This window comes from Chamaea fasciata, unplaced genomic scaffold (genome assembly GCF_029207755.1).
Source record: "Chamaea fasciata isolate MVZ Bird 193981 ecotype frontalis unplaced genomic scaffold, bChaFas1.0.hap1 SCAF_3, whole genome shotgun sequence".
In the NCBI taxonomy this organism is placed as follows: Eukaryota; Metazoa; Chordata; class Aves; order Passeriformes; family Sylviidae; genus Chamaea; species Chamaea fasciata.
Genome location: NW_027094088.1, coordinates 63718210 through 63862388, shown reverse-complemented (window position 1 = coordinate 63862388; position 144179 = coordinate 63718210). Strand labels below are relative to the sequence as shown.

At 36.1% G+C, this 144179-nt stretch overlaps 1 protein-coding gene and 1 long non-coding RNA gene across 4 annotated transcripts; one reads left to right on the top strand and one right to left on the bottom strand.

Moving 5' to 3' along the window:
• Positions 1-29742: 29742 nt before the first annotated feature.
• TBC1D32 (TBC1 domain family member 32) lies at positions 29743-104804 on the bottom strand. The gene is made up of 34 exons (XM_066179323.1): positions 104739-104804; positions 102421-102575; positions 98939-99100; positions 97612-97789; positions 96919-96990; positions 95643-95768; positions 94687-94765; positions 94430-94530; positions 94282-94343; positions 93639-93783; positions 92858-92917; positions 90987-91086; positions 90574-90711; positions 89079-89171; positions 88682-88824; positions 87841-87965; positions 86689-86890; positions 83340-83422; positions 81582-81720; positions 80990-81077; positions 79421-79539; positions 78701-78817; positions 75320-75408; positions 64913-65035; positions 63540-63648; positions 62629-62722; positions 54088-54213; positions 47098-47181; positions 38384-38453; positions 37456-37571; positions 36335-36489; positions 34711-34851; positions 32700-32888; positions 29743-30426 (listed from the first exon to the last, which is right to left on the bottom strand). Exons 1-34 carry the CDS (start codon positions 104802-104804, stop codon positions 30307-30309), a joined length of 3969 nt encoding a protein of 1322 aa, XP_066035420.1. The 3' UTR covers positions 29743-30306.
• A 10493-nt stretch (positions 104805-115297) lies between these two features.
• Positions 115298-133395, top strand: LOC136287757 (uncharacterized). 3 transcript variants are annotated; one of them, XR_010720307.1, is made up of 6 exons: positions 115298-115382; positions 115476-115566; positions 116143-116288; positions 116475-116513; positions 119782-119858; positions 122842-123105. It is a non-coding gene; the product is annotated as an uncharacterized lncRNA (long non-coding RNA). The 3 variants fall into 3 exon arrangements; XR_010720306.1 differs by lacking the exons at positions 116475-116513; positions 122842-123105 and adding an exon at positions 132442-133395; XR_010720305.1 differs by lacking the exon at positions 116475-116513.
• The last annotated feature ends 10784 nt before the right edge of the window (positions 133396-144179 follow it).

The window sequence follows — 144179 nt, the reverse complement described above, 5'->3', positions numbered from 1 at the left end:
TATAGACTGGGATTTTGAGATTTAGGAGTGTGTGTGATTAAAGAATAGGAACTGTATTTTCTTTCAGCACTTGCTAGAAGGGAAAGATTAGAAGTTAGGCGATGACTATTTTTGCTTTTGGTGGTGATGATGTTCTGATGTGGTAATTTTAATAGCTTGTTTTTCCCTTATCAGGGGAGGCTTAACAGGGAAAGCAGGAGCTACAACAGAGCTGGTGACTATGATACCACTCCAGTTTTTGGCTCACCAATTCCAAATGTTTATTTTGAAAAAGTAAGCCTCCTATGCTCATTAATGTTCTACTTGGATGTTTTAAAGAATGTCTTTGAGTGTCAGAAACTAATAGCAATATAAGAAACACAAAAAGTGTGCCTGTTGAATTTGAAGTGTTCAGCATTGTTAATATCGTTAGCACTGCCACTTAAGAATATGCTGTGAATTCCTGGGCACAGATTGGAAAAGGTGCATATTTCCTTTTACTTTCCAGATGAATCAAAGTCTTATTTTCATCAGGTTTTCTCCACTAGTTGTAGACTTTCAAGACATTGTGATTTTGGTTTGAATTAGCTGCTGCCACCTTACATTGGCCAATAACTCAAAGCATTTTTTTAGCCCTCTTCCATTTCCATGCATATATTCAATGTCTTTATGAAAATTCGAAGTCAGATTGCAAAATGATTTCTTCTTTTTCAACTGTTTCTTGAAGTCACTGTGAATTTTGATATTTACCTTCAAGTTAATTGTTATCAGGTTATGTGTAAGGAAAGCTGCAGTAGTATTCAGACAATATTAACAGGTAGATGAAACCTTTGACCTTTTATTCTTCCCTAATTAATAAATTAATTATATTGTTAAACCAAAATAATCTAATTTATGCAGAATGTTTATAAAGCTGACTTTTTAGCCTACTTTTTCTATTTCTGAGAAGTACAAGGTATATCACAACAAATCTCTGGGACATCTAAGAATCTGGTTAAGGGAAAAAACTAGTGAAAACACTGGCTTTAAAATGTGTGTTGATATTCAGCATCTTTATTAGTATTCCTTTGCAATTCTTAATCCATTTCTATTGAAGTAAAGGAAAAAGAATTTATTTCCCTAGAGGTAACCTAATATCTGTGAGCTCCTATAACTATTAACTAATAAAAAAGTACTCAGCTGGCCAGTGTAACACTTTTGTATGTTTATAAACACTATATGTTTGCATAGTTCAAATTTGACTGACTGTCCAAATTTAAAATAAGCAAATTATTATTTTGTCACACATTTTCTAACCAGTTTTTATGTTTACAATACTTTTATGTAAATTATGTTTGCATGTTAAGTGTGGAAATAATTCATCATGCTACAGAATTAACTCCTCAGATTTTATTTTTTCATTAAAAAATTTACTTCTCAGCCACAAGAAGTTTTAGTAGGGTTTCTCCCTTTGAAAAAAGCAGAATGGGGAATTGCAGTGTTCTCTTCTTTAGCTAGAATGGATCTATGCTTTCATGTTTCTTGGGTCATGGTTCTCTAAGTGGAAGCTTTACTGCTGGCTCCATGGATGAAAATAATTATTATTCATCTGCTTTAAAGACAGTTTTAAGTGCTTGTGCTATACATGAATGTATACTACTCTTTATTTGTTGTGTAAACACAAGACAAACAGTAGAAATAATTTTAAATTTCTGTATGTTGTAATTTAGGGAACACATTTCCTTCAATTAAAATTCAAAATTTCTGTGTTATCAAACATAGTAGGCATGGAGAAAGTTCAGTTTTCCATACAATATTGAAAAATTTGCATTTTACAGTTGAAACATATACGTAGGTTTTTGTTTTTATTTCTGTACAGTACTACTGAGTATCATCTCCAAATGTATAATTTTTTGAGCCTCTGCGATAATTCACAACACTCAGTATATTCTCAGCCTGTGTTCAAATTGATGGAATAATAGTTTCATCTTTGAATAAATTTGATACCTGCAACCAACTTTTCTCTGTTCCAAAAGCTCTTAACAGAACATCCTATATGTGTAAAGCTTTTAATCTCAAAGAATATTAAGGTTAAAAAAACCCACAATAAACCATACCAGAAACCATTTAAATTACAGAAATAGAAAAATTATCCAGCAGTACATTTGTTTACATATGCATGCAACAGTTAAAACATGTAACTCTGGGTATTTAATAGCACTTCAAATTTTTGCAAGCATATTTAACTTGTTGACCTGCCCAATGGATAGTCAAACAGTAGAAAATTTCTGTTAAATTTAGCAATTATTGCATATTGCATTTGCTACCTATAGAACAAAGTAATCAAGTTTTTGCTTTTATGTCACAGCTGAAAAACACCCACACTGCTGCTGAGCACATTTAACAGTAAACAGCTGTGTCTGAAGAAGACAGAAAGCTTCCTGGCATGCTTATTCTCTTTGTATTGCCTCTTCATTCATCTTATTGTCTTTCAATTGTTCTACTTCATGCATTTTGTGCATTGAGTGCTCCTTAATATTGGAAATGTTAACTCAACAAAATTTATGAGAGAGAGAATACAGAAATATACCGAACAGATAAGACATAACATAGTGTATTTGGACATATAAAAAGCAAATATTACCAAATATTGCATTTTTATATTCTACTTGTTAATATTATTTATTTTTAACATGTTGTAGAAAGGTGCTGCTTTAAGAGTTAGTGTGCTCTGAGACTTGTGACTACAGTGCTGTATTGAGGAACATTTCTGAAATGTGTGCATAGTCTGACTTTTAAAATAGCCTTTAACCTAAGAAGTGGACTTGGTATGCATGTTCCATTACTTAGAGTCTTCACAGAATAAAAATATTAGTCTATTTGTTTAGAAAACCAGAAATCTTCTCTGTGGAAATACAGCTTATTAGCTAAGCAGATAAATATTTTCCACATCTGTTCTGGAATTTTTCTTATTCTAAGTATTGACAAATGGAGTCCTGAAACACATGGCACCCCCAGCTTTTCCTATTAACGTTTTTGCACTGATGAGTGATCTCCAGACTCCTCTTAGGTAGGATACTTAGTTGCATAAGAGAGACAGTGTTATTTACAACTATATCTCTAAAACACTGAAAAGACTTCCTTGTCTCAGGAAAAACCGAGTGGCACAGCTGATACTGCAGGGCAAAGTATTTCCCTCTCTCTCTCTCTTTTCAGCATCCTTGCACTGTCACAAGAGGAATTGGATAAACACTGTAATCTTCACTCTTGTTAAAATGTTTCTCTTAATGTAAACTTAAATTTGGTCAGACTGGAAGCATATGCTTGCTCTCTGAAGTTGTGGAAACTAAATCACTTTTTAATGTGAGTACTAAAACTGAAGTCTGTCAAGTGAGCTGTGTTGCATTGTCTTGAAAGCTGCTGTCACACAGTCATGAAGGTCAAGATCTGTGTCTCTACTTTCATCAAACAGATTTTTATGTCCACCAGGTGCTAAGGTTAAGTAAAGTTCAGGAGTGGCAGGCACATGGGACAGACGGTATTTGGAATACTGTACAGGCAAAAGTAATTTTGGAAGACCTTTTGAATCTGTGTGTGGAAGCATACAACATCATAAACAAGGGAAGGACTCTTCAGAAGAATCATAAACAAGGGAAGGACTCTTCAGAAGAAGAAAGTGCTAGTAAGTCTGAGATCAGCTCATCAGTCAAATCTGAAGCCCTGTACTGGTGCCTTGGATTGGCTGCCTGAAACAGAGGCTAGACAGAATTAAGAGAATAAAAGTGGGTATTTACTGAAGGCCTTCAATACATAACCCTTGGGCAGTCAAAAGCCTCTGAGAGGGGCTACACCCAAGATGGACGATGGTCACAAGTTTCTCATACAGTTCTAAGTTTGGTCCATTTACATATCAGGGATTAGTCCTCCAATTACACCTTCAGGTGATGAAGTCATTTACTCCAAGTTTTCCCCCCCCAGTTCACTGTTGTCTAAATTTCTCAGGGCCCGAGACAGTAAGGTGTTCTTGAGTTTCAGGTCTGGAGAGGAATGATGTTGCCTGAATAAAACGGGAGAACAGTAGCTGACAGGCTATGGAACTTTAGAATTATACACCAAAGCAGTACAGAATCTGAAAAATATAAAAGCTAAATCCTAAGGCATCATCAGCAAGTTGGAACATCTATTATTTTGTTTTCCTTTCTCAAGTGTTTTATTAGCAAGGACTGAACAGTAAAAAAGTAAAAATATCTATGTCTTCAAGGGGAGTTTCAGTAATTTTAATAAGTGTCATATATCGTGTAGAAAACTGTGCTGCTTTTATGACATAAAGCTTTCAGTGAAGCTGAGTATTTGTAAAATTTCTTTTAAGAAATGCAAACTTTTTTCCACTTTATCTTAATAGTTGGAGCAGATTGAAACTGTTTTTAAAATAATTTACCAGAAAATAGTAACATTTATTGAATTTTACAGACTATTATAATCTTAATCTAAACCACTTAATAGGAAAACCTTTTTTTTTTTTTCCAAAGTATAATGGACTTCGATTTAAGCAAGTACTGCATTTGGTACAGAACTCTATTGTTCCTTTAAGACTTGCACATGGGGTTTGTCTATGATGTTTTCAAAACTTCAGTGCTTCACTGTTAACAATGAAAGGAAAGTCAGACTTCGAGAAAGGGCAGCTGAATACAGTTGATATTTTTATGTGTAGGGAAGAAGGTTCAAACATGGATCCTGAAGGTAAGCCTTAAACCAACTTTTGTAGACATCTGAAGTAAGGACTAGAAACATATTTGAAAATGAAAATCAAAGTTTGTAATATCAGATGACAGGATCCCATCTGTTTATTTGTATTTCACAGGTCACTGACTGACAGAAATTCACTAAACTCTGTAATCAGTATTTGATAGACATGTCTTATCAAGAAGGCATAAGATACTGATGTGAAAATGTTAAAAAATCAGCATTTGCCACTTATTTGTTTAGCTTGTTTCGAGTTCTATCCATGTCTGATTTAAAAGATGTGTACTTCTAAATTGGAATACTTTGGTATGTTCTTCAAGACTATATCAACACTGAATGCTCAAAGTAGTGAGGAAGTAAAGGATGATCTTCTTAAAAGTCATCCCCAGAAAAAAAAAAGAGTTGTGATATTTGGATGAGGATGTGAAATTTTGAGAGCTGGGTCTGCAGGGGTGTACATATCTTTGCACTGAACCCCTGTGCAAGTACGTAATCATGTTGTTTTATGAAGAAGTTTAGAAACATTTTATGCCATCTTTAGAAGAGACTACATTGGAAATCCTTTTTCTTTTAATGCAGATACACCTTTTTCATGTGGATTAAAAAATATTTTGCCTCTAGTTATAACAGAATATTGCAAGTCCTGATGTTTTACTCAGTGCTAAAAAAGTGTGGCAATTCTCAGATCAAGGGCAACCTTACCAAAATCATTGGGACTATCTGATCTCACAAAGAGTTAGCTGTTCTATTTGAAAATCTGCCTGTCTAACCTGAAGATGTTGTTTCTTTTTCTTCTTTTGATACTTCCATTTTATCAGATTATGATTTTTGCTCATGTCTTTTAAAAGATTCAGAACCTCTGGGGAAAAAGCCCTACCAAACAAACACCAAAATAAATAACTCAGTCCTGTTTATAATGCTGCTTTGCTAATTGTTATCAACACTTTGACATGAGTAATATATTAGAAAATATTTAGGTAATACCATAGGGACTAGTATAGGAAAAGAAGAAAAATATCTGCCAATTGGAAAGTACTTTGTAACTTATTTCAAAAAATAGGAAAATTTAATCTACAAATTACAAAAACCAAGGTACTCACTATTGCTTAGGTGTATTACATTTCTTAATTTGTTCCAATCTAGTGACTGGCTTTTGAGTCTAAGATCTTAGACAACTACATCTCCTGCTTTCACTGTAAAGAAACAGAATGTTCTTGTGCATTCGAGATATGGAATTGTTCTTTGTATAGTGTAGGTTAAGCAGTTTCGTGATTTTGAGGGCTCTATAAATCTTTTAAACCAAGGTACTGGTGAACCAGCGTCCTTTCATCTTTGTTTTAAAGCTACTGCATGTTGCCAGCTGTGATTCTTCCATTACACTGGGAACTAAATAAACTTGTTTAAATACTGCTTACTGCCATCTTTTAGCTTAGAGAGTAGTAATTTGCCTTTGAAAAAGATTTAAAAGTACAGTGACTTTTCATCATCTTGCAATTAGCAGTTAAGTCTTGTAAGAAGAGAAAGGGATTAAGGGACAATTCTGGAAGAGATGTAAAAGCATTAAATAGAGCGGGGAAGTTATATGTGAGACTTAATGGTCACTATGAAGTAGGATGAGAATAACCTGGTTTCTTCATATGTAGCATCAGGAGTTACTAATAATGAAATGGTGTCTTATCTCCCCAAAGATGCATCAGTGAAATAAATCATCTGGAAAAACAACCCAAGACATCTTAATAGCTGAAAACCTAAGAGCAATCCCTTCCTAAGGAAACCAGTTTATTCACAAGCTGAGGGATTTCAGACAAAGGAAGAATGTAGGCCCTTGCTCTAGTTTCCCTGGCCAGCTACAACTTTGCCAAGAACTTACAGATGGGCCCCTTGTCAGCATTTTGTCTAGATGTCTTTCCCTAGCTCAGCACCTTGAAGGAGGCTTAGAGCTGAGAAGTTCTCTATTCTCAGGTTATGCAGTTCTTATACACCATTTCAGAAGGTAATTTAACTTTTTATATTACTCATCTCAATGAGACAGGTAAAGACTTCATTTACACTTGTGATGGTTATAGTTTTCAAAGTTTCAACCAAAGGCAGCAAGCAGGATACTTTTAGCACTATTTTGGAAATTGAAAAATTTTACTCTTTTGTTTCCCATCCTTAAATCTTTACTGACAATGTGATCTGATCTTTAAGGAACCTTCACCAAATAACCTAGTTATGCATAAGAAATTTGTCATGTTACTCAGATAACTAATTGCTTAGGTCAGGGCAGCTGGCCCACAGGAATTTTTTGTCTTTTTCGTTTTTCCTGCCAATTTTTTTTAGTTTTCCTCCAGCTAGCTTAGTTTATATTATATTAAATGGAGCTTTAATTCTTTCTGTCTCTACTTTATTTCTCTCAGTGTTCACCAGTTTCACTGGAAGATGTTCTAAGAATCTTCTGCTTCCTTTTCATGTTTCCTGAGCCACTTTCAAATTAATTAGGCAGTGTAATTTCTCCTTGTGTATCTCCACAATAATATCTTATTATTATTTTGACAGTTATTACTCAGGCTGTGTAACACTTTTGAATAAATGCATAGAATAATTTTAAGTTAGAGTTATCAGGACAGGATCTCTAAAACAGGAAATAGGGCCTGGACAGACATCTTGCCTGTCTTTTTCTCCTAGAAGGCTTTTCTTTTTGATGTAGCCCTAAGATGTGATTGATGTTGGACAGCTGAAAAGCCTTAAATCAGTTGCCTCATTTAAGTGCTGTACTCTGGAAATACTGACAGCAACCAAAAGACAGAGCTTTTTGACCTGAAAGCTAAAGCATAATATTTAATTTGTTGGCCCAATAAAAGGTATTGCATTATCTACCTTGTCAGTAGACACTGACATTCATAGTTCTTGGCCCTTATCCTAGGACACATAAAACGCTCTTGATAAATTACTTCTGAAAAGGCTGGATAGACAATGGGCACAGTGACAGCAGCATATCTCTCTTCCCTGCCTCATTCGAACAGGAGAGATGATGTGTTTAGTTTTTCATTGCGGGATGTTTCAGGATGATTACTGTAATTGAATCTGGTTGCAGACATTTGCTGCTTTGCAGATGTTGTAAAATAGCATTTGATATTTTCTGTCTTGAGTTTCCTGCAGCAGCCCCCACCTCTTAACACCCAGAGGAATACCAGCTGAGGTAATAGCATTTATGTTTGTGAAGGAGTTAGCCCTCCAAGTGTACACCAGACCAGCTTTTTTATGGGCCTATTGGCTTCCCATAGAATGTCAAGACAAAACTGTGGATTCAGCACTCTCCAGACTGTCTTCAAAGCCATTCCTTGATACCTGGCATTTTAAAGTGGAAATCTTGTCCCAAAAGTTGGCTTAGGTAAAGCAGAGGTTTCTACAGGAAAGTAGTGGGGTAAGAGAGAGCTCACTGGCTCTGGCCCAATGCAGAGCAGGAATATTCTGAACTAGTCATGAGAGGGATTAAAGTTCAGCACCACTCACTAAAGAAAATCTAAATCCAGGCCCTACTAAAATAAAACATTCTGTAGCCATTCCTCTGGAAAGTCAGCAAAAGATTGGACATTGTTTAAGCAACCAGTGGTCTCTAAATGCAGGAACTGTGTAAAATGCTTGGATGCTGCAATGAACTCTGTTTTTACAGGTTCGTGGAAGAGATGCCATTTCAGTATAGGCTATACAGATTTGAACTGATACATGGAATAACTCTAGCCTCATCCCTGAAGATTAACACCCTAACCAGCAAAATCTGAGGGCAGAGAATTATATGAAAGATAATTTATTAGCTGCTGAGAAATGATGCATTTCAATAGGTTACAAAGAATAGAATAATTTAGGTTGGAAAAGATCTTAAAGATCATTGAATCCAATTGTTAACCTAACATCCCCAAGTCTATCACTAAACAATGTCCTGAAGTGCCACATCTATGCATTTTTAAATACATCAAGGAATGGAGACTCCACCACTTCCCTGTGCAGCTTGATGACCCTTTTGATAAATAAATTTTTCATAATATCCAATATAAACCTGGATGATAATGTGTTCCTTCTGGAGCACTGTCTGGGCAGTCAAGGTGGGGAGCAGAGCTTGGTGAGGCAGTGGCTTTCTGCTCAGTGGGTAACAGTGCTCCTTGGTTGAGCTCCTGGGCTTCAGTGCCCTTCCTGTGCCCCTTTCTGCTCCAGGTGTCATTCCGTGCCTTTGCTGACACACCACAACCTGGCTATGGGCACTCCACAAGGACTTCTCCTCTAGGGTTGAGGTGCTTTGTTGACATGGCTTGTGGCCTCACCCAGGTCTCATTTGCCACTGTGGCACAAGCTGTGAGCTCCTGTCAGGTGTCTCTGCTCCCCTGGCATTCCCCTAGATCAGGAAACACCGATGTATACCACACTAGAGCTTCCCAGTGCAGCAACTGAGAACAAATCTCACAGGGAAAAAACATCTACCTTTTTAAATCTCTCAGGTTTTTAAGTATAGGTACAAGTGATGTACTTGCTTTTCAGAAGATATTAGTATTATAGGTGAAATATTGTTGACCTCTTTTGTGGTTTTTTGGTTGTTCATTTTGGTGTCTCCAGAAGACATTTTTGTTCCTTTTCCCCTCCTCTACATATTTTAATTAGACAAGTGAAAGTGATGTAGAACTTTAAAACTCTTCTTGCACTCACAGAAACTGGCTGAACATGCATGTTGTGAGCCTTCTTGGGTTGGAAATGCAAAAGCTCTTTTAGTACTCAGATGTTCATCTAAATGACATGAGACAGCTTTTAAAATAAGGCAGGTGCTATATAAATGATTCCTATGTCCTGAAGTTCAGTAAGAACTTTTTATTAGGAATCTTAGAGATGAAAGAAATGGGAATTAATTAAAAAACTGCTGAGAAAATATGACAGAGTGAGTTAATATAGTAATGATGGGAAATAGTCTGATTGGGTTCTGCAGAAATCTTGATGTGCCTTCAAAGAATCTCGGATCTAATTCAGTTTTGTAGGTCGGAAAGTCATGAACACTAAAAAGGGAACCTGTAATCTATGTGGGATACCATTTAAATACAAAATAAAGGTTATGACTTTCCTTTTATCATCCCTTTCAGGCCTTTCCCAATAACTGTGCAAGAATGCAGAATGAATCAGAGCACAGCAATTTATATTTCATTTGAATGCAGGTAGCATGTTCTGTGCTAAAGCCTTGGACTTACCTCTTACAGTGGAATATAACTTTTGGAACTCCTGTACAAAAATACCAAGCCTGTAGTAAGTAAATATTAGAAAATACTCATCTGCTCAAGTTTTATTTCTTCAATCCAACTAGCTATTCCTGTTTTCCACCTCTTACAAATGTGGGGGAGAGTGTCAACTCCTTTTTACTTAGAGAAGTAAAATATTAACTATTACTCCTCTTTCGTACAAGAAATGTTCTAGGGAGAATTTCAATATGTATTTTAACAGACTAAAATCTTAGGGAGGAATGTTTACTGCAGAAGGTTTTGTCAAAAGAAAACCTTGACTACACTACATAAAATGCCTTTTTCCAGTAAGCTGCTGAGAATTTTGTGGGTTTTTTTCAAAAACAAATACATACTGCCATCTGATGTGTCAAATAATAACCTTTTATTCCCTGGAGATTATACCTTTGTACTTAGCTGAAAGGTGTACAAAAAAACAGGTACATTACTTTAGTATCATAACTCTCTTATAAGGCAGAAGAGTGTTAGCCTTGTGTCATGGGCAGGAGAAGTGGGCCAAGTGCAGAATTAAGTAACTTCTACCAGGCCATAAATGGAGTCACTGCAGTGTCACCATGATGCCAGATCAATTAATGTACTATTTTATCTATTGGGCCTATTCTCATATACAGACTATATTGTCCCCAGGGATCATGGATATCAGTAGGAAGGTTTGTCATCTCATAAGTGGTAGATGAAATTATGAAAAATATGTATCCAGTGGGGCATTTTGCTTCATTGTGAAGGTTGAAAGGAAGAAGATGATAATTTTGTTCTTTAGAATACCAAACAAGATGTTTGGCATAGCAGGAATCCTATGACTAATTAAAACCAATGATCATTCATGAAAAAGTTTTCTTTTCATAGAAGAAAGACCATTTTGAAAATAAAAATGAAAATATAAAGAACAAACCTAGGAGGATATGCCAACCTTTCTGATGCATGAGTAGGGATAAGAAAAAAACAATGTAGAAGATGAGTGCTCTTCCTAAGGAGAAGTCCATTCTTGTTTGGGTTAAAGAAAAGGATTTCAGTTAGGGCAATGATTTTCATTTTATGCTATTGCATTTAACAATTGCATGTTAAAGTTCTCCTCTTGTAAGTTCATGTATTTATAGATAAATTTGAAAAAATGAACAAAAAAACAGGTAGCTTCAGCAAAATGCATCTAGAGATAAGAATGAGTCATGGCAGGTTATCAGTCCACTATGAACTATTGGTTCCCTCCTGTGCTAAAACAGGCTCTGCAAGAGTGCAGATCTATCAATGAAGAATTTAAATGGCCACAATGGAGCACACTGAAAACTTGGTTTAATAAAGGAGTAGCTCTTAGAGAAAGAGGCAAAAAAACTCCAAAAAAACTCAACAATAAGAAAAAAACTTTTTTCCGCTTTAGTGAGAGATCTAAGAAGCCCAGTCAATTTGGTGTTTATTTTAATGTGAAGCAAATTAAAAGGTAAATTGATTACAATACAGAATTACCTAGCAGTTGGGGTTTCTGAAACTAAGTAACCTATTTAAGTATCAGAAAAATGTAAACTACTAAAGAAAGCCAGAATCCAAGCACATGTGTTTCCATAACAAGGAATAAGCTGCTGCTTTTCAGTTTTCTTGAGGCAGGCAATTAAATATGGCCATCAAGAAGTATGACAAGCCTTTAATGCTTGAGCCTTATCTTAAGATTCATAGATCAAATAGAGCAAGATTGGATAGTTGGGTGAGGTGTGTGTCCTGTGTTATGGTGAAGTACTTGATCGTAAATCACTTGTTTAGCCTGAAGATTTTTGGCTTTTCTGTAAAAGCTGTTTTCATACTGGTGCTTTAATCCATACTGTCAAAGGTCTCTTAATCCTCAATTTTCCTCCAGCTAGGTTTGTTCAGAGGCTTTATGCTTTTTAGGAATGCCTGAACACTTACATTCTAATTCCCTCAAAATCATCCGTCCATCTCCTTGTCAGTTTTGAACGTAAGACTACTCTGTATGTCGCTAGCTGGAGTTGGGATGGATTTGGGATCAAGTTGCATGGCTCTTTGGCTATGCAGTGGTTTGGGTTTTGGGGCAGAAACAAGGAAGGATCCTCACAGAGCAGTAAGAAGACAGGTAAAGGATTGCCTGGATGTCCAGAAGCAGTGAATTTTCCCTGAGCAAATGTTCACTGCCAAGGCGTTTGATGCCATATCTGCTATTTGGATTTTGGGTAGCAGTAACTAGATCTCTGCTTAGTATGTGGCTTGGTAGCCATATGCATCATAGTCCACCTCTTTGCTATCAACAAAGAATGGGATGTTGATAGAGTGTCTAATAGAGTGGGAGCTTTGTGGATGGTAATCCATATGTAATCACTATGCAGAGCAATATGACAAGCAATGCTAACACAAGAGATCCATCCTTATTTGGCATATTTTATCCATATGGATGATATGAGTCCGTTTGCTAGTGACTGAAGAGGACAAAACTATATTCTTTGATTGTAATATTTATTACTCCACTACAACAATATAAAAGGTGACTGCAGACAAAGTTTTCTGTGGAGGTTGGTTTGTTTTATACTCAGTATTGAGGGTTTCATCTTAGCAAGGACATTGGCACATTTTGCACGCAGTATGTGTCTGGCCATCTATGGAGTCATTATGGGCCTGGTGGGTCACAGATTTAGTTCCAGTCAAAAGTCTCTAACATCATTTAATTTCAACTAGCATGGTCTCTTATCATCATTTCATTTAGCTTACAAATGAAGAGATTTGGCTAGTTTTTATTCCAATGTGGAAATATTTTAACTGCACTTCAAATAGAAGAAAGTTGCTCACTTTGTTTCTGACTGAAAACTCAGCAGGGAAGAACGATTTTGAAGTGGTAAGAACTAAACAGCCTGTGCCGTCTTTACTCAACCTAGTAAGATTAATTTCTTGCAGATCACATCATTGCACATCCCAAGGTGGACTATTACTTCCAGAGGAAATCAGAAGTAATGAGTAAGTCAGCTTCACTTCCTTGCAATGCTAGCAATATCTTGGTTTATAGTGCCATTGTTAGCTAAATCAAAAATGTCACATAAGTCTGAAGTCATGACATTGCTTCCCCTAAAATTTGGAGAAAATCACTTGCTTTTATAATGAAATGTCATTTGTGGTGTGGGCTGTGCTTTCTAGATGTGGCCTGAAACAATTTTCATGGCAGCTGAAGTGTCTCTTTATTGAGTGTAAGGAAACTAGAGGCCAAATGCATTACATCTTTTCAGCTGAATTCAATTTGTGATTCTAGAATGGAGACTAGGCTTTTACTAACAAAGCTTGTAGTAAGGATAAGAACAGAAAAGATAAGCCCTTTGCTCTTTTAGCTACTCATTTCAGACACTGAAATGTGTCTGAACTTTTACAAAGGTGCAGAACAGCACTTCAGGATATTTTGAATAGTCTAATCTTAATGGGCTTTTAAAATATCTGTTCTTGCTGTTTTTCAAGTCGCACCCTATTTCAGCTCTTATCTAGCACTTCTGCTTTTACTCCACTCCTGCATTGTGATAGCCACAGACTCCATATATCTGTATTTCAGGGGAAGGCAAATGAAACCTGTTTTGCTTTGTTTGTTTTTTAACCTAACACTTCACATTTTTTGTTAGAGTACCATGGCATTTACTTGTTTGTGTATTTTCACATTTTTTATTGCTAAAACTACTCTTCAAATTTAACCTTCATTTTGCAGTCTTAGTAGCAGAGCCTCATTTGGGTTAATTTCTGTAGTTGACAGATATTTTGATGAAGCACTGACCACTTTGTCAGGAGAGCATTGTCTCTGCTTAGGTATAATATTCCATTCATCCTGCTGGGAGTTTTCTCATCTCTTCTTGAAGGAAAAATGGAGTTATAGGAAAGAGACAATATCCTCTACAGCTGTAAATCATTGTAGGATTGATTTTGGAGGGAGGAAGAGATGGGGAGACAATGGTATAAAGGTATAAGAGGCAAGATATTTGGCCATAACAGGCAGACAAAATGGGAATTTTTTGCAGTGCAGTACCGAATATTGCTTCTTTCAGGAAAGATCTTTCTCACACAAAGGTGACGCCTGTAAGAGTTTGTACATGTCCAGCCTGCAGGTACTGCAGTGGGTGAGGAAACTGCGAGGAGTTGAACTTAGACCTATCTGCCACGAATATTCTGCCCCCAAATGTGCCCCTGGGGGGACAATGAGAGCTCAATGCACTAGAAGATGTCAGTGGGTTGAATTAAAGTCAGGAAAAGATGATTTTCTCATCTAATTGTGCCAACCTGTACAGAAAGGCATCAGTATTCAGTCTGAGCTGATAACAGGTTTAAAAGATGTAGTATAATCAGCGCTGCCAGGAGACAGTGTAGACACATCATTCCTTGTGTGCTGCTGTAGAATAGAAATTACATTGTCCCAAAAGGCTCTGTTGAAATAGAACTTTGAGCTTTCTGCTTTATGACAAGTCGTGATACTTGGAGATTGACGAACCAAAAGTTTCTTTTCTTTTTTATTTTTTCATACTTATCTGAGGAAGTAGAAGTTTTAGTATAGTAATATTTGCTAAAAAGAGCTCTTGATGGTGGCCTCATCCAGGAAGCAACAACCTAAACAGCCTCAGGGAAGGCTTTTAAATGGACTCCAGGATACCCAGTAGGCTCTGTTTTGAGAGTTTCTCTTCGTTTTACTAAAGCTAAAGTAACGAAAGAAAAAATCTAAAGGAAATATTTTCCCTGTGTATGTCTTTGACAGGATCTTGTATACATCTTATTCTCCAGTCTCTGCTGAATGAATAGTGAGGGGATCAACACTGTCAGCTGGGATGCATGCAGAAATAAATAACAAAATGTGGAAGAAAAACAGTTTTATATACTTTAGTTAGAGACCACAAAAGTTACAGAATCACTTGAGGTATACAGAAATCTTTGTTTTCTTGGAAGAAGCATTGGCTCGGGGCTTTTTTCGTTAGGTCCATTTATATATCTGACTAGTTTTTAAGAGTATACAACAGTCTAACCTTTAAAACACACAGTCTCATTTTAATGCTGTGTTACTGTGGAATATCCCTTTTACATAAGCAATGTGAGCAGTGCTGAAAAGTCAGGAAAAGTCTCAGCTATGAAAGTTGCATCCTTAAATGGTGATTCATAAAATTTTTAAGTATCTGGAAGTCTTCTATAGGTCTGCATAGAATCAGCTCTTCTAATGAGATAAACATGAAGCCATAAATAAGCTTCAATGTATTAAAAATACATCAGGAATTAACAATAATGGAAAAAGGTATGATTTCTTATTCTTCCTAAAATACAAAAAATGTATAGAAATTTTGCCTTGCAACTTCTGTTAGAATTGATGAGGGTGGGAAATTTTAAAATTTTAGATACCTTTATCCTCATATTGTAATGATTTCTGCATGCACTGATCACAAATCGTTACTTCTATTTAAAGAAATGTAATTTCCCTATGTATTTGGTAAAGACCAATTTGATTCTGAGTGAGAATAAAGAGGGTGATCAAATGAGTGTCAGTTATGTTGACAGCAAATAAAGGACAACTTGTAAATGAATAGAAGTGTGACATCAGCTCTTAAATGGACAGGGAAAGCAACATAAACAGTTCCTTGTTTTCCTTGTCTGCCTTATTAGCTGTCTGTGTTAGTTTTGCATCAATTCATCAGCAATGGCATTCTGTAAGAAGTATCTCACTGCCTATCAGAGAAAGTTATTGCTCAAGACTACAGTGCCAGGCAAAATGGACATATTCTATTTCTCTCCTTTCTCAAAGTATGAACTTCTGATGGTGGCTGTCACTTTCTTAGAAGGGATTATGTTTCTGATATTTCTGAGAGCCCAGAGGATGATCCTAAATACCTCAAAGAGGCTCAGACACAAAGACACTCTCTATGAGCTGAAGAGCAATCAATTCTTGATCAACAGGAACCAAATGTCAGTTTTCCCTGACACACCGCACACACAAAATTGATACCTGCTCACAAACTCTTCTTTCTCACAGCTGCTATTAGATAACAGGCATCCTCACAGAAAAAAAGTGGACCATTTTATGCCACATCCTGGTGTATTAGAAAACTTAGGTAGGATGACATTAAAAAGCCTGGAATGAGCTAGTCATCTGGGACCTTCAGAAATCCAACTGCTGGCAGAGCTGACCTTGTCCCAGGTGCAGGTGTGGCATGTTACTGTCTGGTTTAGAGCTTAGGACTAAATTAGAGCTAATAATTGCAGACAACATAGTAGGATAGAGAGAACAAACAGTGACACACACATAGACTAAAAGGAAATTGTGCTAAGGAAGGAAGGAATGAATGACTGGCCAGGTTTCTTTATTATTTCCTTGTAATGAAAAATTTGAGTTTGTTACTGACCTTCTGCTAAAGCCAGTACCATTAAAGGGGAACTAGAATGTTAATAGCTCAAGTATTTCTTTCTGATGTTTATGGCTTAATGCACCTTTAATTAAATATTTTGGAACAACTGCTTTGCTTTTCTTGGAAAGGTGGTAAAATGTTGGTAATAATACATTGTTAATTTAGGGATATCATTTTTTTAACCTTCAATGCAATTAGAAAAGGTTGCTTGGATTTTTGAAGTAAAATTAAACTTTGTAATGCACTCTGTAATCTATTTACATGTGTACCTCTTAGCATGCTGCTAAAACAGCAAGGTGATAACTGTAAGATAATTTTTCCTTTTTGTTATTTTCTCAGAGCTTTCCTCATAGCAAGTACAGCTGACACTGTGAAATATATGCCACCAAATACATACCAATAAAGATGGAAGAACAGGCAGTGTGTTATCAAGACTATTGAAGTAGATGGGAAGATTACCCTGTGTTCATCAGAGACCTGTGTGAGCTTAAAATGAACTCCTAAGTGACTGAAAGTTCAGTTCTGGCAGTAGGTACTGAAAGCATGGCTGGCTGGTTGATACACCTCAGCCTCCCACCAGTGCCCGTTCACTTGCCTATAACTTGCAGTCATGGCTCAGGTGATGGTTGTGGAAGGGTAATGAGCTTGGGTGAGGTCTGTTCCAGAGGATGTACATCCCACTCATTTGCTATCTGTGTGGGGACACTGGGGAAGGGAAAGCAGAATTAAAAAGGGAGGAATCAAAAATTTCTGATTTTTTTTTCTAAGGGAAAGAAGAAATGTAGTGCTTAATGGATGGTAGACTCTTTATGAGGTCTAAAAGACGAGCCTATTTGTTTCTGTTTAAGAATATAATTGGGGAAGTTTGTCTACTGCTCTGATACCCATGGAAAAAGAGAAAAATTACTGGGAATATTGCTGATGCAAAATGAGTTTCTGTTCTCATTAAAATCTCCCCCATGCCGGCATATAGTCCAATTTGCTTCTACTCAGTCTAATTTCAATACCTGGCATGATGCAACAACAGGGAAAGAATCCTCCTGAACTTCAATCACTGGCCTATGGCAATGGATGGTAGTAATGGCTCCCCTGGGGCTGTTTGTAGACAGCATTCAGGTCTGCTGTGGTATAGCCAATATTGCTTTGTTTAAGGCAGAAGAGTTTGCACCAGCAAAATATCTTTAAAATCAAATAATTGGTGTACAGTGAGACAATATTTGTAAGATACTTCTCTTTATTCCAGATCAGTATGGTTGGGTTGACCCCAGCTGGATATCCAGCGGCCACCAAAATTTGTTTATAACTCCTCCCCTCAGCTGGACAGGGGAGAGGAAATACAATGGAAACCTTTTGGGTCAAAAAAAGGACAGAGTGCTTTGCTGGGTGTTTTGTAAAACAGAAATACCAATGGCACATCTCCTTTCCAAGTACTTTTTTTGGTCAGGAACATCAAATGTTGCTGAAAGTCATTAACTGTTCATAGGCTGAGAAAGTCTTTATCTTTGGGAATCTATATTTTTCCATGAAAAAATAAAGGACAATAAATGCATGCTTTGTACTGATAGATTCTCTCAGTGAAACATGGCTATAAAGAAAAAAATTTCAGCTGCCCTCTAATAAACGTGCCTACCAGTCAGAAATAGGGTCTGCTGAATTTACACCTCAGGGCAAAGATAATTTAGAACCATTAAGGAAGTCAAATGACAATCCTGGGATGGTAACAAAAGTCTTGAAAGTATGGGCACAGGACCATGAGGGGCCCTAAGACCATAAGCACAGATGAGTACTTATTGATCAGTCGGGATGCAATCTGGAGAGAAACTTGTTTTAGGGTACAATAAGAAATTTGGCTTACCTGTGCTGACTGAAGAGGCAGCAGTAGAAAAAGGTTGTATCCTGAACAGTGTTGAAAACAAGAATCTCCTGCTAGAAGAATCTGTATATTGTGAAAAATGGTAAGGAAAATCAGGAAATGTCTGCTAATTCTTTTGCCACATACTGTATGCAGGGTTCAGGTAGCTTAATCATAAATAGAATTGTGCATCAGCCTGTGAAATTTGACTATAACTTATTATACAGGTGTCTTCGGATTGTTCTTGCAAGTCTGCAAGACAAATCACTGAGTTAACTGTTTCTATACTTTGGAAAAGAACATGCAGAATTGATCAGTATGATATCCTCTGCTGTACTGATGTACACACAAGTATCATCACTAAAAATTCTACCCAGGTGTTTGGTTAAGGTTTGGTTGATTATGCTTTGATCAATTTCTTTGGTTATATATCTTTGAAAACTGAATAGTAATCATGAATACAACAGGACTTTGGGAAGGGCTTCAAAATTTCAGTCTGTATTCACTGTCACAGACATATTTTTCTCTCTGCATTTGGAAATTGTGCCCTCTTAATACAGCCACTGTAGCAAATCCTGCTATCTGTTCAGTTGATCACGTTTTACGGTTTGGTTTATCCTTTCAAGTGGGTTAGAATAAATGAGATTTTTCCACAGCTGAATTCTGAAATTGCTTTAAGCTGAACTTGGATATTGATGATGCTGTGAAAATAGTGAAAGTTGCATGACACCATTCATCAGTATACTGAGAAAGTAACATCTGAAATGATGGGAATGAGGTAAATGTCCTCTGTTAAAAAAAAAAAAAAAAAAAAAAAAAAAGGGGAACAAAACCCAAACAGTAACATTATTTATTCCAGTGTCACAAAAATGTAGAAAATACCAAAAATAGTTATTCATTTTCTGTGTGGAAGAAAAGCAAAGAAGCTGTAAGAATTGGAGAAAATATATTTGATTTCCTCTTAAAGTGCAGAAAACAGGTGATTAACAATACCAGAAGAAACCAGATTGTGTGAGGTTGACATTGGCTATCTGCCAGACGATCAGCTTGCCACTGTTTCACTCTGGCACAAAAGGGGTGTTGGGAGGAACACTGGAGGGGAACAAAAAAAAACCAAAAAAAACCAAAAAAAAAAAAAAAAAAAAAAAAAAAAAAAACCAAAAAAAAAAAAAAAAAAAAAAAAAAAGAGGGAAGAAAATAATAATTTTTAGCATATGATATAGAAGAAGGGAGAAGGAAAAAAAGGTAGTAATATGTCCAGACACCCGGAAAGGATGTCATATAGATAAATATATATTCTTATAGCTTTGTTCTTGATGTGGTTTCCAAACTAGGCTGCTGGAGCACCTGCCTTGCTGCTCTTTTGATTTTTAAAATATTAGCTTTGAATGAAAAATACCAAGCTCACTTTTTGGCAAAGGTTCAGAAAGACATATCAAAAAACCTAAACACTTCTGTGTTTCAAATGATCTACTCAGCATAAACTCAGCACGTTTGAACCCATGTTGGAAGTGGCACATGCCACCACAGAGCCATGGACAAACTGGGCCTCACATAGCCTGCAGCCCTGCGTGCTCCTGCCTGGCTTTCCAGAGAAAGAGAATGAGGAGAAATAATACTCAAATAAGTGTCTGTCTAAGTGCTGATATAATTTGGGGTGTTCATGTTGGAGAACTCTGGCCTTTAATTCATTAATCTCTACTGCTTTAACCCACATCTATTCATGAGCCTGCTGCAGCTCTGGTGTCAGGGCAAACTCGACTCGAGGTAAACTGAAGCAGCACAAATAAGGATCACTGTCATGTGCACCAACAGTACAGAAAAAGAGGTGAAGTTGAAAAAGTGTTCCTAGTAAACACAGAGGCCTTAGGTTGTGAAATAACAGATCCTTACTGTTTCTTTAGAAATGTTATACATGTAGCAGTAGTGGCAGGTATAATTTTTTTTTTACAGACCTCTTTCGTGCACAGGCAAGCAGGCTGAGATTATACCCAAGATTTAACGTGGTATAGATCTAGGAATTAATAGAAGAGCCAGGTGTAAATTTTAGAGTTTGGTTTTGGTTTGGACATCTCTCTCCCTGAAGTTTCACAAGCTGAAATGTCTACAGAGTTAGATCTAAGAATAGCAGTGAATCTTAAAATATCATAGGCAGATTAGCCAAAATACTCTTCAGTAGTTGGGTCTTAGTTCTTTTGGTGTTATAGGAAGTGGCCTGTATCATAATTTCATCAAGATAATAAATTTTAAATACATTTTCCTATTGTCATTAGACAGCTCTGTGGAACTGAAATTTTAAGTCATATTAGAAGATAATCAGTAAAAGGTTTAGCACCATTTTTTAAAATTTGTAGTGGTTTGATGATTTTTTGAGAATTTTCCTTCACTTCTTTCTTCCCCAATTAACTTTTGGTGTTTACTTGGAAATTTGAGAAACTAAAATATTTTGTCATTAATTCCTCTGTAATTGCTCTTTTACAAACTTCTCATCTATATCATGTTCTAATACTTGTGTTTCACTTCCAGTCTAACATACAATAAGGAAAGTGTTTTCTGTCAAACTGTGCATGTTCTTAATCCCTACATTTTTGTTAGCTATTTTTTTTTCCAGTCTGAACTCCTTCTCTTTGCTCCTTAAGAGATTTTGTACCTTTCATCTCTAGACCAGGTGAAGTGCTGCATTTCTGCATTTCTGCATTTCTGAACAGATTTTCTTTAAGAGCACTCTCTCTTCACAGAGAAATTAATAGCTCTTGCAGAATGAGATGGGGTTAGTCACAATTTGAAGAGAGTGAGAAAGAAAGCAGTCTCCTTAATGAATGCTTTCCTACTATATGTGGCTAATTAAAATCCATTATTGCTTCCTGCTTTGCAAAAAGCAATTGAGATATGGATTACTGGTGGCTTTTGGATAAAGCCTGAAGAAGATCACATCGTAAAGCAGTGAACAATTTGCAGCAAGATATTGAATGATAATGCAGAAGTGATGTATATTTGAACTGTCTGAATGACCAAAATACCGTAAAGCAAAACTTGAGTAAATTCTTACGGCAGACACCCATGGTTGGCAGTGAAACATCCAAACACCATTCTTAAAAGCTTTGATGCTCCTGAAGAGATGAACAATACCTTCAGAAAGACCTGAGTATACATGGAAATTTGAATGCCTACACAAGGAATTGGATGCCAGGTGTTGAGTGCTGCCCTAAACTTTGAAACAAGTATGTTTCTTTGAGCTAGTTTCCATGAATTACTATCTGTTATAGTGCTATTGGAATAACTGTATCTAAGCACATGTATGGAGTTGGGACTTCCAGTAGATTTTTTTTTTTTTTCAATTGAAAAACATGGAAATCTTTGAGCACTTCCATTTTAGAAGGTGTTCAGAGTTTAGAGTTTTTTGGTGAGATTTGAACTGGCTAGTCTGACATGGAGATGGGAAAAGACATGCTAGGTCAAAGTTGATCACTCTTGCCTGAAAGTTTGCCCTTGGTGTAGTTGCCACCACATTCAGAACAGCCAGACTGGGAGGGTAGGAAGAGCTTGATCTTGAGTAAGGCAAGGAGGGTTTTCCAAATACTGGCCATGTGTTTATAGAGAACTTTTACTGTAAGATGCTTCAAAAGAGCTGCCTCAGATCAATGCACTGGTACTTTAAAAAAAAAAAAAAGGGTTCTGTCAAGAAAGTTTTGGTCGTGTAAACATAGCAAGGCATTACACAGAAAATACCATTCTACAGTAGGGTAAGAGCTCATGTACCCCTAGGGGCTGATTGTTGTTGCAGGCAAATGAGGCTTTCATATCCATTGAAACTGCAATTTTAAATTCAGATGGTCTCTGTTGTGCTCTGATTACTTTATGAAGGACCTTGCTTTCCAGCTCCATGCTGGCATACTAATTTGATAGTTATTTCTTTTCTAATTTCTTAGTCTCAGACCTAATCTTTACACGCCTTCCAATTGTTTTTTATTATTACATTTACTGTTTTAAGCCCTGGTTTCTCCCTGTACCTTAAGTAGCTTGCTGCCAGTGCAGCATCTTTGCTACACCACTGTGCACACAGTGTTCACTGCCTGTATTTGCATAATGAGCTAATCTTTGTTGGCTGATTACATTGTGGAAAGAATTGAACTTTTAACTGATAATAATTGCAATCTATCAAACTGCACATCCACCTCACAAATGATCAAAGTATGTTTTCTCAAAGTTCTGCTGAAATTTATGACCTCTCACTCTACATATCAACACTCAGCTAGAAACTTTACCTAACATTCAGCTCTATCAGAACAAAAACTGGGATCTTATTAGGTCATTTGCTCTGGAGTCCATAAAAGGAAGATATTTCTAAAAAACATCCCAATACTGTTTTTTGTTTAGGTAATGATGTATCCTAATATAATGTTCATTTGGGGCCAACAGAGAAAAACATATACTTTTCCAAGCTATAGTTTAAAACTCAGTACTTTGCCTTGTGCACTCAGCTTATGGTTAAAATTTTCTTTGCAAGCAGAACACACAAAGCTTTAATTTCTTCAGACAGATTAAATATGTCTAAGGCTACATATTAACTTACACTTCACATCTAGCCTAAATTCTTTAATTTACTTTTTTTTGTGGAAAAGATTTAGTAAGTGTTAGAATTTCTTTCTCTATTCACAGATGAAACTTTTGAGGTAGAATTTGCAAATAATATAATCTTAGTGAAATTGCCATCGGGATTAAATGAAACAAAAATGTTTCAACATTGGCCTTTACTACATGGGAGAGCTGAATGTTTTGCTACAGTGATAAAGTGCAGTTAAGTCCCTTGGTCTTTGTGAGCAGCACATTCTTTTTGTAAATGACTATTTCATAAACCATGAGATTGCTACTGTTTCAAGGAATTCTTCATATATTCTGTCCCATGTCCTGAAATTTTTTTGAAATTGCAACAGAAATTGCTTCTAGAGCAGGAGAAGGGTCTTTCCTGAAGATCTTGCATGAACTAAGATGGAGAAGGGGCCAAACATTCTTCTCCATGTTCTACAGTTGTGAATCTGCAGCACGGAGAATTTGATTTGCATGCCATTGCCCATGAGGAGGGATGTGGAGTGAGAAACTAAGTGCAACCCTTTCCTGGCAAAAGACACTTGAACACATGTATGTAGAGTTCTCCATACTGCTCATACTTTTAAGTAACTATCAGATTATTCAACTTATGACAAGCTTCCAGGCAGATTTCCGTTAGGACTTGTGATAACTTTTAAAGAGTAGCAAGTTGAACAAACCCTTGTGTGAAGAGGCTGTGGCTCATGTCAGAGAGGTTGGAGAAAAGCTAAAGTTGACTGATCCAAAACCACATTATCAGAGTCCAAAATCAATCTGAGTTGACTGTATTGTCATCAACTTGGAATTTGCAAGTAATGGTTCAAATGCCGCTTCAGAGTTTGTACCTCTAAGATGAGTTTCTTATCTTCTACTATTGCAACTGTAGTTGTGTAACTTCACTGTTTGTTTTTTTTTTTTAAAGGTGTAGGTGACATGGGTATACAAGGACCTTAGGGATAGGCACTGGCAGCTGTGGTATATAGTGCAGGAAAGGGATGGTTCAATCAGCAAGACGAAATAAAAGCTATGTGCCCAAGAAAATCTGCTGAGGGTCTTAGCAGGGTTTTTCCCAAAGAAAAAACTTTTGTCTGGCTGTAGATGCTGAACTCATTTTCTTAGTGTCCTGAGGTGATTTTCTGATGCTGAATTGTATCCCCATTCATCTGTTAAACCCAGAAATAACTCTGCACCTTTAAAACTAGATCTGAAAGTGAAGGGGGAGAATGAGAAACAGTGGAATGTCTGAGGCAGCTGTATTCAAAACCATGAAGAGCTTCAGCTCTTTCCTCTCTCATCGATGGTGTTGTCTGCATCAGGGACAGCAGGAGAGACCTCTCCTTTGGCTTTTAGTTAGTTTTTTTAGCTAGCTGAGGTAAAGAAGTTCCCCAGACTGTGGCTTTTCTTTTTCTTGGAACTGGTCTGCCCTGCTCTGGACCAAAAACTCAGAAAAACACCACAGCCTGGGACACAGCACCTTCCAGTGCAGGAGGGACTGATAAGAGACTGAGCAAGCTGAGCTACACCCCACGACAAGGACTTTCTGAATTTGCCATCTCTTTAGAACAGTGGGAGGTTCCATTTTTCCATGTTTGTGAGTACTTTGCTTAATAAATAAACAGGTTTTTTCCACTTTTCTCGAAGGAGACTTCTGTCTCCTGAACCCAGTGGAGGGAGGGGCCACATGAATCTGCTTTCTAGAGGGACCCCTTTGGAGATTTCTCCCAAAATTTGCCCTAAACCAGGACACATAGCTAGAATCACAGATAATGTTTGGGGTTTTTTCAAGTTTCAAGTTTTTTATCTTATGAAAGGGTCATTTGGAAGACCAGTTCTGACTTTTACCTCCTCTGCTCTTCAAAGTCAAGTCAAACTGGCTGCTCACAATCCAGAACATGATGTACCATAATGTTAATGTATTTAAATCTTCCAAACTTCTTCAGTGGCTGAGATTTACAGTAGAAATAAGTTCATGTTGGGAGAAACAAACTATTTTCACTTTTGGATTTTGACACTTTCATCTTCTCAACTGTAATAAATGACAGTTTAAGTGCTTGTGACACAAGTGGAGGAGACATTTTTCCATGTGCACACCATTAGTCATGTTACAGGTTCACCTTGCAACCCTGTGGGGCTCCCACACCCCACCTGAACATCTAGAAAACAACCCTCACAAAATACAATTATGTCCTTCTGCTGCTTTAATTATATAAACCAGCTAGTGGACGGATCTGGTAAGAAACAGAGTGGCGCAAGCACGGAAAGTATTTATTGCAGAGGCAGGGATTACAGAAGGTAGCAGCTTGTTTTAGCTGCCCAAAACAGCATGTTCCAGGAGTTCTTTATTACCATTTTTCTCTAATGAGTATTATATTATAAATAATTCCTTGTAGTTTTGGGGGACAGTGCTGATGGAGAGGGGGACTACTTTTTCATGAGAGACATTTAAAATGATTTGCCACTCTGAAAAGAATCACTGTGCTTTTGGAAAATATTTTATGAAATGTGTTGTCAAAATTCTGTTGAGGCAAACTGTCCCATTATAATTCACCACAGAGAATGAGCTAGTTGATTCTAGGGTGTAAAATATCCCTGTTTTCCTCAGCACAGCATGTTAGTATTGCATGATGTTGTCCATAGCTGTGTGAAACTGCTGGCACTAAGAATACCCAGAGTGGTAGCTGCAGCAGTGTTGCAGGCTAAAAACAGAACAGTAGTTGTTAAACACTACACTGATAATCTCCCACTACTTCAGTTCAGGATGTTTTGGATGCTTCAAGTCTACTGCATGTTGAAGGTCAAGGCAAATATTCAGGACGTAAAAGTAGTTTCTCTAAGGGAGAAAATTGCATGGCTCCAAGTAACTTGGCAGAAAATTCATCAAATTTAATTTTCCTGGGAATGTGAAAGGGTTGGGATAGCTAGAGACCATACTTTCCTCTCACTTCCAGATTCTGTACAAAATTAATTTCCTACAAATACCTGAATGACTCCAAAGTGATTTAGACAGATGGTCTAACTGGCTTAATGAGTCTATAATTTCCCTCAGAAGGAATTCCGTGCCAAAAGTGTATTTGTTCCAAACTTTGGTTTCCTATTTTCTAAAAGGAGGCTCTTCTCTGTTGATTAGAACTAGAGGAAAAAGGGCATTATAACCAAAAATCCTGAACCAACATGGGGAATAAGTTCTTGGAGAAGAAATCTTTACCTAGAAAATCCATAACAGAAATTGTGACAGTATACACATCATGGCATTGTTCACAACAGTGTGCTTTACAAATCAAGAAAAGGTTGATCTGAAAAAACCACTTGTAATTTGCCTTCTAAATAAATTTAAAAAAAAAAAAAAATAGTGTGGCAATCGATAGCCTGGATAACTCAAAAAAATTTACCGTATCTAAACCATCACAAATTTTGAAGACAGGAAAGTTTAGCTGGATTATTGTGCTTGTGTATGCCTGTATTAAAACTAAGCAGCATTTTAAAAGCTGAGTCAAATTTTAAAGGAATTCCAACAATATGGATGAATCTAATTCTATGACAGGCTTTGAGTTAGAGCAGAGAACGTACCAAGAGCAGCTGAAATCTTTTGAGAGAGTAAACACTAATTTCTTTTAAATGGTTAATTTCCCTTGGAGTTTTTATTGCTGTGGTGTTTGTTTCCCTAAAAATGTACTCCAAAAAAGCCGGCTTTCCTCATTCATCATTTTAAGTGAATTTTATGCCTTCTTCTTGCTTTGTTCTATTTCTGAACAGGAAGCTGACCTTGTGAAATACTAGTCAGGTGTCAGTTCCTGATTTAACACCATCTAAACTAATTTTTCAAACCATGTTGAAACCTCCCTATGCACCACTGCTCTGTATATTATGCTTTAAGGCCTTTTAGTTTTTGTGATGAAACAGAACGAAACAACATTATGCTCTGGAGCTGTGGGGATTTATTTATTTACTGGTGTTTCGGTATCAGAGGAACAGGGAAGGTGTGTTTTCCCTGACAGACTGCTGAGTATACAAAACTTTTTGAATCAGTTCTTTCTAGGTGAAGTAATAAAACTGGTACCTCATTCATGATCTGAAATGCAAAGAATTGTTCTCCTTTAGCTTAGATGTTTAATAAAAATGAACTCTAAAAGGACAGGATCTGTGTATATGGAAATGTCATTTTAAATTACTGGAGACAACCTCGAGTAATCTACCTTGGAAGAGTCATATCTCTCTCTACTTATGTATGATCAGCTAATAAACAAAATTCCAGAAGAAATGTCAAAAATATAGTCCATAGATTTGCAGAAGCAGTATAAACACTGCAGGTCTCCAAATGAATTCCTCATGGGAAATAAATGATAGTTACTTCTCCTGTCACAAATACACTGTTACATTTCAAACAAGTTTTTTTTTTTTTAAACTGCTCAAGCTAGGTAAAATTTTATCTTCAGTTCTAGTCTAATGTCTATACAGGTAGGTATTATAATTTGAATGGGAAAATGTATGCTGAAATTGCCATCGAATCTTGAATCTATGGACAATTGCTATGGATTAGCTAAAAAGTACTTCCAAGACAACATAAAACGGTTTAGAAAAGCTGAGACTTTTTATCTGTTGTCCTAGTGATTGAGCTGGACATATTAAAACAGTCAAACCCAGGGTTTTGAGTGCAACTATTTACTTTTTTTTTTTCCTGCCACATCTAAAACAAAGTTTTTAGCTGCTTTCACTGTGTCATTATTTCTCCTGTTGCATGAATATTATATATAGTAATGGAGGAACTGTTTCCACCTGCAGAACTGTCATTTTTACAAAAAAAAAAAAAAAAAAAAAAAAAAAAAAAAAAAAAAGTGGCATTTTTTTTTATAGAAAGGCGCTCAAAGTTTCCAGAAATAAAATAATTTGGCAAAAGGCAAATGGGCAGACATGAAGAAGTAAAAAGTATATTTGGATATTAGTGCTTTTTATCCCAAAAGGCTGACTCATGCTGCAGAGACTAAAGAGGTAGCTTGGAAACTGCATATCTTTTAGAAATGATACAGCATGGCCTCCCAGCTGATGGTCAGGGGGATACGAGGGACAGGTAGAAGCAGCAGTGCTCAGCTGCCTCCAGCAGGAGCCTGGGTCAGGACTGCTGACAGCATATTTAGGAGCGTCATGTCTTCCTACAACCAGCTTCTCAGTTTTTCCAAGTTGGGGATTTATTTAGTGTCTTGTTTGGGGGAGTTTGCAGCATTATGTTTATTTTAAATCAACTTCAGTTACACATTTTAGGTACAAGCAAGGAAATACTTCTTATCCTTTAGTGCTTGGGCTGTCACTGGGGACTGGGAACAATGAGACAGCTGAAAATAACAGAGAGAAAAAGCCTGACAGAGGTAAATAATATCATGATGGAAAGCAAGGGAGAAGCGGCTTGAAGAGAAAACCAGAAAAATACAAATAGATTTTGAGATAGAAACTGTCTACATCTCAGTAGAATAGCTCCCTGAAAGAAAATAGGGAGCTGAATGGAGAAATTTATATATAAACCAGCCAAGCTGGATAAGGGAGTCTTCAGACTGGAGATAATACAGCATGTGAACATGTCTTCAGGTATCTGTTGCTAAAATGGTCATTTGTTTTCAGACTGCCATTGATCTAAAGAAGATGCCATTGGTTTCCCCATCACTTCAACCATTATTTCAGTTTACTTGTAAAAAGTGTCAATGTCCTGTTTCTGTCATAGAGCACAACAGAATTTTAAATTATTACCAGGTATTAAGATTTAGCATTTACATAAAACTTTCATGCATTAACTATTTTATAGATGCTAATTAATCATCTCAGCATATATGGACCATATGAAAATGTAGCTGTTTTGCAGATGGGAAAACTTCAGTTGATTGAATTGCTGAAAGCAATGCAAAAATTGCTTTTATCAGTAGCACTGCTTGGTAGTCAGGCTGTTTGCTTTCTCCTATTTGTATTTGACTTTTCTTTCTGGCTATTATGTACTGGATCTCCTTGGATTAATTTGATGCAGTAGTGATGGAAGTTGTTAATATTAAGGGTCAGCTCTGCAGTACCTCTCCCTTGTTGGAGGTCAAGGAATACAAAATGACAGTTATTTATGTGGCAAGAGTCCCTGGGTTACTCATATGCCTATCACAAGGGCTTATTTCCCTGAAAAATTTCTGCTGCTGCTAAAGGAACTGATGACTTACTTCATAATGGGTATTTAATCAACCATGGTTTGTCTAGGAACATGTATATATTAGTGTTGGAGTGTTATTCACTACTTGGATGCTAGTTATTTGTTGTTTCTTGGTTTGAGATGTGTGCCAAAATAAGGTTATTTAAGAAATGAGAAACTGCTATTAAGGTTAAAAAAATAAGTATCATGCGAGTCATAACATTCAGTGTCAGTGTCAGGCAAACACTTGGTTCTATCAGTTCTTGTCATAATTCCTTCCTCATACTTGCCAGCCTCTTTTATTCATGTAGGTGAGCTAACTCAGTTCACAAAAGTGCAAAAATATTTAAAACATATCATTGCTAGACAGGAGAAAAAGCTAAACTTGTGAACTTATGAAATGCACAGTCAGGAAAGTAGAAATCAGTGGCAAAACCTTTGTCAATGTTCACTCTTAGGTTGCATATAATTTCAGAAGTTTCACTGCAGGTTCTAATGTGTTTTATAATTTGAATTTCAGTATGTGCTCAATTTGTGTATGTATATCCATTTTATCTAGCAAAGTTGTTTTTCAGGAACTTTGCAGTAATGCTTAGTTTGTCTCCCAGAAATGTGGTAACAATATTGGATAAATCTAATTTCAACATTTGTGGTTTCCACTGGACTTCCAAAATATTTACTATATCATTACTTTCTAATCAAAATATTTTAAGATTTTGGTCATTCTGTAAAGAAAATGTTATAGCATGTATTGACAAAACATAGTATTTTCCCTTCTTCTTTAGCCAAACAATAATTTTTTAAGATTCTAATTTCATTCAGAACGAAGGCTAATAATGCTTTATTACATATATTTTATTTATTTTTTTAAAGACAGGAAAATCAAGTCTTTTCATTGCATGTAGTCAAACATCCCATTTCCTCAACATTATCCACAAAATTGGAACAGAGAATTTGGTTTTCATTTGTTGAGTTTTCATGCTCATGAATACACAACAGCAGTTGCTTCTAAATATTAAAAAAAAATCCCTTTGTCATCTCCTTGTAGCACCATCCTAAAGCCTTCATATTTTGCTGGGGTCTGACAAAGAGACATTGAGCTGAGAACAGGTTCAAGGCATTATAAAGAAGACAGTTCAGCATCCTACAGGTGGCTTCTGAAGCTGCCTTCTGCTAACTGAAAATGAGGCTGTGCACATAACCTGTCTGAGAAAATCTGATATCAAAAGTAGGGTATGACTTATTGAAAAACTGTATTCTGAAAACCCTTCTCATTTATTTTACAGTATGTACATTTCAACAGCCTGGCTGATTTTAGGTGAGACTGATGTATCAATCAATCAATCAGCATCCTTTTAAAGGATGTAATCAAAACTAAAATAAAGTGCTTGTTTGCATCATCTACGTATTCTGTGCTCTTATGGTCTTCATGTCCTTCAGCAGCATCGGTCTGTAGATCTCCTCCAAGCTTTCCATGTAATCTAAATAATAACTCACTCGAAATCCATGCAGTGCTTCCTCCTGTACAAATATACATAGAAAGCACTTATTAGCTAGGTAAAAAAAAAAAAAAAAAGGTACAACTCAAATTTAATGAATTCCAAGCTTCTAAAGATAGCTCATTTTGTTCTGATTGTCAGAGTCTGGCTGTTTAAATTAGATTTTATTATATTTTTTTTTTAGAAATACAGATTTAGCAATATCTGCTTCCAGACAGTTTCGTTTTCTAATTACACACTTGGTATCAGAGAATTTTATTTCATGGAGACATTGTTAACCTCATTTTTGGAGACTATTTCATTGAAGATTTTTAAGAGAAATAAAGTAAGCTTTAAGAAGGGAAAGCCAGATCTTAAAATATTCTTTTGAAAGAGGATTTCTACACTGGCACATGGCATAGGTTTCTAAGTATGGCTTTTATATCCAGCTAGATTCTAAAGAGAAACAGTAGATGTGAGTTTTTAAAATCAATGGTAAAAGAAGATCTATATGAAGTGCTTAAATAAAAACAGAATAAACTGTTCTGCACCACTACAAGTGAATAATTCTTACTAATTCCAAGAAACAGAGTAAAAGAAAGTGCCTTCAGGAAACAGAAATGAACAGATGATGTTCCTTCTCATGGCTACTATAATGGAGGGATAAGGAGGATGCACCCCAGAACACAGGATCCTGAAGAATGGTTAGGTAAAAAGGGTTAATCTGTTCCTGAACTCATCATCTATTAATCAGTATTATCACTGTTGGCAGCATGTGCTGCAAAAAAACTCTCTGGAGGCAGTCTCTGTGGACATAAGCTGTACCTCTGGTGTGTTAACTGCAAATCTCTGCTAAGTAGAATTCTCCTGAGAACATCTACTCAGGCTTGGAAAACCACTTTGGCGTTGAACAGGAATTCAAAATAGTCTTTATATTTCTTCTCCTCTACACAGAAGCAAAGCAAAAATAAGATTTTACCTTCCACGTTGCTCCGCATGCACTGTGAGACGGCTATGGTGGAATATAAAATTATATCTATCTGTCTATCTATACATATATGTTTGCAACTAAATGGCATATAGTGACAGGACAAGGGGGAACAGCTTCAAACTCAAAGAGGGTAGGTTTAGATTAGGTATGAGGAAGAGCTTTACTTGAGGATGGTGAGGCACTAAAAAGAAGTTGTGGAACACCCTGGAAGTGCCCAAGGCCAAGTTCAATGGTGTAGTGGAAGGTGGACTGGAACTGGATGATGTTTAAGGTTCCTTCCAACCCAAACCATTTTATAGTTCAATTTTTTTTTAGTTTCAATTAATTAAGATTTATGAATAGCAGGAGTACAAGTTAACTATGCTCTTCTCTTTCTGCAATGGTCACTCAATAAATTGCAGATATTCCAGTACTGCATTAATTTACATTCTTTTCTTGTTAATTTAACAGTACCATGCCCAACCTTTAGTCTGTTTATAGTGCATGTGGCAACATAAGAATTCTCTCATCTATATTTTACATAATCTATCCAATAATGTCATCAAGATACAGTTTTTAAGTCACGTTGTCCAAAACCAGGGAAAAAAAACAAACAAAACACTACATTTATTAGACTGTGTACCAAACATTTTCAAGGAAGCTGATTGGGCTATGTTTTCATATTTAAGAATATGTAAGTTGGATGCAAACCAGTCAGAAAACTATTATTCTTAGGACAGACTAAGATGCAGGTATCTAGTTCTCAAAAAAATTCTGACAGTTGAAAAAACACTAGAGAAAAAGACAAAAATGTCCCTGTGAAGAAGAGTAAGATACTATATCTATTTATGACTGCAGCTATAGCTATGCACTACCCTGCAAAAAACCCCAAACCCAAACATAATTTATAATTGGGAAAGAACATGAAATTGCAAGGTTGGTTGTATAGTAATTTGCATTTCTTCAAACTACCAGCTTTCTCAGCTTCGTGCCACATCCCTACAAGCTTCAGCAAGAGACCACTGTGCAAACTCACCTTTCTGAAGAGCACCTCGCTCAGTGAGATTGGGCCCACATACAGAGAACTGAATCAAATGCTCTCATGACTTAATGTGCCTATTTTCTCTGCTCATGAAGGAAATTGTTCAGTACAAAATGCACGAAAGCTATTTTCTGTAAAATACTATACACAATTTCTTGCCAGAGAACAAATAAAGTTAAAGTATTATTTCACTCATTTAAAATGACTAAGTGAAATTCAGTAAGAGTTTCACATTAAGTAATGTATATATCCTCAGTATTCATAGCTTTACTTCTCAGCTGTTGAAAAATTAAGAAACCCTTACTTTCAGAAAAACCTGAAGATCTTGGGCTTCTGTGTGCTTCAGAATGTCTTGCTGTAGGTGTCTAAACACAGAAATGCACATATATATTTGATAATCAGGACCAAGGAATATACATATGGCAATGTAGTGACAGATCTCACTCCAGTCCATGTAATTCCAGAAACACTGAGTTATCCATTGCAGACAGATCTAGATAACAATGAAATTATATATAATTAAATCATCCTGTACATTCAGTCATAATTGATCAGCTTTATCTCTTTTTTATACTACAGAACCTTTTCCCTATAACATTACCCCAGTTGTGAAAATAAAAGGGATAAAGTACAAAAGAAGCTTAAGTAGAAGTACAAGATTCACCATTTTTTAATGCACAGTCTCTGAATAGACTCCTAGTGAGTTTGACTAAACTTAACACCCTGTATCCATGCATCTCACTTGTACGACTATGTTTCGGCACCTCCTGACGTTGAGACTCAAAGTCCAATGAAAGCAAAAGTGATTTATTTTCAAGATTTCATTTTAAATGTGGCCTAGAAGGGTAATGACAGTGATGAAGGCATGTTCAATGTGGGTTTTCCTTTCAATTAAAGCAGTTCTCTGAATTACAAATGAATGTTAGGCCCTTCCCTAAGACATGTTTCATTTAATGAACTGAGTATGAACACAGTGACTCCTTTGCCCTGTTCTAAATTACAATGTATTAAGAGGTATAATGCACATTTAATTTCGTTCTAGACCACAAATCTTCTGCTAATCATTCCTTAAAGTGTTTAAAAATATGCAGCAGAATTACCACGATTCTAATTAGATGACAACAACCATAGTCTGGCAGTAAATCTGTTTTGAGGTATTTATTGAGGCACGCAATCACTTAAATACATCAGAACTGTTTCCACAGTTCAGAGTTTGTTTTTAATGCTGCAGTAGAACTGCAAAATCACACAGAAGACACAGTGGCACCCACGAATGGAATTTCAGTAACTCGTTAAATAAATGAAAAAAACCCTTGTTAGCAGTTTAGAAGTGTATTTAGTTTATTACTGAGTGCATACAATTAAAAAAAAAAAACATAGCGTAATTTGCACAAGAATAGCTGAAGGAGTGACTCTCCCCATGTGTTTTCCTCATCCAAAACCAGGAACCTTATTACAAGCACCTTATTCCTGAGATAAATTCCTTCATCCGCTACTCTTCTCTCCTCAAAAACCAAACCCCAAGGTGACTACTTTAAGCAATGTTTGTATCACACTGGAATCTGCCCCCATTAAAATGTCTCTTCAGCTGCAAATCTCACAGCAAAAAGGAATTTTGAAGGTATAAGATAAAAAGTATTTTTCTTGCCTTGGCACAGCAATACGCTTTCTTACTCTGGCAAGATATCTTTCACATGGACAATCTAACTCACTGCATGGAGCTCTTTACCCTTCATCATGATTGCAATCTTTACAAACTGTGCTTCATCCATAGCTTTCCATACTACCAAACAATTGCTTGTGAGCAAAATGAAAGCTGGCATTGCAGATAATTATTTTTCTGTTGTAATATCTTTTTAATATGAAAGAATAGTGTGTTACCTGATTGTAATAGTTAGAATAGCTCATACAAAAATTAATTTTTCTCTAAAATCACAGGAACTGCTTCATAGTATATAGCTACTGCAAATTACCTATTTCTGTCCTATGGAAAATTTAGATAAGTATTCCAGAGAATAAGACATTCTGTTTAAATGCTAAATCTGAGGATTTAGTATACATTATTTTTAGCAATTTTTCTGCATGAACATGTAATAAAGGTCATCAGCTCCGGTACACTGGTATTATTCTATGAATCAGTCACATTCTATTTTCAGACGGTCTAAGTCACTATGTGTTCTGATCTCTTACCCTCAGTTTTATAACCACCACACAAGTGCCATTTAGAAAAAATGGCCAGTAGTTCCTCAGTGTCTTTGATTTTGTAGATTAAAGTAATTAGGTTGATGGTACTTTAATACACTTGGATTGGTTACCTGGGATGGAGTGACACCAGACATGTGGAAGGCTGAACAGACAAGGGGTAACTCAGCTTTCAGCAACATTTCAACGTGGTGAGCACTGCAAAAATAGACTGGATGGATGCCATATTCCACTGTATTAACAGGCAGGTGCATCTGGTTAACAACAACAGGAACATCATCATCAAAAACGAAATTGAGGAACAGGATAACAGACTACAGAAATGCGTTGCTTTTTAATGCCTTGCTGAGAACAATATCTAAAAATATACACTTTAATCTGTAAAATAAGTCATTCTGATTATTTTTGAGACAAGAAAAGGATAAACAAAATAGGTTGTACTTTCATCGAGAAAAACATGTAGGTAACTAAAGGAAAGTGTCAATAAATATATCCAGACTGTTACTGTACACTGGCAGTCTAGTTCCTTATTGTAGACAGGCTTTAATTGTCAAAACAGGGATGGAAAAACTGTTGTTACATTTTAAACAGGAGAACAGAAGGAAAAAAAGGACTGATTTCTGATGGATTTTTTTCCTCCATTTAGTGGTAGAGTAGAACATCCATGATATTTGAAGTTGTTTTTTTGTATGCACATATATTTTCAGTATGTGTGGAGGGTGTGAGTGAAATTCTATTACGTGCAGCAAAAGGAGCAAAAGTTTTATCACTATGGAAGGCTCTGGATATCAATGCCCAGTTCCAGTTAATGAACCCTTGGCACCAGTGGTTTTAAACTCACACAATGGAGCAAATTTCAGCACAAATTTCATTATGATGGCACAACCTCAGGCCAGACTCAGTGCTGAATGGACCAATACCATCATCCCGACTGGTCACAAGACAGATCACTTGGTATTGCTACAGAAGCCTCCATGCAGAAGTATAGAACCTAATCTGTGCTTCTTGTACCCCAGAGCTCTCTGGTAGAGACTACAGTTCACTGTTTATGTTCAAAACATTCAAGAAAACATGACAATCTACAAAGGGTTTTATTTTAAATAGCTGGGAACACCCACAATGAAAGATAGAAATTATGCTTCCTAAATTACAACTTCAATCCAGAATACTGACAAGTTAAAATTGTCAATCATACAGTATTTGTGCAGCAATAATTTTTAAAATGTAGTAAATATACTCAAATGTATTGAGTAAATTTCAAAACTGTCACCAAAAAACCAAAAAATCACAAGGATGGACTTGCTTTCTTACTGGACTCTAATAATTGAAAAAAAAAAGGTCATTCAGAAGTATCATAGATTTCACACAGAATTTAATGCCACTAACAAAGTTTGTTTCATTGCCAGCTTTAAAATTCATTAACATTTTCTTCACTATCAGTCCACATGCTACTTCTCTCCTTTTAAACAAAATTTCGAGCAAATATCAGAGCTACATTTTTCCATGAATTTTTCAGGTTCATGTATTTAGCTAGAGGGCCTTAAGGAAAATATAATTATTAGAAAAAAAATCCAAAAAAACCCCAAAACAGTTAAAAAAACCCCAAAACAAAACAAAAAACAACAACAACAACAAAAAAAAAAACCAAGGAAAAAGCCAAACTAAGGAGACTACTAAAGTCTCATTTGTAAACTTTCATAGGAGCCTTTTGGAAAGAAACAGGTTATAAATTCTTACGGATAAATGCAGTCTTGGTAGCCAGAGAAATGCTGAAACGAGAAGACATGAAAATTGCTGAAGAAACATTAGTGTCTTCTCCCTGTCTCCTGACATTATGAGGAAGATGGAAGATGCAAACCAGTCATAACCAGCATAGTGCTCCTGCAAGCAGCCTGAATGGGAAGGTTAAGGAATTTGGGCAGAGATCTCCTCCTCGCTCTCCTGTAGCAACCACATCTCTCCTCCTTCCGAGGCCCACACACACAGAGCCAGAAGTTGGGTTGTTAGACATGGCCAAGGGGAACAGAGCTGCACAGAAGGCAGCATCAAGGCACAGTTGTCTCTCATGTGGAATTAAGAGAAACAATTTAAGCTGTTTTCCCCCATATACTAATTTTTTTCAGTCCATAAGTAGTCAAGCAAAATCAGTAAAAGTAAACAAAAAGCAAGTAAATGCAAAAAAAACCCTGCACCAAAATGAGTGTGCTTATAAGGTGCAAGAAAGGAAAAGAGTGAAGGAATAAAACAGGAGTTAAAATTACCAAAAAAACCCAAAAGCCTTAAAAATGAGATTTGGCAAATTCTGACTAATACACCTGAAGTATAATTTAATAGTGGTATGCAAACCTAACAGAAAAGAATATAGCAAAGCTTGTTGAAAAGCTGTTATCTGTTATAATTTTTTTCCAAGAAGTTCCACAGTAGATCTCAAAAAATCAAAAGTCTAACTACTCCTGTTGATCAGACTACATCTAGTTATCACGTTTATCACTACATGGGCAGTATCATTAACAGTGTTGGTATTGTGGCAGTACCACAAATACTCATAAATGTTCAGAGGTGAATTGCTGCATGCTCTTTATCACATTCAAAAATGTGAAACCACTCCAAAACAGTTGATGACAAAAGTGAATGAGATTTGCACTTCCAACAAAGTATGGGAACAAATGGGTGAACATTTTCTTGAGTACATTGGGTATGCATTTAACTTAATAAAATTTCAAAGTAAAAGTGTTCCTTTAAAAAAATTTCTTTCCATAAATATTGTACACCTACACCTCTATTAAAAGTACAAACCAGGAGTTGAAATTCTACTGAAATTTTTAGACTATTTAACTTATAGCATCAGGAAAGGATACAAAGTGAAGATACCACAGTTCTTTGCTGTTGTTTCAGAAACTCCTCACAATTCATTAACACGAAACATAGCCCATTTTCAGCATCTTCTTCTAGCAAGTTTAAGTATTTTCCATATCTATTTCAAAAAGTTAAAAAAACCCCACCTCTTTAAATACTTTTTAAATTCCTAAAAAGGAAGAAATCATACTTAATAAACCTTTATTTTAAAGTTAAACTGCCATAAAATTGTTCATCTCTAAAACTATGCTGTAGATATACACATAAATGACTAAATAAAACCTTCTACACTCTTCCAAGAAAGGATACACAGCCAACATCTGCTGCTCATTGCTAGAAATCCTCACTCAAATTCCCTTTAGTTCAGTTTTAGAGATTGTGTTGGGGAGGAGCAAGTACTCTAACACACACAACTCAGTTTCTTCACGTACAATATTTAGAATCAGACATAATTATTGTATGTGTAATTATTATAATCAGAATTCAAACTTTAATGCTAAAGATTGCAATCTGTGGAAGTATAGACATCTAAGCTTTTCTATCATCACAACTCTGCAAATTACCAGCTAAACAAAATGTTTAGATGGCATATAAGTAAGCTTAGCTAAACAGAACCATTTACAGAAGTAATGCAAGGGAAAAAAAGACACATAATTCAGGATAATGCAATTTTATGGTAAATCTTACCAGCACGTTACAATTAGTCCTTACAAAAATAGAGGATAATAACATACATAAACTGTATGTAAGATAATTTAATTATGTACTAATACCTTTTTCAATTTCAGTCAGAATTCATTTTCTTTAAGTTTATCTTAGATTTAAAGGTATAAAGCAATGAGTTGACGGATTAAGCATTATTAAAGTCATTCCATGAAAATCAAACAAACCCTCAGAAATACTCTAGGGAAATATTTTAATACCATGTACCTGACTGTCATTTCAACACCAAGCTGCTGCAGAGATGAGAGGTTTTCTTTCTTCACATCTGCATCCATGGCTAAAACAAAATAAAATAAATTAAATAAAGTATTATAAGAAATATGATTTGAACTGAATGCTAATGTAAAGCTCTTTCTGTGTATCAATACCAGTTCTGGAGAACTGCCTTCTATTCAAAATTATTTCGGTAGTGTTTGGAAAGGATTCATAAAGAATCTGCATTCTTCACAGACTTTTTAAAACTGAAAATCACCCCCTTTATAAGGAAATCTTCATGGTAAGTATGGTTATCATGATGATTGTCATTAGATTTACAGCAAGTGACATCTTTTTCAGCCCCATATCTTAGTAGAACTTGATCCTTTCCAGCCTAGAAATCAGCCAAGGCAGCCTTTTCTGATCCACTTTCTTCCATTCCAGAGGCCTTAAAATTTCCTAGCTGTAATTCCAATTTTATTAGCAAAAAATCTATTTTTATATGAATCACAGAAAACTTTAAAACTGATGGATTTAAAAATTAATTAAATCCTGTATTTACACGCTTTTTAAAATATAGTAAAATCGACTTAATTTTCTGCAGTTGTTTAAATTAAAAATCCAAGCTAGAAAAATTAATAAATAATGATTTAAAGCAACCACTGCTGTAGCATTTCCTCAAAATTTTAAACTCTAAATTTAATTTTAAATGGGCATTTTCCCTATCAGGTACATGTTCTCATCTAAGCTAACTATATCACAGATAAAAATTGCAGTTGAAAAATATGATGTGTTACAAAGCTGAGGGAATAAACTTTTAATATACTTTGTTGAAAGTACTACTTAAAAACACCAGGAAATGAAACCCCTTATTACCATGACAACATTTGTTAAAAATGTAAATAATAGATATGGCAGCAGAAGTTAAAGTATATTCAGGTAAATGATAAATGTAAAAATCTAACTAAGTAGATCACACAGTAGCTTCCTATATATTTTTTCTATAGCCTCAGAGAAATCAGAGGATGAAGGATTCTCTGGCTATTCATGTAGGTAAACACTATGTTCCTGGCACACAAACAGGGACTAAGGTATTACAGATGAAATAGCTACAAGTTCAGGGAGGAAAGGACTCAAAGAAAAAAAAAAACAAAAACCAAACAACACACCAAAAAACCCCACAAAAAACCATAAAGCAAACCAAACAAAAAAAAAAAAAAAACCAAAAACAAACCAAACAAAAAACCCCAAAACACCCAAATAACCCAAAAAAAACCCAACCAAACAAAAAACCAAAATAAAAAACAAAGAAAAAAAAAAAAACCCTAGCCACCAAAAAGAAGATTCCATCTGCTCATATGAGATGAGGTGGGTTAAAATTTTTATGAAAAAAATAATACAGCAACATTACACTCAACAATGAAGCAATAACATTCAGCAGAGGAAGTATGTCAAGAATAAATATGACAAAAAACTCCACTCTGTTTTATAACTTTCACAGATAACAATAGTTTTAAGTGTTACAGTTTTAAGAAATTAACCTTGTACCTTTGACAATATATTTATACAAAACAAAAAATCAACTGTCCTTTGAGAAAAATGATCTTATTCAATAATCTAATGGAACTGAAACAATAAACCCACATCAGAGACGTTTTTTGCAATCCAAAGAACAGAAGTTCAAATATCTTTTGCATAGCATACCAGCCATGCAATATTTGGAAGAATACATATGAATTCATAGGGCATTTCAGTTAAAATCCCACGGAGATAACTGAAATATTTGTAATTTTTACAGCTCCTGTTCCAAGTTACCTGTTCCCTGAGGCTGCAACTGTCATACTAAATCAATTAATTTTCAAGTTTGAGAGGGCAAGTGGGAAGGCAAGAGGCATACATACATCCTAGAAAATAGGAGTTTGAATGAGTTGGCTATGGCTAATGACTAATTCAGTCTTAACACCACCATGTTCAATGGCTGCAAAGGGCAAGGAGAACAATGATGTCTAAGCTCCAATGCAGTCCTGCTTCCATTTTGAGGTGGATCCTCTTGTGGGTGGCAATGCAGGTATCCCAGCCCAGCAAGGGTGTAACAAGGAAAAGCTGTACCACAACCCACAGTGTGAGCCCAGTGTCCATTCTGTAACAGTTTACAGCAAGTACTGAATGCTCATTGTCCATTAACATTGAAAGAACACTACTGACTTCATTGATTTTCATAGATTTTCCTTCTCTGTTGTAATAATTTCTTAGGGGCTGAAATGGGCTTTTTTCTCCACCACACTTCCTTCTGACATTTTCCTCTGTATTGTGCAGGAACATAAAATTAACCTGAAGTCTGGATTGAATAATGATTCTCTATCACACAGTACCTTATCAAGACCAAACCCCTTGCTTTCAGCCACCACTGTATTCAACACAATCACAGCACTGTACCCTGCTAATCCACAAATTGTGCTTCTTTGTCCTGGGTCAAAAGTTTTTATTTTCTCTTTTGTTTATCACTTAACAAACTGGGAAGACTAGTCCTAAGAACACTGTAAAATCATTTAGAATACACACAGGACTACTTCCCACTGATTAAAAACTGGACCGAGAAAGCTTAAATGCTCCATTAAACTTAGAAAAATGCTATGAAAAACAAGTGGAATATTTAAATACTGCATATCGCAATCCATGGACAAAAAGCTTGCTTGTTGTGACTGTACTATTGTGATGATGCCCATATATCTGATTAAATGCACTAAGTTCATTTAATACAAAACTTTTTGACAAACATTTTTCAATACACCTGACATAACTGTCTTGAAACACAAAAGATTTCATAACCAAAAGGCATGGAGAAAAATCAGTTCTCTAAATAAGAATGCCATTCATCCTCAAAGGTCAGACCACCTCTCTGAACTGTGAATTAATAATATTACACAGAACTCTGGCTATTATTAAATGAAATGAACTTTGGCAGCTTCATTTTTATTTATCTTTAACAAAAAAATCTATGCTGAACAGATATTTCACACTTCTTTCATTAAAAATGAAAACCACTGTAAAACAGAAGCCAAAATTAAACTAATGACTTGAAGGATATCAGAATTCTCTAGGACCTGACTGACAACTTAAGAAAATTCTTAGAAAGCACCTCAGTGGGCAGAACTTTTCAAAATGCTTGAAGCGTTCAGGAGCACAAAAAGAGACTCTCATGAGGCATGATTTCCAAAGGCAACTGTGTATTGTTATTAAACTCAGTCTATACATATAAACACTCCAGCGTAAGTTAACTGCCATGCAAAATCCTGTGGCATTCTTTCTGATCAGCCTACGCTTCAATTAACTTTACAATTTGCATGAAAGATTGCTTTTTTATTCATTTTTCCTCTTACCATGACAAAGCTTTTATGTGTTTAAGTCAGAAAAAGGGCCACATCACAATCATACTGAAATGACAGGATGCCAAGCTGAAACAGCTTTACATCGTATTTCATATAACTTGCATGGTCTTTGGATAATGTTTAATTTATTTCCCTGTTTAAAGTGCTGTTACACCAAAGATACCACTGGTTTCCCTTCTGTCTTAAGTAAAGGATATTACTAAAGCTGTCACTCACATTATCGGTTTAGTTCTTTCACTTCCTGGTGCCCAGGCCAAATGGTTTTATGTCTATATAAATAATCATTGGGATTTGCTAACAGATGCTAAATTTTAACTTCAGTGATGATAAAAAAGATTAGATTTCTTGCTATGGATGAGAAAGACTTTTGATTCAAAGAAAATATTTAAGTACAGATTCTGCAAATAGCTGAAAATTCCATGATAGCCAGAGCCACCTGCATAATTCCCACAAATGCTTTAAAATACTTAGAAGTATATAGGTATATTTGCTATCAGACTTCTAGTCCATGGCTCTGTCCATATAAACTGAAATTGTGGAACTCACATTTTTTTTCCTATGATTTATTATTTTCATTAAAAATAGCAGGTTTTCACTTACTCTTCAAGAGGTACCTAAACACTGACCCTGTCCATTGGCAGATACCCAAGCACTCATTACTAATCTTTATGCTCATTCTGATATTCTTACAAAAGTTTTCTACTTTAAACATTACTTGGATTTGTGGCAGAGCAAAATTTACAAGTTTCTCTCCATATTCCGTTCCACCATTTTGCTACTGTTTCTTCATGATGTCACCTCCTACACCAGGCTACTCATCTAAAACACTTCTGACAGACTGACCTCGTATTCATTGTTGGAACTGTCTATAAAAAAAATTATTTTCAAAGAAAAGTATTATTTTTGTTGGATTTGAACTGAGAAAGGAGACAATGTAAACAAAATCCAAGAGTAATTGCTGGAGAATGCTGATGGCTTCTCAGAGGTAATCTCATGTGCAATTCTACCTTCACTATCAAAAGTACCTGTTATGTCATCAGTACTCTTTTCATAACAATACAAGACCAAAATATTCATATCTAGAACTTTATTATGTAATGATAATCACAAATACTCAATACACACATACTTTTTGGCAACACCTTCATTAAGAATGAACCACATTTTCAGTCCAGTTACCTAAATTGGCAATGGGTAAAATGCTTTCTGATAACAATACCTTCAAAATGGTGGACAGTTTGAAAAAGTGCATTTATCAAAGGATGCAGAAAGAATGGAAGAATTCCCTTCCTTCTCCTTCCCTTTCAGCCTAATTTCAGGTTGTAAACATGTATTCCTCATTTGCTGCTCCTTCTGAACAGCTCTATACTGATACCTTCCCACTGGTGTTTTTAAGATTTCTCAGTTTGTTACTGGACCTACCTGATCCTTCAAAGATTAAGAGCTCATTAAATGGCAAAAAGCTCCTTTGAGATTTTGTTCAGTCAGAGAACTAAGGCTCATCTAGGAGAAGGAACACACCATGACATTTGAGTTTTATGGCCAAGACCTGAAATCCCTTAGGTTCTGTCCCTTTGGCAGTACACAACAGAGCTGTTTCAGAGACAAAAGTCCAAAGGAAACAGAGGATTTGACAGCAAGGTCACCTGCAAAAGCAGAGTTTCCTGCTGATCACAAAACGTTACAGCAGTCCCAAGTTTGGGGAGTCTGCAACACATCATGGAGATCAATTAAGAAGCACAGGCACCAATACATTAGATGATTTTGCACTTCTCTGATAAATGGGTTTGTCAAAACCTTGAGAAAATGATGACATTTTCACAAAGCGTTTCTGTTACACTGAACTGGATTTGCTAACAGAAAGAGCAAGAGACTATTTTAGGAACTTTGTATCCCTAATATATAATGCATGGTATTTTACTACTACAGCAAATTTCAGTTTCTTGCCATTTTATTACCTATTACAGCTAGACACCAATGATTTGGTTTTCAATGTTTTAGGGTTTATAAAAGAGAAAGAAAAAATAAAAGCAAACTAAAAACTATTAATTCTAGGAAAGGGGACAGACAGAGAACATTAATGTATACACAGATTCAGTCATCTGAATAAACATCACAGCAGTACCATTGCTGCCAGCAGAAAGTAAACTTCTTGTAAGATTTGTGTTACTGTTTATAATTGAACATTGTAACTGCATTGTGTTAAATCAGATATTTTTTCCTTCTCTCTTATCTTGAAAATGGTAACAAGCCAATCTAACTTAATTTTTTTTATATTTGCAAATTTTATAAAAGACTGAAATCCTGAGGGGTTCCACAGCAGATGGATGACTGTGTTATTCTAATTACAACTAGCTACAGGTTTACAAAGCTGTCATTTTTTAAGATAATCAAATTCTCATTTCAGGAAACATGATAAATGCTGAATATCTATGTGCTGTACTGAATCCATTTTCATGAAAAATGTGACTGTTCTTCAATAAAATTAAACAGCTACTACAAACTGGTTTTCAGTTCCTCAGATCCAAATTTATTTAAGAGAATGGTGGATACATACAATTGGCAAGTTCATGTTGGTTTACTTAGATGTGGAGCTACAAAGTTGCTACCTTCCAACAACTCATTAGCTTTACCTCATACAGAAATATGTCTCTACTGTAACTAGTTTTAGAATTTAGGTTAGATGGGTCTTACAGGAGTATATGAAAAATATACTGTGAAATAACATGGCATTCAATAATTCTCCTTGAAGAAATTGCAACCATCATAAAGACTATCAGAAAACCTTGGGAAATGTACAGAAATCTGGCCAACTGTTATTCAATCAGTAAGAAATCTAATTTCAAACAAATAAGGTCTGATAAAGATTCGAGTGTGCTTTGTTGTCCCTTTGGTACAAACATAGGAAGCATAATGCATACCTGGGTTCTCAAAGTGCATTAACCTCCCAAAGGAAGGCCATACTCTTTATTTTAGGATATAAAAAAGAACCCAAAATGAACATAAATTTAGGTATATTCCTAATATCACACCCTTTTACTGTTTCAAGGTAGAATTAGAATACGATCACAGATTCAGTTTTAGAGCCAGATTTTTGTTTCATGTCAATCAGCACAAATTTTATTGGCTTAAACTAACTTCCCTGGTTAACCCTTATTGCCACACCTGCCTGAAAAAAGTGCTATGAAGTTTTAATAACTATTTTCCTAAACAAGTTAAAAGAAACCTTTTATGAAACCTGCTGTTTGCTTGAGCAACACTCCTTCCTGGGCTGGAGAATTCTTCGTGAAAGAAATCTGTGATAATGTTGTTGCTGACAGAGAAAGAGCTCAGTAAGGCACCACCAGTCCTTTGCCTACCTCTTACCTCCAGACTACTGACTATCCTTGAGAAGACTTCCTATTCTCCCATTTTCAAGCTTGTCTTCATTAAAGCACATGGAATATCAAAAGCATTTGCACATGAAAACTGCTCATTAGACAACACTGTAAACGTTGGAACCTTTATTTGATAACTGAACAGGCAAACTTATCCAGAATTAATATATTAGTGCTTGTATAAGACCCAAAAAATCTCCTCATTCAGAAAATACAAAAAGAAATATTAGACAAACTTGATTTATCATTAAAAGAAAATCTTTAAGGCTCAAAAAAACCCCAAGAACTGACATATTTACTCGGTTATCTTTGTTTCTGTATCTATCATTTCGGATTTTTCATTCTAGATAATTAATTGAATATATGCTATTGCCATGGAATTTTCAAACTTGGGACAAGTTTTCAAACTTGTCAACTTCAAAGCTGACATTAAGTTTTAGATAAATAATGCAGTGCTGGTGCCGCCTCCACCTAATCAGTGGTTCATGATGAAATCAATTAAATAGAAAATCTAGGTTCAACCTTCCTGAATGTATTTAAAACCCAGCTTGGACTAAAAGGTTGAGCGGAGTGGATTAGAAGTAAGGTTCTTGATGACTAAGTTAAGGGGTTAAGGTCTACTCCTTCTCTTTAGAGATCTTTCACATAGGATGGAAAAACTTAGCTGTCAGAACTATGGAAGAGCAGGACTGCTGTCATTTCTGGGCAAGACATCCATTTGGAGAATGTACGGCCAGACATTTGTTCTTCCTCTAGTTAGATTTTGAAATTTGAACTTTTAATGGAACAACCAAAATTTTTATTTGAATTAGGAAGTCTCAGAAATATGTAATTAGCAGATTTGTGAGTCCATGGAATTATTTTGTTGCTCATTATGCCTCAAGAGAAGCTGAAAAGTAATACAGGGCAAGACAAAAAACTTCCAGTATCTTTTAAGAAAAAACAAAATTGTGATAGAAAAAACTGTCCCACTAACAACTCTGTTCATACAGCAAAGAGACAGATTCTCAAATGAAATTAAGGGTATCCTGTTAGCAAGCTTTTGGAAGGTAAAGGCCACTACGTAGAAAGAAAGACAGCTTCTAAAATTTTTAAAGGGGTTTTATGCCTTGAAACTTCAAAGGCAGGCCCCAAGTCTCCAAGGATATTACATTTGCATCCTATGGACAGGAGAGTAAAATATCAATATAAATAACAGACTCTCCCCAAAGCAGGCTTGATTCTCCATAGTTAGTAACAGAATAAGTACTCTAAATGGCTGACCTACAACCTGAGAGAATGGTGGTGAACAAACAGTGAAGAATGAAAGTGTGTTTTCCTGCATATATTAACATTGGTTCTAAATCTTCTAATTTTACCAGTGCTTCAAAGTATTAAAGTATAAAAGTAAAGTATTACTTTACACTCAGAATAAATCAACTTTATCATTCATCCTCTATTTTTTATGTCATAAGCATGACACCTGTACAAAACTAACACTCAGATTACTCTGACAACAATAACAGTTCTTTTGTACATATCCTGTAAAACCATATAAATACATAAATAATTAATACATATCCTTTAATATCATATAAAGTATGTGGGCTTTTGTGGGGCTTTCAAAAGGTGATCCAGATTGCTTACACCATCTTAAATATTTATGCCACCATCTTGACAAATCATCCAGAACAGGTGTCAACAAATATCTGAATCACACCCTCACCTATTCTGCATCATTCCATTATACACACAGAAATGTAAAAGCCCATCACTATTAATTATCTGTTCTATTCACTCGAGCACATTGACTTCTGCTCAGGTATTTCCCTGAGTGAGGTATTTCCCACCAGTGAAGTAATGGATTTCTGAGCTGTTAAAGAACATTTTAAACAACCCCCAAAATGATACAGATACATTTAGAAGAAAGGCAATTTAAATACGAAGGGAGTGCATGGCAATAAATTATTAGGAGACTGACCTTTATAGCTTCCCATGCTGAAATAACAATCTGTTCTGCTTTCAGAAAGATGTGACACGAACTTTTCAATTAATTCTGCCAAAACTGCAAGAAGCAAAAACCCATTAAAACATTAGAGGCAACAAACAAGATATGGAACCATGTCACCTAACTAAATGACAATATGTGGGAAAGTAAAGCTATTTAAATTCCTGCATATTTATTCATATTTTTATGGGGGAACAACTCAAAACATGCATTGCACTTTTACATTCCTAACACCATCCCTAACTTAAATTAAATTTTACTAGCTTTACTGAGAATATATTCAGTGTAAACAGAGAGAGAGTCTCATATTATCTTTATATCCTCCAAGGATTACTTCAGAATTTGTTACATGGTTTCTATATGAAATGAAAATTAACTATAATTAAACTATAATATCCTACCACATTTGTCTGTATAGAGACAAGAAGGGAAAACAATAAAACAAAGAAACCACAAAACTAACCAACCAAAAACCCCAAATAAACCCAACAATCCACATAAAACAAAAAGGAGACACCATCCCAAAATTTTGCTAACAAAAGCACATGAAGTTTAAGGGCTGTTTCCAAAAAATCTCAATATCAAACCACCTATACCATCAGAAGATAAAAATTATTCACTTAAATTTATGCAATAGGAGTATTTCATTTGGTAAATTCTGTATTTAATGATGACCATAATGCTCTTCTTTAGTACTTGCTATGGAACTTTGAGTCTGCAGATGCTGCATAGCTAAGTCTGATGCTGACATTTGTTCACTATGGAGGAAATCTTATTTCCCACCTTGATAGGATGTTAGCCAGGAAGTTAGCAAGAACTCTTGGTGACAAATAATTATCCAAACTGTCTCTGATTCCTCAATTCTGCAAGTCTGAGGCTATGGCAACTGAACACAAGACACCATACAAGTTTAAACAAAGGTGACAAGGAAGCCTTTACACAAACTGCATGGAGGAGGCCCATATGAGGTATGCCATATTAGGAATTTAGGATAGCAACAATGAACTTTTTTTGTAAGTAAATGCTATCCTAAAACAGCTGCTGTTGGCTCCACCAATAGGATATAAAGCACACAGATGCGGATACTAATACTTCTTCCCACAAGAATGCAAAGCAAGGGAATGTATTTAGAGAGTAACAACTGCTGCTACCTGTGGGATTTCCTGGTTAAAGACCATGTTACCATTTCCCTGGCAGCACTTCCAGTTAATAGCAATGAAGCTTCAGCTCCTGTTCGCCCATTCTTTCATATAACTCCAGGCATCCACTGCACAGGTAGGTTTGCTGGTTTTAAACTCAATAGTTCACAGAATCATAGAATGGCATGCGTTGGAAGGGACCATAAAGAACACCCAGTATCACTACAGTGTTTAAGCAGACAGTGGCAGGAGCAGCTGCAGCAGCACAAGTGAGGCATACCAACAACACCTGCAGGAGGTGGCAATGGAGAAAGCTAGAAACCTCTGGAGCTAGCCATGATGACAGGAAAACTGACACAAGCAGTTGAAGAGCACTGCAAGCTCTTTTGAGAATGAGGAGGAGGAGGAGAAAGACAGAACCTCTGCCCACAGTCTGATGCTTGTTATGCCAGAAAAACAGTGAAGAAAAAGATATAATAAACACAATTCTTTTTTCAATTATTTTAAGCAAACATACTGACATTAAATCACAATTTTTTGTCTTGATTAATTGCCTAAAACATTTATAGAAATTAATTTACACTGAATGAGTCCAAAAAGGTTTTTAAAGGTTGCATTTTGGTAATGCTGAAGAAGTTTTGAAGTTTCACTACAATAGGTAAACATGAATTTACCATTAGAGTTCCACCTCCAACAGTAAGAAAACTAATTTTGCATTGCAAAGAACTACTAAATTAAAACTAAAAACCTATATGAGTGATTTATATTCTTATACACTCTTATGGTGAAAACAAACTGCTATTAAATATAACACAGCATTAAACATGGTTAGTAAAACACATGATGCTAAAAAAAACAATTTACAGAAGAGTAACAATTTATTCTTTCTTGAAGAATATACAAACTCACTAATCCTAATATTAGCATATTCACTAATATGCTTAGTGGAATTTGGCCCACAAACAATATAACAAATATTTGTGTAAAACAGGCAAGTATATCTATTCCTGAAAGACAGCAAAAAGCAGAAATTAGACTTCAAATTTATAACTTGCTATATATTTACTGTATGACTATTAATATGGTGATTACTGAAATATTATACTGTACTATATTATACGATACTAATATTATGCTATACTAATATTATGCTACACTATATTAATAAACGGGAACTATGTTAAGACTAAAATATCCCATAATTCAGAAAATTTAAAACCAAGTTGGGACATTGTAAATTTCTTTCCTTTTTGTCATAAGGCACGGACATGCTTGACCTAGCAGGTGAATACTCCAATTCCGTGCTTGAGTTAACAGGAGAAGTGACAGTTCAACTGCTAAGCAGTATTTTGAAACTCAAGCACTAAACTGATTTCAACCATTTGAAAGGATTTATCTAAGTGCCTGTCAGGATCTTTGAAAATATTTTAATCAAGTTTGAGAGACAAAGACACACAAGAATGTGTCTCAAAACACATGTGGTTAATATGTAATAGAGGCCCTTTCCAAATGAATGTCCATTTGAAATGACAAATAGCTATTTTAATTTTTATCTTTTAATACTAAATCATTTTGCTGCCATTTGGACACCACTGTAGATTCACTGTAGGTTCAGTGATTCTTCATTTAAGTGGAAAACTAGACAAAAGACATTTAGGCAGGTTCATTGTACAATACAGTCAATACTGCTGTAAAAGCCAAAATTTTCAGGTAAAGTTTAGGTGGCCTACCAACACAGTGAAAATGTTGATTTTCTTAAAATACAGTAGCTTGGCTGTATTAATATTGAAGTTTTTAAGAGCCTAGCAATCATCTCATGAAAATTTAATTCTTACACACAAACTAAAGAAAAATTTAATTTAGGTCTGTGAAATCATACATGAAATAAATGGAAATGTTTTTAAATTTCTTAAATTACTGCAGTATGCTCATAAAACACCTACATTCCTGCAGAATTTTTTTTTTTTTTAAGAAGTAGTGTACAAAAGGAAAGTAACTGAAACAGCTTCAAAACTGCATTAAGAACACTGCTTTAAAAAAAGTGTGTGAGCATGTGGTTAAAACTGTTTTAATAGGTAACAACCATAAGCACGAACCTAATTCCTACTCTGAAAGTTTTAAACTAAAAGGGTTAAAAATGCAAAAAGCATCAGACTTTTTAAAATCCCCTAATATAATTAGTGTTACTGGATCATATTCTATGATCCAGATGTTTCAGAGGAGTTTAAAAAAAAATACAGAGGATTCTTTAAAAAGCAGTTCTGCTCTCAGGCACAAGGTGTGACTCTTGGGGATGATCTTGTGCAGGGCCAGGAGTTGGACTCAATGATCCTTGACAATCCATCCAACTCAACTGATTCTGTGATTCTGTAACTTCTGTTAGAGGCTAGAAATTCAAGGATGAAAATCTTGGACAGATTACTTTTTTTTGCAAGACTTGTGTCAGAAATTTACAACTCCAACAACCATACTTCAGTTTAATAAGTATATTAAAAACAGTTACCAATTCCATTACTGATGGCACCAACAAGGAGGATTTAGAATTACTGTACATTAAAATGACAAATAAACAACATATATTTTTTCTGAAAAGAAGAAAACAAATAATAAAAATTCTGGCAGTGCTTCCATTAGAGATGAACATTACATATGTTATATCAACATACAAGTATTTTCTTTATTAATGGAAAAAACAGCCCTTCAAACCCAAACCAAATCTTTTAGACACCTGCACACACATTGGTGTGCACTCACACTGCTTACAGTGGCTCCAAACTGATTTGGGGGACAGAATAAAGCATTTCTGATCTGCAATTGTTCTTTCTGCATAACATAAAGACCCACTGTTCCACTCAAATTCTGACACAAGCTTCCTTGGAAAATCAAGGACATAAAAAGAAAAACATCTATTTTGTATTATTTAAAAAACTTCTTTTGCAAATACAGTATCAGCGTTTTGTTATACTGAACAAAAAACACTATTACAGCATCAAACAGTCATGGGTTCTTTATCCTATGGGGAAAATCTTGCAGTTAGTTTCAACTTTTTGTTGCAATTGCTAAAGGCTGCAGCACACATTCATCACAAACAATGACACTGCCTCAAAGGCTCACTGTAATTTTTTGTCGACATGTTTTGATAGCTCTATCTCAGATGATGCAGAGCTCACATAATATTAAAGGATTCCATAACATTGTGTCGACTCTAACCACTCTGCTTCCATCAAACACTTCACTTATAAAAGCTAAGAAAATTCCTGTGGTTTACAGTAAGTTCTCACATGCAAGTTCAAGAGCTGCTATCTTTTCTTTTTTTGCTTGATTGGTTTTTATTAAGTAAAAACTATTTGGAAGTAAATTAATAGGCCCTAAAGACTGTTGGAGATCTAAATCCAGATCCTCAGGGAGCCAGGTGATGGAAATTCTGAAAGATTCTGTGGAACAAGTAATTTTAGCTGAATTTACTCACTTATCCACATCACTTATGAATATAAAGCTTGAGAAGAATAGGATTTGGGGATGGAATATCTCATTACGAAGGGAAGAATGTTAGCATGTAATTGATATGATCTCTGCAACACCCTTAATTTATTTTGCTTTGGGTTTCAAGTCTTGTAAAAAGGGAGAGGAATAAGGATGTTGAATCTGCCCTGAAGTCAGTTGCTGATACAACATTAACTGAGAACAAATGAAAAAAGAAGTTACTGGAATGGAAAACAACAGAAATGCCTTCTGCCATACCTGAAGGACAAAAAGGAGGAGATAACTGAAAAAGGCATGGCTAAAATAGTCAAGATGGGATTCTGGTTCAAGAGGAAAAAAAAAAATCAAAACCACAAGCCACCTCTCAGTCATGGGAACTATCTGAACGTGCACTATGCTAACCCTAGATTGACACAGAGTAATAATTTTCTACATAAAACTGAGCTATTGTTCAGAGGAGTTGATTTGCATGCTTCTTTTTCTGTCAATGCTCAGATGCCAATACACAGAAAGCTCTTTTCTAGAGGTACTAAAGACACTTCAGGGAGGCCACAAGTATTGTAAAGATTAGTCCAAAAGAAGCCAAGACATAACCTGACCAAGGGGTCTCCCCATGATTCTCTAGCTGAGAAGTGACCCAAAGAAAACAAGGAGCCATTAACCCCAACACCCACAAATCTGTGGCACCTAAATGGAAGGAATGACTGGAAGAATGTCTTTGTCACAGTTTACTGTGCTTAGAACAACAGATGGTAGGAGCTGGTTGTCTACGGTAAGTTTTGCTTTTAGGAGACCAAGAAAATCCCAGACTTTCAGTCCTGATGCATTAGAAGACATGCAAGCCTGAGGAAAGTTTGTATCTCCTTTTAGCAGTTCAATAAAGCCTTCTTGATGTTTGAGCACAGAAATTACTTAAAAGCTACAGTCAGAGGTGATGCTTTAGCAGAGAAAACACCAGTCTAAGGACATCCCAAAAGCAATGCATTACCAGAGCATTTTGCACTAAAGTATTGACCAAGCCAATAGGAGAGTAATCACCATGGGAAGGGTGAATTAGAGATATTGATACTGTACAGTTTGCTCAAGAATTTTTTGATGGAGTTCAAGCAGGTTCTATAGATTCAGCATCTGGTAATCCTGACACCAGATCACAGAACATTTTAAGCAAATCAATACACATTACACTATACAGTCCTTGAATCTAATGTCGTCTTTGCTCATTATATTCTGGTTTGACTCCTGCTAATGTCAGTCCCCCTTAGAATGGGCCCAGTACAGAAAGCAGAAGTGTACATCTTTGTTCTGTAAACCATGGAGATTGCTCCATCTGTAACAACAGAGAAAGCTTTGATTTCTGGGCATCTGGACTGAAGTCTCTCACCCCTCTGAATTTTTCAGAGAGCTTCACATGCTGCAAAAGATACACAGCAGAACAGCTGTCTCTTGTAAAATGGATTCAACAAACATGATGTTGTCTCAAACCACAGAGCTGCAGATATTTTGCTGCTTCTGAAATATCTTCAAGCAGATACAGAACATTTGAAGGGCTTTGCAACAGCCAGTTGTACTAACTACTTATCTAAATAATACAAAGGGAAACCCTGGACACTTGTAAACAACAAGCTAGACTACATACTGACCACCTAACCATAATAAGAATTCCTATGGGAATGGAAGCCACCAATTTCTCAGAAGACCTTGCTTCTTTATGGCTACACAAGCTTTTATGACATCACAAAGGCATTATTATGTCTTATTACTTCTGCTGATTTCTGTCATATGGATGATCAGTGTTTTTGCTTTGGCTGCTTTGGTTTTTTAACTGAGCTATAGCAATGCTCCTACATAATCACACTGTTCATTAGAAATGCATACAAAAATTAAGGAAAACCTAAATGAATGGGTTCTTTGATGTTTAGTATGGCTTAATTCTGAAATTTTTTAACTGAAATTGAAATTAATATAATTTCCCAACCCAACTTAACTCATTCACTAATCTCTGAGAAACATCTGTTTTCTTTGAGACTTTCTTTTTCATTTTCTCAGTATCTCAATAATGGACCCTTTAGAGATCTGGAACAAAGACTTGTATTTGAGCCCTCTTTCTCTGTTAAATTTCACTGACAACATAGAGGGGTAACAGACATAAAGAGAAAAATAGGACATAAAAGCATAAACCTTGTTTTCTTGGGAAAATCCCATTGAAATAGTTTTCATAATCAACACAAAATTATGGACTACTTGTATAGATAACGTACTCCTCAGTGAAAATAACAAGAAGAGTTGCTTACTAGTGGTCTTTTGCCTGCTTTCTTTGTTAAACTTCTTAAGTAATACTCACTTGGTCCACTGATGCTATCTGGTCTGGTTTTCATGACTTTGCAGAACTGTTTTCTACAACTTTCTGCCCACCCAGTTGGCTTGTCTGGACTTCTTAAGAGTTTCAAGAGCTTGTCAAGATCTTTATCTAGAAGAAATGAAAAATCAATGTTATTCTATAATGATCATACACTAACAGAATAGTTTGAGTAGAAAGGGACCTCAAAGATCACATACCCCAACTCTATTGCCACATATATATTTGGCAGCCCTCATAAAGACATACTACATAAATATGCCTTTTCCTTAGACAATTAAACTGGGAAAGCAGTCCTAAAACTGACGACATTCTGCTTTATACAAAACAGGAATATTCATTCTACTTACTAATGTGGCTTTATGTTTATTTTGGCTGGGGTAGAATTAATTTTTTTCACAGTGGCTGGTATGTGGCTATGTTTTGGATTTGTGCTGAACACAGATTTGATAATCTAGAGATGTTCTAGAGATCTGGGTAAGCAGGGCTTGCACAGATCTGGCCTTTTCTGCTTTCATACTGCTACCCTGGTAAGGAGGCTGGGGATGCATAGGAAACTGGGAGAAGACACAGCCGGGACAGGTGACCCGAACTGACCAAAGGGATATTTTACACCATATGATATGCTCAGCATATAAAGCAGAGGGAAGAAAGAGGAATGGGAGGAACATTCTGAGTGATGTTGACATGATAACAGTTGACAAGGTGGTGTTCAGTCAAAGGCTGGACTTGATATCTGAGGTCTTTTCAAACCTAATTGATTCTGTGACTGCATCGGTCTCCCTAAGTAACCATTACAGGTGATGGGGTCCTGCTCTCCTGCACATGGCTGAACACCTGCCTGCCACCAGGATATGGTGAATTAATTCCTTGTTTTGCTTTGTCTGTGTGCATGGCTTTTTCTTTTCTATTATACAATCACAGAATAAGCCAAGTTAGAAGGGACCCATCAGGATCATCAAGTTCAACTCCTGGTCCTATGCAGGGCACCTCAGAAGTCACACCATGTGCCTGAGAGTGCTGTCCAAACACTTCTTGAACTCATAAACGCTTGTTGTTGTGACCATTTCCCTGGGAAGCCTGTACCAGTACCCAACCACCCTCCGGAAGAATAGTATTTTCCTGATAATTAACCTAAACCTCCCCTGCCTCAGTGTTATACCATTTTCTCAAGTCCTGTCATTGACCACAAGTGTGAAAAAGATCAGTGCTTGCCCATCTGCTTCCACTTGTGAGGATGCTGAAGACCACAGTGAGGTCTCCCCTCAGCCTCCTCCAGGCTGAAAAAACCAAGAGACCTCAACCACTCCACATTAGGCTTCCCCTTCAGACCTTCACCATCCTTGCTGCCCTCTTTTGGACACTATAGCAGCTTAATGTCTTCTTTATGTTTTGGTACCCAAAAGTGCCCCCAGGACTCGAGGTGAGGTCCAACACTTGAGATAATGCAGAGCAGAGCAGGACAATCCCCTCCTTGCCCAGCTGACAATGCTGTGCCTAAAATCCCCAGGGCACAGCTGGTGCTCCTGCCTGCCAGGGCACTTGGCAACTACCAGGTAACTTGGCTCCCAGAGTACTTGATGCTGCTATGAAATACTTTCTGGCCATCTTGAGGGGAAAAATAAAGACAGTACCTGAGACAAGGCAAATGCACACGCATTCTCTCCAGCTGTGTACAATCCCTCTGCTGTTGGACCCTGCAGTTCCAATCATATGAAAGGATTGCAACCTACACTATTACTAAGTATTCACTAGGGTGTTGAACATTCTTCATACCTCACAAAATCTCCTTTTTTCTGTTTCCACATTGTGGACACTATAGAAACGAATGCTGCCATGAAAGGTGACTTGTCACTAAAGCACTGTCCTAGGGTGGCTTTATGATGCTTGTATCCCCAGTCATCTGTTCTGTTTATGCTGGCTATTAAGTTCTGCACCTTTAAGACTGGTTCCGAGAGTGAAGGGTGGGAAAAGAAGCGCACAGTTTGTTTTGGAGAAACTGCCCTCACTCCTCTGCATTCTCCCTCTCTCTCTGTGTTGTCTGCAGCATGGAGAGCGGGAGAGAACTCTCCTTTGCTTTTAGTTAGTTTTTTTTAGCCAGCTGAGGCAGGGAAGTTCCCCAGACTGTAGCTTTTCTTTTTCCTGGAGCTGATCAGCCTGCTCTGGACTGAAAACCCAGAATAACACTGGGAGCTCACACCTGTGGCCCACTGGGGCTGGGACGTGGCATTTTCCAGCACAGGAGGGACTGACAAGAGACTGAGAGAGCCGAGCTACACCCCACAAAAAAGGTCTCTCTCTCTGAATTTGCCATCTCTTCAGAACAGTGAGAGGTTCCATTGTTTAATATTATTTTTTTCATGTTTGTGAGTACTTTGCTTGTTAAATAAATAGGTATTTTCCACTTTTCTCGAAGCAGACTTCTGTCTCCCAAACTCGTGGGGGAAGAAGTCTCTCGAATCTGCTTTCTAGAGGGACCCTTTTGGAAGTTTTCTCCCACAACTTGCCCTAAACCAAAAGACGTGTCAACATTGTTTGAGCCAGACTATGGATTTGAGAATATTTGCTGTTACTTTTACTTCTTTATAGCATTTCTATTTCAAAACACTCTTTTCAAATGATCTTATTCTTTTAAGATTATTAGAATATTTACAGCACAATTATGATTTTGCATATTATTTATTTTAAGCTCATCTAAAGACCTTAATGACTTCTAATTAGTAGATTGTTTCCCTGTCATTAGAATTTATTATACAATATATAACATTTCAAAACAATCTTATTATAGTAACTCAATTACTATCATTAATGACCCCAAATTAATTAGGCTGAAATTTTTCTGTTATCCTCAAATAAATAAGTCCTCATGCAGTGATGCTTAGAACAGCTTAACATATGAAAATTTAATGTGAAGAAGGATTTAACTCTTACAATATTATCAGTGTGAGTTCTAGTTCTTTCTCTGCTCTTTTTGTTAGTTCTGAAACAGGTGAATATTGAAGAAAATCTTAGAACTGCAAAGAAACACTCCTCAATACAAGTGAAACAGTTTTTTTACTTCCTCAAGGATTGCAGTAATTCAGTTTGGTAGACAAGGATCAGAGACTACAAGCTGAGATTTAATCAGTCAACATACCAGGGACCCATGCATCCAAGATAATGTGGTGCAGTCATGTATTTAATATATCCATTACAAATTGTAACCGGTATCATATTGTGGAAATTTACTGCAGCTTATTTTCTTCCATGTAAACCACTTGCTTCCCTTAACTTGTCACTAAATGTGGACTATCACTTCTGCCAGCAGGTCAACACAGTACAAAAAAAAAAAAAAGGATAGAACCTTGGGTTTTTTAGAATGACAATTGCTTACAAAAACTCATGATATCAAAAAAAATGCCAGTTCACTTTCACAATTTGGCAGGCAACTATAACTTGCCCAATAATATTACCATGTAGCTGAAACTTAAGCAATAGCACAGCTCTGGGCTATACGTATTACATGTTACTGAGAGCAGGCTGTCACACTGGCACTGCCACTAGAGGTACTCTAAACACCAACACCAATAAACAGAAATCTAGCTTTTATTTCTTCTCTTTTCTGGTTTGTCACTAAATGAGTTCACTAGCTATCCTAAATTAATGACTTGAATTTTATTTTTTTCCTGAAAAAATACTAGACCTGCTGAATGAGGTGGAAGATAGAAGGTGAGGAAACGGGATGGATAAAAGAAATAGAAAGAAGAGAAAATATGAGGAAGAAAATTACTAAGACCTTCCTGTACTAATGCTAGCAAGCTTTTAAATATAGTTATGATTGAAAAGAAACTAATTTCAATTTAATTAATTTGTTGCACTCCTGCTCTCCTCTTCATAGGTGGTTATATTTGGCCATCCCATCCCTTACTTGTACTTACTTTGTGCTAGCATTGGTTGTCCTGTGTATTCCCATGAAAAAAAAAAAAAACAACTCCACACTTACGAATTTATGAAGCTCTGAAATCACACTATAAATAAGGTACATTTACATGCTTGTATGAAATCTGAACCACTACATCATAATAGCAAGTTTAAATTGATCTCCTTTTTCTAAAAGATGCTACTTTACAATTCTTCAAATAATGCTTCAGCTAGCTTGTTCAGCTCCTCTAAAGCAAGTAAGACCCAGAAAAATTCATCAATGTTTTAGAAAACATAAGAAATGCTACAAGCCCCTTCTCATCTGACTGTGCTTTGTGGCAGAAGTGTTTTTCTGCGATTAATAACTAAGATCTGTAAATCCAAGCATATCTTACTCAAAATCTAAACTGAGAGATGAATAACTTGACTACAATCTATTAGACTATTAAATAGAAACAAATCCATATAGAGATAATATAATTTAGGAAACCTCATGTGCATTTCTCATAGACCTTACTACTCTTTCATCTTTTTTTAATTGAGTGGACTTAAAAGGAAAAGGCAACAGGCTCACACGAATACCACGACAAACATAAAAAGGAGGACAAGTCAAAGAAGTGTAAGTGATAAAGGCATTCACGTGACATTATAAGGGATAACAGGAAAGATAACACAACTGATTCTTTGACAGAGAAAGTTTAGAAAAAAATTGAAGAGACTGCTAATACCAGGTATTAAAAAAAAAGGCTGAAATAAGATTTAGACAAACAAACAAACAAAACAAGCAAACAAAAACCAAAGAAACAAGAAACCCTCAATGAAACTAAACCTGAAACATGGCAGCAAGTTCCCATTCAAGTTAGAAGTATAAAGCAAAAAACTCAGAGAACAGTGGCTGAGATAAATTATCAAAATACTTTTGATAAGAAATAACCACAGATTTTTGGTACCAATTCTGGACTGTATGAGTTCAAAAGAAAATAAGATTAATAAATGGTAGGATACCCAAGTTTAGGGAAATGCTAAGCAGTGAATGCATCATTGCAGAACATTTACGGATAATATTCTTCAGCCACAGTCATTACCAACTCTCATAACTGCAGAGCTAGGACCAGAAAAGAAAAACATATTCTGTGCAAATAGAGGAGTGAATATTACAGTTTAATAGCCTTCTAAAGAGTTTAACTTTCAATAATCTACACTATAGTTAATATTACAAGTAAAAAAAACCTTTTCACAATTGTATCCTGAATATAAAAGAACTAGTAAGTGGTTTTCCTCAGATTACCTTAATGAAACAGTAATTGAACAATTAAAACAAGAAAAGCAACAGGGTATCTTGCTGTAGTGTAAACAGGCAGAAACGGTATAATTAATTTTCACATATAAATAATGCTCCACATAAATCATTTGAAGTTTCACTATAAATTATCTTTGACAGAAGTGAATCATTAATATACTGCTATCCGATAGTTTTCAAACTCTAACTACTGCCTGAAATGATTAGTGTATATTAATATAGAATCAACCAAATTTATTTTTCCATAATTCTTTTCCTGCAGACCCATATACAACACACACAAATACCTAATATCTGCACAACCAGGACAGATATTTGTAAACACTGACACACTACAAGTTTTCCTCAAACACAAATATATTTTTTGGGCAAGTCTGCTTACTCAAAGTGTTCTCAGAAATGGAAGAGACTCCACTACTCCAATGCATTTACTTAATTTATGCAGCTTAATAATAAACTAAAATAGAGTCCTCTTTTATTCAGTGAATCAAAATATCCACTTGCCAGTGTCTATGACCACCATAATAGCACCAAATAAAAGCCTTCAGGCCTCAGTGCTGGCAAACATGTTCCATACACTGTCAGAGCTAACCACTGCTCCGCTTTTCTTACAGCTCATTAATTCTCCTCCCCTTGCACCCCAAACTGAACCATAAGGTGTCAGTGTTGCACATTAACTCTGTTCTTCAAAAGACTTTAGAGAATAAAAACCCTACCCATTCTTGGGTTTTCTTGATAGAAAACTCAGAGTGAACAAGTCCTTTTAAGTATCCACCCCTCATAAGCTATGTCCAGTTTTATCCATGGTTTCCATTATACCAGATACAGTCATAGGATAAAGAAGTCCAGAGATCTGGAACTGAAGCTTCCTTTTCCCTGACCTCAGTGTGGCCACACTAGTTACAGGATGTTCTGTTATGGCATCTGTCATTCAACTCCATCTGAGTGAGGGTTAGAAACAGAAGTATTAGCAGGATCAAATTCAAGAGCACATCTGTAAATCTTTTTTTTTTCTTTTTTTTTTTTTTGAACTCTCACCAGCCATCTCCAATATCTATTATATAAATATTTTAAGAAACCAACTCAGGTTATGTTTTTACACCTGCCATCACAATTATGTGATGGATATAGGATACATTTTCAAAGTACAAAGAAAAAGTAAGTTTCTCTTGAGGTGTCCGTGTCTCTTGAGCAACCAAAGAAGACACAAATAAGAGGCCAGGACAGACAGAATAAAACCTACAGTTACAGCTTTTTCAGCCTAATAAACTATACCGTTCTTTAACAGTACTAAGAATCTACTAGTCGTAATTATTCATGTCATAGAAACACCCAAAATAAGAGGACGGAAATGATACCTCCCAGGTTACATAATGAAAAAACACCGAAGCATGAAATCTGAACACAAACAGGTTCAGGGAACCAGAGACATCGTGCTGGCCTTCAATCCTTGTCAACAGATACAATGAAGCAGTCATGCATTTCCACTCACACCATGGCTGCAGAACTCTTGTCAGTCAAAAGTCTCTGTTTAACCCTGTCCATCTCCTTGCACTAAAGCAGAATGAAAATTTAACAAGTATTTTTCTAAACTCCAAGCAATCTGAGTAACACACAACATGAATTCTGAATATTCACAACAAAGAAGTTGTAAGATCTTGTATAAATGTAACTCACGGATGCATCTTGTAATTGTATTTTTAAACTCTCCTGCGAAAGGAAAACTTCTATCACTTCTATATCATAGTGCTTAAAAATAGAGTTCAGATATTCTCCATTTTGTATTCATGCTCTTGATTTCTTTTTTTGCAAGCACTACAATAGCAATTTATGAATTTCATTATTTTAATTTTTAATCTATTTATTCTAATACTTTCTTTCAAAATAACTTACACATCTTGAAAGCTTCAGTCTGGCAAATCATATGTTCACAGTTCAGTGGTTTGTTGTTATTTTTTTAATCTAGTACTGAAATATAACACTTTCAATGGTTTATTTCCCTTTTATTTTCAAATATTTTCAAAATATTTTGACTCCACTACCAAATGTTCTGTTCATTTTGCAGTTAAACAATCTTTTTTCCTTCAGTTATCTTTAACATCATAAATGCCATTCCAAATCAAAATATTTCTTTGATTTCAATTCTTCACTAAACTCATTTGCAAACCTTTGAAACTTCACTTCACCAAATTTACTGTTAGCCAAAGTTTTACCCAAGTTTTCTTAGTTGGCTCTCATCCACAAAAGTGACAACTGTAATATCTGTTTCATTATCCCACTGGGTAATGAAGAACAACAGAATTATTCTGAACAAGAGAACAGAGTGATCCTTTAAACACATTCTGAGAATATTAATAATAATAACAATACAATACACTTTTCCAACCCAAGAGTGATACTACTTCCTCCTTGAAGACATCCACTTTACCATTATTTGATTGCTGTCTTATGAAACTTGCCTTGGGAAGCCTGAAACGGTATTAAAAAAGCTAAGATACAGAAAACTCTCTTGTTTTGTAGCTATATGGCCTTTCCTCTGATCAGAGCAGAAAATCACCTTTTAATTTTTTTTCCCCCAGATATATATGAACAGACTCTTTTGTAGTTCACAGTTACTGTAGAATTTCTATTCCTTCTGTAAATCCCTCTCTGCTAAGGAAATTCACAAATAATTTCTAATAAATTCATCTCAGGGATACAGTATACACGAACAAATACAATGAATTATTTATTTACCAAACAATTCACCAGATTCTTTTGCATTGTCTATGCAAACTAAAACCTTAAAACAGTTTCTCTGTGTGAATTAAACTGCAGTGTCTAGGTAGTTCTTCAAAGAATTCTTCAGTCTGCTCACATTCCAAATTGATGTTCAATGTGAAAACCAACTATCCTAAACGTTGTCTATTTCACACACCACCAAGCTCTGTAAACACAGGGATGTGAATCACGAAAATAGTGTACAAAAACTCTGCAGTTTAAGCAAACTGTCTTGCTTCAGTTACTAGAGAGATGATATAAATGTACCTTATGAGTCACCCACCAGAGATGAGCCAGGAGGTTAATCTTGAAGTTTGCATAAGAATTAGATTACCAAACAGAGCTTTGCAGATTGACAGCTGCACAAAGCCAGACAAGCAAAACTAAACTAACTTATTTAGCTACAATTGCAGCCAACACTGAAATAAATTTAAGTACTTAACGAGATTATAATCTATGGGATGAGAGGGTGGGGAGCAGAGTGCAGGGAGGAAGGCAAAAGGAATTTTTAAAATTAACTGAGATGCTTGCATGAAATCTATATTGTTTTCATGCTTTCTATGTACCTTGTCTGAATTCAGCTTTTGTAGGAATTTCTGCAAGATAGCACTTTGGCACAGGGAACGACGAAAACATTGGCCAAGGATATAGACCACTTCCCTAGAAACAGGACCAGAAATAATTTAGTAGAGAAATTAATAGCTTTTTCTCGATTAACACACAAAGGTACAGTTCCCAGAATTACTTCCTATGCACCAAAATTATGTTTGATACTACAATTTCCAATGAGATGTGCCACAACTAAAAAAAAGCATAAAAAAATCCAAAAAGCACTTGAGAATATAATTTTTATGATGTATATACCACTGACAGTTTTGATTTTACAGTTCCTTTTATCAACCACAAAGAAAACTGCAAGTTTTATGAAAAATATTTAAAAAAACCCCCAGCAACCAGCTAAACTGCATTTCCAACTTTGTACATTGATTTAGGTGTCTTTGTTGTGCTGACAGTAATCTGCATTTCATCTTTATGAGACTGACAGCCAGTGAGAAGTAGAACATTTAAAGAAGTTGCTTAACAAACACTCCATTGTTAGAACATTGATGAAAGCTCCAGGTATTAGGTACTACATATGAAAACCCAAGCATGGAAAAAAATCAAATTAAACAAAGATAAATAGAAAGCTAGTAAAGAAAACACAGAAATATAAATGCAAAAAACCCACAAACAAATTGTAATTGCTTAAAAGTAACATTAAAATGGAGCAAAATAAACATGTCATCTAACATGTACATGACAATCCCCAGATAGTGGGAGCAATGTATTTTCTCAGTGTATCACTTGTTTAAAATGTTAACACTTCATAAAGCTAAATGTGATCTGGTATTTCTTAAATAACTTTTCTCATGCCGAATTATCAGGCAAAATGTTTAGTTAATGAAGGCAGAAGTTACAGCAAACTTTAGGTTCTAACCTTATCTAATTCTCTCAAAGGCAAAATCCTTTCCTGTGGTCCTCCAATCAGATTTATCCGTACAAGAATATGGTTTCTCTCCACTGACAGACCATCAATTATAAAAACTCTGTGGGAAAAAAAACCCAAACAGAACACAACAAATGTATAAAAATTAGAACTGCTTTGATTTACTGACTGTTTAATTCAGAAAACTTTAATAAGCAAGAATATTTTGAGAAACATACTGGAGTTAAAACACAACCTGGAATACACAAAGGCATAAATGAACAGAAACATGAAGCATTTTCAGATGTCTCCAAGCATTGTTCTAAATTTGTGCTTCCCTACCTACTACTGATTAGAAACACTTGAGCAATTACTGGACTCAAAAGAGTAGAAAGTCTCATAAATTTTGTTATGTCACATAAATATGATGTGATTAGGACAGTGACAGTTAATGGACCATCAAAATTTGCTTCCTATTTGACCTATCAGTATACTTCTGCTGTCACAAATAAACAGAGTTATTCATTATTTGAAACTTAGCCAACTTGCTGTCTGAAGTCACTGTGCAGCCCCAGGTACAAAATTTTTTGAAAGCAGTAAAATCCAGTTTTTATTCACCAAGTTCCTTAATAAAAGTTTTGCCTTAGCAGGGAAATAGCAGGTTTCCTCTTCAAACAATAAATAACTATCATCTTCACCCATACTCTTTGACTTACGTTCTGTAATGGTCCCATATACCAAACAGTAAGAAAATACTCAAAACTCAGCATGCCATGAGAAAGAAAAACATATCAGTAACTAAATGACTGTCTGCTTCTGTCCTAAAAATACTTTTTTTCCTTTTGAAAGGAGACACTGCGCAATTTCATTTAGAAGACAGCAGTGGAAAGTCACAAAAGCTGGAAAGTTGACTATTCTACAAATAAATTGTTGGAGAGTTGACAAAGCTACAAACCAAATAATAACAACACTCCCCCATAAAAACCTCAAAATACCGATGATGCCTTTCATTCATGAACATTAAAACAATACTCTGACCTTATATTAAATGTATAACATTAAAAATGCAAAATTAAAAGGCATACTTGCATCTACAAGTTTTAAACATTTTTTTGTTTAAGAAACACCTTAAGAGTAATACAACTAAAAAATAGTAAAGTAACTGCTTTTTATTTCTTATACTTTCAGGGTGAACATGGGAGAAAGAGAAGGCTACTGTATCTTTTCATAATTTAAAACTGCTGACAAACCTGCATGTAAGAAAACTTATGGACATTAGAAGCCAGCTTAAGTGAAAGCATTTGTATGTTTAAAGCTACTGAGGCACTCATGCATTTGTTCTCAGAAGAATTTGAGAGATAACATTTGCATCAATCACCTCTTACCCGGGTCCTTCTGAAGTTTCTGTGACATTTTCCTCCTGAGCAGTAAGTAAAACTTGTGACACTTTATACTGAGTCTCCAAGAGTAAAAGGGTATTGAGCTCACAGCACAGCACATTTAACAGCCTGCAGAAGGACACATTGAAATGATAGCACATCAGTCAGGACCCCAGCAAGGCACAGAAAGACAAAGAGGAACATGTTTATGAGATCTTGCAATGGAAAGGGAGGGGAGGAAAAAACAACAAAAAAACCCACTTGAAGTATCTGAAAAAAACCCAGACACAACTAGGTCAGGAACACTCTCTTATATCCTTTTTAACCACTCAAGTGGCACAACCTTAAGCAAACAGGGAATGGTTCCCAACAGATTTTTTGTGTGCACTGAACAACCAGAGAAAAATACGCACTGGTCAGCTCAGTCTGCTTTTGAGTTTACATCACAGTGTAACAAAAATGATGCAGGCTTAGTAAGACATCCCATGTGAAATGTAAGGAAATTATATAATAATAGGCTGGTGAAGCAACTCAGAATTAGGCTGTCTGAAGGGGCAGGAAACAGGGAGGTAAGAAAATATCTTTCCTTTAGAAAAGCGGCATTTAAGCCCTTCTGTATAATCAAATTTAACACAGTTCAAAAGCAATAAAAGATTTAACATATAACATAACCAACAAATCTGCTGGGTTGGGTTTTTTCCAGAGAAACACAAATGGTAAATGAAATTAATAACAATAATACAAGCACAAGACAGTACATTATATACAATTTTCTTTCATAACTTTGGGGCAAATTAGCCGGGTAAGTACTCCAATATATTTTCACATAAATCTAAAGTAAAGCAATCCAAATCATATTACTTTTTCTTTTAACTAATCTATTCACTGTAAGATCACAACAGAATAATTTCACTGAGAGCTTCCAGTTCAAGGAAAACAATGTAATTAAACATTCCTGTTACTGGTTACTGGTTTTATTTCCTGTTTTAACACAGTAATAAAATGCAACATAAATTAAAGCTGATCAGCATTATATTTTGAATTCACATAAGATTTGATATGAACTACAAAATACACTGTTTTAAATTCATAGTCTGTTAGTCAAAGCTTATTTTCTTCCCTGTGATTCCCAATATGTTTCTACTGACAATAGCAAAAATTCCTAAGCCATTCTCTCAATAATTTAACACCTGCAAATTTATACAGCTGTGGCCAAGGATTAAATAGTGAAGATGAGAATATGTCTCAGGTTTTTTTGCTGTTATTTATTAAACAACTTCATCTGTTCAGTTTCAGTAATCTTCAGCTTTATTTCTTTTACATTAACTAGTTTGTGACATCAATTTGTTCTCAGTACTTTTCTAAATTACAGAAGAAGAAATTAAAAAAAAAGAAGGAAAAAGAAACCATAATTTTTATTATTATTTAGAAGCAGAAAATCAGAAAAGAGCACTGAAACCACTATGGAGATGGACAATTTTTTTCTGTTAAGTACAATAAATGGCAAAGACCTGTTTCCAGCAGTTAAAAACCACTTGGGAGAAGACTAGTAGCTGAGAATGCTTTATAACATCTCCTCTGGTAGGCAAGGCAGAGTGAAAAAACAACCCAAGACCAACCAACCATAAACAAATAAAACTAGGTAGATACAACAGTGGTAGAATAAACGACGAAATATACAACATCTACTGTGAGCAGCTGCTTGGGCATTCAAATGAAATTTTCACCTGTTTGGAAGAATACATTTAGAAATGCTATTACTGAAGTACAGGTTACTTGGTTAAATGTAATATTCCATTAATTACCTTCCAAAGACATAAATGTATAGGCTAAAGTCTGCAATTAAAAAAACCCAAAAAAACCACAAACTACATTTTACAGTGTATATACTTGCAACCATGCTTGAACACAGCTATGGAGCTTTTTTTTGTTTGTTTGTTTTTGATTGAATGTGGAACATAATAATTGGATCAGACTACTCATCTCAATATCTCATCTACACGAAGTACATGCTTATGAGAATGTATAAAACCTTTACAGATCTAACACAATAAGATCAAAGCATATCTTTTTGAGACACATTTTAAAATTTTCTTTGCAAAGCAGAACACAGAATTCCCAACCTGAATACTGCTGAAAATTGGAAGATACACTTTGATGAAGTTCTTGTACCTGAGAAGAACCCAATGCAACAGCACAAGGTGGGGACCAATCAGTCAGAAGGCACCTTTGCAGACAAGGACCTGGGGATTCTGATGGTTGATAGGTTGAACATGAGCCAGAAACACGCCCTTAAGGGTCAGCACCATCCTGGGCTCTGTAATAAAAAGTGCTGCCAAAAGTTGCTGAGGAAGGTGACTTTGCCCCTGTATTGGTTCTGGTAAAGTCATACCTGGAGTGCTGCATCTAGATCTGGGGTCCCCAGTAACTGCATGATATGGATGCACTGGAGCAAGTCCAGAAAAAGGCCAAGAAGATGATTAAGGCTTAGGCCATCTGACATAGAGAACAGCTGAGTGAGCTGTGACTGCTCAGCATGGAGAAGAGGATCCTCAGGGGAGATCCTGTCAGTGTGTATAAATAACAAACAGGAAGGTTTGAAAATTGAGTTAGACTCTTAGTGATACCCAGTGAAAGGACTAGATGCAATGGGCATGAATTGAAAGACAAGAACTTCCATTTTAATATACTGTGATGGTGGTAAAACAGTGGAACAAATTGCCCAGAGACGCTGCAGGATCACCAGCCTTGACAAAATTCTACACCAGACTGGACACAGCCCTGAGTAATGCTCTGTAGTTGAACCCACTTTGAGCAGAGCAGTTGTACTACACAATCTTCCATCTCCCTTTCAATTCTGATTATATAATTCTGTGATCACTACTAGTAAGATATACCATACACCCAGGAACAAACTGCAATGCATATAAAATAGAAGATTATCTGAAGGCAGTCTTTTATAAAAGAGGAATTTTAAAGAAATTCAGAAATATCAAAATACGTATCACAGTTGTGAAAACAGGCTAAGAATAAATAATTTTGTTCTGAATTCTGCATTTCCTGTCCTATCAGTCTTTCTTGAAAGGTGCTCCCTGGAAGGCATGCCACCCCTTCAACTACAATTTCACAACTAATACTTCACTGTAGAAATTTCTAATCTAAAAGAAAGCATTCTGACTAGTATTTTGTTCCACAGGCTATCTCCTTGGTTTTCGTATGTGGAATCATAATGACTTCTTTAATTATGACAGAGCAAAAGGTCCTTTGTGGGATATAAATCAGCTAGTAAATAAAAATTGCTAATTTTTATGTTGTCTCTAATTTTTTTGCCTGAAAATAATGGAATTAAACTGTCCATGATTTACTCTGAGTTGCTAAAAACACGTATTATGAGGAAAGCTTATTAACAACTCAATATTTTTTCTATGAGTTCCTTTTAAGAACACAAAACAGTATGTCCTTTGTTCTTTTTCCCAATGTCAAACCATGTTTCTCTCAAACAGGCGCTTTATTATGGTAAACTCAATTCTACTTTTCAGCAGTTCCCACTACACCACCATATACTATTCTTCCTTACTTTCATAATACTTCTTCTTTCCAAAGCCACCCTGTCCTCACTTCAGGAATATGTGCTAATGCTCAGCTGGCAGTGAAAGATGCAAGATTCTGTTCTTGAACATAGCAGCTGTAACAGTCAGTGGTGGGTTGACAACACAGCAATTAAGCACCCTCCATGCTGCTCACTCCCTCTCCACCAGTGCCTGGCCAGTCTCCAACGAATGAGACCTGCAAAACCAACCTCCAAGCCCCTCAGTTCTTTTTACTGTTAGGGATGCTTTATGGTATAAAACATTCCTCTGGTCAGTTCACATCAGCTGTCCCAGCTGTTTTCATTCCCAACCTCTTGCACATTCCCAGCCTACTTTCTGGATAATATTGATTTTAAAAAAAAGCCCAGTTGCTGAGCAGTTGCTTGCACAGTGTCAGTGGAAACATGCTGTGTTACCAATACTCTTTTGGTCCCAAATTCAAAACACAGCACCCACGTGGGGTGCTATCAAAAAACTTAACCCCAGTCTGCATGTAGTCCAGTGAAACAAGAGAAAATTTTATGGTATAAGCAGCATGAAATTTCTGCCATATAGAAAAAAGAAAGCAGCTCATCCAAAGTAAACTATACTACAATCTCAGTTATAGATGTCTGCATGCAGCACAAAATGAAACACAACTAAACACAAAATGCTTACACCTCTGCTATAGACAGTGACATGATGCTGAAATGGAGGACTAAATTGGTCTTTAGTAAAGGGTTTTTTTTCAGCTTGTAGTTACTGCCTTCTGCAGATACAGGCATGGCTGAATCAGGCCAATCCAAAATACATAGCATGATATTTGTAGAGAGCTCAGCTGTGGGACAAGGTAAGGTGCTTTTTTTAAAAATCTCTCAGGAATAAATATTAAAAACTGAAGAGCAATAAAACAAGGACTGGAACCTCTTTGCAGTAGCAGGACCTCCTTTTCACTGAATGAGTATGTACAACAAAAGTGAAATTCAAAGCCAAACTTGCATTAAACAATTTCCAGTAACAGCCTCAAAACATTTAACACCAGAGTTTACATTAATAGTTTGATTTACTCTTTATTACGCTTTGAGGAAGAGCCTAAACTTCAAATAGAATGTGGATGGATCCAATGAGTGAATGGCAATTATTATCAAGTGCCAGAGAGCAGAAAAAGGCAATGGCTAGCAAAAAACCTCTAAAGAAGTCAAAAGCCACTCAGTCAGTGTTGGAACACAAAAGGCATTTGGAAGCTTCAGCCAAGCAAAGCTTTGCACACTGTCTCTGCAAACTGAACAAAAGGCATCAGCGATGAGCAGACAGAGGATGCCTCTGCACTTGGTCCAGCTAAAGGATTGAGGCTTCTACTTGTTCACTGAGGGCAGTGCACTTTTTAATTATTTTTTTTTTTTAAGAAAAAAGAGTTTCTGGATACAAAACTTACACCTTTGGTGCCTGGGGTGCTGGAAGCTACTACATCAGGGCACTCACGTTTCTCCCAGAAAGAAAACTCAGGGACTAATGTATTCTTTACAATGTCTTCCACATGAAAAGATTTTCAAAAGAGCACCTACACCACTTCAACTACCCAATGTACCTACAAATCCCACGTAATGGGGTTGCTAACGATAAAACATTTCCCTAGCTAAACAAAAACGCTTTTCATGAGCATCATTTGCCAGCCTAGAGGACTCAGAAGTGAAAAGTTTTAATTTCCCTCATTTAAGTAAAGAAAAAAAAGTCAACCAACAAGTGACATCTGATCACAGAATCTACTGTTCCTATTTTATTAATAATTATTTGTTTTAAATGAAGAAACCTAACAAATTTCTATTAATGTATAAATTAGCAAAAAATTGAGTCAACTGTGTATGATCACAGGTAATGTGGAAACATTCTCATATAATACTGTTGCAAATCCCCATCAGTAGTAGTAACTGCTAATCCAGACCCTGTCCCCTTTTACCTTTGGATTCTTCTACTCATAATGCTTTTTAATAAAGACAAAGGAAAAGAGAGACTAAATATAAACAGCATTGTGTTGCAAACATTAAAATCACACATTCTCTTAATTAACAATACACATAATGCAAGTACAATTAAGGAATGATCTATTTCATAAGCTGAGGCTACCTCACTATTAAAATGCAATTATATAAGGTGGGTGTTTAGAATGCAGTTGACAAAAGTACTAGAGAAGAATGCAGGGGTGTTTATTATTTGTATTTCCTGAATTCACAAAGTTATACTTTGCCTATCACTGGTGGTTTTTTTTCATTATTTAATTCAGTCACCTGGATTTCACTGGAGCACTCTAAATGAAATTTTGACAGATACATAGTGCTTCAAGGCAAATTTCAAGACACTGATTGATTTTGATGTCAGTATATTATAAGCCATTTAAATTTTACTTCCTAAATCTTTCTCTTCTATTTTTTTATGGCAATAGAAATAGATATAATACATTTTTATCATTTTCTGCACTCATTTGATGGGCAAGAAAATATAAATAAAAAATGTATTTACCACAATATTTTATATGACAAAGAAAATGAGACCTAACAATGTCAAAATCTCTGTTGCACAAATCTGAAAATAACAAGCTAATATTCTTTTCCTATTTGCAGCAGACAGTAGCTTTACAATCCTGAGGCTGATACAGATGAGCATGACTTAGACTAATATTTACAATTTTCTATAATTCCACAGAAACAGAAATGCATCTATTCACACAGAGCATTGTAATAAATACTGGGTTTTCAGCCTTGCCTTACAGAAGCCTAAAATAAATCTATTTTTCATTGCAGTTCAAATTACACTTCTACAAAATGGGTTATCTTCAGATATCTCTAATGACATGCAAACACACTGTGTCTTTAAAATTAAACAGTCACAATTTGCATATCTGAAGGAAAAGGATCTGCCCTCAGAATTTTCCGGGTATTTCCCTGCAGGAGGCCAAACCCTTTAACAGAGTGCTCTCCTTGTGGCTTGATGCTCACTAGCATGAGGCACCTCAGAGAAGTTCGGAGCTAACAAAGGTTCTGATTCAGAATGTACATACAAATAATCTTTTGACTTCACAGTATTTAGTATTATTGATTTATGGTGAAAAAAAAACACTGGGGAAAAAATAAGATAGCCAAAGAAAGCAGAGGTCTACTTTTCCTCTTTGAAGTATTCCAATGCCCCTTACTGCCATATTGTCATATACCCAGGAAAAAGAGATTCCAGGAACAGTGTGTTACAAAAGTACTCCAGTAAGTAAAGGGAATTTTTGCAAAGCTGCCTGTAAACCAACTGTTATCCCATCACACTGCCCATAGTCTACACATATTCCAGTAATGTTTCTCCTGTTTTTAACTCAAGCCAACAATAATTGAGTATCTTTGAATTTATTTTGGGATATTGATAATGTTTAGAGACAGGAACCTGATTATCAAAGTTGGAAATTTTTACTCTGCCACACTTTAATCCACCTAATAAAACAGTGTCACTAACATTCACAGAAAACTTACTTTCTGAATAGAGAGAACAGCAATATGTAAATGCCTGAATAATGCTTCAGGCAAAGACTTTGAAAATATATATTATGCATATATTTTCTTGGCAAGCTGTAAAAACCCAAAACTCATGAATGTATTTACTGTACTGAAATATTAGACAAATTGTGTTAATACATAAAATCATTAATCTGAAAGATTCCTTCATCATTAACGTAAGTTAGAGATTCAAAGAGCTTGGCCTTAAAAAGAAGGTGATGAAGACTTCCAGTGCCACATTTCAGGAAAACTGTTATTTCTCATATACAGTATCTTTTAAAATCAAACTGATGGGTATACTTGCATCAGAGTAATAAAGCTGATCATTAAATTACGAAAATACTGTGCTTAGTATGTTAAAAAAATATTGCTTTCATTACTGCTCTGAACTTCCTTTCTGTACCATTTGTGCTCTGATGGCAAGTTCAGAACCTTCTACACCAGAAAGACCACTAAGAATTTCTGTATTAGTTTCTGGGCATCCAGATTTTCAGCCTGAACAAAAGAGTGCCTGAGACAGCCGTCAGTGTTCTTTTATCAACTGATATTGGCCAACTGGGAGACTTCTAGATTCTAAATAAGTGTAAATCTGCTTTGAAGCAGAAAGCTGAACTGACAGTTTGAAAATCATTCTATACACAAATTAGGAACTGTCTATATACTTGCACATTTCTATTCCTATCTCCAACTTCTTGTCTAAGGTTTCCCTTTAATAAATAATAATAATAATAACAATAATAATACTTTTTTTACCCAGTTAGCTTAAAAGGACCTTCAGGTGAACAAATCTTTTCACAGAAACACACAATAGATGCAATTAATGGAATACCAGATCACTGTCTCTGAAAGTACTCTAAAGAACCATCCTAGGCCAAGATACTTCCAAGAACTTAAAAACAAAAACAACCAAACCAAACCAAACAAGCAAAAACCCCCAAATAAACAAACAAAAATTCCCCTAACAAAACCAAACAATAACAACAAGAAAACCAAAGGAACCACAAATTTGAAATCAACTACAGCTTGCAGTGGAACCAGTATTTGACCCTTAACCACACAAACCCTAATCTATATGAATGCACCACAGCGAGTATTCTTTAAAGACTAAGACATATTAGCTATGCACACCATATCTAGCTTCCCTACGTTCTCCCTTTGATTTCTACTGCATGCATGCCACTTTACAGAGCAGTTAATCTTGAAAAGGGAAGTTGACAGCAGAGACCCTACCAGACTGTCCTTCAAAATTATCATTCAGAATTCATACTTACTCAAAATGAAGAAAACTATCCACCAGAGAATGCAACAATAACACTGCAAACATAACTATATACACTTGTGCATTTTGGATTAAATGGACTGGAAATACTAATGAATTTTATGTTTTATATGCAATTAACACAGCTAATAATGAAAAAAATTTAAGACATTCAAGCTCAGTATACACACAAAGGAAAATGTAATTCTAAATTGCTTAACAATCAAGTAAGTAAATGTGTAACTGTTCTGAACAACAAAAGCAGGACCTTACACTATAACCTGTAAGTTAAACAGATCTGAAATTCAGCACTCAGCTCTGGGTGGGCCACATGTATAAATATAGTGTATGGATGTGTAGATCTGTGAACAATTAAAAGAATGTGGGTTTGGCTGGACTATTGGTATTACGTCTAGCAGCAATGTTTCTAGAAAAATGATTCACAAAATCATACTGTTTTTTAGTGCTGCAAATATCACAAACACTTCAATACTTAATTTCTACATAACAGAAAAGAGAAATATAGATCTTTTTCTCTAATTTCCACATTTCATCTGTTAAGCATCTAATATTATTTGGTCTAACTCCTGCTGAACTTAGAACTCTGAATGGAATTTGGTCAAGGAGCAATTCAGCTACAGAAGGCAAGGTTCATTTTGCAGAACATGGATGTCTGCAGTCAGCAGCATTCACAGGAAAGATCATGGAACTTTAAAATGAACTGTATACGTTCCATGTACAGATAGTATAGGACAGGGTTACTTGCAAGTCTTAATACTCTAACTAAGTCTTAATACCGTAAATCCTGAGTTAGAAGGGACCCATCAGGATCTAGTCTAAGTCCTGGCCCGGCACCACAAGAATCACACCACGTGCCTGAGTGTTGTCCAAATGCTTTTTTGCACTCTTGTCAGGCTTGATGATTTGACCGCTTCCCTGGGAGCCTGTTCCAGTCCCCAGCCACCCTTTATTTTAAACAGTAAAACATCTAATTTTCTCTTGATGCTAATTACATCAATGGAAGTTCTGTCAAGTTTTCTATGGAGTCAGTCTAATCCTTAATGAAGAACAATATTTTATTTTTCAAATTTCATCTTAAGACATCTCATTCCTGTATGAACTAGCGATTTCCTCCAAAGCAGCACTTATAACTTCTGATTTATATGTCAAAATCATTTATCTCCCAACTCCAATCTCTGCCACTGCTCATCTCCTCTATGCTCATCCTTATCAACAAATTACACTGAATCTTATGGTTGTTCATATAGAGTATGAAATAATTTTACTGTGATATCAAAGTACAAATACGGCTACAAAAAGCTAATGTTTCAGGACTTAATCAGTTGGGCTATATCTTGCTCAAGCAAGGCTATCAAAGTTTTCCACATTATCAAATAGAATCCAATAGATTTTTATTTCAACTGTCTAAAATAAGTTCCTAACAAAAATGTGAATTCAAGGATTTATACATTCATGGTTGGAAAAAAGAATAAAAATGGAGAAACTACTTTCTATTTTAAAATTATAAAGCACTGAATATTATCATACATGAGCAAAACAGTGTGAGCATCTTTTAAGTGTACCTTCAGGTTCTAGAAATATTTGGAATCAAATGCTACACTCCTCAAACTAAGTTTTCATGAAAGAGGTTATATGAAATTTATGAAATAATTATACAAATACTTACAAAACAATTTTAAGTACAGGGAGACTACATAAACCAAACTGATATAAACATAGTAAAAATAATTTATTTTGGTGTACAGTGGATGTACAAATTGTTTTTTACAGTCAAGTAAGCAAAATAAAATGCAATTTCTATGACTGCCTCTCATATTACAATATATCCTTTTACAGATAATAAGATTAGATTCATCACTGTTCTCATTTGGTAGGCCATTTTTCATTTGATCTTCTTATGTAAAAAAGGGGGGAATTTCACCTTTATACAGAATAAAACCCAAACAATGTTATCTTGTCAGAAGTAACACATCCAAGCATATTATATCCTATTGAGTTAATATGACCAAAGAATAAAAAACATGCATCTTACCTCAAACCAAATATATGGGATTGTTCATAATTGAATAAGGAATGAATTTTAGCTTCTGAGTTCAAAATTATAAGCCTGTCAATGATATCCTGCCAATGGAAGAGAAATGTAAAAAACCATGTATGACTTTATATATTATGCACATCGTAGATTCATAGGGATATTTATAATTGAATGAAAGCTATTATTAAAACACACATTGAAATTATTTCTGTAACAGGTGTTTTCCACACAAAAGTCCATGCAAAAATGAAAGCAAAAATGGCAGATGATTAGGAAAAAAAAATTAAAAAATAAAATCATACAAAAAGATTCTTGCATAACAACTTTCCTAGTTCTTCTTTAGTATTAAACCACCAAAAAAAAGTTAATTTTTTTTGTATGTTCGAAGTGTGTACATGTGTATTTTAATGAAGAGAACCAGCATCTCCTTTAATATAATAACCCTTTCTCACACTGGTTAATCCTACATGCTTCAAGACAGCCATTTAGTCTCAGTTTAGCAAGGCTTGTCTTGGCTTGGATGTGAGGCTTACAACTTTCATATTGGAGCATCTCATGCAACAGACAATGACTTGTGGCTGCTTCCCACTTCTTCCACGAAGCCAACCTAATTATCTTCCCCTCTGGCTCACTGCATATGCAAACTGTTTATGAAGAAATTATTTCATTAAAAAAACTAAGGAAGGAACAAAAACATTCTATGATGTTACATGTCAGAGACAGATTGCTGTGCTATGGTCAGAAGAAACAGATTATAATATCCTTATGAGCTTTATTTCATCTTGATTAAATACAAATGTTTATTTTCTCCACATTTTAGAAGTACAATTTCAGAGACAGCAGAGGGAGTTATTATTCGCCTAATTAGATCGACGAGCCATTTCAATAAGATATTAAAGAAAAGTTAAGACCCATACTTTAATGAAGTCAACAAAATTCTGGTTTTTCAACAGAGAAAAGTAAAAAGCATGAGTAAAACTCAAAATAGAACAAAAAAGACTAGAACTTTTCAAAGTACACTGTCTTCACAGAATGTACTCTTATTTAAAATGCAGAGCAAGCATATTTTTCCGTTTAGATTTTTTGGGGGGTGGGAGAGACAGCTTTTTACGCATAGAATATTTACAATAAAATTCTCAATTAAAAAACTCTACTTAGACCTCAAGGCTGTTCATAAAGTTGATAACGCAAGTAATTGATTTGTTTGGGATTTAAGATTTGTTGAGACCTTTGTTCATATAAAGAGTTAAATGCTAAGGGACATTTCTCTGGCATCAACCTCCTTCTCTCATTTATAAATCAAAGCTTGGAGCTGCAAAAGAATACAAAGAGCAGGCACAGTGAGAGGAAGGAAAATAATGAACAAGGTCTAACACAGGATTACATCCAAAAAATATGGGGATAGATCTGCACTGCTCAGCTACAGAGCACAGCTTAAATATTACAGGTCAGATGTCATCTACTTTGAATACCTAAGACAAAGCATGTAAGATTCTCCAGAATCACTGAAGAAAATCACCTGTTCTAATGTCTTTCAAAGCTACAGGTCTAGAGGGTACCTTCCGAACTAGATTTCCCTGAATATATATACTGCAGAAACCCTCAAAGACTGGAGGCAGGCAGAAGAACCCTCAGTTATGTGTTCCATATTCTAAAATAATTTTACATGCCCAACACAGTAAAGAGAAATCTTGCATGTATTAAGAAAATTTTCCGAAGGACACAAATAAAAAACTGATTAGCCTACAGTTAAAAGTTGTAAAAGTTCTACTTATAATCTGTTCAGTGGATACAGCTAGTCAGATAAAAATACAAAGGAGGTAAAAATGTTTAAATCCTGGGTATCCAAGAAATAAAGGATACACAAAAATGATTAAGTTCTGTGTACTAGCAAATATAGTTTAGCATAAGCAAGTCACATTCTGTGGCAAAGTGACACTTTTCAGAAACAGAGAAAAGGTAAGACACACAAAGTAGTACGGTCTTCCAATCAAATCTTCCAGTAGCACAGAAGTTGCTTTTACTTTGTTTACTGTAGTTATATCTGGTCAAAATTTTTTACCTTTTGCTTTCTGCAATCACTGCCCAAAACCACAGTTACAACAAACCTGTATCTCTTCTTAACTTCAGAAGTTTTCTGAGTACTTAGACAGCCATTATATGTTAAATTACCATTAGAGGATCTGACTACTTCCTTTCTGTTAACAACAAAATCTTGGAGGTGTATCTTGTATGGCTAGGCTTACAAAACCCACTGCTGCACAGTAGTTGAGACAAGCCTCATCCAAAACACCTTTGTCTCCTCGGGGAACGTTGAATAATTGTATCAGTATTGGCATTTCTAGAAACCTAGAAAATTTCATAAAAATACTCAAGTGCCTCAAAAGCTAAAATAACACTGGCTTTCAAAAGTTACAAAAATCATTCTTGAGACCTACCACAATTTGAATGCTCTCAAATACTTATAATCTTCAGCATACATCTATCTTCCTCACGCCCAGTTCCTTAAAAAACTTGGTAACTGAACAAAGCCATCCATTGGTGAACCAGCATTGAGCAGACTGGAAAAATGAAATTTATGCAATTTCCTCTTGAAATCATCAAAACAGTATTGCAAAAAAGGACTCAAGAATCCCTTCCAAACATAACATACACTATTATGATAAATTCTGTCTAAACAACTGAAAATATCACCAAACCAGAGCCTGTGCCAAAAAAACACTTCAACATAACAGCAGTTCAAACCGCTAACTCATTAGAAAAAAAATCTGATTTTAACTGCTACACAAGGTCACAAATTACTTGCCTGTGCTTTGTAGATGAGAAAAAAAGCTGTAATTGACTGCAGTAGAATGATTGAATACAAAATAATACTAAATACAGAAATGGTAGTAGCTTAATCAGTAGCTTTCCAATTACTGATTTTCTCCTTTGTGTAAATCATATGTCCTATTAAAAGACAGCCTGAGGTACGGGGTTTCTGTGTTTTCATTTTGTTTTGTTTTGGGTTTTTTTTGGTTCTTTTTAAATCCACAGATAGTGTGACAGAGCAATGCTGTATAAAAAGCAAGTATACATATTTTCCACCATTTTTCCGTATGCAACTGTACGCACATCCAAACGTGTATATTTATGTTATTTTTTTCCTGTGGAAAAACACAGTTCTAACACAAGTTAAAGTAACCTTTAAGATTTCAAAATGAAAATTTAGGTTAATATGAAGTGATGTGTGCATATACTGCCCTCATGCTGTATATAATACAAAATGCAGAAAAATTAAAAATCTTTCAATAAGAAAAAAACTTATTTTTTTATAACAATAACATTTTCTCAGGAAAAAATGCCTTCACCGAAGTATTTTTCTTTGAAAATACTTACAATTATATCTGTGGGTACTTCACGGAATGAGTACATGGCTTTATTTGGTATATCTCGTTTCCTCAAGAGCTCAAAAATGGCTGGGTGAGTGAGCAGGTTTACCAGAAACAAAAAGGACTAGAAAAAGAAAAAAAGGAGGGACAACAGGGAATATTAATCAGTTAAGTGCAACCAAGTAAGTGTTAGCAATTATTTGCCATTTACATTAACTTTGTTCTTATCCTTTTACAGGCTGAACTTAACATACATAGATCTGCCCAAAATAAGAGTGCATACCCTGGTAGGCATCTATGTAATCTAAAGGGCAGTAGTGTCTGAAATATCTATTATCTATCAAATTGTACAAGCAATTTTGAAAATTACAGTATTTCATTACCATATAATTCCAAAATCTAGAGACAAAGAATACTCTAAAGCACACCACTCTTCCTGATTTTATTACAGTAATCTGGACATAAACTGATGGCCAGCATTTAAGACATAGTTTTCATGACTGTTATTCATTATTTCATAGTAAATCCTTGGCATTGTGAACTGCCATGTGACACAAGAATCCTTTATCAGTCCTCATTCAACTACTGTATTATACCAATTTTGACTTATGTGCCAAAAAGCAGGTATAGTTGTAATAAAAAATTTGCAGAAAGGTATGTGTCGTCCAATCTGAACCCCAGCACTGCTTCTTTCCATAGAAAAACATAAGATTAAATAATTTCTCACCTTCTGACAACTTTGGTCAATAGGGTCAACTGGAGTAGATTTGGGTTGGGTTATTCTCAAATCATCTTTTCCACACTCCAAAAGAGCCCATAATTCAGTTACCAGTGCGTTTATAATGCCTAAAACAAATGTTTGTTCTATAAAAGTTTCATATTAGAAATACTTTACACCACAACTCTAACCAAGATTCACCAAGTTCTCTATACAAAAGGCTGAAACTGACAACACAGACTGCCTTAGGGTTACTATCCCTGCTATTCTCAATACTTTAGTCAAAACTACCTTTCTAGAGCAGTCTGCTTATGTTCTATCTATAATCTGCAGCAATGGTTTCCAAAGACTATTGCATGAGAGTAGGATTATATTTTTGTATCTTCTATATAAACGAACTTCTGACCTTCTTTAAAAAGTTAACTGCAATGGATCAAGGCTTAGCTAGTATTGTCTCTTCAGTTCTAAAAATACAGATTCATTATAGCTCATTAATAAATTAAAACATACCGTGGTGAAAAGGACTAAACCCCCCCCCCCAATTTTAAGAGAAGCACTACTAGCTGAATTTAAATTGTTTAAATTTAAAATGTTAAATACTTAGCAGAAGAGGAAAGAGCCATTTAATTCTGAAATCCTCAAATGTACGGGTTGAAAATCAATGCTGCTTATTATTGGTATATCATTTGTCTCTGATGCCAAAGGGCATAAAAGAGCCATAAGAAGCAATTTGGCTGAAAACCTTACAACAGGACAGATGGGTAACTCCTCAGTAGATCTGCTCCCTGCTTTGTGAAAAATCCCAGAGGCATAAATAGTAACTAAGAAATTAATCAGTTTCCTTGACTGGCAGAATTTGCCTGCCTTTCTGACAGTCTTTCAGTCAACACCAGCCACTTCTAGGTACTGAGAGAGATGATTTGCAACTTTTGTACCTCATGGATTTCTTTACCAACTTAAGACGTTACCTTCATTTTATTGATGAGATTCTAGTTTTAATATAATGGCTACCTGGACTGTTGATGAAATGGTAACAGTTACCTGAGACTGACTCTGAAGGCACTTTGAATTAACAAATTCTTCTCATAGTACAATCTCATTTACATCTCACTAATGTGTAAATAACTGCACCAGTGACATTTGGGCCTTGCAGTTCCTCACCCTTTAAGTCGCCATTAACCATGGAAATGTACATACAAATTACAGACATCAAGAATTATTAATTCTGATCTGCACATCAATCAGAAGCACCTGCAAACATTTTTAAGCAGTACAAATGTCTTCACACACATATAGGAAATTTCTGAAAATCCAAGCTAGTGAAGTAATGATTTTGTATAGTATCAGAAGGAAAAAAACCCAAACAAACCCTAAAATGTTGTATCAAGATTAATTAATGACTTGTAAGCTGAAGAGAAAAAATTTCCATCAAGAAGAAAGTAACAAACATTTAGTTTTTGTTAATACTGTGTAATTATTTTACACAGTTGATCTTTTTTAACATTTTCTCACTGTCTTTTTCCAAAATGCAAGATAACAGCATGCAATTATTCCTAATAACATAATTCTTCAATTTACCTGAATTCTGCAGAGCTACTGCAGCCATTGGTGTTGTTGCCATTTGGGAAAGAATGATTCTATTACCAAAGTCTTCATACTCATTTGTCTGTTGATAAGAAATATAAAAGTGCAGTGTTAGTAATTCAGAAGAATGAAACTCTCAAATGATCTCTTAAATATTGATCTTTCTTACTCTTGCTTACAGAATTTAATACATTTTATGTTTAGACTTGAACAGTAAATAGATACTATTCTCTACAGCCTTATCAGGGTCAGATTCCTAGCCAAACATCTTTATCAAGTATCTTATAAAAATTTAAACACAAAATACTGTGGTTGAGACATGTAATATGAGCAAATAAACCCATTATTATTATTATAATGTTTCTGTACACAATCAGTAGGATGCCTTTGGCCTTACTTTTTTTGTTCTAAAAATGCACATTATCTGATTTTTTGTTTATATTTCAAGCTCTCTCTAGCATATTTTGATTTTAACATGACCTACCAACACTGTCTAAAAAAATTTGCGCTTAGAAGAAAAAATATTTTTTCTAGCATTTCAAACTTTACAGTAAAAAGTAAACTATAAAGACTCTGCAATGCTTACCTGGACTTTTTTGGACAAATTGTTAAACATAAAGTTCACACAGTCATTCATGGCACCTGTACTGTGAAGCAGAAATAGTCCTTTGGGTGTGGTAGAAAAATTTAGCAAGGCATCTAACAAAGTCCCTTCCCATAACAAACTGCAAGAGTAACAAAATAGTAATTAAAAACACTATGAAAAAAAAAGCATAAGTAAAAAAGTACAATTCCTAACTTCGAAAAACAACAGTACTTTACTCACTTCACTCTATGCTTAATGCGTAAGTTTATGTTAGATTAAAAAAAGCATTTGGGGAAAAAAGATAATACACTAGACTGCATTTTGTGTGAACATTCAAACTCAGTGTAGAAAAAACTAAGGCTAGGTATGAACACAGAAGAGATATGATATAACAGGGAACCCTAAAGACCTATGCAGTCCCTAAACATATGTATGCCTTACAATCTGACTCTATACAGTCTCAAGATATTAACATGGCAGTTACATGTTGGCAAAACAGGCACAGAATTTCTCAACAATGTAAAAACACTATGAGGAACTCAAATTTGAGGAGCTAAAGGTTCCTGCAAGAAATTGGTACAGAATTATGAAGAAAGGTGCTATATTTACACAATAGCTTCACATACTAAGAGCAGTAAATGGAAAATAAACATTGCCCTGAATTTTCAGACCCCCAAATACTTGTGTATTTCTCATCTTAATGAATACAAACTTCTAGAAGGAGACATTAAGTTTCAGTATAAAGGGAAGGACACCTTTCACTCGGTATGTATTAGGCTTTCACCAAAATGCTGCCAATCTTGCTACATAATGTTTTGAAGGTGTAAATATGATTCAGCAGAACAGCATTTTAAATTAGCACCACATCAAAGGCATAAGATAAACAGACAACTATTTTGTTCTGTGCTTTCTAATACACATTTTCCTCGAACCAAATTCTTTAGTCAGAGACAATCAACTATAAATCAGTTTTACATAGATTAGACACCACCCTCTAAGCCAAGAAAGTTCTCAAAGGTCAGGAAGAATTTTGTAGCTCTACTGAGACCTATGCTATGATAGTTTAACTACCTACCACTGTCCTTTTGGCAAAAAGACTGTCCTGGGTTTGGCTGGAATAGAATGCATTTTCTTCTAAGTAGCCAGTAAAGCGCTCTTTTTGGATTTAGGATGAGAATAATCTTGGTAACACATTGATATTTTAGTTGTTCCCAAGCAGTGCGTATGAAAGACAAGAACTTTCCAATTTTCCATGCTCTGCAAGTGAGCAGGTACACAGGAAAGCCAGGAGAGCTGAGCCAAACTGGCCAATGGGATACTCCACAGCATGAGAAGTCATGCTTAGTACATGAACTGCAGGGAGTTGGCCAGAAAGTTGGCCAAAAATCACTGCTAAGGGATGAGCTGGGCATCGGTCAGAGAGTGATGGGCAATTGAGTTGTGTGTCACTAGTGTGTTACTTCTCTCTCTCTCTTTCTCATTACTACTAACGTTATCATTACCATTAGTAGTATTACTATTATTAGTATGACTATATTTTACTTCATTTCAACCATTAGACTGTTCATATCTCAACCCATAATTTTTTTTTTCCTGATTGTACTCCCATGCCGTTGGGATGCAAACGGCTGTGCAGTATTTAGTTGCCAGCTGGAATCAAATCACAACAATGACCTTGTTACAAGAAGTTTCAGTTGTAGTTAAAGCAGCAGGGTGTGTTCACACTTACACGCGTACATAAATTAAGTACCAAGTTACCTAGTTTTTGATTCTTGACTTCTTGATGAAGTGGAGTCTGCATCAGTTACAGGAGTAGGCACTCTTTCTGAAAGCAAGCTTGTCTGCAAAATAAAAATAAATAAACACCTTAATGTTTATTTACACCATTTTTAAACTCCAGATCCTGTTCATTCTCTTGTTATATACAAAAGAAAAAAACCACAGTGATCAGCTTGTAGTCTAGTCTTTGGCACAGAACACACTATTCCACTACATCGTTTTTATTCCAGAAAAGCTTTTTTTTTTTTACCTCTTCCTTGGGTATAAACAATTTTAAAGCTAGTACATGTTAATTTTTTTTTATTAAAATTCTTAAAGAAACTCATTTACTTTCCAACTGGAGACTCCCAAACAAAAAATTGACATTTATAAGAAAAAAAGGAAAAAAAAGAAAAATTGTAACAACTCTACTCGATTTCTGTCACAGGTAATGGAAATAACAGCCTCTGGAGTCCCTATACCAAATTTATTGATTAATTCTGACACTTTTTATTTATAAATTATATAAATTTATCTATATTGGTATGGATGTCATTAGAGTTACAGACTCTAATATATATAGTTATAGACTATAAATATATGCACATATTTTTATATTTGATCATTTAAATTCTATTTCAAAATAACTGGGATGAAAGACTGTATATTTAAAATTAATTGTTCATTTCATGTTTATGGGATAAAAAGCAAATTACATCATTGAAATAGACATGAGCAGCTATTAATTTACTGCCTTATAAATGTGATGCACAAAATCACCAAAGATTCTTCTAATAAACTAGTCAATTGTAGTGGATCTGTTGCTCCTCTTTTATTATCATCTCTATAAATTCTGTCTCAGAATTTCATCAGAATCTGCCAAAAAAAAAAGAATTTCTTTCTCCATCAGTCTTAAAGCTCCAGGAGACATGGAAAACAAAAGGATACAAATTATCAGTCCAGCCATTAAAAAATTGACACTACTGCTTGGAAAGAATCCACAATAGTCCACTGTTTTCGTTACACTATAAATGTTAAGATATTTTATAAACTTCAGGTGTTTTAAAATTGAAAAATGACAGAAAATAATTTTAAAAGTAGTAAGATGACTGAGTTGACTTTCCTGTAATAACTTTTTGATTCTTGAAGTCAAGAATATATTGGTTCTACTTCAGTTTATATTTGACTACCAAAGTGAAGTGAAGAAATACCATTTTTTAGGGTAAACTTTGTTTTTATTCAACACATTCAGTCTACTCATCTTGTATATGTCAAGACAACTTGTCTAAATTATGTTCTATACCACAATAAGGGATTTTAACATGGAAAGAAGTCTTTTTTACAAAGGGTAAATGCTGTGGTTTTTTAGAAGAAATAACTGGAAATGCCCATCAAAAGCTTTTAACACTCTGCCTGTGATAAACATTAAACAGAGGAACAGGCTAGTTTGAGTAAGACTGAAGAGTTACACAATAGGAAATCATTAGAAAGAAGATGGCTGAGTTACATAAATTACAGCATGAATCAAGTGGGCTAAGCTTCTTGATTCAACAAAAATCCTCAAGTTCTCAACGTAAGGAAGAACGTAAGTTTCAAAACCAAGATTCCTTGATGAGAAACAGAATTTACTGTGATGTAATTATGATTTTAAGTAGTGATATATTTTATTTTTGAGACAATGTATGCCTTCATGGCAATATTAATATATGAAACAGTGAGAAACATCCATAAACTGGTGATTTAAGAATCTTCTATTCATGTTCTACCCTTCTGGTATTTTCTGCCTCCATTTACATTGTGACTGTATTTTTTAAATATCTCATCATAATAAAAGCATACAGTAGAAGCATACAAGAAGGAGGGAGAATAGCTGTTCCATTCTTTTTCCCTTGCATTCATTTTCCCTCCTACTTCTTCAACTCCAGAAAAAAAAAAAAATAGTCTTTTAGTCCATTCTTTGTTTCAGTTTGATCTAATACTTCTCTAAGATATAGAAAAGATAGTCCCATTTTTCAGTATGAAGTGAATAACACAGCTAGACTTTGGTTTTCCAGTATGAGTCTTAATACTTACAGTTTAAATGTGCTTTCAGTTAAGCTAGAAGCCAAAGCTGAAGATTTGTTTGGTACTTTTACCTAAATTGTGCCCATGTTATTTTAATGATTTAAATGTTGGAATTTTCTTCCCTGTGAACTTTCTGAAAACTGCATTTGCAGGACCTGCCATTATTTCTCCATCTTAAGTAATTTTTTGCAATGTAAAAATTTTAACACTGCACGTGATTATCAGAACAATGCAAATAGAACTGATGATGATGAGGGGACTGGAGCATCATCATTTATTAAGCAAGGCTGAGGGAGCTGGGCCTGCTCAGTCTTGAGAAGAGACGACTGAGAGGGGACCTCATCAACATCTGTCAGTATCTGAAAGGAGGGTGTCAAGAGGAGGGACTCAGGCTCTGCTCGGTGGTGCCAGGCAATAGGGCAAGAGCCAATGGGCAGAAACTGATGCTCAAAAAGTTCCACCTGAATATTGGAAAGAACTTCTTTACTGTGCAGGTGAACGAGCACTAGACCAGATTCCCCAGAGAGGCTGTGGAGTCACCCCCACTGGGGATACTCAAGAACCCTCTGGACACAATCCTGTGCCATGTGCTATAGGATTACCCTGATTGAGCAGGGAGGTTGGACCCATTGACCCACTTTACTCATTCAGTGATTCTGTGATAACAGAAAGCAAAACACACAGAACTGTTGGATCCAAGCTCTTTCTTTTGTGTAGAAAAAACACCCAACCAGCAATCAAACTGAAGCTGAAGTAGAGTCTAAACTTCATAACAATTCCCTGTACGCAGGTAAGACAAAAACTCCTGACTGGCACTTGTTACTATGGTCTCTTGAGAATATTTCAATGTCACCTCACTATTTAACAAATAATTGCAATCTGCTTTTTTTTTCTCCATATCTCCCACTTGAAACAAACCAGTGTAACTAAAAATCAGTAAAAGCACATCTCAGGAATATTTTCTTTCAAAATATCCCAAACCAAGAGTGAAGGCAAGACCTTTGGTGCTCAGTGCTTATGACACAAGTGACTTCTACCATCAAGGACAATGAATGACAAGTCTACCAATGCATCAAGAGTTCCTGTTTTAATCTTAGGCATAGAAGTCTCAAACTAAACTTCTGGTAGGCTCACATTCAGAAGGAAAAACTGCAAGTAGAACTTCAATTTTATAACATTTTCAAATACTATTAAACTGCTAAAAATAATTAACCTATAAGGACAACTATTACACAAGCAGAACCTCTCACAGTAAGATTCTTCCCAGTCCAAAAGCAAGACTTACCTTTCTCCAGGCCTCTGCAATAGATTCATGCAAGCCATAAGGCATTAGCACCTGTAGGCCTTCACAAGTTCTGTACATTTGACGGCATACAAAAATGAAAGCTCCCTTAATAACTGGCATAAGCTCTGATCCAGATAAAAAAGAAATGTCATCATGAAGAAGTTTCTTTGTGAACTGAACAAGTACATGAGCAGCTGTAGGACTAGAAATAAAATAATACATTTAAAATTTTTGCATTGTAGTAAGCTTTGAAACAAATCCTCTGACTAAACTTATTTAAATTTTTTAGGGGAAAAGAAACTATGGAAAGAGACCATGACCCATTATGGAGGGACAAACTATATTATAACTTGTAACACCAGTAAGAAAAAAAGAAACGTACAGCAAGTGATGTCACTTTGGCAAATAGTTCTATATAGTGCAAAAATGTATCCATTGCCTTCCACACATCCCACAGGACCATGAACTAAACAGACTCTATATTTTATAGGAGTCCAGCTGGGAAGACAATTCTGGTATTTCTCCACTTAGACGACATACATTCCAAATATTTTCATGACCTGCAGCTTAGCTATTTTCAAAGGCTCATCTCAATTTTACCGCTGTTACAAGTTTAGCATCAGCTAAACATCTTCCACCCATAGGAACACGCTGATCCTAAGTAAGGTACGGTGTCACACATGGCAGCTTCTTATACAAGATCTATCTCTACTAGATGTATTGAAATGTGAATGCTACATTAAATTTATTCTTTCAATAAATTTGGTTGGTTTAAATACTTATTCTAAAGACAAAGAAAGAAAATTGAAGAAGACAGGCCTTTGGTCTGAAAAATAACACTAAGAATATAATGGAACTATAATCAGAAAAAAGAAGGCTCTCACATAAATCAGAAAAAGAAGAAAAACATGAAAATCTCCCTTTTCATAATTATTTCTTTACATTGTTATTTCACCTGTTTCTACATATAAATATGTCCCTCATACATTCTAAAAAAACCACTTACTACTTTAATTAATAATCAGATATTTTACACAAACAAAACTAAAATGTATCATGTTCTAGATAAATGAAAGATGAGCAGATGAGTCTCATAAGAACAATGTAATTCACTGAAGTGCTCACTAATGCCATCCATTAATGCACTCTTACCTGTCTTTGGCAGTTTTTTCATTTTCTCCATAAAGAAGAAAAGAAAGACCATCATCTGAAGCAGAAATCCTTGCCAAAATATCAGCTACATCAAGTAAAGTGGTTTCAAGACAGTTTATATACACCTATTTGGAAGGGGGGGAAAAAAAAAAAAAAAGCAAGCTCTAAATTCAATGCTTTTGTGGAAGCTGTTTTTTCAAGTCTGTCTTAGGTATGCAGAACCTGAAGGCCACCTTTCTGATGATTTCTTAATGTCTTAAACACAGTAAGCTAACACCCTATGTTCAGATGTCATCACATAGAAATCATCATCACAAAGGGCACTAATTCCCAATATTTCTATAATCCTTACAGAAATGTTTACAAGAAAAAAAAACAACAAAAAAAACTACAATAAAACCATTTTTCTTTTATCAATACAGAAAATAGTAGCTACCCAGGGAGAATTATATATTGCACTTACACTAGTTATTGAGAACACCTAACTTACAAGTTGCAAACTGAATTTAAAAATAAAAGTAGGTTGCCTTTCAAATAGAAAGTAGAGAAAATATTCATCCAAGAAATATCCAAATGACATCAGAAAAAAAGCCAAAACCAATCAAAAAAATTACGCAGTGTGCTCTTCCCCAAGAAAAGTCTCCTACAGCACAATTTTTGCTATTATTCACAAGACTTCCATGTCACACCAATCATAGTAACAGACCTAACTATCCAATGCACACTATGATAGGTGATGTAAAAAATACCACAGAAGCTACCATATTATTACCACATAGAAAATATGGAAAAATTATAATATTCTATACATGTAAAAATAATTTGAAAGCTTATTACAAACCTCCGTGCCACTTAGCAAACTTTGAACAGGATGAAGCAGGGCATCGATCACTGTGTCCGTATACAAACATTCAGCAGCACATCCTGTTTGATCACAAAAAACTTGCAGAATCTCCATAACAAGACTTTCTGGAGAATAATTTTCTGGTGAACACAAGAAATATTTGTTTATATTTTAACTTACAAAAATATCTCTATTTGATTTATGTAGTTGCTTCTGAATTATTATTAATTTTGTTCAATGCTGGCTCAACATAGAGGGAGGAAGAAAGGGTAAGGGTGGAAGGGAAGAAAAAAACTGCACCAATTACAGACACAAATTAAAAACTGCAAAAGAACTTAACATATGCCTCATTATAACTAAATATATTAGTGTATAAGGAAAAGAAAGCATTTACCTGCATGTGCTGCCAAAGATGTCTTAGGGTAACTTGGAGAGTAATAAATAAGTTGAGCAAATATTACCAACACATCAGTTATGGACACACTGTCTATTAAAAAAAAAAAAAAAAAAAAAAAAAAAAAAAAAAAAAAAAAAAGTTAAGTACTTTGTAAATTAAAGACTAAGTTTAATTTTCCAAATAAAAAATGGATTTTGTAAATATATGTAAAGAATACTTTTCTGTAGAGAGGAAATGAATTATTTACAAGTGATAAAGCAAAGGACATACATGTCCTTGGGATTCTACTAAGGTATTTCATGATCAACTTGTAAGATTTAATCTTGCTCTCAATTTAGCCATTTGAAATTTTACAATGTCTTTCACTACAACAAACGGTATCCAACATTTAAAAATACTAAATGTACATGGCATGACAGTAGGAAAAAAGCATTACCTTACTATTAGATTAAGTGAAACAACTGGAAAAGAGAGACACTGTCTGAGACAAAAACAACAAATGCATCTAAATGCAAGATGGGAACAACTGCTCCAAGTTTAATGTACTTATGTTAATAAATCAGCCAATTTGTGAGGAAAGAGTTGCCATCTATAAAGCTGAGAAGGACGCTATTAAGAAGAGAATTGGCAAAATTCTTACATTTTTACAGGAAAGGAAAAAGCAACCACCATCCCTGGATCTCTGCTGGATGGGTGTTACACAGGTAACACAAAAAGGACAAAAGCACTTTATTAGTAGACATTTCCCACTCATAACTGCTCTACACTGCATCTATCAAGCCTTGATCCTCTAACCAGAGGGACAAAAGACAAGACACGAAAGCAGTACCCAGCAATGTTTGGAATTCTGCATTGAATTAATAGAGATACTAAAGCAATGGAATGCTATAACTGTCCTCTCACACTTTTGTTTGCCAACCCTGCACCATGTAGATTTCTCTGGCTGTCCAAAAGCCTTTCTACCTCATATCCTGTGTCCCGATTAACACCTCTGCTCCACAGATATGGAATTTTTCTCCTAGTTTTATTTTATCTTAATTAACAAATGAAACTCAGAGCACTTGTTTACAATTTTCAATTAGCTTGAAATACTGATTTTTCTTTCACACCTGAAAAACAGTTTTGGTCCCTGGATATGTCTCTCAACCAATTACATCAAATGGTTTGACAGAAGCCATTGCTCACACCTAGAAAAACTGAATCACTTACACACTGATTCAACTGTCCTTCAACACGAAATTAATATATTAAAAGCAAAACACATAAGTGATCCATTCAACCACATCCATCAAGGAATAAAAAACTGTGTGTAGATGCTCATATATGGATATATACACACACACCACCTCTATGAAAATTTCCAGGCCCAAAACTGGTCAACAAAGTATTGTTCTTCAATGTCCACAATATTGCAGTGAAAATATATAAATATACATGAAGAATGGATACAGTTTTTCTCAACAGGTTCCATTTTCCTCAACTATCCCCCTACCTTTTTTATTTTTCAGCTGTACTGGAAAGAGATTCTGGCCTTGCTTATAGATCAACAATCTTCCTAAGAGGCACAGTGAATGGACAAAACAGATGTACTGCAATTCTGGTCCAGTGTAAGAAAAATTCTGCAAATCACCTGTAACAAAAAAAGCAAAAAAAAAATTAGAATTTTATTCTTGTAATTTACTTTACAGTACCTAGCTACTTCCTGTAACGTAAGCAGATCATTTTGTATACAAAGACCGCTTAAGTGATGAACCACTGCTATTAGTTTTCTCTCAAAAGACAGTCATACAATATTTGTGGAAGAAACAGAATAGACAGAGTGTCTTCCTCTTGAGGTAGCATGCTCAAAACCCCAAAGAATGTGGATGTATGTGCATATAATGTGAGACATGCAAAGATACTCACTACAGTGCTGCTGGGAAAAGTCAGTGACTTTGGAATTTTTAGTAACTGCTGCCTTGCAGAACTCAAAATAATCAAGACATTGCTGGACTGCTGCATTAATCTGTGGAACAAAGCAGAAAACATAAAGCACCTGCTATGTCACAATAAGCTCATTCTCTCTTGTATCCAAGTACTGTCCTTTAACACAAAAACTTAAATATCCACTTAACTTCAATTACTTAATTTTTCAGCGCTTTGGATGGATTAACCAAGAGGAGGCAAAATTTTACAGCACTATTAAAATATATCACTATATATTTTACTATTACATTATCACACAACCAGCTCTGCACACACGAAAAAAAGTACAGAGAACATGGAAGTGTTTTTAGAAGTCAACAGCAACCTCTGAACTCCCTATTGTTCATTACTGTGGAAGATAGTAAACTTCCACATGGAAAAACTTTGTCTTGAATACACTTACTAAACTGTTGGTTTTGTTGACAGTTTGCTGTCAGTGGTATTACTGTTCTTGGTGGTGCATCATTGTCATAGCACTATAATCTAATCAAGGTATATAAAAGTTTAAAAATTTGTTGCAGCAAGGAAACACAAGGTCCTAGTTTCAGCTGGGATAGAGTTAATTTTTTCTATTTTCCTATGATCCAAGAAAGATAGATTTACTATAGCTTGGAGCTGCCAAGATTTATTCACAAGTGTAAATATGCAGACATACACAATAAAAAGAAATCCCAACCTTAATCTGATGCTTACCCTGTGCTTATAAATTAGAATAGACTACCCTGCTCATGGACTTTCTACTGTAAACTCTTTGTTGCATGGATCATGCTTTATTCTATGCCCCGTTCTACACACACAAAACGAAAAGATAAAGGTCTCTTACAGTTGTCTGTGTCCTTTTCTTCATCTTAAGGTTTTATCACTCCCATATATTTTACATTTGATTTCATTTGTACAACAAGATTTTATAAAACATAGCCATGCCCTGTTTACATGAATGGATCTCATATCTACTCTGGTCTTATTAAAAACAATGAAAATTCCACCCCAGTAAAGAGATCTGCCCATACAAAATATATGATAGAGTTAACAGCTGTATTACTAAATATACTTTCCCAGTTTGATTTATCTTGCTGACTTTGAACCCTTAATGCTTCAGAGAATACAATGGCAGCTTGTTTGGCCTTTTTTCCTCAAAAATGCGAATTTATCACAGTGTATTTATGGTATTTATCATGCACCATTTGTCATCTTCTGGATGCTTTTTTTGGATTATTACTTAATATGAATGAAGCGTAACAAATTAATAAATTACACTCCTAAGTTAACACCTGCAATAAAATATCCAAATTCCCGTTTACTCAGAGCTGCCCATATATGCTTCTTTGCATTTATCAATGATCCGCTTCAACAAAGAAAATTTGAAAAAAAAAAATAAAAATCCAAAAGTCTTATCGAGCTGAAGAACATGGAATGGCTCCAACAAAGAGGAAAAAAACTGTCCAAGCCACCATGTGCTAAAAAGACTAAGTCATAAGTAAACTTGCCTTGGTAATTCATAGAATTGTAGAATGGCCTGGGCTGACAGGAACTTAAAGATCATCAAGCTCCAAACAATGCCATGGGCAGGGACACCTTGCACCCCATCCAACCTGGTTTTGAATACTTCCAGGGAAGGGGCATCCACAACTTCTCTGGGCAATCTTTTCCAATGTCTCACCACCCTCACAGAAAAAGAAGTTCCTACTAATATCTAATCTAAATTACCCTCTTTCAGTTTCAAGCCATTATCCTGTCTTCTATCAATAACTTTTATTTACAGACTATTATTGAATATATAATCAATAAAGCATATTAATAGAAGTACTTACCAAGGATTTATATTTCTTTTCCAGAAGCCTAAATACCACTCTTCTGCTGTAACATGCATGCTTGAATGACAAAGAAGAAGTAATGTCAACTGCCAAGAAATGTTCTGGTTTTTAACTAAAAAGTAGAAAATATCTCTGATTCTGTTCTAGTAGGGATCCCATATACAGAACATGTTCAATGCATTGAACTCCAGCTCAAGTAAACCAGTATCATTCTGAACTGAGACCTTTGTTTGTAGTACATTTATGACTAAAAAAACTACATCATTTGAAAAAAGTGTAGTAGAACACGTAGTTAAAACACAAAACCACTAAGTCCACTGAATGCTAAACTATGCATTTTGAAATTGCCAAGTAAATCCTAAATTGTAAGCTTATATACGGTAAGCTGGAAAAAGCTCTAATGTCCACTGAAGTTAGCAAGTTGTGTGTAGTGTGTAACATATGTAACTGTTCTTTTATGCTCATCACTTCTTCCAAAAAAATACTTGCATCTTTTGATGGCTGTCAGTCAATTCTACCAAAGGAAGTGAAGATACAAAGCACAGAAAATACTCAGAAATTTCATGAAAACAAGTAACTGAACAGAAATTGAGGTGGAGAGTAATATTGAAAAGCAGTGGACATAAAAGTCTAAAAAGGCCCTGTACTCCTTTAGTTACAGTTCTGGTAAGGTTGTTATGGGACACAATAGGTCCCTCATGTCAGAATAGTAACTTTTCAAAATTAATGTCTGACATGAACAAGTTATGTGTTGTTGGGTCGTGGGTTGTTTGCTTACCGTCCACTTCTTAAACCACACTGCTTTGATATCCAGCAGAGCCAAGAAGTGCATTGGACTCAAGAAATCTGGAGAGGCAGGATGATTAGGCTTCTGTTTTAATGACAAAAGTGACAAGGTACTCTCTACTACTTCTTCCATGTACCTTATGACACAAATGGGAAAACATCAACAGAAAACAACAAAAAAAAAATCACTGAAGTCCTTCCACCAGTAATACCCAAGAACAAACTTCTCCTAAAACCTTGTTGAGATAAATCATAAATATAACAGCATTATCTTTAATTTTATCTTGTATGGCCATTAATTCTTTGTAATACTATTAATAAAACTAATATACATCTATATTCACCTAAGTTATTACATCTTTTAAGTGCTAAATATTACACTTGCTATACTGGCATCCATATTTTTTTTTGTTCATAAGTATTTAGAATACTCCAAAACCTAAGTAAGCAGCTTAATATGACTAGTCCTATGCATCTTCCCTGTTTTACTTTTCCCACCCTCTATTTTTATTTCCCCTGTTGTCACTGACCAGACACTGTGTATCCTATAATCAAGCCTTTGCTAAAATTACATACATCTTATTTTATGTCAGTAACTACTAAGAAACAGTAACAGGGTTTTGAAGGTGACATACTTTTCTGGATGTCGAATCCAGGAAGACGGTGCTTCCTTTTGGTACTCATTTAAAAGGCGAACCTGAAAATATAAATGTTAAAATTAAAAAATAATTAATGCATAATATTTCAGTACTGATAGAAAAGGTACAGAAGGTTCATTTATACCTTTTTAAGTAAACGATTTACATCTGAGTTAGATACATCCAGACCAGCTGAAATACGAAGAGAATATTCTCCAGAAAGAAAGTACAACTCCAAGTGTCTCACTAAAAAAAAAAAAGAGAAACCCAACAAGAAAAAAACACTTCACCTCCAAGACAACAATGACAAAACAGACTGTCTTATGCAGTCTTCATTATAAAATTTAACTTTTAAAAAAGTACATAACCCATGAAGTTTGAAATGTAATTAAATGCACATACCTAAACTTGTATAGACTTCTTTTGTCATATTAAATGGAGAAGAAGAAAAGGTTTTTGCATAGAACCTCAAAATTTTCTCCTAAGGGTGAAAAAAGCAAGCAATGTATGAAAAAGTCATTGACTGTGTAGTATAATTGCAAAATAATCAATATATCATTATTCTTAATACTACATATTACTCATCTAGACACCTGCGCAGATGTTAAGCATATATCTATAAAAATCTAGCTTCGGATCACAGAAATCTTCAGTTCAGAGGAAATTTTATTCAAATACTTGAACTACAGCACCAGTACAAAGCCTCACTGAGTTCCAAAGTAGACCAAGGAACATTACTTTTCCAATGAGAATCAGTGACTTGCAGTTATAACTGTTTTAAAAGAAATTGTAGAACTCAGGTGAAAGAGAAATATATGACAGAAGCTGGGGCAACTTTCCTATTTATTTGGTAATCACTTTAAAGTTTGAAGAAGCAAAGAAGTTTAATTGGCATACTAAATAATCTAAAAGCCATTTAAGCAGCTGTCATTTCTTTTCCTTATCACTGCCCGTGTAATATTACTATGTATCATTTTCTCATCACCATGGAGCATAAACCTGACTTGAGCAGGAAATATTAACACGACCCTTTTTACAGAGCAGTTCTGTCCATTGTTTTTATGTGGGTTTTTGCTAAAAGCAATTCACACACCTTCACTGCCATTAAAAGAAGTGCAAATGTGTACTTTGGTGTCTAAAAATCCTATTGAAAACCTGTTGCAGTCCTTTAAACCAAAATTTACTGGAATCTTGTATTTCTGTTACTTCAAAAAACAGTTTATGTGATTGACAGACGAACAATAAAATGTCTTGAAGCCCGCTGGACTACTTATAATACGTATGTAACTTCTTACACCTCTTTGGCAGTCCTTTCTATGTATACAAATCTGATAATTAGCTATAAAACATTCCCTTACACTGAATGTTGCATCGGGATCTGCCAGAGAGATGGTCAGATGCTTACACAGACTTGGCCAGCACTCAGAGCTCAGGATATCAGATGCAGGGGCCAAGCACAGTGTCTGCAAAGCTTCTTGGCGAACCTGGAGCAGTCAAAAAGATAAACACCAAAAATCCATTCACAGAAGCCTCTGAAGTATGCAATTTACAAGTCAGAGGGAGGGAGGGAGGACAGGAAGGAACAGAACCTGGCTGTAGAACAGACAAGGAATAACAAATACTTATCTGCTATATTTTTATGGCTATTTAGACAAAACACTACATCACTGAATGGGGGAAATGCGTGTATTTGAAGAAGCAATAAAACCATTTTAAATGGGTTTTCAATACTGGATGCAAGATTTATGTTCTACTTTCTGCCTGTAATCAAATATTTTTCTATTGGGGAATATAGCTCTCTAAAGCTCTCAGCTAGGAGAAGCAGACACAGTTATTAGACACTGTGTTATACTGCTGAATTTTCATCAGCATTCTAAGTAATTTCAAGTAACTTTTTTTTCTCAATTCATAGACAACTGCTATCTCTAGCAATTTATTTCATCTTACTGAAAGAAACTGTAGGACATTTTAATAACATTTAATAGCATCAGACTTTTTACCTGTTCTTCTAATAAAACTCCACAATGTTTGTACCAGCTTTGTACCCACCATGCCCTTTTCAACTACCAGACAAGCCCCAACAAGTCTTATCAAGACAGCACACTCAAACTGGTATTTCCCCAAGCTTCAAAAATACCAGCAGCCGGTGCTGACAGTTGGTTAGAGACACAAATTAGTACTGCCACTGACACGACAGCAAACTTAATGGATCCATATTTTCCATTTGGCAGCAGGTTGCTGGCAAATCAGGAAGCATCTCTCTCTTCTGACGAGGGTAACTCAAAGGGCCACAGAGAATTTACCAAGAAGCGTAAGGGACAAGGGACATGTATACAGGACAAATAATGTTCAGTAACTATATTTATCATGAAACAACTCTTTTTTTTTTTACCTAAAAATGCTAATCTGTAGCACATAGATCTCTAAAAAAATAGATACTTGTTGCAACGTGTTTTTGAACCAGATGGTTACAAACAATGAAATATTGCAGTGCAGAGTAGTTTCTGCACTGAAGGTAAGATAGATGAACCAACAAAGACAAGTTTCCCCTTGGGTACATAAAAAACTCTTATGTACATACAGGCCAATAAACATTCATTGGTATCAACGTTTCATTTCTGCTTTTAAACTTACTTCCTTGGGCTGACTAGGGTCAAGCCTTTCGGCAAGCAGCTGCAATTGTTCTTGACTCATGAATGCGTAACTCTGTAATACACATTATAAAATGATCATTAGTATATTTTATTAAACTGAACAGCAGAAGATTAAAATCATCAGTCTTTCTGACACCTAATTTACTTTTAATAATTAGGACTCCAACATTTATACTAATTTTAGTATAAAGTCAACATTCCAAATGTTTTCTGCTGTTTGGCCAGAGTTAAACTTAAGATAATGAAATTACTATGACATATTTTGTCTGCTTTACTTCAAAGTTTTCTATATCTGAAAAAAAATCCCTTATAATAATTTATTCAGCAAGAAATGTAGTATAGTAGAGTAGTCTGGAAATGAACTGCATGATATTTGACTTCTAAAGTAAAATCACAAAAGATCAATGAAGTACTGATTTTATCTCTGTCTTTCTATACCATATTTGGATAGGTACTTTGGAGGATATGGGTGTCATATTGATCTCATCTAACATATGATGCCTAAAGTAGCTAGTATAAGCTTAGTACTCAAAACTGAAAGAAAAGCAAATAATTTAAGATATTACAAAGATGGGAATAATTAACCTTTCCCTAGGGCCACTCCACTGCCAGAAACTTAACAATTTTGCAGTATCATGCTTATTTCATAACACAGAGAGAAAACCCATTGTACTTGGTTGAAGGAAGAGTCGCTGTCGGAACAGTTGTCTGTGTAATAGCCACTCTGCCGTTTCTTCTTTTCTTTGCTAGCCAGCTCCTTGTCGTGCATCTGATCTTCTTCAAACTTGTTAATCAAAGATTCTACCACAACCATCATGACTTTCTTCAGGGCATGTATCATTTCTCTGTACCTGAAAAGTAAAGATCAATTAATATACAAGAACATAAAATCACCATGTAAAAAAAGAAACTGCTACATCATCAATAACTGAATATGACATAATGCTAACTGGACTTGAACCCACTGAATTTACAGAAATTAATGAATACCAAATCTAAATACAAACTGAGCAAGGAAACATATATGTACCTTTTATGTTTCAGTTGATGATACTTTAAAATTACAAAAAAACTCCTTTTTTTCCCCCTTCCAGAACCATACCACTATAATTCTATTTTGGGATGCTCTTAAGAAAGAACAACATGAGTCCACCAAAAAGGAGGATCTGTCCCTGAGTAAACAGGCCAGTTCTCACTCATGTTACTCTTTGTTTCTTGTAGTTCAACATCCAATTTTTCTGTTGTGATTAACCTTGAGCAGAACCAGTAGAAGTGAACATATCATCCTGATTCAAGACCTTGAGTACAGGTCATGCACACAAAATGATTTTCTTTCAAGAAGACCAGGTTTATTCTAATTTCCATAAATTGAAAAATAATATCCACAGGGAAGCAATTAAAAAAAAAAAATGCTGCAGAAATGCATCCTATTGTAAAATGTTGTTTTACTTCAAATTATTTTTTACTTTAATGCTACAATTATTTGTTTTACAGTCACCAAAGACACAAATTATCATATTCTGCTTTAATATCTTCCTACGTGTCAAATTAAAAATGTAACATATATATTTAGTTCATGGGATTTTCTTCTATCAATTTTAACAAGCACAAACCCCTAAGGTCCTGCTCCTTGAAACAAAATTATACAGACAGCATAATCTGAAAAATGGTCGTCCTAACATCTATTTTCCTATTTTCTTATTTTGCAATGCATAAAAATGACCACTGGTGCTAAAAGCTTAAATACCTCAAAAATGTCACATATTTGCTACTTATCTTTTTTATGCAATTATTCTCAACATTAATACCAGGGTGTGACAAAGCATGACAAATTGCAATGTAGGGTGGCAATATCTGAATTTCTTAGCACTGATTTTGGTTACAGGCTCAGAATTGTTATTGGTTCAGATCTTATTTTTTCAAAACACATTATGGAAAAGTGAAAGGAAGACTGAGATAACAAAGAAATAGAGATGTGAATTACAGGTATATATACTCACTCTTTTGATTCACGGGCCTTCTTAGTAAGATGTTGGACAAGTGTGTCATAGCCAGATATTTCACCCTGATTTTGAGCAGAGGTAAATTTTTCTATTTCTTCTTCAATCACAGGTCCCACAGTATTTTTTATATATTGCCTAAGGTATTTCACAAACTCATAGCTGCAAGAAATTTGCAAAATTAAATGTAGTATCTCCTTGAATTCACCATGAAACATTTTCAACATTATATCAACAACCACTATCTTCTCTCCCAGCAGATCTGTTACTCTGGGGTAAGAGTTTATGACTTGCATAGAAATAAACTTCAGGAGTGTAAAATAACACATAACAGTTTGATTTTCTGCAATATGGTCATTATCAGCATATTGTAGGAAGAAACAATACCAAATAGAGGAAACCAAACCAATAGTTAGTTCACCAAATAGCACAATTTCACTTTATCCTTGTCTAAAAGTAAAAATGCACTCAGACAAAAGGTTAAGGTTTTGCAAACAAAAAACAAAGAGCATCAAAAAATTTCAAATTCCAAAAGAAACATTCCTTGTAGCACTCTGAACGTGTCTTAGAGTATAAACTGTCTGGTAATATTATTTACCCATTATACATACAAAATTAGAAGATACACAGAAAACACAGTTCATAAATTAGGGCATATGAGAACACCTATGGCCTGTGAAATTGTGTGTGACATGACAACACGCAGATCTCAATCAAACTGACAAAACAACTGTCTGTGATTACACAGACATACCAAATTCAAAGTTTCGCCACTTTGCAGTCTTATGATCAGATACCCACAGACACTTGCTACAAGAATAGAATAATCACAGGGAGATCTCAAACTAAAGACTCTCTCTGGGCTCTCCTATTAAATAGTTAATTTAATATTAACTATAGAAATTGCTAAATGGTATTGATCATAATAAATCAACTTTTCTTTTTGGCTAATTCTGTGATTTGTACAAAGGGCAAGGCAAACAGAAACACACAAAAAAGTAATCATATAGTAACAGTAGATGCATAATTTCATTTTCCTTGTATCAAAAGTAGACCTGCAACTACTTCACATAAACTTGGATTTAAAAAAAAAAAAACAACAAAAAAACCAACCAAACAAAAAACAAAGCACACAAAATTGTATCATGATAGAGACTTCCTCACTGGATTGCCTTCCTCAGGTTCCATCAGGTATGTCAGTATTTTTCTTTTCCCCTACCTTTCCATTCTTGTTCTCAGTGAAGGTAACAGAAATACAACTCAAGACAGATGTAAAACATGTTAATTTCTGTTTTGATTTGTGAAATTGCACACAACTCTCCACAGCATGAAAGCTTTCACGAAAGTGTCTCCCTTTTGTTTTATAAGGGCAACACTTCCAGGGTATATGTTTTTGCAGTGACTCCTTCACTCTGAATTATACAGTAACCACATTACTATTCACACCACTACTTGTATGTCTAAGGTTCTAGTCTTCAGCTTCTGCATTATTCTTCCACCTTAGACATGTTTTGTAACAATTATGTGGTTCAACAATGAAAGTACTACTTCTTCACAAGGAGAATTAATTCAGACTGATCTGGTAGGATTTACAAAGGAATCACATTTGGGGTGGTGTTAAAAATACCTCTAATGCGACAGAAAACATGCTACTTATGTAGTTTAAAATCCTGATGTTTACTACTGCACAGAAGTTTTTTACTGTATTCAATTTTCCTTTTTATTAGCTTTCTGAGGATACTGCATTTCTGTCTTTTCCACATCAAAGTGGGAACAAAAGGAAAAGTAAGGCCTCAAAATCTGGAAAAATTACTGCATCAAAATAAGCACAAAGAAGAAACAGTACTGGTCAAAATGTTGAGCTGAACTAGAGCACTGGACAGCCCAAAGGCACACACTTCTGCAGCTTGCATATGGATGGATAGGTTAAGGAGGAAGTTTCTTAATGGCCTCACTTATAAATGACCATATGACCTCCGACTTTCCATGAAAACCAGTCTGAACTGCCATGGGTCACAAACAAGAAAAGAACACCTCCAGAAATATTGGAGCACCAGATAGGAATCCTCATGTTCTGAATTTAAAGATGACTTGATTTTCCATTAAATGTAAATTAAAACTGTTCTCAGAAAAAGAAAGTATCTTTAGGATCACCAATTTTCTAACATACAAGAAAGAGTCAAGAATGGATGTCAAGGTTTCACTGTTGTAAAAGGAAAAGCTATACAGGAAGTGCTTCAACCACTTACAGACTTTACTTCATCCTGGGTAATCTATTAGATTCTCAGAAAAAAACGACAAATAATTTCTACCTTTTTTTTGTTTGAGCTTTATTGCATATATCTTCTCTAAATAATGTTTTTCTTTCAGAATTACATGTCTTTCGACTTTGACATGTTTACAACCAAATTCTTTTACTCTCATGCTTGTCAACCAGCAACCTATTACTCAAAATCCACAAGAGTACAAGCAACAGTGCAATCCAATACAATTTGTAACAAAAACTAAAACTTAGCTAAAATATCTTTTAAATAGTTTTCAGAACACATGCAAGCACCAAGATTTTTAAATTACAGTGAAATTTTAGATAAACCCTGGTTCTATTTCACTTATTTACTGTTGCCCAGCTCCTACCACTGACAAAGAATGCTAATACCTAGGTAAATTTAAGAGAATGTAAAAAGTGCCACTTCCAAAAAAACTGCTAGGGAACCAGTTTTATCAGAAGAAGTCGGGTCACAGAGCTCTGTTTTTTATTAAAATGTCTTCAGGTCATTTCAGCCTGATATTCTCCTGGCTTGTCATAAAATGTGTACTAAAAATCTCCCATGTATTAAAAATAATCAAGTTATAACATCATGGAAAGGAAAGAGGAGTGTGGGATCTAGAAATCTAGATTGCATGTAAGTAAGGTCACACTGTCAAATCTGATTTAACAGAAGTGTGATGGGGATACATTTCTGTTTTACTTAAAACATAATTAAGAGACTAACTGGAATAGATAGATAAGATAGACATGTTCAGTAATATAGGCCAGAGAGAACAATCAAATATGGAAACCAAATGGCCCTCTGAAAAAGTATTCTATCACGACTATGTTGTCTAGCAGGTGTCAAATATACTGAAAGTCTTCAGTGACTACACCTAGCACTTTTTCATGTGTGCATTCAGTAGATTATGTGTGCACATGGATCAGAGTTCTCTAAATTCCTCTCACAAACAGCTTATAAATTACTACTGCAGTAAAAATATATTAGCAAGAGTGGATGGGAGAAAAAAAGCAAACCAAGAAAATGGCAACATTAATTTTATTCTTTAAATTAGTATCATCGGAGAGTTGATTAGTAACAGGAATATCTACGTATGTATAAATACACACACATTTACAAAGCAATATAAAGTGTAGACATTTTCCAGGAATAATACAGTTTAACACATACCAACTTCTTCAAAAGACTAAAAATACAAAAAAATATTTTTACTTGTGAAAATTCTCATCTGTTTCCTCCAAATGCAGGAGAATTTCTTCTGCACATTCTACTGATGGGGCTCCAGTGATTTTTTCCTTCACACTCTGCAGCAACTGTCTAAGCATAGACTGTAATAGAGCTTCATCTTCACTTGTAAAGTGAGACATCTGTAAAAAACAAATAGAAGAATAAGAAACTCTCACAGTTTTGTTTCTCTTCAAGATGCTAAGAGAAGCACAAATCCCTTAAGTTGACACTTTTTTACTGTTAGCAACAGGACTTTCTATCAAAAGACACAATCACAGACAGGAAATATTTGACAGAGCTTATCCTCAGACAAACTGAAAACAAAACAACCAAATCAGTTTCACTAAAACTCCTGATATTACAGCATAATATTCTTAAAGGAGAGATTACATTAAGAAAAGCTTGAATGTTGCTATTTGTACTTGCCCATCATAGAGACACAAGACCACACGGTAAGCTAAAAACATAAAAAGGAAGGTTTTACAGATGTAATAACTGAATCTGGATTAGAAAACTTTATAAATAGTCTCTCACCTGCTTCTCATCCACTATTACTACCCTGTTCTGACTTTGGAATCCCTCTACTCAGAGCTATTGCTGTGCCCATGACTGAAAGTGCTGTCAGTTTTTGCAAGGGCCAGGTGGAATTGTCAGAATAGTTTAACTGCCCTGCGCTAATCAACAGCAGTGACCTGACAGAGTCCTGTCAAATTGAATGGAAACTGCTGGGAAAAACTGGGAGGCGAAGAAGCACTGAGAAACTGGAAACATCTGTCAAGTCCAGAAGACAGATGACCTGTTAAATTTTCAAGAGCTGCAAAAAAAAATACACAAGCTCATTTTTGGTCTTGAATAATCAATGGCTTAAAAATCTTTATATGCCATGGAATACTTTCAAACCTCAGTGGCCGTTTTATATATTATAAATAAACTATAGGAAAGAAATATATTAATAGATATAAAATACATAAAATAAATATATATATATTATATATTTCTAGTCTATTTAAGGAAAAATTACTTAGACATGTTTGTCTTTTGAACTAAAAATTAAAGACTCTATAAGCACCTGTGAATTAACACTACACACACACTTGATAGAGACAATATAGTAAATTACTGTTTAAGCACCAAATAGTATCAACCAGAAAAAAAAAAAAAAAAAAAAAAAAAAAAAAAAAAAAAAAAAAAGAAAGAAAGAAAGAGGAAAAAAAAAGCCAGAGAGCAACAGCTGGAAGAGTTATCTTTTATGAAAGGTAACAGTTCACCAAGGTAGCACTTTTCTGTGGTAAATAGCACAGTTGCTGAATATTTTACTTTGATCTATCATTATTCAGTATTAACTCAATTATCTCACCAGAAATTTGATTAAACTCAGAGCAAACAAACAAAACACCCCAAATCCCTTGCAATAATCTGAACTCACTGGGGGGAACCTCACCAAGTGTTTTGGTATAACTAGGCATTTTTAGAAGTGCAAGGTATCCAGATACTGACAGGTAGTCAGTGCAAAGTCCCGCTCAGGTTATTCATAGAGAAAACATGAGGATATTGCAGCTTCACCTCTAGTTTGTCTTGAAAGGCCTTAACCTGACTTATGTCATCGCTAACAAAGATACCTGTCTTGCATTTCGTTCGCAAAGGTTTGTGGCTTGTAGTGCTGGGGTTTTTGGGGTTTTTTTAATGGTTGTCGCTTTGAGGGTTATTTCCCAGCGGGCAGATCGCCCATTTAGTTTCCAGGCAACATTCAAATGGTCGTTTTCTCCCTAAATTACAAGTTTACCCAAAGCCCGGTTTGGGCATTCTTATAAAGGTCCCGGCACTATCCCACAAGCAAATCCTGCCCCACGACTCAGGCAACGATTCAGAAGCGGCCTGTTGTTGCCAGCATTTATCCTTACACAAGCCTTCGCCTGGGTAGGGAGGCAATTTTACCAACAAACGGAGCAGTGCAGCTCCCAAAATGCGAGCAGGGCGAGAATCCCTGCCCCTTCTGGCGCTTTACCGCCCGCCCTTCGGCTGCGCATCGGAGCTGGGCAGCAACCAGGACTCCCGGGACAAGCCACGCACGACAAGAGCAGCCGGTCTCTTCCCAAGCGTCGGGAGAGGCTACGCCTGCCCAGGTGTTTCCTTCAGCTATCGCCGACAGCGCGGGCGAGCTCTGCCCGGGCACCTCGGATGCGCTCGCCCCACGCACCCGCTCGGCTCCGCCACGCTCCCCCGACCCCGGGAGCCCCGCATTCCCAGGGCGGTTCCCTGCCCGCACCCCGCGCCGCCGCCCGCCGCGCCGCGCCGGGATTCACCTTGGGCGGCCGCGGCCCTTGGCAACCGCGGCGCCGCCGCCGAGTCTCGCCGGGCCCTGGAAACATCGCGAGAGGCGGCGTGGGCCTCCCGCGCCCCGCCCGCGCCCCGCCCGCGCGGGATGGCGCTGCCGCGGCGCCGTGGGGGCGCCGGGAGAGGCGGGCGCTGTGCGCCGGTACGGGCGGCACCCGCAGCGCTCGGGAACGCTCCGCGCTCCCTGGCTTCAGGCTCCTCTCCGTTCAGCCCGGGGTGGTGGCCCCTAGGCTTCCCACTGAAATCAAAGCGATATAGTCGTACCTTTATTCCCAATTTACATCAGCAGGGGAGCAGGTTGTCTCAGTAAATAAAATAATGAAAGGCGAGGAATTTTTCACTCCTCTTTAATTCTCCATTGCCTCCTGGGATGAAGGAAGTGTTACGACAATATGAAACTATTTTTTCTCTCCAGCAAATAAATGCATAACGCAAAAACAGCAAAAGCAGTTTGATATGAAATAATTTCTATTAGGTCAGCTATAATAAACCAGAATTTAGTTATTGTGAACACTCATAAGGATGTTTGTCAGTCCTTACATGCAAAATGTTACACACAGTGGGTTATTATGCTTTCCTCCTACATTTTTCTAATGATTCTGATGGTGGCTGATCTTCCATGATGATTTGTCCTTTAAATGTTAATCTTCCATGTAACGCTAATTTTCCATGAGGACTTGTTCCTTTAGCTGGATGGACCTGTAGCCCCTTCAGTTAACAGAGCTGTACTTAGTTGTGGGGATCCACTTGCACAGTAGAATTAATCTTGTAAACTGCAGTATTAATATTGAAAAGGGATGATTCAGGAGCAACACAAACCTCTTACTGCCGGTCCTCAGAAACCAGATTTGGATTGGTTGCAACAAAGTTTCTGTGATACCTTTGGCAGTGAGCTCTTCGGCGCTTGGACGTGGTCAGTGCTCTCAGGTACCCACAAAATAAAATTGGAAAAATTGTCTGCTGACTACTGCTTGCAAAGGGGCTCCAGTAAACTGACCAGAGCCCTGTTAGTTTGGCCATGCACTCTCCCCATCTTCTAAGTGCATTGTTTGGAATGGGCCACAAGTGGCACAAGCTTATTCCACATCCATGCCAGGCTCTTCCTTCACACGCCACAGAATGGTTTGCTTCTTTTCTGTCCTCATACCAACTGAGAGGTGCAGTGGTGCAACACTTCTAATTCCTTCATCACTTCACAAACACTGATTCAAGTGACAGCATCTCAGTTTCATAGCTGATAAGGAATAGGAAAAAAATCAATGTACATTGTGTTCAGCATTCCTAGTCCTTACCGAAAGAGCCTCCACTTTAAGTCTTCCTTATCTTATAAAACACCTCATAAGAAAATTTGCACTTGTAGTGGCATCAGAGAAGGATGCCCTCATGATGCCTGCAGTGTTCCTGAAATCCTTCCATTCCTTTCTACCCTCTCCCACCTTCTGTATTGCATCCAGCTTCTTTAGCCACGTTTTGCAGCCATTGGCATCTGGAGCCCTTTCTTGTGAGAAAAGCTGGCAGAACTCAGATGCCATTTGCCATGATTATTAGGATGCATCCAGGCAGACACCTTCTGAGGGTGATACTCCAGAGTGAACAACACTATTCTGAAATACAGTACGTTTACATGGATGGATGTCTGTCACGTGAGAGAGGTTGCAATCACTATGAAATTGTTTATGTGGATTTCATACTGGTGAAATTCCACTCTCTCTTACTCTAGGAATTCCTTCTTCTTGGTAAAAATATTCGAGATGTTCTGTCTTGTTTGCACAAACAGGAAAGCCTGGCTCCTAACCCTGGTCCAAGAAGACATGAGATAAAATTACTCTTCATAAGATCTCCGCATTGTTAGAAAGTCACAGTGCTTCTATAATTTTAGGAATTTAAAGGTAGAAACAAATACACAAATTCTTAAGAGTGTGTAGCATATAAGATAAGTAGCTTCAAACTGTGAAACATTACAGGAATGTGAGTAATTCAAGTATTATAGAGAACTTTAATTTAATTGATATGGTTTTCTCCCCATATCTTGAACACGTCCCAAAATTTGAATTATAGGTTTATGCCATATTTCTGTAAGTATAAAATTTTTCTGCGGTGTCTTCAATGTGGCAGATCAGAAAAAAGGAAACTGTGGAAAATGGAAGGATCTTTACAGCTGGTGGTAGGAGTGGAAACGGCTTGTATTGGTGCCCGTGTCATTAATCTCTCTCCCCACTTTCTGCTCTTTCTGACTTTTCTCTTTTCCTTCACTTTAACTTCCCACAAGACTACTCTTCTTCTGGATGACTCACAAAGGTCTGGACAAATTTTGATTTTATGTAGTTGATACACAGCTGTTAGTTTCTTCAAAACCCTTTAGCTAAGATTTTCACCAGCTCTGTATGTAGGACCTACTAAATGAGTTGGGGTTTAGTATTTGATTAAAGAATTTAGCATATCCGGTATCTATTGAAATTCCAGTTTATCAGCCTTTCCTTGACTGATACAGTTTTCAAAGGAGCATATACCAAAGGACTAAAAGGGAAGGCAAACTCCACTTGACTAAGACAAACCCAACCAAACCAAACCAAACCAAGAGCAACTTTCTATACCCCCATTTCAGAGCTAAATCAAGATCAGAAGGAGCCAAGGTGTCCTCACTTCAGAGTTTCCCAGACTGGGATTAAGATATGAAAAGGAAGAAATAAATTAGGAATGGAGAAATAAAAGATAATTCTGGTTCTGGAGGTAGTACAAGAAGTCTTTACCATCTTTTTGCACACTGACATCCCTTAAGCAGTTCTTGAGCCTCCAAATAAAAGATGAGGACACGTCACCAACCCTGGTATGAATACTGTGGCATTTGTTGCCCTCTCACATCACATTTATGGCAGTTTCCCAAATTTGGAGAAACAATGAACATGTCTTAAGACATCACTGGATCATAATCTGATCATAAATACCAAAAAGGAAACTGCTTAAAATATTACTGCTGATGGGAAAACCTTTTAAAATAATCTCCAAAGGAAATTTTCTGTTTTGGAGACCATCTGTCCTTTCCTCCCTGTGCACTCTGGGGAAATACTAACCCCTGGATAGATCTTTCCGTTGAAACAAACGCTAAGGAGCTGGTGGGTAAATGGTCACAAGGGTTGCAGGCTCGAGCACTTAGGCTATCAGCTGCACTTAGAAGTCTTGTGTTAAAATACATGCAAACAGAATTTGTATCAGTTCCATAACAGGGAAAATGTAAAGTGTCCTGACAGGTCTCAAGTTACATCAGATGACTTTGTGCATTCCTGTTGAGAGCTAAGCTAGTTTGAGATGCATGTAAACTATTACAGGAATTAAAAAAAAAAATAAATAAATTGGGTCAGTTTGCTTATTTGGTGATTAAGCGTCATGCTGACATTTCTAAAAGACTGAAGATCTTACTTTGCTGTTCCTGATCTCTTTTTTTCTGAAGAGGGAGAAACTGGTAGGAAATCAATAGGACTCTCACATAACATTGCAAAGCACCAACTCTGAACCAGCCTGCCCAATACCAATCAGGAATGTTATTGATTAAAAATGTAACTTAGTGAATATATAGGTACTGATTTTTCCATCGGTATATTATGATGCAGTTTTCAATAGATGCTCTGCTGGCAGTTGCAAAAGAACTACCACAACTGAGGTGATAAAATCTACACTGCAATGCTAAGTAACTACCTCAAAGAATCAAAGACAAAATAAGCTTCAATAACAATATAAATATCCGAATGCCAATAAAATAATTTTCCAATCCACAGCTTTCTTTTGGTGAAACTTCAAGGAGCCAAGGGCATGTGTTACTAGCTATGACTGGCCTTAGGCAGATCTCTTAGCGTTAGACTCAGGTTTTAATGTAAATTGAGAATAATAGAATTATCTTAATATGCCATTATGAAAATTAATCTCACAGAAGTACAACGTAATAACCAAGTGGCATTATAGATCTTGACTTTATTTTCCATTTCTTTTCTAATTAATATTTTGGTCCTTTTTTATTATGTATTTCCTGAAGGTGGCAGCAATATTCAGGAGTTGCATGAATGTCTGACTTTTGAACCTGTTGACATGTAATACAGCAGTAGTTAGTAGTTGCAAATGAATATTCCTGTGCCTTAGAATTGTCCATTTTTCTTCTTGTCCTTACCAATGACTGTTTCTGCTACCTCTCAAAACAGTACTTTGATATCCTGAAGTTGAATATTTTTATAATTGCTCAATAGATGTTCATCCTTAGTAAAGTATTGCAAAAATAACTTCCTTCAGATTTCCTTTCAAGATCAGCATTAATTCCTGCACTTGTCACATTGCCATTTCAGCATTCGTTCACACCACCACTGCTGATGTGGTATTCTTTTGCTGACACTGGCTGCTGTTCCTCTTTACATTTCTGCTCCCTCTTAGATTTCCCTAAAATGTGTCGTTGCTATCACTTTCTTTATTATACCATTATTACAACAAAGCCGGCATAAATGATTTTGTTACTTGTGGTTTAAGTGTTGAGCCACCACGTCTTCTCTTTCCTGTTTCCCATTTGTCTCCTGGAAATTGTGTCTGTCCAGACAAACTGCTCTCATTACCTAATGGCTTATCCTGCTATAGTTCTGAATCCCAGCATCAAACACAATACAGTTTCCTTCCTGCATCATCAACCAAGTGCTGTCTGTAGTCTTAATATTTGCAGGGAGTCAAATACTGGAGACATTTGCTATGTAAGCTGTTGTTTTATATTTTCTTGTTAATATAAGTTATGGTCTTCTTGTAAGAGTCTCTTCTACAAGTACAGATTCATTTAGCCAGATGTGACGCACAGATAACTTTGTTCTGTTCATTTTTGGAATGTTGTAAAATGCTTGAAAAGTAAGCAAATCATGTTCTTTGCTGCTCTTTTGAAGCTGTACTCTTCGTAAGACAGGCTCAGGAAGACAGAATTTGGCCCATCCTTTGCCATGCTTTATTCCTTTGTGTACTTTCAGCAACATGAACTGTGTCCTTTGTTTTTCAAATATTTTGTGTCCTAGCAAACTGTGACCTCCTCCTCAAAGTGATGTTTTAAAGAAATAGTAAAAGCATTGCTTGGTAACAACACTGTTTGTTTAAATTCCAGAAAACACTTGGTTTTACTTTTTCTTTTATTTTGCTTATATAATGCCTGTGATCCTAACAGAATTTTACATCTGAGAAATTTTTTTGGAGATTCTCCGAACAAATACACTGTCTGAAATAAAGATGGATGAAGAACACCAGCCCTGAATGCCTTCAGACACAAAATATGGTCTTTTAATAAAAATTTATTTTAAGATTGTTGTGTAAAAGAATCTATTGTGCAAAGGAATAGTATTAGTAACACACATTCCTTAAGATAATGAATCTAATTTCTTTGGAAAAAAGTGTTATAGTTTTGCACTATTGAAATCAATATGTCATCCTCATCTCAATATAATTTCAGTGAATTTTAATGTTAAGGATGAATTTGATTCAGTAAATCTGAAAATACATTTCTCTGACATGAAAAATAATCCTTAATAACAAGAATAATGTTTAATATTTTCACCAGTATTTTTTAGTGCTCTCATGATGTGAGTGAAATTCCAATAGAGATGTGATTTTGTCAGTCAAGCTCCTTTCACGGAGGAATAAGACAAATACTTCTATCTCTTGATACACCTGCTCACTGACTGTTAAAAATTTTGTAATGGATATTTTACCATACAGTCTGTGGTGCTGGGTTGTTGTGACCTAAGGGCTCAACTTTGCACCTTGTTGAACCTCAGACAATTGGCCTAGGTCCATCAATCCAGCCTGTCCAGATCCTTCCTCCCTCTTCAGTTCAGAAAATTCATCTTTTCAATTCTTTTTTTTTTTTTTTTTCAGGGAACCACTTTCTCCATCCAAGCAATAGCACTTAGGCACCTGTCTGGGGCAACTACCAGAACAAAGATGCACTGAGTTTTTGTTCTCCTAGGTTAGAAGTTTATTTGAATTCACAAGATGAGACTCAGGTCTCTTGATTCAGAAGATATCTTTTTTCTAGACTTGTGAATGGTCTTGTTTACTATACTAGACCTTCAGTGTGCAGGTCAGTGCTGCTGAGGGGGAAAGAGCTCTGATTCTGAAGTAAAAGTAACTCTTGATGATGGTTGGAACTTCGTAACCTGGCTTTACAGTCAAAGCAAATGAAAGTATTCTGTTTTGATAAGGCCGAGTGTAATCTTCATCCCTTTGTCATCTGTCAGATGGGTTTTAGAAATTTGTGATTTGATTGGAGACTGATTGTTCTGCTTGGAATCCTTGAAGCACTCCTGTAGTATGCACAGCACGCTAACAATGTGATAATTACTATTTCAAAGTCTGATTCCCTTTTGGTGCACTCTTTTTTGCTTAACTGAGGTTCCTGGGCATGCATTGGAGAATAATGCAGTAGCTGGAGGGAAGAATCCACATGGATGTAGACTCTAGGCTGTTGTAGGTTGATTAACTTGATTAATGCTGATGGATCTATCAAAATACACCAGTCGAAGATTCAACCGCAGTTTTAAGGAGGAAGGAGGATATACTCACAAATGAGTAGTTCTTGGCAAACCTCTCAGAACACTGAAAATACAATCCTGCTTAGTTTTTAAAATAATTTTGCTAGCTACTCTGATGCTTTATAGTGTTTATAGCACTAAATAATTGTAATGCCATTGTGTTTCATACTCTTTATTTTACTGCTTATGCACCATATGGTATTGATGTGTATTATGTTGCATATAACTCAGTACAATAAACGTAGTATTGCAAAACAGAGTTGGTGGATTTTTATTATAGATAGGTTACCTACTGTGGTGAAAATAATATAAAATTATATGGAAATTATTATTCCCTTTCTTCCTAGTTTTTATTCAAGAAATAACCCATGGTAAATTAGGTGCAATTCTGCAAAGTTTTATGGAAGCATAGATCTTGGTATAAAGCATTAAATAAGCTCTGCTAGGATTTTATGGTTTTTTATACTTGTCTTTTAAAATTAGTTTATATTTGTAATGCTTTGCCTCAGAGGTTACATGAAGATCACTCCTGAGCGTTATTGCAAATTCTCAATTGTTTCTGAAGGCAATGGATACCAAGAATCTAACTTTGCAGACCAGAACCATTTTTTTCTTTCTGATATTTACCCCATGCAGATTTTTTTTGCGTGTTAACCATGACATAACCATAGGAATTGAGGAATTCCTATCCATCAAAGACTAAATACTTAGCTAAGAGAGTAAATTTAGAGACTAAATAAATTTTCTGTTGTTCTATGATATGATCCTAAGCTTAGTGAGATGAGCTGACCTCTGCAGAAATATACTGTGTGGCTCTCATTTTGTTGAGTTAATTCCAGAATAGGACATAAGAGCCAAAAGGAAGCATTGAAATTGCATTTTTTAGGTAAACCTTCCTCTCTCAGCTTTCTGTATTGTGAGTGTCTTGGTCTGGGAAGACAGGTATCTGCCAGGTAATAAAAAAAAAAAAAACCAACTGGAGTTTCCTTTGGAATGGAGAGTATAAACCCCCCCCACCCTTTTTTTTTCTTTTTCAATTATAAATTTACAATCAGAGGCTCTTAGGCAAAGATTTGGGAAATAGGAATAGCAATTCTTTACTAGTATGTATTACAAAGCAAACAAACACACACAAAAAAAAACCAACAACCACCAAACAACTGCAGCATTAATAACAAACGAAAACAGTACCAAGAACCTTGAGGGCTTTGTTTCACAAAACCCAGGGCAGTTTGGTTCTGGTGTCCCTGCAGGATCCTCAGAGCACCAAGCTGAAACAATGGAAAAGTCCCGGGCTGGTAGCTGGGATGGCAGGGTGTCCCGGCAGGCAGGGGCAGGATGTCTCGGCAGCACAGGGGGTGCAGGGTCACACTGCAGCAAGAGGAGCAGCGCCGAAGAAGCCGAAGGAGAGGCAGAGCCGGCCCAGCTCCCGCGGGTGCCGGAGAAAACTCAGGATTCAGGCCGATCCAGTGATAGTAGATTTCCCAGGACTGCATCCCTTTGGCCACAGTGAAACTCTTCCAGCCAGCAACAGCCGTTCTCTCTCTCCCCGAACGCCGAAAGAAGAAGAGCCCACAGCTGCCTCAAGCTCTGTGTTTTACCTGCGTTATCTCCCCCTTCCAACTTTGTCCACCTCTTTGTTTCGGTTAAGTACTCTCAAGTATCCAACACTTGGTCTCCTTGGTAACTTATGGGGAAAAAATTCTTTAGAGAAAGAAGGAACAAACCTAACCCCCAACAGTGAGCTTCACAGAGAAAGGAAGGGAAGAAAAGCTTTTCTTTCCCAAAGGAATTACAAATTTAAAATCCTACAGAGCGATGAAGCTTGACTGTAGCATTGTGGTTAAGTACTGATGTGGGAGTGTTGGTTGGTACTCTTCTTTTTATTAAGTCCAGTCACTGTTTAATATAAAACGGACGATCACTGACAGTAGGGACAGTCCCACAACTCACTCCTACCCAAGTGTCTCTGCAGAGCCGAGTTTCCATTGTTGGCTTTCCCTCCCTCTCTGATGAATCACAACCTCCTTCACAAATCTTCAGCAGAAGAGGAAAGCCCTGCTCAGCCTGCTTCTCAGCCACTGAAAAATTTTTCCTAGGAACAGGTTTGTTTTGAGTTCCCAGTTAGACACTGTCAGTGGGCACTGTGAGACTGAAGCTCAAAGAGGTCTGTAGGCATTTGGGGTCTTCAGAGCTGAACAGGAGGCTACACCATAATTTTCAGTTTCAGACCTTCTGAATCTGGTCCTAAATGTCTTCCATTTTTCACATGTGCCTCTTTTTCTAGGTCAATCAAAGGTGATATATCAATTTCTGTTACCTAGGATAACATAACTAGGATAGTATATAGAACATGTTTGTATTTTTATATAAGCATAATTGTGTTTTTTCATATTTTCACTTATTTTGAATAAATGTAATACTTTTTATCAGAGAGATGTTACAGCAAATTAAAACCTGCATGGGATACAGAAGGAAGTGAAAGGCAATCTGGATCAAACATATAAGGAACTGATTACATGTACTGTATATTTGGAAGTTTTGTTTGCAAAAGAGGCAGCATGTAGAAAAATTCCTATCAGCCTTTCACATCATTTGTCTGTCAAAGATGGTTTGTGTTTTGTTTAATGTTAGTTGAACCTGTCATCTCCCAACACTACACATTGCTTATATCAGAGCACCAAAGCCTTGGTTCATAATACATGATGCAGATTCTCTCATCCTGGATATTTTTTCCAGTGTGAATAACACGGACTTTGTCTTGATACTGTTATGATTTTGCAGCAACGCAAAACCAATAGAGCTACTTCACCTGCATCATCCTCCCCTTCAGTTTTATGCTAGTGTAGAACAGCTACAGAAAGAAATTACATCTATCTGCCCTGGCATTAGTGTTCTAGCCATTCTCAGTACTATAAAGGAATGTGGTGTAGGCCCCACGGAAAGAGAGGCCAGACACAAGCTCCCTATAATCATTACTATTCACCCTGGTGCAACTGTGCCCCCCTGGAATTTTAAACACAGGCACTGCAGAGGCTCATTGGGAACAAGTGAAGCTGTTCAAGTGCTGATTATTCTGGCAGAGCCTGAGCAAATTAGTTAATAATTAGGTGTGAAATTAATGTACACCTGTTTTCCTTAGTAGATTTCCCATGTTGTTAATTTGCTTCTGCCCCATCAAGGGACAAAGTACATTTAAAGAACATATGTGGGAATGAGCCAAAAATGTCCCCAGGTAAACCTTATTACATTTGTTATCTAAATTTTAGTATTGCATAGAGGTTTGTCTGAACTCTTCAAAATGTCTCTCACTCCTTAAATCCTAACTCTGTATAGTGCATATTTGAACAAGATTTAATTGGCTGATAAGAAAAATAAAATATTGCTTTGTCTTTATGTTACATTATGTTAGATAGATACATAGTATATTATTTCGTTATGCCTTATCCTGTATGTTTGCCTTTCAAATGTGATATATGAGGTTGTTTATAGAATGTACTAGCTAAAAATTGTGTGACATGATGTTAGACCTGCAGTGTGGTCCCTAATGTAAAAATGTGTTGTTGGAGGGATTTTAAGTATTTCTTTATGTTAAGCAGGTTGTTTTACTCAGAGGGAGTGTTTTGTGATTCTTTACTATGAGAAATACATAAACGAAGTTAAGTAGACCTGAAAGCCTCTGTAGGAGCTTTTAATTATAGACTGCACCAAAGTGCAGAATGAACATTATTGATGTTTCACTGAAATTGCACCTTTCACTGTCACCCACAATATGGAATGTGGGATCATCTCTTGGAAATGTCAGGTGATGCAAGATAAAGTTTGAATCTCTGCTCCTCTTAAAAGGTGCAGTTAAAGACTTTTTGCTCTAACAGGCCATTTTTGGGCCCTTCGTTATATTTAAAGCTAGCTATGCCAAATTGTTATCTCACTGCTTTATCCTGTTAACTCAGACTGTGACTTTCTGTTTTCTGTAGCCTCTCTGACTTTTTTGACCACTCCAGTTTACTGGACAGGGATGAAATTATCTGCAGCACAAGGGCAAACATGTAAATGCTTCTATGGGAGCAGGTAGAAGCAAGTGTCTTGAGAAGTTTAAGCACACATTGCTGTAGCAGGCAGGGCACATTAGAAAATGAAAAGTTCTTTCCTCTTTTCTCACAGACCTGGTACAGGAGATCAGCAAGTCTTTAAGAGATTGTTTTGTGGCCTGTTTTGAATTTTTTGCTATTCAGGTGTCTCACTTCAGTTGGAGGTAAGAATACCATTTTGGTCAACTAGGAACATTGCAAGATGACATGACTTTTGACAAACTCTAGCAGTCTTTGAAGTAGCTCATGTATAATGTGGGTAATTTCCCAAACTGTTCTTAATGCATATGTTAAACAAACAATCAGAACAAAATTGAGAAAAACCATCAGGTTCAGTTTAGCCTTCTTGCAATAATGTTAACAGAGGGAATTTTTGTGATCTCTAAGGGTTTAGTGTAGTGGTATACCAAAAGGTAGAAGTTTCTTTTCTTTGGATGCTATTTACCATCAAAAAAATCTGGGAATAATCTAAAGGGTAAATATTAAGCTACTTGTAAACTGCGGTGGGAATATATGCCAAAATTTTGGTTTACAAAAGATAGTATTTGCATATAAATCCAAAGAACAGTTTACGTAAAAATTTTTAAAAGGCTGATTCGTCGAAAATCAGTCACAAAAATACATTAGGATTAAATAGAATCTAAATGTTATGGCTGGACTTAAGTGGCTTGATTATACTTTTTAATATCTGGCATTGAGTTTTCATAGTCCTAATAAACTGAATTTCTGTTTCTTCCAAGAATTGTTCCCAGTGTTTATCCCATTTGAATAAATATTAGTGCTTGGACTGGCTGGCAGAGGAAGAGAGGCAAAACCCTTCCACTCAAGTTACAGCTGGTGAAAGCTCTGAGAAGCACCTGCCATCTGGACTATGACCCATGCCTGGGTGAGGAACTGTGTATTCATCAATAGTTAAAGCTGGTCTGCTCACCATCTCTCAGGACAAAAAAATTTAAGGCTCTCTTAGTGCAGTCGTAGATTAAAATATTTTTAATGCAAGCTAATTGTTATTATGGATTTCATCAGTTTTCTGATGTGGGTTTTCTGTTTTTTTCCCCATCTCTTCTCACAGCCCCTTTCCAAGACCACCTATTCTGCTTCACGTGTGTTTGTGAGTAATAGAGGACCATTTTTACCATGCCCATAGCTATTCATGTTTTTGCATTATGTGTCTTTCACTTCAAATACAAGGTGTTTTTCTGAGCTAAAACCCTCTCTTCAGTGTTAACTTATGAATGCAAGAAACTATTTTATTGGTCTGTGATTTGCATTCTCCCTTTTTCTCATAACTAGCATACTTACTTCTTCTTGCCACCAATGCAAAAGCTTTCCTCTTTATCTTCTTTGCTTTTTTTGCTTTCAGTTTTGTTGGAATTTGCAATAGGAATAGGAAAGTGGGAGAGGTACTTGGACGACATTGAATCCTTGCAGGTCTAGTCAGAGCTCCATGAAGGGGCTGCCAACTGTGTTACTCATTTCCCTCTGCTGTGCCAGGTTCTTTGTCCTCCCTCTTCCTTGACCCAGCTTGCTTTGATCATCTCTTTTCCCTTCCCTATCAGTTTCTCCAAGAGGTACATAGCCTGGAGTTGCTATTCTCCTTTATGCCTCCACCATTCTCCTGTCTGCCCTTCCCCCTTACTGTTCTTTTTTTTATTTTTTTTTTTTTTTTTTTTTTTTTTTTTTAGATTTATATTTATTTCCCCTTGTTAGGCATAGAAAGGTCAGGATCTTGTCCTCTGGGCTTTCTTGAACTTTGGGTACTAGCCATGAGTTCATTTCACTATAGCAGAATATCAGAGTCTATTTAAGTCCATGGAAAGGCTCCAATGATTTCAGGGAGTTTTGGTACTGGCTGTGAGACCGTGGCTGTGTTGGGCAGAATTTCTTTCTGTAGCAGCCTTATCCAGGAATCCAGGAGATTGCATGGCTCACTCTCATTCTCCAAAACATTTGTTTACTGTTACAGTCAATAGGAAGTACAGCAGCAGTGAGAAACTCTTTCTTGAATTGTTTCTTAAGCTATTGGAATATTACTTTTTCAGTGATTGCAAATCATGATTTTTTGCTCCTTTTCTACAAAAAAAACCCTTTTTTAATAAGAAAGTGGCCAACTGATTCATAAAATACGTCTGTACTTTTACAATCATGCTTCACGTACCAAATATTCCTATGGTATGCAATTTCTTTATTTTTTCTGAAAGAAAAGAAGAAAATGCTTATTTTTAATTTTTACTGATAGCTAGCCAGTTGTTTCCATTTTTACTTTATCCATGTCATATTGAGCTTAAAATTTTGAAAGAAATATGTGTGACGGGTTATGTTGCCCTTCAGTCAACCCCTTGCTAAATTTGAGGTATTCAATGGTTATAATTGTACCTTATAATTAGTCCCAGGCTTGTGACTGTTTCTGTTACTCTTCACTGAACTTCTTAATTTATTAATGTTTTTCTACTTCTTGAAAGTAGTTTAAAAATTCTCGACCGATTAGCCAAATTGTCCTATTCAAATTTCAATATTTGACTAGTAAATTTGTGTAACAAGGTGGGCATGATGTATTAATACTTTAAATGAGCTATTGAAGAAATTATTTCACATATCTTGGAACTCCTAATTTTCTTCTTGGCACATATATCCTAACTAAGCATACCAGACAATTCGTGAGTTCTTGGCTTAAGTTGCACAAGATCTTTCCTCTGTATTTTTTTTTTTTTTGACAGTTACTTCTGATCTCCAGATGCAATTCTTCCAGCCCTTAGGAATAAATCAGAATATCCTCTGGAGTAATTTATTTTTTTTTCTGATAACTAGAATTTCATGTGTTTTAAAATCCTTGGGGTTTATGTGCTGAATTTGTGCTTTAAAGTTACGTCAAAGGAAGATAGTATAAATCATATGCAAGCTGAACCACAAATTACATTTTGGTGGTTGATATTTTTGATCCTTTCCTTCCATTTTACTGTGATTTCTCAACTGTAGAATTTTTTTCTAATTTCTTATCCCTACCAACTTAGATTTTCAACATAATTTAGTTTATTAAAAACATCAGCATGATCCTTTATAATGAAAAAAAGAGGTCACTGCAACACTGGTAATTTTGCTATCTTAAACAGCCAAAGAATCGTAGTGTGAGACAGATAAGCCATTTGTTCAGTGCTGACTATGAATTGGAGCCATGGCAGAAGACAATTTTTCATGTCAAAACCAAATCCTCAAATAATTATCAAATCTGATTTAGAATCCAGGAGAATTGTAAGGATGATGAGACAAAGAAGATAATAAAGCATTTTGGAGAGATCTCTGATGTTATTGTGTTCAGGCAAGCAAATGGTAAATTGCCCCATCTGCTTCTAAATTTCAGGCTTGGATGGAATTCCTGAATTAGAAAAAAAAAAAAAAACCTTAACAAAAAAAACCCCAACAAAACACTCCCCCCACAACAAAACAAAAAGCAATTAAAAAAAAACCAAACCAAACAAACAAAAAAACTCCACAAAAAAATTAAAAAAAAAAAAACAAAAAAAAAAAAAAACAAAAAAAAAAACCACAAACCCAGCAAAATTAAAGTGATTAATAATGCATGTCCAGATGCCAACAAAAAGCAGTAGATGGGTCATAGACTAATAGAACAGCCTAAGTTGGAAAAGATAGGAAGTTCATATGGTTCAAACTTTCATGTGAAAGGGAGCCCTAATAACATTATCTAGCACTCTGTCCAGTGGTATCTTAAAACCCTACTATGATAGAGACTATCACATACCTGGGACATTGTTCCAATGGCTGATTGCTCTCACTGTGAAAGAAATATTTCTTATATCAAGATGAAACCTATCCCTACAGAGCATGAGCCCATTGTCCCTTGTCCTCTCCATGTGTATCATTGTGAAGTGATTTCACTAGGAGTGACTTTTATTTTTAAGTACTAGAAAATTGTGATGAGGTCACATGAGTCTAACGTGAGAAAAGGCCTAATTCCTTCAGTTTTCCTTGTAAGTCAGGTTCTCCAGCAACTGAATAATTGAATCCTCATTTGGACCCTCTCTAGTCTGTGCATGTCTTTTTTTGAATTGTGCAGTTGAAAACTGGACACAGTTCTTAAAGCACATCCTCGTTTTTGTTGGCTAATACCTCTGCAGATAGCCTTCAGAGATGTAATTACGAGTTACATTCCTTTTACTATCTTGAAACTCAGCTGAATATTGGCTTTTATACACCTTGCATTATTAGCATACTTGCAAATTTTTCTACAAGACTCATTTTATGTATATGTATGTGTGTGTTTAAATATATATGTATGTATATATGTAATTTTCAGGAGGACTTTGAGAGAAGTACTTATAGTTGATGAAATATTTCTTCTTTGTCCTGTTAAATTCTGGTAGGTTTCTGCTGAGATGTAAATGCCTCAAACTGCCATTGGCTTTCTTTTATGTACGGACCACAAGAAAAGACTATGACGGTAAGCTGAAATATTCACAGACTATGAAACTCTGCCTGGGCTGATTTAGAAGCCAAGGCAAGAAACAGTTATTCTTTCTAATTGAAAGAAATTGCATCAATAATGCATCAATATGCAATGCCAAAATATACAGTTAAGACTGGAATTAGATCTATCTTCAAGTCTGCTGCAGTACTCCCAAAATTTTTGTTTCCCTGAAGTATGATATAGAGTGGAAGTGGGGAGAAGAAAAGCTGTGTTCTTGTCGATTGTCTCCCAGATGAAACAGGCAATTGCAATCCTCATTTCATCATATTAAACTACATATGTATGGAGAAGGAAAGGAAGGGAATAAAGCTATGGCAAAACTGTTTTGAGAAGTGACACATAACCTAGAAGTGTCTCAGAACTTAGCAACTACATATATGTTGCAGATCCTTCCCTTTCACTCCTGTTGCCAGGAGCCTCAGTCACTCACCAAGGCTGAAGTGTCCAGGTGCTATCTAAACACAGAAAAAATAGTTCCTGTCAGTTTACAATGACAGAATAAAAATAATAGGAGAAAGCAAGAAGCACTAAGGTAAAAAAAAAAAAGTACTTTCTGACTCGGAATTTGGAAATGTCAAGTGAACTTCTCTTGCAAAACCAGCTTTCGGGCATCTTACTAGGATCAGGCAAATACCCCAAACACAGATTTAATTCACAAAGCAATGTATTTTCTAAGTTTTTTTGTGTTTAACTTTTCAAACCATAACTCACATTTCTTTAACAACAGACAGTTAAGAGTGTTCAAATAAATGGATCGTTCTAATAATAAATGAAAATAAAGGCATTGTTTTATACTGAATTCAAATGAATTAATTATGGTCATCACTTATCTCCTGGGGAAAAAAAAAAAAAGCTTCTTTCACCTATGTCCATAGATTTCAGCAGCTTTGATGGGATTTTATAAACTAAGCCTTAAATTCTGCTGTCAAGGACAAAAGAACGTCTGAAAGAAATAGAATTTAATGAATGGGGCTCTTGAAAACACCAACTTAAAATGAAGTTCAGTGTTTAATTAAATGTGGTATCTACTCCAAAGATTTCAAATCCATCTAGTAGTAAGAAGGACATACAATACAATCTATTTTACATAGATGTTGGAACAATTTCTACTATTTAGAGTAGTCTCCAGAGCACTCATCCCAGGAAAAATCATGGAGCAAGTCCTCTTGAGGGACATCTTGGAGCAGGTGAAGAAGGAAGTGATTGGCAACAAATGGTGTGATCAGTCCTACCTTACCAAACTGACAGCAGTGGGTGTCATTTGCCTTGACTTTAGCAAGGCTTCCAGCAGTCTCCTCCAAAATTCTTGGAACTAAGTTGAGTCATTACACTGTGGATGGGTGGACAGATAGATAAAAAGAGGTTGGATGGTTGGGCTCAGAGGACAGAGAGCAGTTAGAGGATTGTGTTTACCTGGAGGCTGGTGGCAGTGGAGTGCCACCAGCGCATCTATCCTGGGACCTGTTCTGTTTGGCATCACAGGAGCACCCCAGTCCGACTGCACCCCAGTCAGACTGAAGGTGTGCTCCTGAGCAGACCTTAAGATAGCACTTAACAAGTCTAATAGACCTGAGGAGACAGTGCTGCAGTGTTAGCTAAGCTGCATTTCAGTCCAGTCAATGGGTCTGAGCCTTCTGTAACAGGGCTGCAGCAAGGACCTCCCAAGCATTTTTATCATATAGCCTTTGTACAACTGTCAGTGTCTGCATTCTTTAAGGGATATGTTTAGAAATGATACTATTTTTTTCTTTTAGAAGACTCTTCTTATCATGTGAGTAACTTTTAAAATTGCTTACAGTAGGCACCAGGCATGACTGAGCTCTGTTGAGGTTGAGCAATATGTTACTTTCATCTGAAAATTTAAACTAGTGTAGACTCTGGAGGGTTCTTAAAAATGAGGATTTGATTTTAAATGTCATAGTAAAAGAAATCAAAATCAAAGAAGGAGGAATAAATCTATTTACTAATAAAAAAGATTTGCTGAGTGGCAATCCTACTTACTAGAATTTGAATTTATTTGCCAGAATGAGCTCTGAGTCAGAAAAAGTCATTGTGAAACCAGCTGAACACAAAAAGCCGAATTCAGTGCTCGCATGTATTCACACAGCTATCGTTTACTGGGAATAGGATTGGCGCAGAGCATGGAAATGAATAAGCCTTTGCCAAGAAAAGAAAAATTGAGACAAATTTCAGAGACCACATCATAGGAACATTTCCCCATTGTGCCTGTGGTTGTGGTCTGGTGGTCTGCTGAAGTGAGGAAGAAGAAAAAAGCATGAAATCAGACAGAAAAATGTCTCTGCAAGTACCAAGCAGCAAGAGGGTTGTAGCATAGTGGCAAGGTGCCTCACTGACTAACTCCTTTTCAAAAAGCTGACACTGCATTTTAAAAAAGTTTATTAATTCTTTACAGTCATTTGAAGAATTATGAATGGATGTGCTTTGTAAAAGTGATACTCTGCTTGTTGAATCTTAGATGTGTTCCTCTGCATCAGGCATTTTTCTTTACTGTTCTGTTTTTCCCTCTCCCCATGTGTGACAATTGATAACTTGTGTTACAGGAAGTCAATCAATAGACCTGTTTTCACTACATTACTAAAGGTTTCTTTAGATGGTTTTATTAATGGTCAGGAAAATGAAACTAATGTTACATAAAAATATAGCTTACCGTGTGGTCAGTTAAGAGTTAGTTAAAGTACTTTGAAGATTATTGGACTGAATTAGGCTGTACAAAGTTGGAGGGGCCAAAAAACCATAAAGTCTAAATTTTCCTAGATCTTCAGGACAAAACACTAAATCTAAAGCAGTTATTTATCTAATAAATGTTTGAGTCAGATTTGCGGGGCACGGTAGAGAATAATTTTGAGATTAAGTCTTATTCTTTAGAATTACTAAATTACTACTAGACAAGTCAGAGTTAATTTCATTCATATCCCTACCTTTTTTTTTTCCCTAGGTTGAAAAATCATTTTCAGTTATTTTCAGTGGGACCAGATAGTCATAAATGGTTCTGCTTTCAGTGCTCCTGAGCAGATCTTCAGATAGCACTTAACAAGTCTAATAGACCTGAGGAGACAGTGCTGCAGTGTTTGCTAAGCTGCATTTCAGTCCAGTCAATGGGGCTGAGCACAGTGAATTCCTTTCCTTGCTATTTTTTTTTAATGGGGAAAAACCCAGAGTCAGCAATGTGAGTTTTAAACTGTGGAACTTTATTATTTACTCAAAGGATAAATAAAGCCATTCACAATCTAAGTCCTGTGTGCTCTCTAGATGCAAGGTGTCTGCAATAGGAAGCTGGTCCCAGGAAACCAGAACAGGATCCCTGCCTGCCCAGCAGAGCTGGAGCTTTTCTCCTTTGGTAAGGAGCTCTGCCTAACAAAGTGCACAGGACAGGAAACATCATAGTGTCTGTATGCCAGTGCCTGTGACTACTGACCTAACTACAAATAGAAGTCATTGGACCCACACTGATTATGCATGTACTGAGTAGGAGATTACCAGCAAGAGCAACAGCAGTTCTATCTAGTAATATAATGACATGATGATGGCAGAAATACTTAAGAAGAAATAGATGTGTCCATTGCTTTAGGCTTTTGCTTCAGCACAGCACCATGGCGCCTCATGTTCCTAGTCACACACTATACAAGTGTACAGCAAACATTTTAATCTTCCATTATACCTGTCAGAAATAAAACTGACATAACTAATGTTTAACAATATAACCTTCCTTGCCATTGACCATTCAGCCTGTGTCTGACTAGCAGAGAACAGAAACCCACAGTCCTCTGAAGAAAGCAAGCAGGCAGCTGTACAGGGTCCAGTGAGCCTCCATTCGAACCTCTGACCGATCAGAGACCAAACATTTGAGCTGGCCATAAAGTTCCCACTTTTTCCACCCAGGAGGACAGTGTTTGGCCAGTGCTGCATACTTGTTAAACACTGGCTATACACCTTGCTATGTGTGCTGTGTCTGTGCAATTTAGTAAAAGTCACAGCAGCCTCTTCCTCCCCTCCAGACGATACATTCCTGTCCCATATTGCAATTTCCATTTTAATGATTTAAAAAAAAAAAAAAGAGAGAAACATGAAAAATTGGTACTTGATGGGGTTGTGTGTTTGCTTTAAAAACCACTAGCATATGTGGATATGTTATGTTTAATAAAATGACACATGAAAAAATTCTTTTTCTTTGCTAATTAAAAAAAATGTACAGATACTGTAGTTATGATTTGATCTGCTCCAACACAGACGCTTGATGATCTTTTCTACACTTCCCTCATTTTTGTATTGCGCTTCTAACTAAGATTTCCTATTAATTCTGAGGTTTTGGCATTGTTTAGTGCAATCATAACACTTGAGGAGCACTCAGCCCTTGCTGCACCCTGAGCATGTCTTTTGAGGGCAAGAGAACAAAAAATTAATTATAGCTACACAGTGATTTCTCAATGCATTTAAATACAAGACTGGATACAAGGAAAACAGAGTCTCTGTTTTGAGTGGCAGGAAAGAAATGGTTACATGAAGGATAAAGGAAAGGCAAGGAGGCTGGATGTGTGGTTGAACTGCGAGGTTATTTCTGCCATATGGATTTTGCAGTGGTTGCTGGAGGCTTGAAACAAATCACCACCTGAATTTGGTTATTTAAAGTGATAGTGACAGCTCCTTTAATGCAACGAAACACACTGGAGTTCTTGTGTTAATTTTGATCACTGTGTAAGTGATGTGATTAACTTCAGTGGGTATGGACAAAAGTTGCACTAGGAGGACAAAGGGGATGGCCATTCTGAGCTCCCTCCAAGTGCTTATTCAGAGTGACACACTGTGAGAATGCTAAAAGGTGGAGATGAGGGTTTTCAGAAAAGATAGGTGATTTTTGGGGTGTTTAAGTATATTTCAGGAAACTTTGGTGGAGCATACTTTTAGGAAACACTGTGTATTCGTGATTTACATAGCTCCTTTGTGTCTCCTTTGCACACATCACTGCCAGCCACTGCTGAAAATCTCAGGCTACCTTCTTGCATCAGTTCTAGGTGATGGTAGAAGCCTCCCAAGACTAATTAAAAGAGCCACTTTGGCATCACAAGAAAGAATATCTCCTTTGAATAAAGCATTCCAACTTCTGTTTGTGTATCCTTCCTCTCCAGCTAATGGAATCTGTTCTGTGAGTGTGCCAGTTAATTTTGTAGTGCTTTTCCATAACAGCAGGAAATTGAAATTTGAAAATGCTATTTAAGAAAGCTGAATAAAGAGTTTGCACTCTTCCAGTTCAACTACTTTTGAAAATAAACCCTCAGCATATGAATGACAGAAAGCACAGTAAAACCTGCAGCCTTTTGCAGACTCAGAGCAGATACTTTTGGCTGGAGTAGGAGCTACGACTTTTGCAAAAAGAGAGAGAAGGACAAGCATGGAAGACCAGGAGAAAAAGAGAAAAAGGATTGGGGAAACTATGATGAAAGAGGTAAGTTGAAGACAGAGTCACAATGAAATTAAAGTTGGCATTAGAAATATATAATGATGTTACTTTCCCAGTAGTGTAAGGCTGTGAGCCTGTTGATGGAATAAACTCAGTTCTTAATGCCATCTGCTCTTGCTGATGGAAACAGTGTCTTGCTGGATGTAGAGGGTGGAACATTCCTGAACACGTTAATGCTATAAACCCTTCATAGATTAGCATGGTCTGTTGCAGAAATGCTTGAATTAGAGAAGGAAATGACTTGTAATAGCAACTCTACTAGAGTCCTTAATGGTCTCTTGCAGATCTACTGCATGCAAGTGAGTGACTGATCCAGCAGTGATCTGAGAACATTGCAAAATCTGCAAGCATAGATCCTGTTTGTGCCTGCAGGCAACCTACTCAATTTACAGCCAAAGCTGAAAGCCCTTTGAAAGCTGGCTCTTAAGGTTATGCCCTCTCTCCTAAAGTCTGTCAAGGAATTTTCCCCTATAAGATATTCCAGGAGAGTTTTCTAGCGCATGCTTGTTTTTGTTTTTGTTTTTTTGGGGAGGGGTTTTTTTTTGGTTTTGTTTTTATTTTTGATGTGGCAAAACGAGCAACCTTTGTGAGAGCTCAGATAATCAGATTTGCATATGTTTAGCCAGTCTCACTGCTACTATTTTGAAAATAATTCTCAATATAGGTTTATGCTCCTGTTCTGGTTTCCTGGGACCAGCTTCCTACTGCAGGCACCTTGCATGTAGAGAGCACACAGGACTTAGATTGTAAATGGCTTCATTTATCCTTTGAGTAAATAATAAAGTTCCACAGTTTAAAACTCACCTTGCTGACTCTGGGTTTTTCCCATTAAAAAAAAAAAATATCAAGGAAAGGAATTCACTGTGCTCAGACCCATTGACTGGACTGAAATGCAACTCAGCTGGTCAACTTTCAGCTAAAAAATAACAACAAAGAAGTTCCTAAAGGAATACAGAGTCCCTGGCATTTTCTTTTCTTTGGCATCTTTCTTTTTCAGTCCTTGTGATTTTAAAATTCTGAGACTCTTTTTGATTTTGTTTCCTGATTTATTTCCTTGAGATTCCTGCAATACAGGTTGGGGGTGGCATGGATTAATATTTGTTAGGACAAACCAGTGTGGTTCTTGGATGAAACATGGAATCTTTTCTGTTTAAGATTTTGCTGTGTTTCCTTAAAAAAAAGTGAGATTACAATTTTTAACTTTCTATTTTTTTTTCTTTCACCATAACTTGATTCCTTCAATGAGGAATTCTTCGTCTCCACACACTCACAAACTTTGTCCTGTGCTTTACAGCTTGGCACTTCTATAAAGCTTTCTTCACAGTAGATATTTTACCCTATAAACATTTGCATACACTTAGCACCTCTCTTCAAAAGTGTCACACTGTTTGTATTGATTTTTTTCAATTTAATATTTTCCCATTACTTTCCTCAACCTTCAAAGTTCTTTAAATTACCTGTATCAACTCTGAAAACTCACTGATTTGCATTCTTCTTATATCGTTATTGTTAAGTATCCTGCTGGGTAAATCTAAAGTAATTTAGAGCTGTAAATCTCAAACCTTATGAGGGAAGAACACTAAATTTGTTTAAATTATTTACATTAAGAAAAATTATTCAGTGGAACTGGATTATAAACCAGTTAGTTCATACAATACTGAAGTCAGTTATTTTAGATTATTCCAAGAGCCTAAGAATAACAAACAAGGCAAAAATGAATTCTTTAACTGCAAGGCTGCTAACTAGAAGAATAAAACAAAATCAGAAGGGATTTAATGGCATAGTGGTAAATGGATAGAAGGCATGCAAGGCAATCTAAATTTATTTGATTTCTCTCCCTGTTTGTGCTTATTTTACTACAAGTTAGTCCACTGGAAGTCATGCTCCATTTATAATAGTCTAAATGATGGAAAAATCTGGCTAAAAGGACATTCAAATTCTCCATAAGTACCAACCACATAAACAGGAGCCCAAAGGAAACACAAACTGAATTAGCTAAGGTGAGGTCCATGTTAAGACATGAAATCATAAGACTTCATGCTAAAGTTCTTTTCTGCCTGGACTCCTCTGGAATATAGCTGTTTACCCCTTTTCCCTGACAGACTGCAAGTGACAGAAGTGCTCCAGTGTTCAGGGGCTCTTGTGGTAACTGCCGGCCTTTGCTTCAGCTCTGTGTGTGTATGGGTCATTAATTTCCACATCATCGGTGCTGAGAACGAAAGTACAAATGATGGTTGATGAAAGCATTCAGTTTAGTGAACTCAAAGGAATCTCATAAAGTTATTTCTGTCCCTATCTGGTGGAATAGCAGTGGCGTGTGGGCAAGTGTTGGTCTGTGGGCTATGTGAAGCACCCTGCTGTGCAGAGCTGGGCAGTGTAAAACCATCTAAACTTGATATTTGTGAGTTTTCATTGGCAATGAGGATTGTAAAGTACCCTGCAATTGAAGGGAACATGTAAAAATAACAACGGAAAAATGATCCATATGTTCACAAAATCCCGTTTCTATTGTAGAGCAATTCGCATGAAAATTCCTGGGTTAAGTGTGGCCTCCTTTTGCTATATTACAATACATTATTATGGGTCATTGTTTTGAAAGATTTTGTGGGACAATAAGCATCAAATTCAGTTATCTATAACTGCATTTAGTTTGAGATGTTCTTGGGCCCAGTGTGTGGTATCCAGATGCTCCAGAACATTGTAGGCATCCTGTTTGTCCTGTGTTATATCTGCCAGACACATGCACATATCTGAAATGCCCTAAGGCATCCCAAATGGCACTAGGTGTCTTTTTGAGTCTGCTGAATCAATCCTTCAGCTTAAGCTCACTTTCAGGTGAGTTTAAACTGAAACTGAGTTTAAGCCAACTAACATAGGAACTAACTTCAGTTTAACTTAAAGGAAAGTCTTGTCAAAGGGCTGAGCATATTTCTGTTCTTTCTCACAGTCTCATGAATATCCTAAGTGCACCGAATAGCCCTAGTCACCTGTAAATATGGGCAGTCTCACTATTTGCAATTCATGCAATTAGATTTTATCTTGAATATCTACTTAATTTCTGTGTAGGCTCCTACATCCTGTGTATGAAACCATACCTGTCACTGAAGTCTGCTGTCTTAGTTCAGTCTATTTGCTTTTCCCTAATACACTCATACCCCTTAACACATAGGCACTTAAAGTGTATGGGATCAGAGTGGTGAACACAGAAATTAAACAAATTAAAATGAAAGACAATCAATTCCCTCTCTTTATTTTACAAATAAAATACAGTGGATTGTGATTTTTGATGGGAGGATCAATTTAGCCCTGGCAGTGTCCTAAACATGCTTTTTAACACAGAAAAACACCCCTGTTGTCATACAAGTTTTTTCCTCCAAGTTACATCTTCTGTTAAAATTTACTACTCTTATCAATTTTGAATTTTTCCCAGCTAAACTCAAGTTAGACCCCATAGCTTTTTGTTTTCCAGGAATGAAAAAAAATGAAAATGAAAAAAAAAGCAGCTACTTTTCTATATCAGGAAAATACTTCTTCATAAGTTACAGGAGAAAGAGATGTGGAGATGTTTGCCATATTAGCACCTGACTGTAGTTATATTTTAAAATAAAAATGCACAAGGTAGAAATGTGGTACTTCTTGGGTTTCTACTACTACAAAACATATTTCAGAGCTGCACCGTTCAAGTCACTTTGAAGAATTCTTTAGCCCCAGGAAGAGCTCCAGTTCAGAGCCCATCAAAAGGGTGTGAGTTTCATAGCGGGAGCGCAGAACTTAGTTCCAAGCCTCCCAAAGACAAATAGAGCCAGAGCTTTAGAATTTGTCAATAGAAATAATTTTACAATATTGTAGCGACAAGTTAAAAACAGATCTCATTCTGTGTTTTACTGAGGTAAATTTGATTGTTACTATGGACCAATGAGCTTGATAATTGGGCACCATACTGCTTCCATTGGTGTCCCTGAGCTGTGTCAGGGGTGGTCCACAAGAGGTATTCCATAAGAATAAATCCATGTCCTGCATGAAGTGGTGATCCTGCCAGAAGTGGTAGGGTCAGCAGGAAGGTTAGTGGTGGCTGGAAGGATCAGACAAGCAGATGCAGATGCATATCTCCAATTCAAAATTGTAGTGCTTTGGTAACAAACCCCTTCAGTGCAGCTCCCTCTTACTAAAATTTATGGTGTCCAGATAGAAATTTATACTCTTGATGATGACAAATTATTAAAAAGATAAAGAATGTGGTTTTTGTAAGAAAATATTTTCTTATATTTTCTTATCCTTCAGCTTTTCACACATTTTTGCTCTTAATTCATTCTCCATCCCAAAGATTGCCAGCCTTTCTCAGCAAAGCAGTCTTTTGTCTTGGAAGTCATCCCACTGAAACTCTGTAGGAGTTCCTGGGCAGAAATCTCTTTTTAATTTCACTAAAATAATTTGTGAGGTGATGGGTGCTTGTGGAATGTGCTACATCTCTACAGCAATCATTGAGACCGCAGCATTTGCAGCAATTTGACTGTGACATTAAAACCATGCACCCTGGGCTCTCAGGCAGGTGACATTGCTAGACTGATATTGCCCAGCTTCTGACAATTTTCCAGCTTGTGCTCTGTTTTCTCTCTTTTGAGAACATGTGGGCCTTAATGTTTCTGTGCTTAGTGAGTCTTCCTCTTGCTTTCTCTTATGTAAACACACACAGACCACAGCCTGCCTCTACTGAGCACATCGAACATTAAAATAACAGATTTGTTTTCAGAACAAGAAAGTAATGGATTCAACTCTTAATTATTGAATAGCTGTTTTGTCTTGTAACAAATCTGAAACTATTGCCAGTTCCATAATCTGCTGCTTTGATACTGGCAAAGATTTTATTTTTGAATGCATTCAGCTACGTCTGTAGGAGAGTCTGAAAACCCTAAAGCACCACAACTTGCTCCTTCCTGAACATTTTACGGGTATGGAAATATTGCAGTTTAGTTTGCTACAGTAATTTAGGTAGAAAGGTAAGTGCTGCAAATTTCAGTGCTAATTAAACAGAATTTTTACAGCAGCAGAAAGTGATATATCCTATTCTTCCAAATATGGGTTGAGTCCAATCTGTCTTTTTAATTGTGCTGCAACAGATTATTACGTTGTTCAAATAAATACTAGAAGGAAACTTCAACTAAAATCCTGCTGAAGGGGAAAGTGCCTTGTATAAAAATGGTTTCATATAATTTTGTTCTGCATTCTGACAAATACACGGCCATCAATATCCTTCCTTCAGTATGACAGAATTAATAACATTAATAGCTAGCTATTTGGGTGTCAGTATGAATAATTACTTGAAACATTGATAAAATTGCCATCATGCTTTTCAATGGACAGACCATGAAAAAACTACATTGCCCTGCAGCATTATTTAATAATTCAGCAAATTCAAATCTTGAGAATTTTAGTAATTAAACTCCAAAATGAAAAACATGCATAAACCAGCCAACTCCAGACAGAAAGAAAATTCAAGCCTTTTAGTAAATTATGCTTTGGATGGAAGAACACTATGTAATATTAATGCTAATCCTTCAATAGACAAGCTATTTTGAAAACCACCTGACAGGAATTCATATGCCTGTGTTTGTGTTTACAACTGGAGGAAAAGTTGAGGGTAAGACAACCAGATCCTAGAACCACATAGAGAATCACTGCTAGGAATAACCCTGTCTCTGCCCAAAACTCAAAATGGGAGTTTTGATCTCAGAAAGTGGAAAAAAAATTTGCACTGTTGGTACTAAGATATGGGAATAAGATATGAACCTGTTGATCGTTTGGCCAATCACACTAGTGCACTCACCTGTGCAAAAGCTCAGCCTTGGAAGAAATTACTGGTTCACAATCTGGAGCTCAGGAAGGGTTAACCTACAGAAGAAATTAGATCAGGAATAACTGGAAGACTTCTGGATGTTCAGCTTTGGGAGGAGGCACTGAGACTTGCAGACTGGAATATCATTCCCTGTTTAGTAATCACAGTCCCCAAATGGTAATCTTATTCGCCTTTCAACTCCAAATAAAAATTTGCACCTGCTTACAAGATGTCAATTATTTTGTTTTTTCTAATTGTGCATTTTAAGGTTGGATGCAGTAGATTCAATGAGTACCACAGAAGTTTTTCATTGAAAAAAGTTGAATGTCTTTTAGTACAGCCTCTTTCATAGACATGTCTTCCTTTAATACATTGCCAGAAGTGGTATGTTTCAAGTATAACCCTGCTCGACAAAAAGAGAATAGTTTCCAAAAACTGGTGAAAAAAGGCAACCAAATGAGTTAGAGTGAGATCTAGCAAACCACTAATGGTGCAGCACTGCATATGTGCACTCCATAACTTTGCATAAAATTCATAATGGAGATTGAGTGTATACTTCATATTGAGTGTATCCAAACAATAAATCTCACATAAATGAGATACTTTTAGAAACTATCTTTCAAATTAAGCCCTTACAACTGAGATAATTCCCATTTCCTATATTTATCCATTATTTGCTCCACCCTGAGCCATGATTTAAAGTCCAGGTTATTTCAGTACTAAATCTGATTTTGAGAACTTTGTTAATCCAGAAGTTTTTAATACTGAGCAGAGCACACTGCTTATTATGAGAACAATAGAAATAGAAAACAAGGTAAAAAGACAAACAAAAACCCAAACTGAAAAGGCAAACTGAAAATTGTGTCAGTGTAATGATCGCAATAAAACAAATGCCTCAATATGGTTGTTTTAAGAACAAATCAGATTACATTTATAGAAGTATAACCCATATTGAAGCATTAATCACATCACTATCTCTTTTGTACCATTAATATTTTGTACAGACCTGCATGCATTTTTCTTCCATAAAAATCCCTTACACTTCTGAAGGATTGCACCACTGTTAAGAGCAACTCCATGGTAAGAGTTCCTTCCACATACTAGAAATTCTAAAATGTATTTTCTAAACAGATAGCAGTTACTAGAAATGTCTGTAGCAATACTGAATAAGTTTGTGCATACCCATCATGCAGTGCATGGCTTTCAATAAGGAGTTTTAATTTCTCTGTGCTATGTTTCTTTCTCAGGTAATTTCTTCTTCTGTGATTTGATGTTTAAAACTCACCTATGCCTTTGGTGATATCTCTTTATACTGTACACTTCATTGAGACTGATCTTCAAAGCCTTCAAAGAGGACACAAGAGGACATCTTTCATTTTTCTATGACTATACATGAGATCTCCCCAGAACAATGAAGGAGAAGACCCCAGCTGTTGAAATGCAAAATCAGAAGATTTAGAGCTGGAAATAGCTTTCATTACGTTTTCTTACCTATGGTTTTGCTGTTTCAAAATTGTTGTCTTTTGAGAGTTCATGTCCGAGTTATAAACAACTCAGGCCATACAAAGACTGAGAACAAAAGGAAGGTTCCATTCCCTGGCAGTTGGAAGATATTTTCCTTCATTCAAGACCATCTTTCTACCTTTTGTTTTCACTTACTGTATTTTCTCACCATCCCTGCACAAAACCAAAACCAAACCAAACCACTCAGCAAACTAGAAAATCCAAAACTTTACCACTATCCTTAATTTCTATTTATATAACTGGCTTGGAGTTTAGATTGCACTGTTTTTGCTACTATCTTATGCTGTATTCTACAATTTCTTCAGAACAGTCATACAGGATAAGTCTTATTATCAGTGACTTTTTTCTGAAAATCAAATATTAGAAACAAATTCATGTGGGTGTGTACATATCTTTTTTTAGGGGCAAACAAGTGGAGTACATGTTCTGGAAGGTCCTTTGTGGGTTTAAGAAGTCAGTCAATATAGCAACCATAAACTGTAGTTTACAAATAACTCATGCTGGAAGTAAAGAGTTGGAATTATTTGTTACAGGAGTATTCCCAAGACATTCCTAAAATACATTAATGTAAATATTTAAATGGATAATGTTGAGCAATGAATACTTTTGCAATTATCAAACTGTGCCTGGAAATATCATGTAAATATCTAAATAGTCTGAATTAATTAGAAATTCTAATTACTATGGTTTATAATTTACTATCACATGACTGCTACAACAACTTAAGACTAATGGAAGTCTTAACTTTTTAAATGGAATTCTTGACTTTTTGTTAATTTATTTACTGCAACATTAACTTTTGTCTACAGTACAAGTGGAGGGTCTCCTGGGCTTTGATTATCCTATAAAGAGCAATAAGAAAGCATTTTAACTCCTGCTGCTTACATCCACCAGTGACTCGACACACAAGGTTATTTACCTTAGAGCTTGTTTTGGTTTTTTTCTCCCAAATGCATATAGTACCCTTTCTAGAAGTGACATCAGATAGGAACATGCCCTCAATTATCATTACCAGTTGTTTGGGGTTTTTTTCTATTAACTTACTGTAAAGGAATTTCAAAGCTTCTGGAGATAATTAGATCTCAAGTGATCTAAGTACTCTTTTTTTCTGCAGGTAAAAATAATCTCCAGAGAAAAACACTAAGGCTTGACATACAGTCTCTGAAATTGAAATTGTTGTTAAAGCAATTGCTCTATCATATTTCCCAGAAGAAATTGACCAAATCAATTACAAGTAATCACTCACTTTCTGTGCAACTGACTTACATTTTAAATGAAAAATGTCTGTTGTAGGTTTATTGACAAAAGTATGCAACATATTTTTCCCAGAAGAACCAGAACATTTTAATAGAGTGATATGAATGATGGAAAAGAACCAAGAAAACAATTAATGACAGTAATTAGTTTTACAAACAGACTTTGAAAACCCTGGGGTACTAGCCAAATCACTGCAGCATGTAAACGGTAAATGTGTCCTGGCGTGCATCAGGCACAGCATCACAGCCGGGCAAGGGAGGGGATTGTCCCGCTCTGCTCTGCACTGGGGTGAACTCACCTTGAACCCTGTGTGCAGTTTTGGGTGCCACAGTATAAAAAAGAGATTAAATCATTAGATAGAATCCTTGAGGAGAAGCTGTATGAGGAGCAGCTGTAATCACTTGGTCTGTTCAGCCCGGAGAAGAGGAGGCTGAGGGGAGACCTCATTGCAGTTACAACTTCCTCATGAGGGAAAGAGGATGGGCAGGCACTGATCTCTGCTCTGTGGTGACAGTGACAGGACCAAAGAGAATGGATTCAAGTTGTGTCAGGGAAGGTGTAGGCTGGGTATTAGAAAATGAGTCTTTACCCAGAAGAATGTTGGGCACTGGAACAGGCTCCCCAGGGAAGTAGTCACAGCACCAGCATGACAGAGTTCAGGAAGTGTTTGGACAATGCTCTCAGGCACATGGTGTGACTCTTGGGGTGTCCTGTGCAGGTTTGGTAGTTGGACTTGATGATCCTTGAGGGTCCCTTCCAAGGCAGCTTGTTCTATGATTCTGTGACAAGCTGAAATCCTGATACACGAGTTAAAAACAAGGACTAACTTTCTGAGATGTACTCTCTTTGCTGAAATGAGATTGATTGTGGAGATAATCCATGCTGATAGATAGCCAAGCAAGCATTCTATCAATTTATCTTGGCTTTTACAGGAAAACCAGAACCAAACAAAATATTGTTGATCAGCCTGTCAAAGGCTGAAAATGTTATGACAAGTTAATATTATAGACGGTGATATAAGACTTTAAAATGTATTTCAAGAATCATTACTTTCAGATGGAAACCCTTCAGAACTCACTAGTTTCTAGTTCTCAGATATTCATTCCTGAGCTAAGAATGGTTACGATGAACCAAGACTTCTGATGTACGAGTGAAACTTTTTTTAACATGTAGTCAATTCTTGCAGTCCTGAATTGAACAAAACAAAACAAAAACAAAAAAGGAAAAATGAAACAAACAAACAAACAAACAAACCACCACCGGTGTATAGCGTTCCTTTGCCCCTAAACTGCCCTAAACTACCTGGCTCGCACCCATCCGGAGCCAGCCCGTTCCCGCCCGTTCCCGCCCATCCCTGAGCCAGCCGCGCTTCCGCCGCTCCGCGGGGCCGGAGGGCTCCCCTGTCTCGCACCGCCCCCTGGCGGGACCTGGTGGAAACGCGACCGTCCTGCCCGGGCCCGGGTTCCCCTGGCCAACCTCCTGCCTTCTTCTTGCTCAAAACCTCAGTCTCTCATCAATCAAAATTTCTGTCTTTAAATTATTTATCATCATATTATAAAAATAACTTTTAAAGCTTTTTAATGTTAAAAAAAATCTTTATTTTCATCGTTTCATTGTGGTTTTATGGTTTGTTTGGGGGTTTTTTGGGGGTTTTTGGGGGTTTCTTTTTTGTTTTTTTTTTTCTTAAGTATATGGCTTCTTTTGTATTTAGATGTAGGGTAAATATGAATAGAGGCAATGTAAAAATTCATATGTTATGTCCTTCAATGTCTTCGAGGCTAATTTGCTGTATTGGTAGATTGTGCTTCTTTCTAGCCACCAAAACTTCAAACCCTGTCTAGGATTGGGATGTCAAAACAGTCCTCCGGGCTTTTTGCCCAGCAGCAGTTACTCTTCTTGGCACAATGTGAAAATTGTGTCTAATATCTCTCTGCAACCTTGGTCTGCAGAGCTGCTTAGAAATGTGAGCTTGTTGTAAACCCAGTAATTAACAGGGACAGAAAGAAAGATTACATTTCAGTGTAACATTTGGAATTAAGTCAAAGATTTTTGCTTTAAAGATACCCAGTGTTTCTGGTGCTGAATTATGTTTTAGGCCTTTCCTGCCTGGAAGCTCCAAGTCAGCAACTGCCACGTCTGGAGGCACCTCATTTTCTGACAAGTCATTAATTGCTTCCTGCTGCGACTGCTGAGGGGCAATCAGGTCTTGAGAGCATGAAGCTGCTTGATGCCTCAATCTGTGTAAGGAAATCATCTTTCTGAGCTAAAACAGGACTTAGAATAGGTTGTGTTTGTGGTGGTCATAAGTGCGGCCACACTGACCTGTCCTGTGGTGTAAGGATCCCTTTTATGAATTTGATCCGTAAAGATCCTTGCTATGCTTCTTTCCAGAATATCTTTAGTATCTTCAAGGAAGAAAAAAAAAAAAAAAAAAAAAAAAAAAAAAAAAAAAAAAAAAAAAAAAAAAAGGCAATCCTGTTATAATTTTTGTTCATGTTTTTTGGGGTTTTTTTTTCATCCCTAAGTTCAAAACACTGGCAAGCACTCATAGTTTTATGGGAATAAATCTTCCTCAGGACAATTTGTGGGAAGAAAAGAAGTAATATGCTTTTCCCTATCAGTCCTGCTCTCAGAAGTTCATAGAGGAGCCAAAAGACGTTTTGCAGATTTTTAAGAAGTTTTGCATATAATTGCCTTAATGTGTTTACCTAGGTTTCATGAATATTCAGAATAAGTACACACAATAAATACTCAATTCCCAGATGGCTGTTTTATGATAAATCTACACATATCTACACCATCAGAGCAGAACACTTTTAAAACTCATAGTGAGTTGTTACAGCAGAGATGAGTGGTAGAAGTGAGCTCTTTTATGGCAGTATATATAGCACCAGGGTTCCCAACACGTGCACTTCTCTGATGCAGTCTGCAGGTCAAGTAGATTGCATATCAAGGACTTTTACGATTTCACACTAAGACTTCTACATTTCCATTTCAAAGGCTGCTAGAGACCCTCTTTGTTCTTGATGTAGAATTTCTTCTTGAAATCAAATGGTATTGAGGGCAGGGAACAAAAGCTGAATAAGTAACGAACAGCTATTTATGTGCCATGGAAAAGCAAAATTTGTGCAAGTGCGTCAATATCCCTTGACTCTACATGAATTCATGAAAGGATCTGTGTTTTATATAGTCATTCATGAAGTAATCCAAAGAGATTTTACTTTTCTTTTAGCGTTTAACATGCAGTTTATAGTGTTTCCCTGTCCTGTACCCAAGATCAGCCCTTGTTTTCTGGCTCACTTGGTTAATCAGCATGATCTTCCTTTATCAATAAACATTTTCAGCAGTACCTTCTACTGATATTAGCTTAACTGGCTTCATATCCATGACTGCTTTTCTGGTTTAAGAGAAAGAATTTACTCAGAGTAGTATAAACAGCGAATATAGAAGTCCATCCAAAGTGTAGTAGTCACTCACAATTTCCACAGACTATTCTGCAGTGGGTGGCCCAAGGGGTTCTCAGGCTCATGTAGATTGTATCCACTTGTACTGTGATCATCTGAAACTTACAGGAATAAATTTACTTTCTTTAACATTGTGTTATGAATTCTAATCCCATTTTTAGGACTTTTTTTGAAAAAGATGTTGAGAAAAAAATGTAATTTTCTCTCAATTATTTCTCACATTATTGAACTTTTCAGTTAGTTTTCTTATAATCATAGAATGGTTTGGGTTGGAAAGGACCATAAAAATCCTCTAGTTTCAGCCTCATAGAATTATTAAGGTTGGAAGAGACCATTATTGAGTCCAACTATAAATCCAGCATGGGCAAGCCCATTGCTAAACCACAGCTCTAGTGCCATATTTTTGCAAAATAGTGCAGCTTTCTCAACAAGAATAAAGGATGCATCAGTTTGTCTTCAGTTGTCCTTGGTTTTTATAGTTGGAGCAGCAGCTTTGAAAACGAAAGATGCAGTTTTGAACTATACAGTCTCAGCAGGGCTTGCAAGTAAGTTTATCACTGGGGAGCAAGTGTTCTGATCATTAAATAATTAGCAAAAGCCTCAGCAGCAGCAGAACCAGAATCACAAGCAGCCTCATCCAGGAAGAACAGGATGGTTGTGAGAAGCCCCACATGGCAGCTCATCCTGGGCTACTTCAGATAATATAGGGTAAAACGGAGCCTTCCTGGGGGGGGGGGGGGGGGGGGGGGGAGGTGGGAGCACCTCTGGTTCTGGTCAGAGCAAGGATGGGAGGGGGCTCAGGGCAGCCCAGTGTGGGGTGGTTGTGGGTGTGTTAACCACCACAGATTCTTTCTGAGCTCTGCAGGAGTCTGTGCTTTTCCAGAGTTTGGTAATCGCTGAAGAAAGGCAGCTGGACCAGAAATTAGGACCTGTGTGCCTCAGCTCTCCATGTCTGTACTAGGACCTAAATTCCATATTCATTCTCATCCTCACTGCTAACAACACTTGGTCACCATTAATATGCAATTATATAAGGACTTTTCTTTTTCATAGGAGACAACATCTTACAGGTGTTTCACTACCATTTTTCATTTAGATTTTAGACAGAATTTGCCAGATATAACCTTGGTTGTGAGAATATTGATTTATTTCTTGTATTCCATCTTCTAAAAGTATCCTGTACATATGGAAAAGTCTGAAATTACTAGTACCCATTTGGAGTTTTATTGTGATCAAGCATGCAGTAACTGTGCTTTTGGATAATATACTGGTGTCAGCTTTTAGGCCAATTAATTGAGAATTGTTTATTTTGAATACAGCCTCAGAAAGTTGTAAAGCTGCTGGGTTTTACTCTTCAAATTTGACATGTAAAAGAAAACCCTTAGTTTAATGCTCAGTACATTACCTCTATTTTTTCTTACATTATTGAACATGCTTTTAGCATGCTTTTGATGCAATGTACTTTCTATTAAAGTTTAATAGCTGAAAGCTATTGTTATATTTTATGTGATTTTTTCCCTTATGCACCTATGTTCATGTTTGCTGAACAGTGCTGGCAATAACTAATGAGCAGTTCCCAGCCTAAACTGTGGAGTCAGGGATTCTTATGTTCTTTATACATCATTTGTACATGTCATTAAATTACTGATATACTGTGTAACTTGACTACATTTCTTTTTCAGTTCAGTTAATCTAAAAATTTCTGAGAAATTAAATTAATGAGTGTACACACATTTAAATTCAAAGCAGATTTCTGGACCTGATGTTCTTTACTGCCTAAGAAAATGACTCATGGATTATTCTGGAAGATCCCCTTCTGGGAAAATCTTGTAACAGAAACTGCTAATTCCAGTAGATTAATTTTCCATTTGTTTTCCCAAAGCTGTTTTATGAGAACCCCTTAATTAGTAGTATATTTTAAATCAATTTGTGTTTTCACCAGCAGTCAACCCTATGAATAATTTTTACTTTGCTTTTATGTAGAATTTTGTGACGTTTAGGTCTTTGCAGACCCTTTCATGTCCACAACACCATTAATCCTGCAGGCTGCCAAAAGAAAGAAGCAATTATTGCTCCTCAAGTGTAAGATTCTGTCCAACATATATGCAGCTGTACAGCAAATGGCAACAGAGTAGTGTAGGGGAAATGAGTGGAAAACCTTGAAATGTTCATGTCCTCAAACACCCCTGTGGTGCTATCAAGAAACCCAGTGAATGCACACCTCCCTTTAAGCCAGGAACATCTCACTCACTCGGCTTCTGATTTTCAGATTTTTTTTTTTAATAGTGTGCTTCAGGTCCATTCTCTTAGATGACATTAAATTTCTCTTTCTTGCAGGCAAAAACCCTCATAAAGTGAGAGGAAAGATAAAACTCTTTGTTTCCTTGGCAGTCATGGGGAAAAGACTTCAAAATAAATGACCAGCACAGTCTGTCTGCAGGTGAGTGAGCAGAGTCACACAGTTAAATGTGAATGAAGCCATATGTCAATCTAAAAATAATTGTATCTACAGGAAAAGGCTTCGCAAAAGCATTCTCTAATCTTGTGAAGAGTAAAAAAAAACAAAAACCCAAGCACTTACAATTATATTGTGATTAACACACTTTATTCTAATGCAGGACATTTTAACAGAGCCTATAAAATATTGATTCTAGTTTCCTTCTATGTAGGAATTGATCAAAAAAGGGACTTTCTTTTCTAAATATCAATGTGTAGACTTGCAATAAAGAAGTGTTCATTTTGATGTTCTAGATAAAAAGTCCTTTTAGTTAGACTTTAATGCTTATTTAAATATTGAAGCAGCTCAGTTTAATTCACTGTAACCAATGATATTGCCGAGCTAAACATAAAAATATTGTTCTGTTAGTAAAACACAGTGCCTCAAATCAATAAACTTATGCAAATGGTGAGTGAATCTGGAATTATTTAAGTCAGATCAAAATTAAATAAAACTCGAGGAAATTCTGAGAACAGGATTGAAAAGGCACAGTTTCTTGAGGGGAAGGGAGCTCACCCATTTCCTCTTTACTCTTCTGAAAGTAGCCAAACTTTCTGTTCCTCAGTTCAGCCACATGTGGAAAACTCATCAATCTCTACAAGATTTTTAAGACTTCCATAGAAAGGCAGTTGCTGTTTGTAAATCCTGGATAAAAAAATATTAGAATTATGTCAAAACAGCTTACTTATTCTAAACATCCAAAGCCCAACGATTGTTGCACAACATTTTTTAATATTAAATATTTTTTTCTTCATCAATAAAGGTACAAAAATATTTTCAGCTAGGTAGTAATTTTGGGGACTTTCCTACTCTGGTTTTCTTTCATTTGTGAAGATTGCTATTTTGTAGTTTGATTGTACAACCTTTATTTGTGTTGCTGGATAATACTTTATGTGTGCAAATTTATTGTCTTCTGTGAGATTACCCACAAGACTAAGTAGAAGACAATGTCAATACATACCCTGAAGTTTTCTTTCCTTTCCTTGTTAATACATTCTGTCATTTCCAGACCTCCTGAGGAATTCAAAGACAGCTTTGTGAAAGACAATATTACTTTCACTCAGTTACTCTATGGTTTGAAAACATGAAATTGCCATCTTTGTTTTTAAAATTTCCCATCCTTTGGGACCAAAGGACTTGGAAGCCTCAGCATCATCAATGGAGAGAAATAGAAGCTCACAAAATACTGTAAGACCATGGCATTGCTGGATTTTTTTTAATGTGAAAAGAAAAATAAAATAAACACAAAATCTACCTGGCATTCAAGATCCAGTATAACTCATGTTTATTTTCACTGTGTACAGAAGGTGGAGCCAAATTCATAAGGATCTGTGAACTTCAGTCTTTGAATACTTTCCTAGTGTCTTTCTGGAGGGGCAACTAGTTCAGAGGGACTTATTGATTGGAATCAGATACAATCTTGGGATAAATCCTTTTCAGACCAACTTTTCTGGTGTTTAAGCTGTCTTTAATGAGGTTTAGAAGTTTCTTGGCACAGCTGAAGAGCATCTGAGCCTTCCTGTATTATCCTTCTCCCTGTCTCCATCAGTGATGCAGGAGTGATTCTGACTGTAGCATGTGAAAGTGAGCAAGCTGAGTATCTCCATGAAGTTGTGGTGAGACCTTAGTGGTATGAGGTAGCAAGCACTGACCAACACAAAGAACAGAAAGGAAATAGTCATCCCAAGTTTTGAGGACTTTATTTTCCTTCTCTGTGAGACTCATAAATTTTAAAAAGAAACTCACTCTTAGTTTTTGTCCTGCTAGCTGATATTCCAAAATGCAACTAAAGAACAAATCAGAATAATTTGGGGTTTAAGGGATGGACCCTGGCAAAATTAAGAAATTTTACTTCTCATTCTGGTTGAGCTATGAGCTGTCTATGACTCAAAAGAGCTGCTGATATTCTCCACCACAAACTTTCCAAGTCCATAAACGAAGTTACAATGACGTAACTTCTTCTATGATAATATTTATAAAACACTCTGAGATTGCAGACAGATGACTATGCAACAGAGCAATATATTTCCAGAGAATATTGCTGTGACCATCCTCTGGGGTGGGCTCTGAAGCGATGGCATCTTTCATAGCGAACTTCCCACTTTCATTTTAGGTGTTGCAGTCTGCTGTATTTTCCAGGGTCTCTTTTAAAATTGAAATTATTTTCTTTTGCAGCCAGTAAGATCAGAATCTATCTTATGCTAAGACTCCTTTTTCCCCTGGAGAGTATCTAGCTTTGAATTAAATGAATCTGAGAGACCAGTTTCAACAAGGAATGAAAGGTGAACTCACTAAGAGGCAGTCTTGTGATTATCCTCCTTTTATTATTACTACCCTTAAAATTGTCAGAAAGTATTCTTATAGGCTATGCACTGTGCCACCCAGGTGGGATCAGATATTGCCCTGAAGGATGACAATTGCCTTTAACTGTCTGTGTTGAACAAGCAATGACCCTTTGAAACTTGGGGCAGGGGGTGGATATGGCTGTGTTTCCTAGATTCAAGGGTCTGCTGAGTGCATCAGTGGGCTCCAACCCAGTCACCCCAGCTGAAAGAATGTGCAAGCACTGTGGTCAGCTACTTCAAAGCTGAGTTGTATTTCTATGTGACGTAAATTCCTTATACAAGCAAAAAAAAAAAAAAAAAACAAAACAAAAAAACAAAAAAAAACAAAAAAAAAAAACAAAAAAAAAAAACCAAACCCCACCAAACCAAAAAAAACCCCACTGGGTGAAAAAAAAGCTTTAGTCTGCACATTTATGTGCTTAGGTAATCATGAAATACCACATTATTGTTCCTTGGATGTTCTGAAAAGCTTTACCTCTATAGGGCATGAAACAGGGCCACACATTATTCACAGGTTTGTTTTCAAAGCCAAATGTGTGAGAAGAGATATCAGTGAAAACCTGCCAAAGCGTATATGCCATCCAGGGACATGGGTGACTGCACAGCTACCTTGAAAGAACCCAAGAAAGTCTGTACTACCTGTGTATATTAATCTCCATTTACTCTGTTTTCAGCTCATGTTACTTGGTCTGTGGCTTCCTCTCCCAAATTGCACAGGCTGAGGACAGCACTGTGCATGGAAGTACTGGGAAGTGAATTTTGCAAGCAAATTGAAAACAAGTGAAGGCATATGATTCATTTTAAGAGCTCCACAAACTACAGACATGCTTAATTTGAAGTAGACCATGAACCCCCCGCTATCCATGGGTGATTTGGTAATGGTCAAGGAACTGCCTAGCCTTCCGAATAAAACATTCGCTAGGGCTTTTTTAGGGAATCAGTTTGCTCAAATATTATTGAGGGATTATTTGGAAGAAGTATGAGAATTTTTTTTTTTTTTTTTTAATAAAATGCTGCACTTGTGTTAATGTAATAACTACAAAGAAAACAGTGGAATGAGTTCTGTATTAACCATGAATATGTGCCAAAAGCTGGAAATACTAAATAATACAAAATTTGGTTTCCTATGGTAAGTGTGCATAGAAAAACAGCAGCAGTGGGCAGTGTGGGCTCTGAACTATTTCACTGATTTAGCTGAGGATTCAGCAGAGAGTAGATAGAAGCACAGTGGAGGTCACCCTGAGGTTCAGCCTAGAGATGCACTTGGCAGAGCCTGGACTCCAGGACTGTATCTGGGTTGCTGTGCAATGTGCCCTTACAGATTGTGCTGCCGCCTGCCAAAACAAAAGCAAGCAGGTTCTGGAGTCCTTGCACTGCCAAGACAGTGCTGTTTGCTCCAAAAGGCAAAATGTCAATGGATGGCAAGAGAGTTCCCAGACAACTGAATGCCCCAAAATGTTTCTTTTTTTATGTGAAAAGAATCTGTGTTCTACAGTACAAGGCTTCAAACCTAACTGTGATCTTCTTACCCCTCTCTTTGTCTATAATTATGAACAGATTTGCAAAAATCTCAGATCTGACACTCCTGTGCTTTCCTGTTGAACATGATTTCAGCTGAAGAAAAGTGTGTGGGGACATTTGTTCCATCTGAAACAGTTGTTTCCATTGCAAAGTAAATGAATGTGATATTTTCTTGCAGCCTTGTGAAATGGTAGATCATTAAATCACCTGAAGCTGGATATGTTCTGGTAGTAGGCTGTAAAATGTGATCATGGAGATATATTTCCAAACTCTATGAGACATTTCCAAGTAATTCTTATTGGGACAGATAACAGTCCTTCCTAATTCTACACAGTATCGTGGTGGAGACTTGTAAAACTTTCCCTTTTGCGTGTAGA

What these genes read in the sequence shown, in the direction of transcription:
- TBC1D32 (XM_066179323.1), bottom strand. Translation starts at nt 104,804, where the DNA reads ATGTTTCCAGGGCCCGGCGAGACTCGGCGGCGGCGCCGCGGTTGCCAA. An exon ending in AAAAGCTGAATTCAGACAAG is followed by an intron (nt 54,214 to 62,628) that starts GTACATAGAAAG and finishes CATTTCTTCTAG; the next exon opens with ATAAAGATCTTGACAAGCTC. An exon ending in ATCTTCAGGTTTTTCTGAAA is followed by an intron (nt 30,427 to 32,699) that starts GTAAGGGTTTCT and finishes ATATTTGTACAG; the next exon opens with GAGGAAGCACTGCATGGATT.